General features: G+C 43.8%; 1 protein-coding gene across 1 annotated transcript; it reads left to right on the forward strand.

The window, feature by feature from the left end:
- Window positions 1-5,325: 5,325 nt before the first annotated feature.
- LOC115461231 (retinol dehydrogenase 11-like) lies at window positions 5,326-93,092 on the forward strand. Its single transcript, XM_030190916.1, has 6 exons — window positions 5,326-5,636; window positions 13,997-14,236; window positions 46,981-47,070; window positions 52,809-53,003; window positions 76,762-76,871; window positions 92,646-93,092. The coding sequence occupies exons 1-6, from the start codon at window positions 5,480-5,482 to the stop codon at window positions 92,838-92,840; spliced, it is 987 nt and encodes a 328-aa protein (XP_030046776.1). The 5' UTR covers window positions 5,326-5,479; the 3' UTR covers window positions 92,841-93,092.
- The last annotated feature ends 11,941 nt before the right edge of the window (window positions 93,093-105,033 follow it).

A 105,033-nucleotide genomic window follows, 5' to 3' on the forward strand; every position in this document is an offset into this window, starting at 1 on the left:
TGCCCGTCTCGTCTTCTGCCAGGGTCACTTTACTCATACTACCCCTCTCCTCAAGTCGCTTCACTGGCTCCCTATCCATTTTCGCATCCTGTTCAAACTTCTTCTACTAACCTATAAATGTACTCACTCTGCTGCTCCCCAGTATCTCTCCACACTTGTCCTTCCCTACACCCCTTCTCGTGCATTCCGCTCCATGGATAAATCCTTCTTATCTGTTCTCTTCTCCACTACTGCCAACTCCAGACTTCGCGCCTTCTGTCTCGCTGCACCCTATGCCTGGAATAAACTTCCTGAGCCCCTACGTCTTGCCCCTTCCTTGGCCACCTTTAAATCTAGACTGAAAGCCCACCTCTTTAACATTGCTTTTGACTCTTAACCACTTGTAACCACTCGCCTCCACCTACCCTCCTCTCCTCCTTCCTGTACACATTAATTAATTTGATTTGCTTACTTTATTTTTTGTCTATTAGATTGTAAGCTCTTTGAGCAGGGACTGTCTTTCTTTTATGTTTGTGCAGCGCTGCGTATGCCTTGTAGCGCTATAGAAATGCTAAATAGTAGTAGTAGTAGTATAAGTCATAATAAGAACAAAATATAAGAAAACAAATGGACTGCATTAGGAGCTTATTGCCCATTTATGTTTAAACAAAAGAGATCTGCATGAAACAAAATATTTAATTTTATTTTGAGTTATAAAATCACATGCCCCTGAAACATGTTCAAAAAAACAGAATAATCCATTTGTGTATCTAAAAGGTAAACTTCTACAACACAGATGAAGATGTGATTCCATGTGCCCCAATGAAAGGAAAGTTTAATTCTACTTCCATTTAATTTCAGTATCAGTGCCCAAGCGTGCAGAGGAGGAGGAAGTGGTCTGATGTGCAGCTGCATGTTTCTTCCTTATATAATGTTATCCAGGAGGAAAACGCAGTAATGTAGAGGCAAGGAGAGAAAGAATAAAGAGAGCGATCTTACTGATGAAGGAAGAAGCTGGGGCAGTGGTTAGCCCTTATGATTGAGAAAATAAAGACGCAGAATTGTACATGTCAAAATGAAATCTCACTAATGCACAGCAGGGGGTGCACACACTCTCTCACTAATTTGTTACCAGCCTAGCTCCTAACCAAACTAAATTTATCATAAATTAACCCTACAAATTCAACAGAAGCTAAGATGACTAACTCTAATAATATTACTTTGAATTTATTAGAGGCACACTCTCCCTAACATTTCTGCAAGTTCAGTAGCGATGTGTTGTCTATTAGATTGTAAGCTCTTTGAGCAGGGACTGTCTCTCTTTGTTAAATTGTACAGCGCTGCGTAACCCTAGTAGCGCTCTAGAAATGTTAAGTAGTAGTAGTAGTAGGATCCCTTCCCTGGCTGCACTAATTCTACAGCACAGCTTTATCGTTTCATGCACATTGTCCATACAAATCCTAGCATAGAAAATACATTTTTCAATCATCAGTTACAGCACAAAAAAGATATGGCACCATAAGCCACTACCCCAGCTGGAAAGGCTGTAAGCACGGATCTATTCAGGCATCAAGCTTTCCCTTCATCAGTGCGCAACTGTGGAATGCACTCCTCAGAGACATAACCAGTCTGAGAGACTACCTTGCCTTTCGCAAGGCACTAAAAACGCACCTGTTTACCAAAGCATTTTGTCCGGGAACAATGTAGAACTATAGCCTCTGGCATACGTGGATCCTGATTATTCCTATTCTTATGTACTGTTATTTGTAAAGTATCCTTTCTTTCTTCTCTACTATTCTCAATTGTATCTGATATCACCCGGAGTCCTCTCTCTCTGGTTTATGTAAGCAACATTGAGCCTGCATGTTTGTGGGGATAATGTGGGGTATAAATACATTAATAAATAAATAAATAAGTGGCCAGTGGCTCAGCTGTTTAGGGAGGCTAAAGTGGGTAAGATCTGAGTCTATAATTGGATGGCAACATGCAGTGGCGTAGCCACAGGTGGGCCTGGGTGGGCCGAGGCCCACCCAGTTAGGGCTCAGGCCCACCCAACAGTAGCACACGTTTAGCGGTAGCTGTTGGGGATCCCAAGCTCTGCCAGCTGAAGACTTCCCCCTGAGGGGAACAAAAACACTGCTCTCCATGATACTGGCACCTGCGCATGTTCTGTTTTCAGCGCAAGCCTGCTGCAGACTGCCAAGGTGGAGAGAAGCATTTTCCCGCCAGCTTAGATATTTTTCTTGGTGGAGGGGGAGAACACTTGGCGCCCACCCACTTCTTGCCTAGGCCCACCCAAAATCTGCTATCTGGCTACGCCCCTGGCAACATGCAGAAAGAAAGGTCAGCAAAATATATGCATCAAAACCAAAGAAAAAAGTGACAACAATATTTAAAAAATTAAACTGTGTAAATTTCAGTAGCTATATACAAGCCTCTTAGGTAATTAAATTAAAGCAGATTGAAAGAAATGTTTATAGATTTGCCTATACCTTCATAGAGGCCTGCACCTCTCTCCCTCCCTCTTGCCCACAGGTCCAGCATTTGTCCCCTTTCCTTCCACCCCCCTCCGAAGCTCCAGCCTCTTTCCCTCCCTCCCAGTGCTGTTAACCTGCCTTGATTGCTGATGATAAAGGCACCAGCATGATTGAAAGGAGCTGCTTCGGGGCCTCTGTCTTCCCTGTGTCACATCCTGCCCATGTGGAACAAGCCATTGAGAAAAGTGCTTAACAAGCAATTATGAGCACTAATTGGCAATAATTAGAATTTACGTGCATAACTTGCTAAGCGTATTGTGTAATGCACTGCGCCTAAATTCTAGCGTGTGCGGATCCAAAAAGGGGTATGGCTATGGGAGAGGAAGTGGGCATTCTGAAAAAGTACATGCAGGGTTATAGAATGCACCTGCTCTGCTCATAATGTAGGCACCGGTATTTGCACCAAGTTATGGCTGCTACGCATATTCTATATACCGCGCATAAATCTAAGCACAGTTTAAAGAATACACCCATATTCCTTGGGGATCTTTCAGACACTCTATACAGAATCCAGTCCTAGGCTCATAAATCTAGGCAAAGGAATGGGGGAGGCCTAAATCTATAAGCATAACTTTTAAGCCCCTAATTTAAGATGAGTTTTCAGCTGAAACTGTATGCTCCTGTTTGGCTGAAAATAATACTTTTATTGCATCCTCTGGCAATAGTTCCAGATCTTAACTATCCGTTCAGTGAAAAAAAATATTTTTTTCCTATTTGTTTTAAATGTCTCCTTGTCTTTGTACTTTTTGAAAGGGTAAACAAACAATTCAGAATTATGCATTGCACTCCGCTTAGGATTTTGTAGTTCTCTATCATATGTCCTATCACTCATCTCTTTTCCAAGTTGAAGAGCTCCAACCTTTTTTAGCCATTTCTCATATGAAAGTCATTCCACCCCCCCCCCCCCCCGCCCCTTATCACTTTGGTCTCCCTTCTCTGTACCTTTTCTAATTCCACTATATTATTATTGACATGAATGACCAGCATTGCACACAATAATCAATCAAGACAGCTACCTTCTCAAACTGGCCCATGAAGCTTACTGTGGGGGCTGCTACTCAGGTCTACGGTGAACCAGGTAACTGCTGCATTTCTATTGAAATATTTCAATCCACTTTCAGTATGGTAGCAGATAAGGGTGCTTTTGGTGAGGCAAGGAGTGAGTCATGGCTAAGGGGTCCTTTTACTGTGCACTGAAAAATGGCCTGCGGTAGTGTAGGCGCCTGTTTTGGGCCTGCACAGATCCATTTTTCAGCGCGCCTACAAAAAATGCCTTTTTAAAATTTTTGCTGAAAATGGACGTGCGGCGAAATCAAAGTTGCACACGTCCATTTTGGGTCTGAGACCTTACTGAGACCTAGCGGTAAAGACTCACGTGGTAACCAGGTGTTAATGACCTATGTGCGTCAAATTCTATCGATATTTTTCAATATTTTTTAATAGAAGGAGAAAAAGCCTCAATTATAAGGGATTACTCCGTCGTTGGTGCACCAACATAAGGGAGGTCCCTCATATCATCATGGGCAAAAAACCTCCTTGCATAATAAAAAGCTACTGCTCAAAGTGTTTTAAAAAAATATAATTGTAAACATACGGCTACTGCTCAATTACGGATCTTGTGCACTTATCTTTTAAGTCTTTTGGACACCTTCCACAGCCCGACTTTGGCCTAAGTTTCGAATCCTTCCTCAGGGTCTGTGGTGTCTGACTCTAAAGATCTATCAAAAAAACATAAACATATATCAAATGAATCTCTCAGAACATGACTTCAGCAAATCTATTCTCCAACTCTTCTATTAAAAAAATATTGAAAAATATCGATAGAATTCAAGGATATTGTAGTTTTGATCACATTGTTACATGTTAGTTGGGAAATATCCTATAGAGCTCTTACTGGAAATTCAGATTGATCTATGTGCGTCAAATGCCACTTGGCATGATTCCGATACGCACGTCTGAAATAAAAATTATTCAGACGCGCGTATCGGAGGTGCACCAAAAATGAAATTATTGCAAGAGCCATGTGGTAGCCGGCGGTAACTCCATTTTGGCACACGTTGGGCAAGGGTAGATGCTTACGCAGCTTATAAAAGGGCCCCTAATTGTTAAGACATATATATATGGGGCGCTGAAACAGCAAATGCAGCACAAGACATGCTGGGGCAGAGGAATATTGATCCTCCCTTGATAAAACCGGGTCCCCGTCGGGGTTTGAAAGCTAAGTGCCCTTTGATTCATTGAAGACATCAACATTTTTTTGCCTTATTTTTCCATTTGATCTAAGAATTTTGGAATTACATGAGCATAATATAAGAAAAATAAAAACGTCAATAATTTTGCAGGAGGTTTTTTGGTCGATGATGGGGTAATGGCTCTAAAAGTACTTAAGCAATTAGGTTGTATAATCACCGTGTACTGTGAGCCTTTTATTTATTTATTTATTTATTTGTGACATTTATATCCCAGATTATCCCAAACCAGTTTGAGTTCAATGTGGCTTACAATAAACAGTATAGGATATATAACAAAGAGTAATGCATAACAAAGTAATTTTTGAGGTCTTTTCCTCCTGGCTGATTTTTAAATGGTAATAAACATTAGAGTTTATCATTCATAGTATCTGTTTGGAAGTTATTCATTGTGTCCTGTGAAGCAGTTTTCGTTTTGAAGTGATAACTGTTAAGACAAACCTTAGTGCATGGATCTGAATTACTTCTTTTGGTTTCTTCTGTGAACTAGTCTGATCTCCTTTCTCTTCTGTAAGAGAGAGAGAGAGAGAGAGAGAGAGAATGTGCAAGGGAACATTATCTCCTAACTTTGCCCCTCAGTAGACTCGGCACTTCCTGTATTCATGCAAATAAGTCAGGGAGAGAAGTGCAGCAGTTTATAATCAGATAGGCAGATCCTCTTTAGCCTTAGTTTCGTTTTAACGTTCGTCCATCGCTTTTTGCTTTGCTTTGATCATGGAATTGTCTGCCTTCCTCTGCCACCCAGTCTGGTTTGCATGCGCGCTGGTCCTGGCGCTTCTCCTGCGAGCCATGAGAAAAGGGTTCTGGCAGCCACACATGTCAACCGTGGATCTGACAGGAAAAACAGCCATCGTCACAGGAGCCAATACAGGTCAGTTCACAGCACTGCTAGATACTAAAGACGCTTTCTGTCCAGCATGGCAACAGACTGTCACATCATTAGCCAAGAATTTGCCTGAGCCACTCATTACTAAGGTGAACTTTTGCTAAAAGGTTGGCAAACAGCCCAGAACACTGCAGCCAGACTCATATTTAGAAAAACAAAATACCAAAGTGCAAACCCCCTAAGAGGAAAAACTACACTCTCTTCCTCTCAAAGAACGTATCACTTCAGGTCCTATATGTCAGACCTTATCGACCTACCACCCAGGAATGCTAAAAGATCAGCTCTCACATTCCTTAATCTTCACTTCCCCAGCTGTAGAGGACTAAAATACAGACTAACACATGCGTCCAGCTTTTCCTACATGAGCGCGCAGTTGTGGAATGCACTGCCACTTAACTTAAAAACAATTTACAAACGAATTAACTTTGGTAAATCTCTGAAGACCTATCTCTTCAACAAGGCATACCACAGTGATCAATAACAGAAATTGTAACACATCACCACTCTACCTCATAATCTGAATGTTTTCTTACTATAACTGTTTGCTTAATTCAATTATGTCATCCATGTAACACCAATTGTATATTTTACTCTGGAATGGTGAATGCCATGACGGAACATTGTAAGCCACATTGAGCCTGAAAATAGGTGGGGAAATGTGGGATAGAAATGCAACAAATAAATAGATAAATAGGATTGCCACGCACTAATCCAGAACTACTGCCAGGCTACCACAGGAGACTGGTGGAAGTTTGAACCCCCAGTGCACGCCATTTCCAGCATTAAAAAAATATTTTCTATTTTTGTAGCATCGGGACTTACCCAACGGTATTCGCTGCCCAGTTACTGCTGGGTTAGCGCAGGAGACCCTACCGCCATCTAAATGGGTGATGGTAAGGCAGGCTCCCCCCCCCCCCCCCCACACACACCCAAAATGGCAGCACAGCAAGTGGTTCACTTATTACACAGCCATTTGAAAAAAAAAAAAAGACAAGACTTTTACTCACTGTGGTAAAAAGGGGCCTCAGCGTGTGTCAAATACACATGCTGATGCTAACGCAGGCCCCCTTTTACCGCAGCTTAGTAAAAGGGCCCCTAAGTTTGGTTTACTGCAAGAACCCTTACTATTGTGATTGTGGAAGGATGGGGAATTTATTTGTTTTTCTGTTTGTTTCAGTGACATAGCTAGAAATAACACGGTTGGGCACTAGACATACAGGTCTGAACCACGCTAATATTCTCTTTGATAACTATTGCCCCGGTGTGCACCTGAGAGCTAGTCTGCAGCAGCTGTCAGGTATTGTGGGTGACCCTCTAATATTTGAACTAAATTATGAGTACCCACCAGCCTTAAGGAAACTGTCCAGTTACGTCTCATGAAACAGGTCTTGTGTAATGGTAAAATAGCTTAACAAATATTGCAATATCCTAAACCCCTGCCTGATGTTATTGGCACACTAATTAGTAAAGGGAAAGGGAAATGGGACTTGATATACCGCCTTTCTGAGGTTTTTGCAACTACATTCAAAGTGGTTTATGTATATTCAGGTACTTATTTTGTACCAGGGGCAATGGAGGGTTAAGTGACTTGCCCAGAGTCACAAGAAGCTGCAGTGGTAATCAAACCCAATTCCCCATGATCAAAGTCCACTGCACTAACCACTAGGCTACTCCCCCACTAGCAACATTCCATGTAGAAGCCTGCCCTTGCAGCACTAACCACTAGGCTACTCCCCCACTAGATGGAATGTTGCTACTATTGAGATTCTGTTGCTACTTGTATTGAGATTCTACATGGAATGTTGCTATTGCACTAGCAACATTCCATGTAGAAGCCTGCCCTTGCAGATCAGCAATGTGGCCGTGCAGGCTTCTGTTTCTGTGAGTCTGATGTCCTGCACGTACATGCAGGACGTCAGACTCACAGAAACAGAAGCCTATGCAGCTGCGTTGCTGATCTGCAAGGGCAGGCTTCTACATGGAATGTTGCAAGCGCAATAGCAATATTCCATGTAGAATCTCAAATAGTAGCAACAGAATCTCAATAGTCAGAGTCAAGTATGTCAGTGTTTTTAATTGAATAAAGAACCGATTTCCTACATACGTCGTCTCCGGTTGTCATTGGAAGAGCCTACCCCTCCTACTCCCTGTTTTGCGCAAGAATATAAGCAACCCAACTTAAATGTAAGCCAAAGAAGTTACATTACAGACATATTTGCAAAGTTTCTTAGGTAAAAATGTAACTTATAATAGAGCGATTGATTGAATAGATTTATAAGATCATAAGTGGCAAACATAAGTCCTCTCTGGGCACCTTATTTATATTCTTCTCTGACTGTGAGTGAGAGAGTGAAACTATGCAGTAAAGGACTTTTGGGATGCATGAGGATTGAATGTTGATGAGGTGGGGTAATAGAAAACTGCAGCAAAGACTGGAAATTTAATAGACTGAACAAACTTTCTGTTACCTGTATGCTAATTTTTATGATCATAAGCTGAATGCATTTAAGCATATTATTAGTTGGAACTATTAGAGACTGAGGGGCCATTTACTAAGCTGCGTAAGCATCTATGCATGCCCAACACATGTCAAAACGGAGTTACCACCCAGCTACCGCATGGCTCTTGCAGGAATTTCATTTTTGGCGCGCATCCAAAAAAATAAATTTTATTTTCGGATGTGCTTATCAGACACACACCAAGTGGCATTTCGTGCATGTAACATAGTAGATGACGGCAGAAAAAGACCTGCATGGTCCATCTAGTCTGCCCAACAATTTAAACTCATATGTGATACTTTATGTGTATACCTGACCTTAATTTCTTTCTGACATTTTCAGGGCACAGACTGTAGAAGTCTGTCCAGATCAAGGCCCACCTCCCAACCACCAGCCCCGCCTCCCCCCACCGGCTCTGCCACCCAATGTCGGCTAGGCTACTGAGGATCCATTCCTTCTGAACAGGATTCCTTTATGTTTATCCCATGCATTTTTAAATTCCGTTACCGTTTTCATCTCCACCACCTCCCGTGGGAGGGCATTCCAAGCATCTACCACTCTCTCCGTGAAAAAATACATCCATAGTGTCTCTAACATTAGAGTGTGCTAAAAACGCTAGTGCACCTTAGTAAACAGGGCCCTTAGATTATAAGCCCTCTGGGTTTAAGCCTCACTATGGGGTGGCACAGAGTTGCAATTTCAACCCCAACAAAACAGCTTGCCACTCTCTGCCACTCCAGTTTTAGACCCTGGTTCCTCACTATCTGTCCAGCATCCCACTTAGGGTCTGGTATATCTCTCCCTCTCCCTGTTATGAAGCGGTGGGGGGCAGATTGTATTAGGTAGCTGGGGCAGATGTCCAATTGACAATGGCTTTTGGATTATTTTTTGATCGCCTGAGTAACTATGTCGGCACTGAGGAGAGCGAAGTTTGTCCATAATCGGTCCGCCGGGTATTTGTGGGGTCCAGCCCATTTATGAAGTTTTCTATTTCCGTGTTGTTCAGAGGTAGGGTTTTGCATAGATTAATAATTTTTTCATTGAAATATTTAGCAAGATTGTCTACAGATGGGATGTCGGTGTTGGTTGTGGTGACCGGTGTTGTGTCTAGTAATTTATTGTCACGGTTGTGCCCATGTTTCGTGCTCTCCTTCTTCTCGCCACCTGGTGGCCAGACCTGGTGGCTGCAATGGACTGTGGTTATTGTCACCAGTTCCAGATTTCAGCCCAGTCCGGTCCGGATCTTCCAGGCTGCCAGACTTGCTTGCTTTGGTTGAACCTTCACAGCACCCTTAGTTGCTTGGTGATTGCTGCAGTGAGTCTCAGCTGCTGCTGGGCTTATTAGCCATTTGGAACCTCTCTGCCTTTGCCTTTGCATCGTCTAAGGCCCTGGTATGTTGGTGCTTGTTGCACTTCAGCCTGAGTTTGTTTCCTTGTTCTAGTTTCTTGCCTGAAGTTTTTGGCAGTTTCTAGTTAGTCTATGTTTAGTTTAGGGTTTGCTGGTTTCTTAGTCTTGCTCCCTGTTTGTAGTTCTTTGTGTAGTGCTTAGGTTTCTGTGTTGTCTGTATTCAGTGGCTGCTTGCAGCTTTTAGTCCTTTCCCTTGTTTGTCAGTGTTTGTTTCCTGTGTTAGTGGCTGCTTGCCACTTCCAGTTTCTGTCCCCTAGCTTGTCCATTCCCTGCCTTGTGATGTGTTGTCTATCTGTGAGTCCTCACCCAGTTTCCTGCCTTGCTGCCCATGTTCATTCCTTTTCCCTCTGACCCTCAGTCCCTGTGCTGCCTAGCTGTTATCCAGTCCTGCCCTGTCCTATAAGTCCTGCCGGCCGCCAGCAGCCAGGGGCTCTATTCCTGGTGAAAGGTGGCTATGTGCAGATGAAGCCTAACTCTTTATCAGAGTTCTGCCTTGCCTCTGGTGTGGGGTGGTTTTGCCTGCCGCTGCCGCTCCTTGGCAGTGGCCCAAGGGCTCACAACCCAGTTTCCTGGTTTGAAAGTGTGACATTTATTCACGAGATGGTATAGTTTCTTCGTGTTGTTGTAATCCGGCCTGATTTTGGTTTGGTAATAGGACCTATTGGTCTGTCTTATTGCATATTTATATTTCCTTTGTATCTGTTTCCATGCGTTGAGTTTGTGTTCATCTTTTTTTCCATGCGTGTTCTAGTCTTCTTGATTGTGTTTGAAACACAAGTCATGAAACACTCCTAAGAAAATTAGTCATGGGATAGGAGGCAAGGTTCTGGTGTGAATTAGGAATTGGTTATTGGACAGAAAACAGTGGGTAGGGTTAAATGGTCATTTCTCTAAATGGAGGAGGGTTTACAGTGGGGTGCCACAGGGATCAGTACTGGGACCGTTGTAATTTAACATATTTATAAATGATATGGAAATCGGAATGAGGAGTGAGGTGATTAAATTTTGCAGATGACACAAAACTATTCAAGGTTATTAAAACACGTGCAAACTGTGATATATTGCAGGAAGACATGGAAATTGGAAGACTTGGCATCCAAATGGCAGATGAAATTTAATGTGGTGATTCACATTGGAAAGAATAGTCTGAATCATAGTTACCTGATACTAGGGTCCAACTTGGGGGGGTCAGCGTTCAAGAAAAAGATCTAGGTGTCGTTGTAGATAATACACTGAAATCTTCTACTCAGTGTGCAGTGGTGGTGGCCCAAAAAGCAAACAGGATGCTAGGAATTATTAGGAAAGGGATGGTGAATGACTGAAAATACTATAATGCCATGTATTGCTCCATGGTGCAACCACACCTTGAGTATTCTGTTCAGTTGTGGTCCCCGTATCTCAAAAAAGATATACCGGAATTATCAAAGGTTCAAAGAAGAGTGACCAAAATGATAAAGGGGATGAAACTCTTCTCGTATGAGGAAAGATTGAAGAGGTTAGAGCTCTTCAGCTTGGAAAAGAGATGGATGAGGTGAGATATGATTGAGATCTACAAACTCCTGAGTGGTGTAGAACGAGTAGAAGTAAATCGATTTTTTACTCATTCCAAATGTACAAAGACTAGGGGACACTCAAGAAAATTACATGGAAATACTTTTAAAACAAGTAGGAGGAGATATTTTTTTTCATTCAACGAATAGTTAAGCTCTGGAACTCTTTGCTGGAGGATGTGGTAACAGCGGTTAGCGTATCTGGGTTTTAAAACAGTTTAGAGAAGTTACTGGAGGAAATGTCTGTAGTCTGATATTGAGACAGACATGGGGAAGCAACTGCTTGCCCTGGGACTGGTAACATGGAATGTTGCTACGATTTGGGTTTCTGCCAGGCAGGGGCGTAGCCAGATGGTCAAATTTGGGTGGGCCAGAGCCCAAGGTGGGTGGGCATGGAATTCACATCCCCCCCAATCCCTCTCTGGTTTGATCCTCTCTCCACCCTTCCCTGCCCACAGACCCCAAATATTAAATACTTGAGCAGGCGGGGATCCCCAAACCCTGCTTCCTGAAGATTTCCTCCTCCTCCTCGAGGCAGCCGGCAGCACTTGCCTCAAACTGATGCTGCTACCGGCTTGTTGTGCATGCTCAGTGCTTATGCATGTGTGAAAACTGAGCATGTGCAGAAGGGTCAGTCTCCAGGCAAGAGCCTTTGGCTTACATTTGGAAGAGCGCTGGTGCCCAAGGAGAGAAAATCTTCAGCTGGCAAGGTTTGGGGATCCCCACCAGCCACAGCAATAGTGTCACAATTTTGGGTGGGCCTGAGTCCAAAGTGGGTGGGCCTTGGCTCACCCAGGCCCACCTGTGGCTACGCCACTGCTGCCAGGTACTTGTGACCTGACTTGGCCACCTTTGAAAACAGGATACTGGGCTAGATGGACCATTGGTCTGACCCAGTATGGCTACTCAAATGTTCTTACTTTCTAGGGTACAAATTCAGAAGTGAGTCACAAATACCCAAACCTATTTTTGGCTGGTCCCTGCTGGGCCAATCAGAAAACAGGAACTAAGTTTACCAGAAGTACAGGAAACAGCAAGGAGAGGGCTGACTACAGCCAGAGTACCAAGAGACATAATAACTCCACCTGGTAGACAGGTGTCCAACACATGGGTTACTGGTTCAAGGTTGGCTCATGCCTGGCAGCTACTCACAGTATTGGGGGGGGGGGCCTAGAAATGTAATGAAAAATAAATTAGAACACAAGAAAACAGTGGAGTTAATGAATAGCACATCAACCAATAGTGTTCACCAAAACTTTAATAAAATCTTCCAAAATCTGTACAATATCTCCTAAACAATTTGAAACAGGTCATGTTTCAGCTGACAAGCCTACATCAGGATTCTGAGATTCTCCAAATAAAACAATTCATGTGACATATATAATGTCCTCAATAAGAAAATCCAGCTCCCCGACATAATGTCCTGGACATAATAACCTTGTAACAAATCGGCCCCTAACAAAATAACCCTTGACAAAATGGCTACCCAAATAGTGCCGAGGCTCTCAGTGCTCATATTCAGTGGCATAACCCAGTTAAGTGCTGCTGAATATCAGAGAATAGCTGAGCACAAGCAATTTAACCATCCAGGAGCCTCTTCTGCCCAGTTAAATCACTTTCCTTTGAAAGCTTGCTAAAGGTATGTGAGGGCAAGTGTACCCGCATACTTTGCCTCTGTTTTTCCTTCGAAAGGGGTTAGTTGTGGGAAACTACACACATCTCCTGGAATATTAATATATACAGATGGGTTTTCCACCACCCAAACTATGTTCCTATTCTTGAGGCTGATATTCAAAAGATTTGTTTGAAAAACTTCTGGAGTTACCTAGATAAATCTTCAATGTTCAATTTCCCACCCCATACACCAGTCTAAATATAACCACTGGGACAAAAATAGGTGACTGTATTTATCCACTCAGCGGCTGGGCTATATTCAAACAAGAGAAGTAGCTGCCTAATTAGATCCCTTTGAAAATTGCCTTCTGTATATAATTTTGGTAATGCTGTGGATGGGACATGAGAGGGAAGGAGACAGAATGTTGGCAATATTGTACCTTGTAACCTTAATCCTCAATGTTGTTGATAACTGGCAGACATATCACCACTGGTCTAAATATTGCTAATCAGCATCAAAGACCAGACAATCACCAATCTGGAAGCTTCACCAAAAATATTAAGCAAAAATATAAAAAAATTTTGGGCAAAGACAAATTTATAGCATGAGGGTGGCGTGGAGGAAAAGGTCTCATAAGACACCCAGTTAACTGTCCTTTAACTTAGTTTAAGGAACACTCTTTACAACTTAAGTGTTGGCTGTAATCACTGACCAAAAAAAATCTCCACTTTCCAAAACCAAAAGCTGTGCACAAAACATGAGTTTTAACAAATAAAGGACTGTGCAAAATAACTGGGGGTATTTTGTGAAATAGGCAATGTGGTACTTATCTCCAGCTCCAACATTCCCGACGGGCATCTGTTTCGCTGTCGCTTTATCAAGGGAAGGAGCTCAACAATAGCCTCACGTGCCAGCAGCAGGTGATGGCGAAATGGATGTCTGTCGGGAACGGTGGAGCTGGGATTGTCTGGTTTTTAACTGTTTAATATTGTACCTTGGACAGTAACAAGAATGGAGGTAAAGAATATTGGTGATATATTTCATGGACAGCAATGGAGTTTATGGGTGTTGATAATACTGAAGCAATGATCATGGAAAGGACAAGCCTTACATTGTAGATGTAAAAATGATAATGATATTACTTGTTGCAGCAGCATTTAAGTGTGGGGAACGCTAATTATTCATGTAAGAATGCATGCTAAGCCTGTAGGCAGCCTTTTAGTTTCAAAGGAAATTTGAAACACTGCTTTTGATGGTTTCTCATTCTAACACAGGGATTGGTAAACACATTGCTCTGGATTTGGCTCGAAGGAATGCTCGTGTGCTGCTTGCATGTCGGAGCAGAGAAAGGGGGCAAAAAGCTCTGGAGGAAATCCAGAGGAAGACAGGAAACCGAAATGTCGTACTGCGGATAATAGACACCAGTAATATGGCATCAGTCCGCGTTTTTGCTGACCAAATCCTACAGGAAGAGAAGCAGCTTAATATCCTGGTGAACAATGCAGGAGTAACAGGTAATAATACAGTGATCCCATTTATGTTGTATAAACAACCCCACTGACAACCTCAATAAATCACATATAATCTTTAGATTTTACGTTAGGTGTGTGAGATTCAACATTTTAGGTACTTTGAGTCATGAAATAAATCAGACAGCTGCAGGATTTTGTTTCTCAACATTTCAATGCTGTTTCCCTTTTGGCAAAATGTAAAGTTTTATTCAAAAACATCAAACAGTGCTGGCCTCGTGGCTGTGTCTTGCCTTGTGGAGGACCTGAATGTGATTTTTGTTCTTTAGGTTGAATAGGGCTGGCAATGCTGTAGAAGCAGCACCCAGAGCTCCTGGGATGAAAGAGCCTCAGCCTTCACTTAATAGTGACTCCTAGTGGCTAGATTAAGGGTCCATATTAGCTGGGTTCTGGAGAAAGCTGTATTTGTGGCCACTGGGCAGCCAGTTTATATTGAACTGGAAGCCCAAAGATGTTATAGTATTTTACAATTGTACTGAACATGAACTTGATGGCTATTCCACCATTCCATTAGTGTTTTGGAGAGAAGAGACAGATATTAAAAACTAACTGCTGGGGGGTCACGTGATGCTCTGAACGGAGAAGACGTGATTCTGTGCTCTCTGAGGCCCCTGCTCGAATAAAACATCTACTTACCTGTAAAACCTGCAAGGAGACGCTTTTAAAACATCTTGCCTGATAGAAGAGAGTACATGGAAAAATATCTGGGCACGCCAGCGACTAATATGGCAAGTAGAAACGCAAAAAAAGAAAAAGACAAAGCGAAAGCTGTGTGCACTGGAGGAGAGGGCCCGACGCAAAATGGCAGCGTGCAGTTCACAGAAGAACAGCTGAGACAACTAACAGAGGCGGTCGGAGCAGCATTGGCGCCGAAATTAGAAAAATTAAGTGAACGTAGTGCGGAATTCGAAGCGCTGCTTACAGACACAGTAAGAAGAACAACTGAACTAGAGACACGAGTATCTGCAGCGGAGGATGAGATAGGCCCCACCACGAGGAAAGTACGCGTGCTTGAAGACACAGTACAGGCGCTAACAGCAAAACTTGATGATATTGAAAACAGATCGCGGCGTGGAAATTTAAGGCTGGTGGGACTGCCGGAATCTGTGAGTGATCGTGTGCTTGCCTCTGTATTGGAAACATGGCTGGCAGCAGAATTTGCATTATCGGATCACGCCGGGAAAATCTGTTTAGAAAGGGCACACAGAATTGGAAGATTCCAAGATGGCCGCCGGACGCCCCGCACAGTAATCATCAAGGTACATAATTATGTGCACAAAACTGAAATCTTGAGAGGATACCGCTTAAAGCGTAATGAAGTGCACTATGATGGTCATCAAATTAGAATATTTCAGGACTACTCTGCTGCGCTACAGGAGAAGAGGAAAAAATTCACACCTATTTGCCAGCAACTACATGACCAACATGTTCCATTTATGTTATTATATCCAGCATTGCTAAAGATTAAATTCGAGGGAACATGGAAGCAGTTTGGAAATCCTACTGACGCGCAACAATGTGTACAAACACTAATAGAGAACAGATCAAATATGGAGCAAGAGGAAGGGGGCGTCTGATACCTCTATAAAAGAATAGAAATGATGGTTAAAAAGTTATGGTAAGATGTTGTTAACATATATAATGTAAAACTGCAGGTGAAATTGTTAATTGTAAGAGCAGGGGCCCGGGGACACTGAAAACCCCCAGAGCCTATCCTTGTGTGATGGGCGGGGCACTAGGGAAGATACAGGGAAGGGTAGAAGAGAAGGGCGGAGGGAGGGGGGAAGGGAATAGTGGGGAGGGGGGGAAGACAGAAAGAAGAGAGAAGTTTGAGATCCAGGATCTAGAAAGAACATATAGGCAGTGGCATAGAACAAGAGAACATGCCGCTCAAATCCATAAGAGAGAATGCTTGGAGGTGGTAGCAACCCGAAGGGGGAGGCTGGGCTCCCGGAGGGATGTTGGAATGGATTTAACTGTAAGGAAAGTTATAAAGCATAAATATGGGTAGGGGGACAAACCCCGGGATACGAATAGCCTCCTGGAATGTAGGAGGAATCACGTCCCCGATAAAAAGAACAAAGATATTAGATACTCTGAAGAGACAGAGGGTAGATATAGCCTGTATACAAGAGACCCGTTTGCCAACAGGGGAACAAGATAAGCTTAAGAGACACTGGGTAGGAGAAATTTTTGGATCCCCTTCTAGGGGTAGAAGAGGGGGAGTAGTAATTTTGCTACATAAAAACCTAGCGGCTAAAGCTAAAATGCTATTTGCAGACACAGAAGGCCACTATGTGGGGATAAGCCTGAATCTGCAGGGACAGACACGTACACTGGTGGCGGTTTATGCCCCACAAACAGGGGGGAAAAAATTTTATAGCCAAATAATGGTGGAGTGCCAGAGACACGGAAAAGACCCTATAATAATGGCGGGAGACATGAACCAAGTAATGGACATTCAGTTGGATAGGTCAAAAATCAGAGATGGGAGAGCAACAGATGAGATCACGTTACTGGCAGGGTTTTGTGATTCGCTGGGTTTGGTGGACCCGTGGAGGCTTTTGCATGAGGAGGAGCGTGATTACACGCACACATCGCGGGCCCACCGAACCCAATCGCGAATAGACTATATTTTGGTGACACAGGATGTGATCCCCCAGATTCGTGAAGCAGAAATAGGGGTAGAGGGAGTGTCAGATCATGCACTAATATGGGTGGATCTGGAGATGCAGCCATATTACCAAGAGCGGAGAGGGTGGCGCTTCCCGGCCTACCTGTTCACCGCGCCTGATTTCAAATCCTTTCTAATAGGCAAATGGGAGGACTTTGCAGCAAATAATATACAACATGAGGAAGACCCTGGCCTATTTTGGTCAACTGCAAAGGCGGTGATTAGGGGAGACGTGATAGCCTACACTAGTCTCAGAAATCGAAAAATAGCGCAAAAAATTATAGTATTAGAAAGGCGGGTTAGGCTCCTGAGAAGACAATATAGCAGGGATTCCCAACAGGGGTCTTTTGAGAATCTGATGAATGCAAGAACAGAATTAAATAGTTTACTCCATGAACGAACCATGAGATCCTCAATAATGCGGAAATATGCTTTAAAGAGATATGGGGATAGACCTGGGGGAATGCTGGCACGCATGGTAAAAGGAGCCCGTAAACCACATTATATAACACGAATCCGTGGGAGGGCGGGGGTGATAGCCACCCACCCAGCAGACATTGCAGAAGTGTTTAGGAAACATTTTGAAGAATTATATAAAGGAGCATCTGAAAGAGATGTGACAGAGAAAATTCGGGAGTACTTGCTAAAATCCAAAATGCCAAAGTTTACAGAGGCACAACTACAAGAAATAAATCTACCTTTAAAAGCAAAAGAGGTGGGGGTGGCGATACAGAAGTTAAAATTACACTCTGCGCCCGGCCCAGATGGATTCTCTAGCGAATTTTATAAGATCCTAAAAGATCAAGTAGTGGGGCCCTTGATAAATCTCTATGAAGAGGCTGTAGAAGACGGCAGATTCCCTAGATATACCAATGAGGCAATGATTAGCTTAATACCAAAACCAGGGAGAGACCTATTAGACCCAGCCTCGTATAGACCCATATCGCTCATTAACATAGATGTCAAGATCCTATCACGGGTTCTTGCGGAGCGCTTGGCGCTGATATTGCCGTCTATAGTGGGGGCGGAGCAAGTGGGATTTGTCCGTGGAAGACAATCCGTGATGAATGTGCGACGATTAGTGGCGGCCTTAACTGAAGCTCCCACCAGAGCGCCTTTGAGCTTGGTGATAAGCTTGGATGCAGAGCGCGCCTTTGACAGGGTGCTATGGTCTTTCATGTGGGAGACACTAAACTGGATAGGCTTGAAGGGATGGTTTATACATGCAGTGCAGATACTTTATACAGACCCAATAGCATGCCTGTTGGTAAATGGGGTGAAAACACAAGGATTTAAGATAGAAAGAGGCACGAGGCAGGGATGCCCGCTGTCCCCCTTGCTGTTTGTGATAACACTAGAACCCTTGATAAATGCAATAAGAGAACATTCGGGTATCCTTGGAATAGAGGTGGGAAAAGAGGTACTGAAAATATTAGCCTATGCAGATGATCTGTTGCTATTAGTAGATAAGCCACAAACATCGGTAAGACATTTGCTAATAGAAATAAAAAGATATGGCGAAATATCGGGATTTAAACTAAATTATAGCAAGTCTCTGGCACTCCCAATATCAGAAACCACAAGGGTGCAATGGAAGGGCTCGTTTCCGTTTGAGTGGGCCGCAGAGAGATTAAAATATCTGGGAGTTACAATACCAATTCAGTTAGATAAGATATATGATGAAAATGTGTCTCCCCTGTTGGCGGATACGGCGCGGATGCTGGGTTTGTGGGGGTCGTGCCCGTTGTCTCTTACGGGGCGAATAGCACTTTATAACATGGTGGTGGTGCCCAAATGGCTTTATAAATTTCAAATGTTGCCTATATACTTGGGAAGGCGGGAAGAGAGGAAATTACAGGCTGTGTTAAGGAAGTTTTTCTGGAACAATAGACGCCCCCGGCTGGCTTTAAACATTATGTATAAACCAAAGGCACATGGAGGAATGGGACTGCTTAATTTAAGATATCTCACTGTGGCATGTGCCATGCGTCATGCGAGAGACTGGCTGGTAGGAAGCCAACACTTTACAAATGTACAGCTTGAGAACTCCATGTATCCTAATGTACACCCCAGCTGGCTATTACACACAACTGGAACAAAGCCTGGCAGCCGCCCAAAGAAAAACCTGTTTGTTAACTCACTTCGGGCAATGTGGCGATGGCTGTGCCGCAGGCACGGATTCTCCGCGAGAGCCACTCCCTTTTTGTCTTTAAACTTGAACCCAGATTTCCCAGCAGGAACCCTGCAGAAGACCTTTGTGCGGTGGAGACAGCAGGAGATACATTATCTTTATCAACTTTTAAATGAAGAAGGACAAATAAAGTCGTTTGTGGAATTACAACAAGAATTCAAGTGGACGCAGGCAGACTTTTATGCCTACTTGCAGGTGAGGCACTATGCGACATCTCTAGGAGCAGTTAACTTATGTGAAGATGTACAGGAGGTCTTAGCCACGGCACTAACGCTAGGATCACAAAATATAGTGCCCCTACGGTATCATCACAGATACTTACTTGACTCCACAGAGGATATAGACTATGGTGGACTAGCCAGTAAATGGCAGGAAGATATTGGAGGAGAGATATCAGCAGACACAATACAGGGTTATCTTCATTCAATCCTACACAGATCAAAATATGTTAGAGACTGGGAACAACAGTATAAGTTCGCGGTGCGATTTTATATTGCGCCAGCCCGGGCAAGGAAAGCTGGATTTGGTACGGGAGAATGTATGAAATGTGGTGCTGCCCAAGCTACACTGGGTCACATGTTTTGGACCTGTCCTCACATCCGTCACTTTTGGACTTTAATCTTAAAAGAAATTACAAGATACTGGAGTATACAGATATTGGCGGACCCTTTAATTTTATTTGATACATTCAGCATACAACAACCTGCCCCAGCGGGACTATCAGGGTTTTTACAGAGAGCCTCCATGACTGGGAAGAAAGTAATATTACTACTATGGAGAGAGGAGAATCCCCCATCTAAAGATCTATGGAGATCTAAGATGATAGAACTCTTGCATATTGAACTGTGTGGGTTGATGGAGGCTACAACACAAGATATCAGCCTTTTTAGAAAGATATGGAGAAGATTTTTGTATACTCTGCATCCAAGCACTCAAAAGAGGATTTACCAGCGGCTACGCATCAGACTAAGACAGTTGGAGAAATATGGATCTCAGACAAAATAGACTGTTCTGGACATTAACAAGATGATGATAGTCTTGAAGTAGGGGGGAGGGGGGGGGGGAGGGGGAAGGGGAAGGATAGAGAGAGGGGGAAAATGGAAAACAGACAATGTTTAATATTGTAAAATGAACACGTGTTATTACTTTAATGAGACAAGAGACATGTTACAAGCAAAACTCGAACTGTATTCTGATAATAAAAATGATTGAAACATAAAAACTAACTGCTGGAGAAATTAGAATTGTGTTTTCTTGTAATTATTCTTTCTCTTCTACTACCACTGAGTCACAGGTCTCTCAGTTTCAATATATCCAGAAAGCATAACCCATTAATTTAGTCACACTGACAAGAAATTTCACCCAGAAGTAAAGGAGCCTGCTCTCCAGGAAGTGCACATTCAATACATCTGTCCACAGCCTGTACACATGTATGGATGCCAAACACAAACACACACTCTTCACATCTATAGTCTATTAAAATAACTTATGTGTGTCCTTGCTCCAAAAACAAGGCTTTTCCACTAACTACCAGCTCAGAGAGATCACCCCAGGATGTGTATACTAAGTCCTGGACAAAATCAATCCCATAATTCTCTCCCATCTCTCATGTGCTTACCAGTGACTTTCTCTGCCCTTCAGCTCTGGTGGGATCAACTTTCGGAGACATACCACCTCCTCTCCCTTCATACTGCTTTTCTATCTATTTTTTTTTGTTGTTGTTGTTTCTGTGGCTGTATGCATGTGACTTGGGGGGCTCATTTTCGAAAGAAAAAAAGGCCAAAAAAGTGGCACAAAGGAGCATTTGGATGTTTTGCTCAGTATTTTCAAAACCTGTTATCAGATGTTTATCTGTACAATTCGCCTGCAGTTCGTCCAAATCAAAAGGGGTGTGTCATTGGCATTTCAGGGGCAGGATTAGGGTAGGGTGTTCCTAACACTTGGATGTTTTACAGCCATAATGGAACAAAACAAAAACTTCTAGGGCTGAAACTTTGACGTTTTGGTCTAGACCTGTTTTTAGAACAAATAAGGCACAAAAAGGTACCCTAAACCATTGAAGGGAATCAGGGATAACCCCCTTACTCCCCCAGTGGTCACTGACCCCTCCCACCCCAAACAATGTGAATAAAAATGTTACTTGCCAGTCTCTATGACAGCTTCAGAAGTTATAGCCAGGTCTATTAGAGCAGCACGCAGGTCCCTGGAGTCGTCTAGAGGTTGGTGCAGTTCAATATAGACAAGTGGATCTAGTCCTATATCTCCTGTTACCTGTTACACTTGCGGTGGAAACTGTGAGCCCACCATAACTCACCAGAAACGTACTGTACCCACATATAGGTGCCCCCTTCACCCATAAGGGCTATTGTAGTGGTGTACAGTTGGGGGCAGTGGGTTTTGTATGGCTCAGCAGACAATATAAAAGAGCAATGGTGATATGTATGTATGTCATTTCTTTATCTACAACATTAGCATAGGCAGTCGGTGGCCCAACTGTTTGGGGAGGCTAAAGGGGGCGGGGTTCACTGGCTCCCTGTCCGCTTCCGCATACAATTGAAACTTCTCCTACTGACCTTTAAATGCATCCATTCTGCAGCCCCCCATTACCTCTCCACTCTCATCTCTCCCTACATTCCTCCCCGTGAACTCCACTCACTGGACAAATCTCTCTTGTCGTCCCCCTTCTCCTCTACTGCTAACTCCAGACTTCGTTCCTTTTCCCTCGCTGCACCTTATGCCTGGAATAGACTTCCTGAGCCTATACGTCTAGCTCCATCTCTACCTGTTTTCAAATCTATGTTAAAAACCCACCTTTTCACCACTGCTTTTCGCTCCTAGCCACTACTCAATTTGCCCTCCCCCTTGTTCCTTCTCACCCAGTACGTCCCTTGTCCTTAATTGTCTTGTCTGTCTGTATTATTTTTTAGATTGTAAGCTCTTCTGAGCAGGGACTGTCTCTGTATGTTGGATGTTCAGTGCTGCGTGCGTTTGGTAGCGCTATACAAATGTTAATAATAATAATAATAATGTATACCTGGGTCCTTTTATGTGAAGTCCAGTGCAGTGCCCCCTAGGGTGTCCCACTCTCTCTTGGGATGTTTGTGTGGCCAGTCTACTAAGAATGCTGACTCCTCCTATATCTCAATGGCTTGATTTTGTGTATTTTTCACTTGGACCTTTATTTGTTTAGAAAATAGATTAAAAAAAGATAAACATTTTGAGCACAAAACATCAAGAAAATAGCCATTTTCGATAACAAAAATAGACATTTTTCTGTTTCAAAAATGGCTATATTCTCCACTTGAATTTTGGATGTTTTGCTAACTTGGACTTAGATGTCATATCGAAAATACCCCTCCACGTATCTCTGAAAAAAGGAAAATGTGGGCAACCAGGCAAGACTTAATCTTTAGGATTCTAAACTTTCAAATGGTTTTGACTTTGTTTTACAACTGAGTTGTTTACAACAGGCCTTTAAAATGCTACTGGTGCTATCCTGGCCCTCCTCTCTCCACATCCCCCTTTCACCCACTATATTTAGGCCCTCATGTCTCATCCCATATATCTTTTGAAGCAGACCTCATACCTTTTTGGTTGTTTTCCTCTGGACTACCTCATTTTTATTGTGGAAAGCTGTTTCATGGACAGAAGCTTGTTCATTCTGTTTTTGACGTTTATAGTACGTACTGAGTAACTTCTTTGTCTTTCCTGTATTGCCAATTGCTAAGGGTAAAAGGCTCCTTGTGCAGACACACTTGCCAAAGCACGGCCGTGTCGAGTCTTCCCGCAATGGGCCTTCAGAATTGATAAGCAATAAAGAGGTTTGATGATCACCTCACTTCTCTGTCTTGCTCCCTCTAGCCTCTCCATAGATCTTAACTGAGATATGATTTCCAAAACAGAACACAGTATTCTAAGTGAGGTCTTACCAACAGGATGCTATCATCTCCTTTTTTTCGGCTGTTTATTCCTCTGTCTATGCAGCCCAGTGTCCCTCTAGCTTGGGACATTGCCTTTTCATGTTATTTTGCTATCTTGATATTATCAGATCATATACTATCACCTCAAGGTCTCTCTCCAGGCTTATGCACATCAGCCTCTCCCCTCCTGTTGCATACCATTGGATTTTGCACTTCAAATGCATTGGGAGAGGTTTATTTAAGCAGGTAGGATTGTGTGAAACATGCACAGATGGGACAACTAAAGAAGAAAGCTTATTTCAAGCTATGCATAGTATGGTAATTGCATAGTTTGAGGGAGTGAGTGGTATAGCTACAGGTTTCCCTAAACACTCCTTCACTGGTGTTGAAGTTAACCCACCTTAGGGCAGGTGGCGCTAAGATGCTGATGCAGAGAGGCAGGGCTCAACAGGGAGGTGGATAAATGCCCTGGGGCAGAACAGTTCAGGGTGTCCCTGAATGAAAGAATCCTCCCAGGATGTTGGCTGGGCCTGCAGTACTTGTAGGGAGTCACAGCCTGGGAAGTGATGACTGACTCTAAGGTTCGCATCCTGTGATACGAAGTAGATGCCCAGGGATTGCCTGAGAAGAAATAGAAGATTGCCAAGGTAAAAGGTTGCCTTTATTTATTTATAAAGACCCTGGTCCTGGGTGTCTCAGCTGGAACCAGGCCTGGATTTATGTGTGAGTAAACTGAAGTGTACTGAAGAAGCCTGGCAAGACAGAACTGTTAAGGGATGTAGAAATAATTGTCAGTGTGGTTGTGCCCATGTTTGAGACTGAGTCTGTAACAGAAACAGACTGTGCTACTTTAATTGTGAAACAATAAAGCTTTTCTTTTGATTTACACTAAACCCTTACTGTGTTTGTGAGGATTCCATGCCTGTCCATCAGCCATGCTGCCACAAGGAGTCTGTTACAGCTACAGAATGATCAAGCAGTCGTTGGCTTTTACCACAATTAGACTATTGCAGTTCTATTTATCTTAGCCTTCCAAAAAATGATAGGTAGCCTGCAGTGAGTTCATAATTACTACTACTACTACTACTAATATTCATTTCTATAGCGCTGCTAGATGTACGCAGCGCTGTACACATTATATGCAGGTGCTTTCTCTCTCTTTTTTTTTTTTATTAAAATTTTAATCATACATACACACAGATGCAAAAGAAAAACAAAAATGCACATCAAGGGGAGAACTGAAGTGAAAAATAAGCAGGTACTTTCTCTGTCCCTAGAGGGCTCACAATTTAAGGGGCTGGCTGTGACAGTCTCACACCAAAGAAATAGGAAGTACAATCACTTATATACGCTCATTAACATAACAGGTCATTCTGACAATAATCCCATTTATTGGATATATGCTAATGTAATGGTTAACACTGATTGACTATGGTAATGAGTTGATTAGTATTTACTAGAAAAGCTTAATAATAGACCAGCTCTTACTGGCACGTCATCTTCCTGAGGAGTTATCTTGTTCTGTTTTTTTACCAAAACATCTGTGACCACAATGTTGCCAAACGTTGTTACTCTATTTTTCCACCTACGCCCGTTCCTCATTCTGCTACAACAGAATGTCACAGCAGATCAGTCACACTGAAGTTCAGGTTAGTCATGGGCCTGTAAGGTTTTCTCTCATTTTAGATCCTGAACCAAAGTCTCAGGCCTTGAACCAATGCTCTCAGTTAAGATAACAATATTCAAACCCTAGCCAGTTTAGCCTTTCCTCATAGGGAAGTCGTCCCATCCCCTTTATCATTTTCGTCGCCCTTCTCTGTACCTTTTCTAATTCCACTATATCTTTTTTGAGATGCGGCGACCAGAATTGAACACAATATTCGAGGTGCGGTCACACCATGGAGCAATACAAAGGCATTATTTATAACATCCTCATTTTTGTTTTCCATTCCTTTCCTAATAATACCTAACATTCTACTTGCTTTCTTAGCTGCAGCAGCACACTGAGCAGAAGGTTTCAACGTATCATCAACGATGACACCTAGATCCCTTTCTTGGTCCGTGACTCCTAACGTGGAACCTTGCATGACGTAGCTATAATTCGGGTTCCTCTTTCCCACATCCATCACTTTGCACTTGCTCACATTAAACATCATCTGCCATTTAGACGCCCAGTCTCCCAGTCTCATAAGGTCCTCTTGTAATTTTTCACAATCTTCTCGCGATTTAACGACTTTGAATAACTTTGTGTCATCAGCAAATTTAATTACCTCACTAGTTACTCCCATCTCTAGGTCATTTATAAATATGTTAAAATCAGCGGTCCCAGCACAGACCCCTGGGGAATCCCACTAACTACCCTTCTCCATTGAGAATACTGACCATTTAACCCTACTGTCTGTTTTCTATCTTTTAACCAGTTTTTAATCCACAATAGAACACTATCTCCTATCCCATGAGGTACTTTGTCAAACAAATTTCTAAATAATTCAGGGAAATTCAAACTTACTAAATAATTATATGACACCTCTAAGAAGTTTGAAAATATCTAACATCAGTTTGCGGGTGTTTTTTGGGAGTATGTTTAAAGATTCCAACACAGGAATCAGTATATTTAAATTAGAGGTTCCAATTTGAGTAATTTAAATATACTGATTCCTGTGTTGGAATCTTTAAACATACTCCCAAAAAACACCCGCAAACTGATGTTAGATATTTTCAAACTTCTTAGAGGTGTCTTGTGCTTTGTCAAACGCCTTCTGAAAATCCAGATACATGATATCAACCGGCTCACCTTTATCCACATGTTTGTTCACCCCTTCAAAGAAATATAGTAGATTGGTGAGGCAAGATTTCCCTTCACTAAATCCATGTTGACTTTGTCTCATTAATCCATGCTTTTGAATATGCTCTGTAATTTTTGTTTTAATAATAGTCTCTACCATTTTGCCCGGCACTGACGTCAGACTCACCGGTCTATAATTTTCCGGATCTCCTCTGGAACCTTTTTTAAAAATCGGCATTACATTGGCCACCCTCCAATCTTCCGGTACCATGCTCGATTTTAAGGATAAATTACATATTTCTAACAATAGCTCCGCAAGCTCATTTTTCAGTTCTGTCAGTACTCTGGGATGAATACCATCCAGTCCAGGAGATTTGCTACTCTTCAGTTTGTAGAACTGCCCCATTACATCCTCCAGGTTTACAGAGAATTCATTAAGTTTCTCCAACTCGTCAGCTTTGAATACCATTTCCGGCACCAGTATCCCACCCAGATCTTCCTCAGTGAAGACCAAAGCAAAGAATTAATTTAATCTCTCTGCTATGGCTTTGTCTTCCCCAATCGCCCCTTTTACTCCTCAGTCATCTAGCGGTCCAACCGATTCTTTTGCCGGCTTCCTGTTTTAATATAGCTAAAAAAAATTTTTTTACTATATGTTTTTGCCTCCGGCACAATCTTTTTTTCAAAGTCCCTCTTAGCCTTCCTTATCAGCGCTTTGCATTTGACTTGACATTCCTTATGTTGTTTCTTATTATTTTCAGTCGGTTCCTTCTTCCTTTTTATGAAGGATTTTCTTTTAGCTCTAATAGCTTCCTTCACCTCACTTTTTAACCACGCCGGCTGTCGTTTGGTCTTCCATCCTCCTTTTTTAATACGCGGAATATATTTGGCCTGGGCTTCCAGAATGGTGTTTTTGAACAGCATCCACGCCTTATGTAAATTTTTGACCCTCGCAGTTGCTCCTCTAAGTTTTTTTTTCACCGTTCTTCTCATTTTATCATAGTCTCCTTTTTTAAAGTTAAACACTAACGTATTTGATTTCCTGTTACACTTACTTCAAAGCTAATATCAAATCCGATCATATTATGATCACTGTTATCAAGCAGCCCCGGCACTATTACCTCCGGCACCAGATCATGTGCTCCACTAAGGACTAGGTCTAGAATTTTTCCTTCTCTCTTTGGCTCCTGTACCAGCTGCTCCATAAAGCTGCCCTTGATTTCATCAAGGAATTTTACCTCCCTAACATGCCCCGATTTTACATTTACCCAGTCATTATCGGGGTAATTGAGATCACCCATTATTATTGTGTTGCCCAGTTTGCTTGTGTCCCTAATTTCATTTAACATTTCTGCATCCATCTGTTCATCCTGGCCAGGCGGACAGTAGTACACTCCTATCACTATCCTTTTCCCCTTTACACATGGAATTTCAATCCACAGTGATTCCAAGAAGTGTTTTGTTTCCTGCAGAATTTTCAATCTATTTGATTCAAGGCTCTCAATAATATACAATGCTACACCTCCACCAATTTGATCCACCCTATCACTACGATATAATTTGTACCCTGGTATGACAGTGTCCCACTGGTTATCCTCCTTCCACCAGAGATGCCTATTATATCTAATTTTTCATTTAGTGAAATATATACTAACTCTCACATCTTATTTCTTAGGCTCCTGGCATTCGCATATAAACATTTCAAACTATGTTTGTTGCTCCTATTTACATCATGCTTAGTACTTGATAGTATTAACTTGCAATCTTTTGTCTGATTTTTATTTAAGGACACCTGATCTACTACGGTCTCTTTTGCAACCTCACTATCAGGATACCCTATCTTCCCTGTTTTGGTGATATCTTTGAAGGATACCTTATTCCGCACCATGCGCTTTTGAGCGACTGTCGGCCTTCCCCCTCCCATTTCTAGTTTAAAAGCTGCTCTATCTCCTTTTTAATTGCCGACGCCAGCAGCATGGTCCCACTCTGGTTAAGGTGGAGCCCATCCTTTCGGAATAGGCTCCCCCAGAATGTTGCCCAGTTCCTAACAAATCTAAAACCCTCCTCCCTGCACCATCGTCTAATGTATGCATTGAGACTCTGGAGCTCTGCCTGTCTCTTGGGCCCTGCGCGTGGAACAGGTAGCATTTCAGAAAATGCTACCTTAGAGGATCTGGATTTGAGCGTTCTACCTAAGAGCCTAAATTTGGCTTCCAGAACCTCTCTCCCACATTTTCCTATGTCATTGGTACCCACATGTACCAAGACAGCTGGCTCCTCCCCAGCACTATCTAAAATCCTATCTATGTGACGCGTGAGGTCTGCCACCTTCGCACCAGGCAGGCAAGTCACCAGGCAATCCTCACATCCACCAGCCACCCAGCTATCTATATGCCTAATGATCGAATCACCAACTACGACAGCTGTCCTAACCTTTCCCTCCCGGGCAGCACTTGGAGACATATCCTCGGTGCAAGAGGATAGTACATCCCCTGGTGGGCAGGTCCTGGCTACAGGAGTACTTCCTACTTCACCAGGGTGATGCTTTCCTTCTAGGAGGCCTCCCTCCTCCAAGTTAGCACAGGGGCTACCAGACTGGGGGTGGGACTGCTCTACAACATCCCTGTAGGTCTCCTCTATGTACCACTCTATCTCCCTCAGCTCCACCAAGTCTGCTACTCTAGCCTAAAGAGAATGGACACGTTCTCTGAGAGCTAGGAGCTGTTTGCATCGGGCACACACATATGACATCTCACCAACTGGAAGATAATCGTATATGTGACACTCAATGCAAAAGACTGGATAGCACCCCTCTCGCTGCTGGACTACTGACTCCATCTTAGTGTTTTTGAGTTTTTAAATAATTTAAAACTTGCCACAGTACAGTATTAAGGATATTAGCCTAATATAAAAGTGTCTTTTAGTTTATAGTATATTGTATGATTTATTTAGTGTTTCCTTCTTAGATGGTAATGAAATGTATTTCAAACTCTGTAAAAGCACTCCTTGCTTGTTACCCTAATTACAATAACTATAAATGAAGAGTTGTCCTAGGGGTGGGTGGGAAGACTAAACTAGATCCTGCAGTGCCTGCTAGATTCTATCTGTTAATGCTGTGGTACAAAGTTTTTAAAACTAAGTGGAAAAGACTATGGAGATTAGTTGATAAAATTGCTTTTTATATTTTTATTTTGCCTAACATTAACCTACAATTCCTCCTTTAAACGCCAATCTTTAAATTCCCAAAGCACAAAGCAAAATAGCATTCACTTACCAGAGAAATGTCCTCTTCTCTCGGAACTAGAGTAAATAGACTACTGCTGCTCCCCGCTCCCGCACTAGGTGGAGGGGAGAGAGAGAGGCATGCATTGCCTCCACCAGTCAACCCCCAGCCCCCCCCCCCCCCAAATTGCAGGGCTGGCTAAGCCCAGAGAGAGAGCCCATTGTTAAAAATTTACCAGCACACCCCTGATCAAAACTGTAAGAGAATCATGAAAGAAACTGTCTGCTCCTGCCAGAGGCGTAGCTACGGGTGGGCCTGGGTGGGCCCAGGCCCACCCAATCATGGCTGAGGCCCACCCAGTTCTGCCTGATCCTCCAATCAATTCTGTCTTAGGCTTAAGGAAATTGCCAGGGCTGCAGCCTCATTGGCTCTGCTCACAGCCACACATGCAGTCGGCACACAGCAAAAAAACAAACAAACAGGAGCTCTCCGCTTGCCTTGCCTTACCCCCGTTCCCCGCAGCATGCAGACCAGTGTTACAAGGAAATTTCTGCGCCAGTGTTGCAGCTCGGCTGGAGGAGATGTGCTGGAGCCGGCTCCAGAGCTGTTTGTTATTTTTTAAAGAATTTTGGGAGCTTTAAACTTTAACAACTGGCTCCCAACATTTGGGCTGGGGTGGCTCAGGTCCCTTCCTGGCAGCGTCAGCTCCAGCTGCCCTGTGGTGGGGACGTCTCACTCCGAATCCGACCCACACAGCAAAACAAAAAACAGCATGAAACCATGTGCGGGCTGTAGCCCTGCACACGCTGCTGCAGGCTCCCTTCCTCCTCCCTCTCCAAAATGGGATGTTAAATCCTGAGGGGAGGGAGGAGGAAGGAAGCCGGCAGCAGCGTGTGCAGGGCTACGGCCCCGCACATGGTTTCATATTGTTTTTTGTTTTGCCTGCCACAAGCAAGATTGTAGCTCAAGGTTCTTGCTTCAGCCTTCAGGCCAGGGAAGTACCAGCCGGGGACTGGGACTCGGAAGCCAGCATCAGTGAATGCAGGGCTGCAGCTCAAAGAGTTAGATATGTTAAGTGCGCACCCTGCTTTCAAAAGGGAAGAGGTTCCAAGTTATTCCAGAAATGGCCTGGGGCTATATTTTGTGTAGGCTGGGTCTGTTGTCAACCTCGGGTTTTGAAAAAGCATGCGTGAGTATTTGATTACGGAGCTCTCTTTTACAACCTGTATAGAAACATTCTTTGATAAATATCTCGGGGCAATTGCACTGCTAGTTACGATAGAGTAATGTTTGTTTTCATGCAGCTTTCAGAAGCTTGCCTGCCATGACTGCTTTGTGTGTTTCATCACTTGGGATATACCTCCTGCTGATTCCTCAGAGGTTTGTCTCTTTCCCCTACCCTGCACAGCCATGGTCCCAAACAAAGCAAACAGTCCTTGGAGCTGCTGCTCCATGTTGTCGTTCTTTAATGTTGGTAGCATGTTTATTTAATCTCACTTATATGTTCAAACATGCCAGCTTTTCATAGGTAGAGTAGTAAATTGTTATAAATCGTAATTAGTGTGTCATTTGGAGGAGGGGCTGGTTATAGGGACACTCTACCAGGTATTGTGTTCATGCAGAGATTTCTTTCCTCCTGGAAAGAGCCGCTAAAACAGATATCATATTATCATAAATGTATTACAAATATCTGTTTTTCTATTAAGTATATATGTGGTTTATATTGATGCAGGGCAGCTGTTGGGCAGACTACTTAGAAATCCATCATACCTATATACATAGTGCCCACCCATATTAGCTACAGGCCCACCCAAAATGTCAGGTCTGGCTACGCCACTGGCTCCCGCTACCCATCATAATAGGCATCTGATTAAGGGAAGGAGAGTGGGGCTTTCTCTGAGCTAACAAGTTAAGGGTTTCAGACTTCAGAGACACTGTAAATCATGAATAATGAAGTTGCTACTTGTTGCCCCTTGTATTGGATCTGCTTCTGCCACATTGTATTTTGCTTTAAGAGACTTTATTGCAGCAAACAGTTGGTTCAGAACAGCAATCTTGGCGTTGCCTGACTTATTGAGACAGTGGGCAGTGTGGAGAAAGAGTGAAGCTGCTTACGGCCTTGTGGAAGAATCTAGTCCTGGCCTTGGTGCCAACCAACAATGATTGTTTATGTACAGGGGTTGCTCTTATTCCGAGTACACACTAGGCAACCATCTAAGGCAAACTTAAACCCCTGTTACATTGGAGTAATTGTGAACAGTTAGCATTTTTCCTATTTCCCAACTCTCAGCCAGAGACCTCTATAGTTTTTTTTTAAGGAATCTTAGGTCTCACAATGACTTTTCTCAACAGTTTCTTTAACCCACGGCTACTGACTTTGGAGGGACAGCCTAACTGAAGGAGTGTCTTGGAGGTGTGAAACTTCAAAGGATACTCACATAGAAGTTTTCCCAGTCTGTATCGTTGAATAACTTTATCCCAGAATAGATCATGTTTAGGACTTTGCTTCATATCCATTTTATACAATTCAAACAGATGTATACAAATCAGCTCATCTACTGCGACTGCACACTGGAGAGCTCTATTAAACTTACTATGGGCTTTAAGGCAATGTTTGGAATCAGAGCCCTAATCTGGGTTTGTTTTGACAAAAGGCGTGCGGCCTCATGCAATCAAAAATTTGTAGATTCTTATTTACTTTCTAAATATTTCTATAATTTTTCTTTTACACTGAAAGTACAGAGTATGTTGTGCAATTCAGTGAAACACTCTCCTAACATATTTTTTAGACATCAGAATGTGAAAAATGTAGAAACAGAATGCAAAACAATAAATCTTCCTTGAGAAATACTTCTGAAGGCTTACTGATAACATGAAGATTACTAACTGGAGGAAGTGGAAAGCTTGAGAGATGATCTACAAATATTAGAAGCTTGGGCTAATGCTCTGAAGTTCAGCTTTAACTCATTTGGGGTGCAGAAATTCAAAGAAGCTGTATGTGATAGGAGATGAGAGGCTGATATGCACGGACCAGGAAAGAGACCTTGGGATAATAATGTCTAAAGATTTCCCTTTCAGAATTAGAGTACATAAGTATTGCCATACTGGGAAAGACCATCCAGCTCATTTTCGAAAGTGGTCGCTGGCCATCTTCTGACATAAATCGGGAGATGACCAGCAATCTCCTGAAACCGGCCAAATCGGTATAATTGAAAGCCAATTTTTTGACACCCTCGCTGGTTTCCTGTCGCGGAGCTGGCAAAAGTTCAAGGGGGCGTGCCGGCAGTGTAGCAAAGGCGGTACATGGGTGTGTTTAAGAAATGGCCGACTTCATCCGATAATGGAAAAAATAAAACCTGCGATGACGAGCATTTCGCTGGTTTCACTTGGTCCCTTTTTATTTACGACCAAGCCTCAAAAAGGTACCCCAACTGACCAGCTGACCACTGCATGGAATCGGGGATGACCTCCCCTTACTCCCCCAGTGGTTACCAACCCCCTCCCACCCTAAAAAAAAAAAACTTTACAACATTTTTTTGCCAGCCTCTATGCCAGCCTCAAATGTCTTACCCAGCTCCTTGACAGCAGTATGCAAGTCCCTGGAGCAGTTTTTAGTGGGTGCAGTGCACTTCAGGTAGGTGGACCCAGGCCCATCCCCCTACCTGTTACACTTGTGGTGGTATATGTTGAGCCCTCCAAAAAACCCCAAAACCCATTGTACCCACATGTAGGTGCCCCCCTGCACCCCTTAGGCCTATGGTAGTGGTGTAGAGTTGTGGGGAATGGATTTGGGGGGCTCAGCACCCAAGGGAAGGGAGCTATGCACCTGGGAGCTATTATTATTTTTATTTATTTTTTAGAAGTGCCCCCTAGGGTGCCCAGTTGGTGTCCTGGCATGTGAGGGGGGCCAGTGCACTACAAATGCTGGCTTTTCCCATGACCAAATGCCTTGGATTTGGCCGGGTTTGAGATGGCCAGTTTCGGTTTCCTTTATCGCTGAAAATTGATCCCGGCCAGCTCTGGCATTTGGCTGGGGCCAACAATATTAACGAAGAAAAAGATGGCCGGCCATCTTTTTTGAAAATACGGTTGGCTCCGCCCGCTGGCGGCGCCGGCACTGGAGATGGCCGGTCATAGAGATGGCCGGCACCTTTCAATTATGCCCCTCCAAAGGTCCATCAAGCCTAGCATCCTGTTTCCAACAGTGGCCAATCCAGGTCACAAATACCTGGCAAGATCCCAAAAAAGTACAAAACATTCTATACTGCTTAACCCAGAAATAGTGGATTTTCCCCATTTAATAATGGTCTATGAACTTTTTCTTTAGAAAGCCATCCAAACCTTTTTTAAACTCCGTTAAGCTAACTGCCTTTACCACATTCTCTGGCAACAAATTCCAGAGTTTAACAAATATAAAGAATAATTAAAAAAAAAAAAGAAAGAATTAGTGCAATATGCATGGGCTAAAATAACTCATAGTCACAAAAGAGAGGTTAACCGCATACAAAAATAAACAGAAACACATAAAAAGCAAACACCGAGCCTTCAGGAAAGAGAAAAATGTAATCCTTTATTCCAAAAGATGACCTGACGGCGTTTTAAAGTTTGCACGGATGATCAGCATATTCTGGGAAATATACCCTGATTGCTTGATTGATCTCATATGTTTATACCTATAGGATCTCTTTGACCCCTGAGGCAGGCAGGCAGGTATGCTGAAACACGGCACGTGTCGGGTCATCTTTTGGAATAAAGGATTACATTTTTCTCTTTCCTGATGGCCCAGTGTTTGCTTTTTTTGTGTTTCTAAAATAACTCATACACATGTTTTATATATGTGGAGGGGATATTTTCGATATGACATCTAAACCTGATGTTGGCTTTTTTGCAGAAAATGTCCAAAAATCCAGTAGTGATCATGTCCACTTTCAAACCAGAAAAACATCCAACTTTTTGTTTCAAAAATGGCCATTTACTAGATATTTTTGTGCACAGTGTATCTATCTTTTTGGACCATTAAAAAAAAAAGTGTCCAAGGGGAAAAATGCACAAAAATAAGCCATTGGGATGTATGGGGGGGCCTTGCATTCTTAATAGACTGGCACCATAGACATCCCAGCAAAACAGTGAGGCACCCTAGGGGGCATTGCAGTGGACTTCAAATAAAAGATCCCAGGTACACATCTCACTGTTACCCTCTTATATTGTATGATGAGTCCTCCAGAAATCTAGTGTGCACCACTACAATAACCCTTCTGCCTGCAGATGTCACCTATATGTAGGTACAGTAGGTTTTTTGGTGGATTTTGGAGGGCTCACCATATAATATAAGGGAGTAATGGTTAGAGTGGGATATGGGTCTGGGTTCCCTTCTCTACAGTCCACTGCACCGACCGGTAGGCTACTCCAGGGACTTGCTTGCTGCTCTATAAGAACTGGCCATAACATCTGAAACTGTCATAGAGGCTGGAATGTACTGTTTTATTCACATTTTTGGGTGGTGGAGGGAAGTCATGCCTCAATCCCTCCAGTGGTCACTTGGTGATTTAGGGCAGCTTTTTGTGACTTAGTTGTGATTTGAAATAGGTCTAGACCAAAATATCTAACTTTTAACCCCAGACATTTTTGCTTTGTTCCATTATGACAGAAAAACATCCAAGTTTTGGGAATGCCCAAATACTGTCCCTGACAAGCCTCCTTGTTATTTACATGCACTGCAGAGAAAAACATCTCAAATCCGAGTTTTGAAAATTGTGATTTGGATGTTTTTCCGAGAAAAATATCCAAATACCCCTTTATGCTGTTTTTGAGACATTTTGTGTGGAGGTATGGCCTAGTGGTTAATTTTGTGTGGAGGTATGGCCTAGTGGTTAGAGCACCAGTCTTGACATCCAGAGGTGGTCAGTTCAAATCCCACTGCTGCTCTTGTGATCTTGGGCAAGTCACTTAACCCTCCCTTACCTCAGGTACAAACTTAGATTGTGAGCCCTCCTGGGACAGAGAAATATCCAGCATACCTGAATGTAACTCACCTTGAGCTACTACTGAAAAAGGTGTGAGCAAAATCTAAATAAAAAATTTTCTCTTTTGAAAATGAGTCCCAAGGTGAGCTACTGAAAATAATGAAAATAACCACTGTAATACCTTTTCTTTACTACCATGTATATGTAGTGGTGCATCATTTACTATGGTATGATTTGTTGGGCTATTATTGTTTGCATTAAACCTTAAAGACTTTCTAAGTGTAGCACACATTTCCTCCTCCTCCTCCTCCCCCCCCCCCCCCCGGTAAAGAATACCAGGGAAGTACCTGGCAAAGGAAATACTGTATTCTCCCCCCCCCCCCCTGCATGTGGAAACACAGTAAAAAAGGGGGTTCTCATCAGTCAGAGTGCAAATCATTGGTCAAAAATTCCCCAACTCAGGCCCCAGCTTTTCTTCGAGATGCTCTGGGCCAGATACGCTAAACTTAATGAGCCAGCAACCTGGTTTTTAAACTGGTTCTAGCCAGTGTAGCATGCAAGTAGTAAACCAGGACATGCACAAAAGGGTTCTCCAAGCCATTTTCCTGTCACGATAGCAGCTAACGAAAACGGAATGCAAATGAGCTAATTACTATTATAATGTGAATGCGGTGCGATGCACTACCGTTTCCGACCCCATGCGCCATGGAAAACCTAACGGGAGGTCTGCATCTCTCATTGGGGCTACTGTGAGCGGGACCCATGCAGAGGAGGACGCCCATCGCAAAAATCGGAAGAAAAAAAATGTTCAAGTGTTCGTCAGGGATGTCCTTTCAAGTGCCTAACACTTGGACATCCTTCACTCAAAAAAAAAAAAAAAAAAAAGGACATCCCTGACAAACACTTGGACATTTTTTTCTTCAGATTTTGTGATGGGCGTCCTTCTCTTTGACGTGTTTTTCTTACGTTCCCAAAATGACCACCGCCGGAGAGAATTGGGGATTGGGACGTGCGAGGATGCCCAAATCAAAACTATTTGGACGTCCCTGTCGATTATGCTCCTCCAGGTCTCTCTCAGCCAATCACAGCTGGACATGGAGAGAAGGGGAGGGCAGGGGGAGAGAAAAGAGATCGCTGGGAGGAGGAGAGGGCAGGGGAGAGAGTAGAATTGCTGGCCATGGATGGATGGAGGGGAGGGCAGGGGAGAGAGGAGAATTGCTAGACATGGATGGGTGGAGGGGAGGGCAGGGGGAGAGAAGAGATTGCTGTACATGGATGGATGGAGGGGAGGGCAGGGGAGAGGGGAGAATTGCTGTACATGGATGGATGGATGGATGGAGGGGAGGGAAGTCAGGAAGGAGATGCACATGGATGGAGGGGAGGGAAGGGAGGAGAAATGCTGGACATGGATGGGAGGGAAGGAAAGACAAAGGAAGGAGATGCACACGGATGGAGTGGAAGGGAGAGAGGGAAAATGCTGGTCATGGATGGAGTGGAGGGAAGACAGAGGAAGTAGATGCACGTGGATGGAGGGGAGGGGAGTGAGGAGAAATGCTGGATATGGATAGAGGGGAAATTGCTGAATTTAAGGGCTGGATTGGAACACTTTGAGGGCCAATGTTGAAACTGGAGAAAGGATAGGGACAGGGCTACAGATGGTAGACAGGACGCATAAGGACACAGAAGGATGGTGGACATGGTGAGAGAAAAAATATCAAATGGAAAGAAGACACTGCATAAAACAGAAGACACTGGGACCAAAGCTAATAGAAAAACTAAATGCTCAGACAGCAAAGGTAGAAAACATGTTTTTATTCAGAATTTATTAATTGGAATATGTCAGCTTTTGGAAATGTGCATCTGTGATATTTTGCATGCAAGTTTCAATTTTTCTAGTATTGCTGCATGCTGAGTCTGACTTCTTGAGTTAACTTTCCAGTTCAGTATTTTGCCTTCATATCTGTTTTGTCATGTGTTTTTCATGTGTGATCAAGATGCAGTATTCTGCTAGCGTGTATAGAAGAACAGTGAGGAAAAATGAGCACAAACTACAGAGTTTATAATTGCTGTTTCTACTAGCTACAATAATTTTTGAAGCTGTTTTAGTGATATTCAATTATTTATTTTCTCTTCCACCTTTTAAAGCACTGCCTATCCAACTGAAACAGCTTTTAGCCTTGTTACAGATGGAGTGTATGGCAATGACGGCTGCACGGGGGGAGTGGAAACACAGATTAACCAAATTGGCTTCCTTGCTTACAGTGGACTAGATAGGCTCACTTCCACTCCTGTCTATTAAACCTCCTTGGTCATGTCGCACCGCAAGAGCATCAGAGCAGCACCACATGCCACAACACCAGAACTTCAAAGCACCAGAGTATCCGAGCGTCCACAAGGTCACCATCGGGTGGGAACTGTCAGGGGGGGAGGGAGAAGTAAAACGAGAGGGTCACCGTTAGGTGAGAACTGTCCGGAGGTGGGGGGGGGGGAGTCATGGTTGGGAATTGCCCCCCTAAAGTGGGAATTATTTGTAAGGGAATTGTCCTAGTTGAGAACTGTCCCAGGGGGAATTGGTGGGTGGGAACTGTCCGATTGCATACTCGCTGGATACCCTCTGTGGTACCCCGCATTCAGGGATCCAAGAAGCTGAAATCTGGTTGTATATCTTTACAATGTAGGATCTGGTCCTTAGGAATCCATTGAACCATGCTACCACTTCACCGCATATTTTCATGTTGTTGAGTAGGGCCATTAGTGTTATGTGGTCTACTAGATTGAATGCACTTGACATGTTGAATTGTAGTAATAATATTCCCTGTCCTTGGTATATTAAGCTTCTGAACTTCATTATCAAGGTACTTATGACTGTCTTGTTGCTGTGTTGTGGTCTGAACCCTGATTGGGAGTTGTGAAGATCTTAGTCTTTATTTCATATGGTGCTATGTTGTCAAGTATTTTTAAGACATAATCCTACCAATTATTAAACAAATCATTTGGGGAAGTGGTATCTATCAAACTTTGAATCTGGTCCAAAATAAGTCAACATCTATCCTGCCTCTGGTTTTCCTCGAAACTTTAGAACTATGTTTCTTGGAACCTGATTCTCACCAGAAAATAGTAAAATCAAATTAAAAAAGTGATCTGTCCATGGAAGCTGAGAAAAATCATTAAAACTTAAATTAAAATCCTGCAAGTTAACGTAAGACATTGCAAGAACATCAAGAGTATGACCTTTGTTTTAAGAACTAGGTATATTGGTCCGATCAAAATCTAAAGTGTTTAAAAATTCAAGAAACTCCCGATCCTGAGTATCTGATATATTGTCAAAATGCAAATTGACATCTCCGACAAGCAAAATTGCTGAGTATTGTAACATATATTTAGCTATAAGCTCGTGCGGAGTATCCCGACAGCTTGCCCATTTGCCTGGAGGACTGTACATAACAACACAACATAATGTGCCTGCAAATGCAGAATCGTGAACAGTACAGCATAATGTCCTCCAAAGAAGACGTAGAATTTTTTTTCTAAAAGTTTAATAGTGAAAAAGACCTATAAAATAATACAAGGCCTCCTCCTCTTTTGCCCTGTCTAGCAGCATGGAGTATCTTGTATCCACTAGGGCACACTGATTTTAAACAAGGGTCATCTAGAATGGAGAACCATAGAGCTGTGTAAGAAAAATTAAAGCCAGCATGGAGTCTTCAATCAAGTCTCGAATAATATCTACTTTACTAACTGCAGACCTAGCATTTACATAAAGAAAAGGAACAGGTGTGAAAGAGTGTCAGTAATTACAGGTTGAATGGTAATCAGATTTCTGGATATAGGCCCAGTTAGGTAACTCTCTGGGAAACCTGAGTAAAAGGAAGCTGAAGAGGAAATAGTGTGGGGTTTTATACTTGCCCACGAGCCAAATCAGAAATATATAATTCAGAATGACTTAACTTTCAGAGGTGTGCAGTGTAGCAAAGCACATGTGTTCCCAAGGCTTTGCCCCAGGCACTTCAAGCACCCCAGGAAATAACCCCTCCCTGTTATCTTCTCCTGGCAGTTTTGCACTAATCGCTACCACCACCATAGTGCTTAAACAAAAGGTGAGCACCTTTTTCTTCCAGGTGAAATGTGACCAGTATATATTTTTCTTTTTCCTTCCTACCATACTTATGCAGTGGTGTCACCTTACTGAGAGTTGGTATAGATGTACAACAGGGTCACCACATGAAGGTACTCAGTAAGACTTGAGGAGAAAAAGTATTCCCTCCCTCCTCAGAGATAAACAGCAATTAGTTTTCCTGCAGAATTTTATGTTGTGCTCTCCTTTGAACAACGCATAGGGTGGAGGTGACCACAAGCAAAGTCCGTTCCAGGTAGAGTATTGTTGACATTTTTTTTTCCAGCTTCAATAATGGTGTGTCCATTTGTGTATGCTAGAGACCACAGGATTCCCGTTTTAGCTGGTTTTTTCTTGAGTTTTATGCACCATATTTGCCCCTTTACGAAGGTTTCAAATTAGCCCCTGACGCAGCCCTAGGTGGGCGAAACACGGCCTGTGTCGGGCGATTTGTTCATACACGGTATCTTCAATAAAATCTTTTTGTTGTGACATTGATCTGCTGGCTTTCTTTCCCATATTGGATTTTGCAGATCATTTGCCTTGTTGTTTTTTGGGTCATGCACTGACAGGAAAGATGTTTTTACAAGAAGGCTGGATTCCCCTCAAATCTTCCCCCCAAGGCTATCTGGGCTAGGGCACACTAGCACTCAGCACCCCAAGACAGGGTACCACAAGACCGGGTACCCCAGGACCATGCAGCTCAAGTCAGGGAATCCCTCAACCAAAGAGCTTTCAAACTGCTAGACCAGACTGGCCAGACCAATAATAATTACCTGGCCCCAGGAAATATCCAGCAGTGTCCTCCTTTCATCGCCACATCTTGTGAAATGATGGTACCTGACTCATAGCTGTACATTGAGTTCTCCGAGGACAAGCAGGCTGCTTGTTCTCACATGTGAGACGACGTTCGCGACGGCCCAGGAATCGGCAAAACATTTTGCAAGCAAAATAAAATCAAAGTCTTTCGAGAGAGTTCCATAGCGTGGGCAGCGTGAACCGCGCATACGGAAATGACTTCCTGCTCGCTGCACCTCTTTAGTTCTTTTTTCTCCGCGGTTAGGTGCGGCAGTGTTTCCTCTGCGCTCCATCAGGCCCAGAAAGAGAACTACTCTTCGCGACTGAATTTCATTTTATTTTTGCTTTTAATTTCTTTTTTTAAAAGAAAAATAAGAAAAACTACAGGAAAACTACTTTAAAAAAAATATATATAAATTTTTTTTAAAGTAGTTTTCCTGTAGTTTTCTTATTTTTTGTCCACCTTTAAAGTTTTCTTTCTTTTTCGACACGGCCGGGCTTTGGGCCACGCGGTTGGGTTTTTCCTTTTTTTTGTGCTTTTTCTTTCTTGGCACAATCGCGTCGTTTGATTTCGCCGAAGCCGTTTTTTCTTCCATGTCATCGAAGACACTCAGCGGCTTCAAATGGTGTACTCAGTGCAACCGGACCATCTCGGGTACAGATACCCACGCCTGGTGTATCCAGTGCCTTGGGCCCGACCATAGCCCAGCCACTTGTATTCTGTGTCTTCGTATGAAGAAACGGACACAAGCGTCTCAAGAGGCCCAGCAAGAGAAGCTTTTTGGGGATCAGTCTGGTCCTTCAACGTCGATATCGACATGGGACTTTTTCTGACAATTGGCCTGCGTAATGTGGGGTACCTCAGGGTTCCCCTCTATTGCCTATTTTATTCAACCTACTGATATCTACCCTGGGGAAGAAACTAGAAAGGGCAGGCTATCAGACTTTTATCGATGCAGATGACATCACCATCTTACTGCCAGTAGTGCAACATGAGATATCAAACTGAATCTCTTTGACTGGTAAATGGATGTGTGCCAGCTACCTAAAACTAAATAAGGATAAGACCAAATTTTTACTAATTGGACCAAATTACAAACTTGATCGTGAGGCATCATTTGTTGTGAATAATGTCATTAAAAATATTAGGAATCATAACTGATCATAACCTAAAAATGGAATCTCAGAGCAATTATCTGGTAAAAAGCTGTTTTTAGACCATGAGAATATTGAGAAGAATCTGTAAATATATTCAAGATAAGTTTAGATTAGTGGTTCAATCTCTGATCCTGAGCAAACTAGATTATTGTAATATTGTCTATCTGGGCATTTCTAAATATCTATATCTGACGTCGGTGCCGGGGAAAATGGTAGAGGCTATTATCAAAAATAAAATTACAGAGCACATCCATGGACATGGATTACTGAGACCAAGCCAGCACGGCTTTTGTGTGGGGAAATCTTGCCTGACCAATTTACTTCAATTCTTTGAAGGAGTCAACAAACATGTGGACATAGGGGAACCGGTTGATATTGTGTATCTGGATTTTCAAAAGGCGTTTGACAAGGTACCTCATGAAAGGCTACAGAGGAAATTGGAGGATCATGGGCTAGGAGGAAGTGTCCTATTGTGGATTAAAAACTGGTTGAAGGAGAGGAATCAGAGAGTGGGGTTAAATGGGCAGTTTTCACAATGGAGAAGGGTAGTTAGTGGGGTTCCTCAGGGGTCTGTGCTAGGACCGCTGCTTTTTAATATATTTATAAATGATTTAGAGATGGGAGTAACTAGCGAGGTAATTAAATTTGATGATAACACAAAGTTATTCAAAGTCGTTAACTTGGGACAGGATTGTGAAAAATTACAGAAGGACCTTACGAGAATGGGAGACTGGGCGGCTAAATGGCAGATGACGTTTAATGTGAGCAAGTGCAAGGTGATGCACGTGGGAAAAAAGAACCCGAATTATAGCTACGACATGCAAGGTTCCACGTTAGGAGTTACGGACCAAGAAAGGGATCTGGGTGTCGTCGTCGATAATACACTGAAACCTTCTGCTTAATGTGCTGCTGCGGCTAGGAAAGCGAATAGAATGTTGGGTATTATTAGGAAAGGTATGGAAAACAGGTGTGAGGATGTTATAATGCTGTTGTATCGCTCCATGGTGCAACCACACCTTGAGTATTGTGTTCAATTCTGGTCGCCGCATCTCAAGAAAGATATAGTAGAATTGGAAAAGGTGCAGCGAAGGGCGACTAAAATGATAGTGGGGATGGGACGACTTCCCTATGAAGAAAGACTAAGGAGGCTAGGGCTTTTCAGCTTGGAGAAGAGACGGCTGAGGGGAGACATGATACAGGTATATAAAATAATGAATGGAGTGGAACAGGTGGATGTGAAGCGTCTGTTCACGCTTTCCAAAAATACTAGGACTAGGGGGCATGCGATGAAACTACAGTGTAGTAAATTTAAAACAAATCGGAGAAACTTTTTCTTCACCTAACGCATAATTAAACTCTGGATTTCGTTGCCAGAGAACGTGGTGAAGGCGGTTAGCTTGGCAGAGTTTAAAAAGGGGTTAGACGGTTTCCTAAAGGACAAGTCCATAAACCACTACTAAATGGGAAAATCCACAATTCCAGGAATAACTTGTATATCACAAATAGAGAGGGTAGAACAGCATACAACCAAAGTATACAGACACAAAAAAAGCAACACTGGGCATTCCAGACTAGGACAACAGGAGTACTTTATTAGCAAATGACCCAACACGGGCCGTGTTTCGGCGTCAGAAGACGCCTGCCTCAGGGGTCAGAGTGATTCTGCGATGTATAGATAATGTAGGTCAAGTGCCTCAACACATACAAGTGTTGTTGCTTAAAATATTCGCCGTACTGCAAAAAAAGCGGGCTCTAGCAAAAAGTCTCCTCCTGTACACTTGTATGTGTTGAGGCACTTGACCTACATTTTCTATACATCGCAGAATCACTCTCACCCCTGAGGCAGGCGTCTTCTGATGCCGAAACACGGCCCGTGTCGGGTCATCTGCTAATAAAGTACTCCTGTTGTCCAAGTCTTGAAGACCCAGTGTTGCTTTTTTTGTGTCTGTAGGAATAACATGTATAGAATGTTTGTATGTTTGGGAAGCTTGCCAGGTTTCCCTTGGCCTGCATTGGCCGCTGTCGTGGACAGGATGCTGGGTTCAATGGACCCTTGGTCTTTTCCCAGTGTGGCATTACTTGTGTACTTATGTATAGAAAAGACTGCAATCCGTAAAGAGTAGCAGTTTGTTTAATCTTTTCTCCTCAAAAATGATAAAATAACCGTTTTTTTGTTGTTGTTTTACTGTATTGGCTCCCCTTAGTAGCCAGAGTTCTCTACAAACTTTACTGTCTGATATTTAAGCTCCTTTATAGCACAGTGCTGAAATATATGCTTCACAGTCAACTGATAATGACCTAACATGCATTTCTATGGTTTTACTTTTTCCAAATCTTAGCAGTATTTCATCTGTAAAAGTGTTTTCGTTTTTGTTTTCTTCTCAAGCTGCTAGTGCTTGGTCTACTGTTCCTAGCAAGATAAGATTCTCATCTAGCTAAGCTTTTTTTTTTTTTGGGGGGGGGGGGGGGGTCAATATTTTATTGAAGATTTTCAAGTATAAAACAAACATACCTATATAAACATATAACAAGTTGGCTTCTAACACAATATTATGAGGTCATATGTGAGTCCTTGTTCTCTACCTTAAGTCTGAAAATACAAGATTTAATAATTGAGATATAGAGATGTACAAGAGGAACTAGGCTCAGCACTCTGTTTGGGGGCGCAGCACAAAGTGCCACTAACGTTCTATCACAGACATTTCAAGGACATGGCAAAAGAGCCGGATTTTGAGAGACTATCTAAACTGTGAAGCGAGGAATTGGGGACGGAGATTACAACTACACTACTGCGGGAACACCTTATTGGCTTCCCGCAGAAACACGGACCAAGCAAATTATTGGGAAGTACAATTTAAGTTTACACTGAGAGCATATGTGCCTCCCAGACGAGCATTCCACATGGGAGTATCGCCAGATGGGGCATGCCCCAAATGTACAGCGGAAGGCGCAACGTTGGGCCATATGTTTTGGAACTGTCCGCGGATTTGGAAGTTTTGGAGGGACTTGACTAAGCAGATGGCCATTATTTGGAATGTAAGCTGGCAGATGGATGCTCGACTTCTTTTTGGTTACCCGCGAATTTCCAGACCCACCCCGAGGGGATGCCGAGCCTTTGCCATGTGAGCAGTGATGGTGGCGAAGAAAACAATATTGTCGGCATGGCTATCCGCGGAGGGCCCAACGATATCTCAGTGGAGAGGGCAGATGATCTACCTACTGCGCACAGAAAGAACGAGCTTGCGAACCCGGAGGCCATTGGGCGTCAAGACTTTTTGGAATTGCTGGACGCCGTTCTGGCTTACGTTGACACCCTATGCTAGGGGGCACATAATGAACATGTAACATAGATGTGCAACAGACGCTACCATAATAGTTGGAGTGTGAGGACTGTGACTAAAGACTGCAATAGGGAGGGGGGGGGGGGGGGGTTGCTGGAAGGGGTGGGAGGAGAGGGGAGAGAAGCACAGGGGGAGAAACAGTAAAAAGTTACCAGAGAGACAATTAGGAAGACCAGAAGGCTGCGAGACCTTTGTTGTTGTGTGAAGTGTAATGAGCTTTGTTGTTAAAAGCATTAAGATTACAGTGCTAGATAACTTTGCAGAGTCATCTGTATGTTAATGATGTTTTATGATTTCTCCAATAAAAACTATTGAACCATAATTGAGATAGAATACTGTATTATGGGCATTTGGAGCAAAAGGAATCAAGGTATCACAGAACAGTCAATTGCTTATATGCAACCAGTTATTCATATTTCTTGATCATTCAAACATAACTCCACCATTCAGAAGAGTTCAAAGAGGAATTATCTTTCCACTCACAGATTATTAACTCCCTCTTTTATCAAACCATGCTAGCGGTTCCAGGTGCAGCAATGCTGACATAGCCCATTCATTTTGAATGGGCTGTGTCAGCAATGCCGCACGGCAACAGCTAACACAAGGGTCCTTTTACTAAGGTGTGCTGAAAAATGGCCTGCGGTAGTGTGGGCGCGTGCAGATCCATTTTTCAGTGCGTCTGCAAAAAAAATGCCTTTTTAAAATGTTTGCTGAAAATGGATGTGTGGCAAAAAATCAAAATTGGTGCGCGTCCATTTTGGGACTGAGACCTTCCCGCCAGCCATTGACCTAGTGGTAAAGTTTCATGTGGTAACTGGGTAGTAATGACCTATGTGCGTCAAATGCCACTTGGCGTGCGCCCGACACGCGCATCCGAAAATAACAACTATTTTTCGGATGTGCGTATCGGACGCATGCCAAAAATGAAATTACCGCAAGAGCCACAGGGTAGTCGGGTGGTAACTCCATTTTGGCACATGTTGGGCACGCTTAGACGCTTACGCGGCTTAGAAAAAGGGCCCCACAATTTGATAAAAGACCCCCTAAATGTGTGAAAATAGCTAGATAAAATATTAAAGAGTTTATGACAGGGTTCTGGCAAAGAGTTGTCTGGACTAGAGGAGCGTAAAATAATAGTTCTGTAAGTGATGTAAGAAAGCTATTAAAACTGTCCTGTTTCAAAAATATATTTTACTAAGACAGCATTAGGTTTGCTATTCCCATCTTTTATCTTGTATTAATCTGTAAATTTCTAGATATATAATCTAGTTTTCTTGGGTGTAATCCGCGTAGAACCACTGACAGGAATTAGTGTAATATAAAAGGCATAACTGTAAATGTTTACTAAATCTGATCTCTCACGTCACCAGATAGCTCAAGGCGAGTTACAAGCCTACCTTACTTATTTATCCAAAACTGCACTTCAGTTATATTATCCTTCCTACTCTAAGTCATCCCCCACACTTCCCATCCAGAGAGCACTCAGGTAAAAATTTTACGATAGAACCAGGTCTTCAAATAAGTCTTAAATTTCAAAAGAAAACTCTGCTTTCCTTACACTGTGAGGAACAGAGATCCATAATGTTGAACCAATAACTCTGCTGCACTGTAGCAATGGCTTCCCAAAGTGCCAAAGTCCTCCAAGAGCTCCACCCTTTCTCTCTTTAGCCACCCTTCTCCTTGTGCTTTAGGTGAGGACCTCTCTCTCCTCAGCCTGTTAAAACCACACCCAACTGGCTCACCCAGGTCATGGGGGAGAGGTGAAGAAGAGAGAAGCTCAGAGCAGCTTGAAACATATTTGCAGATTGCCTTCTTTTTTTGAACTTCTCTAGCTGCATACACAGTTAACCATGTCAGTCCTGGGTTCCAGCAGTAGAGAATCCCACATTAAAAAGCAATTTTAAAAATAGCCTCTGGTGCACATAGATGAGAACACAGCAACAGTGATTAAGGCACATTATATATCCACAGTAACATGTCTGTTCCAGATAACAACATAGCATAGACTAGGCTAAAGGAGGTGTCACTTTCTGTGGCCAAATGATAGTGACATTTGTCAGTAGGGACATATCATATTATCCTATATGACTTGTATGTTTACTGAAAATGTTTCTTCTATTTTTACAAAAAGGTCCTCAGAAAGCACACCTCTTAAGATCTTACTCATTAAAAAATTGTGGGGGTTTTTTCCTTTCTCTGTCTATGGGGAAAAACCTTTACTGAATTCGGTCCTGAATCTTATCGAGGCTCCATGTTTTGAGGATATATCTGCACTTCTGCATTGAAGAGGGAATCTGTACAAATAAGCCAGCTCCAAAAATCATAACTAGAATGCTATACATATCTCCACCATATGTCTGAACAAGTGTAATCTGTTTTCTCTGCTTCGTGTCTCCTGGCTCTAATATTATTTATCTTTCTTTACTCCGTGAAGCTTTCATGGTATGCTGTCCTTTCATTCTTCCTGCATTCCTATACAATCCTCTCCAAAAGACTCTTTCCCTCTTCTGCATGTCTACCATTCAGTAGTTAAGGCTGAGTTCTGTCTATTGTATTTTTCAGGTATACCATTATCTATTACTTCAGAAGGCTTGGAATTAATTTGTGCCACCAACCATTTGGGACCCTTCCTCCTCACTAACCTTCTTCTGGGTAAGAGAAAAAAACATGCCAGCATTAAACCAGAATGAATTCCTCCTAAACGTAAGCCTTAGTTTCTAATTTTTAATGAAGAATTTTATTTCCACTGGGTTGGAATTGGTCCTTAAGATATCAATACAAAAAGAACCCCATTTTACTTAGAAGACAGAGATCAGAATTGAGATGTCTGGGTGAAGTGCTCCATTCTGGTGATATTTTAGAGAAGAATCTGCCAACACAGAGCCTTTTCTAAAATGCCTGCAGGACCACACATGCATTTCTCAACACGGGCAGTGGGAGCAGCTATTTTACAAACATACACAGCAAAAAATGAATGGCATGAACCTGGCAGCTTCCATACAGGTTGACACATGTGAAATGGCGATGCCATACTTCCACACTTAGCTGCCCCATTTTACAAATGTACATGTGTGAGTGCTGACAATTAAGTAGTGAGGATTCAGGAGTGCTGCCAATTAAGTAGTGAGGATTCAGGTTTAACTTGGTTTCATTTTGGAGGTGGAAATAAACTACATGGGATTCCAAAGAATGACTCTCAATCCCTCATGTAAGCCGTGACTGAAATGCTCTAATGTACCAAGGGTGGGGCAGTACCCCCCCGGGTGCAGGCAGCAAGGGGGTGTGACGAGCAGTCTCTTGGCTGTCGGTTGTGCCGGTCCCCTGCCCCCTCTAATGTCAGCTTCCTGTTCCGGAGCAGGGAAGCGACAGAGCCAACAGCCCCGTGACTGCTCAACACACCCCCTTGCTGAGGGTGTGCTGCACCCCCGGGGGGGGGGGGGGTTCCCGCTCCAGGTGGCAACTATGGTAGGTACGCCACTGCTGAAACGAGCACTTTTTTATGGTCTGTGTGTGCCTTTGAGCTGGTGTAAAGCTTGACATGGATATTTTGTCTCATACATGTGTATTCCCTTTGTAGAACAGAAATACATGTGTAGATTTTAGTCCCACTGAAGTCACAAACCACACCCCCTTGAAATGTCTGTGCAGCAGGGGTGTAGCCATGGGTGGGCCTGGACGGGCCCAGGCCCACCCATTTTCCCTCCAGGCCCGCCCATCTGCATTGCTGTCTTTATCCCTTTTGTCTCACGGAGGCAGCGCTTCCTTCCTGCCCTGTCTTCTCTCGAAGCTCCGCTGCATCGGTCCCTCCCTGCAAGTAGAATCCTTCTTCGCCGGTCGTGCTGCGCTGCGCTGCCATGCAATTGCACACGCAGCTACGCTCCTCCCCCTGCTGCGTCTATCTGGCCCTCTGTGATGCACTTCCTGTTTAGGGCCGGATGAACGCAGCAGGGGGAGGAGCGAAGCTGCATGTGCATGGCAGTGCAGCGCAGCGCGACCGGCGAAGGAGGATTCCACTTGCAGGGAGAGACCGATGCAGCGGAGCTTGGGGAGAAGACAGGGGAGGAAGGAAGCGCTGCCTCCGTGGGACAAAAGGGATAGAGAAAGCGCGAAGGATGCGGATGGGCGGACATGGAGGAAAAATGGCTGAGCTGCTGGGACATGGGAGGGAGAGGAGGAAGGGGCTGGAGGGAAGGGAGAGAGTTGCTGGGACATGGGAGGGAGAGGAAGAAGGGACTAGAATGAAGGGAGAGAGCTACTGGATATGGGAGGGAGAGGAAGAAGGGACTGGAGGGAAGGGAGAGAGCTACTGGATATGGGAGGGAGAGGAAGAAGGGACTGGAGGGAAGGGAGAGAGCTGCTGGACATGGGAGGGAGAGGAAGAAGGGACTGGAGGGAAGGGAGAGAGCCGCTGGGACATGGGAGGGAGAGGAAGAAGGGACTGGAGGGAAGGGAGAGAGCCGTTGGGACATGGGAGGGAGAGGAAGAAGGGACTGGAGGGAAGGGAGAGAGCCGCTGGGACATGGGAGGCAGAGGAAGAAGGGACTGGAGGGAAGGGAGAGAGCCGTTGGGACATGGGAGGGAGAGGAGGAAGGGAGAGAGCCGCTGGACATGGGAGGATAGGGAGAGAAAGAGGGGTGATGGATGGAAGGATGCAGAGAGAAAGGGGAGAGACTGGAAGGATGTGGAGAGAGAGAGAGAGAGAGAGAGGGGAGACTGAACAGAAAAGGGTAGAGAGATAGAGACACTAGATGGAAGGATCAGGAGAGAGGGTAGATGGGTGGAAGGATGAGGAGAGAAAGAGGGAAGACACTGGATGGAAGGGTAGGGAGAAAAAGGAGACGCTGGATGCAAAAGAAAGAGGGGAGCTGCTGGATGGAAAGAGGGAGAGGACAGAGTAGGGAAAGACTGGAGAATAAGAGGAAGGGGCATGTGGAGAACAAGGGTGAGGAAAAGATGAAAAGCCATAGGTGGTGAATGGACAGGAAACCCTGGCAAGAGAAAGACGAAGGAAATTAGAATCTAGAGACTGGGAGCAACACAATGAGAAAAAGTAAATGGCCATATAACAAAGGTAAAGAAAATAATTTTATTTTAATTTAGGATAAAGTAATATGGTACCTGTGTTAATAAAGTTTCAGAGACCAATACTTCCTTCCTTAGGTCAGGAGAGGATACCATAACAGCATTATACTGACCTAAGGCAGGAGGTTTTGGCCTCTGAAACTCATTGAAAAGGGTGTTAGGCTTTTAAAAAAATTTTCTGAAACCTGATGCACTGAAAAGCAGCACTTTACCCCTATTTGACAAATGCATCTGATTAGTGTGACTAAATTTTGCTGGGGAAGGGGGATAGAGAGAAACGTTTGTGCCCACCCCACTTTAGGTTCAGGCCCATCCAAAATTGGCAGTCTGGCTACGCCAGTGCTGTGCAGTGTCCTCCTCCACATGTAAATAGCTTTTTGAAATCAGTACTTACACTTGTATACAATATACACCTGTAAATGGAATTGTTTACATGTGGATATATTTCTAAAATAATGGCCAAAGTAAAGCACAGGTGTTGAAAGCATTAATACCGGGCTTTTGCCAGCTTTAATGACTAGAAATAATATACAGAACAATTCTCACACCAAACATATTACCAATTTCTGTATTAAATCTTCAAAATACTCTGTTGAAGATTTAATAAAGAAATTGGTAGCATCTTTGGTGTGAGAATTTTTGGTTGGTCACCTCCACTGTTTTGTTTGTTGTGTCTGATACTTGTGGAGGGTAGTTCTTCTGCATTTTGGTAGAAATAATATACTCCTTAAGAAACTCTTCATTTCAGATTTATAAAACATGCTCACGCACCATTCTTACGACTAAAATTTAGGCACACCCATTTAGGCCACCTAAAACCAGGCCTAAATACCTGCACCTAAGCTAGGCGCAGATTGGGTGTATCCTATAACGGTGCCTGTAGTTTTTTGAAATGCCCATGAGCTGCCTATGCCATGCCCCCTTTTTGGTTGTGCGCATTAGAATTTATGCACACCACATTATAGAATATGCCTAGAAAGTTATGCACGCAAATTCTAATTAAAGCCAATTAGTGCTGCTAATTGGTTTTTTTAAGTAGAACGTGTTGCTTTAGGATTGTTCTACTTAACCTATTGAGAAACAGAGCTGCATACTGACTTATTCTGATCAAGCGACTGGTGTAGTATCCATCTTTAGGAGACCACGGCATACCTTAGCTGTCAACCCAGAAATTTTACTAATCATTTTGTGCATTCTAGATTTTCTGTTTACAGTGCGTTTTGTCCCAAGGTTATTGTGATCATAAAGGTCTTTCTAAAGACCAGTCTCACATTTATTTAAGTTAGTCCTCAAGTGCTCGATTCAAACGTTCTCTTGGATACAACACAATATGACCCCTGAGGCAGGCACTTAGTGCTGAAACCCGGTGCTGTGTCGAGTCTTGCATGTTCTTGTATGTATTAGCAATAAAGTGTTTTTGTCATTGATGACCATCCCATGTCCCTGGTCTTTCTCAAGCCTTCTCCACCTTCCCACTTTTGTCTGCTGACTAAGTTCTATGTTGGTATCTTTCGGTTCTTCCTTTTTCCTATATTCTTTCAAAAGCATCAAAAGAAGGTAAAATATTTTATTGTGCTTTTTCCATTTTTGAATCTTTCTTCATATGTAAAACTTTGTAAATTTATATCTCAGACATATTGGACTAGATTCTATGTATGGCGCCTGAGAAATTGGCGCCAAGAAAAATCCTCCTAGGCATATTCTATAAACTGCACCTAAAGTTAGGCATAGTTTATAGAATACTAGTAAAAAAAGCCCCGTTTCTGATGCAAATGAAACGGGGGCTAGCAAGGTTTTCTTCAGAGTGTGCATGTGGGAGTGTGTGTATCCCTGCCTTCTGCCCTTTCTCCCTTCCCCTCTGCTCTCTGCCCCCCCCCCCCAGTTCTTCAGTGTTAAGTTTCCTGCTGTGCTGTGTTTGTTTGTGTTACAGAGAGAGTGAAGGCTCCGCCCTCTCTCCCCTCCCTCCTCCAGTCCTTCACTGTTACAAAGAGTGCGATTTCGTGCTGTGCTGTGTTTTCCTTCACTGTGTTACAGGGGTGGGGCAGACACTCATGGGGAAACCGGATATCTCTGCTGCTTCACACTTCCGGCTGGAGGCTTCATTAGAACGTTGGTGCTGCCTTTTATATATAGAGATGCCTAGCAGCCATGCTTGTGCCTAACTCTAGGCACATCAATTTACACCAAGTAAAACCTGGTGTAAATACCAGCGCCTAAGTTAGGTGCGGAGCAGGTCTATTCTATAAAACTGCATGTAAATTTTTGGAACACCCACCACCCAACCATGGCCATGCCCCCTTTTTGGCTGCATGCATTAGAATTTACATGCACCATTTTACAGAATACGCTTAGCAAGTTGTGTACTTAAATTATGATTGATACCAATTGGTGGCAATAATTGCTTGTTGTGGCAATTATCGGGTCTGACTGGCTCGTTATTCAATTTAATTACACACGCAAATCTGGAAAATGCCCAGATTTACACACACAATTCCAGTTGCACTATATAAAATCTTACTCTTTTGGGCAGTCTATCCTTGGAATCTCTGGTTTGTATTAGAGGCAATAGAGAGTGTGAAAATGACTTGTGCAGCTTTCCTGGTTCTCAGCTCACTGCTGCAGAGCTGTCAAGTTACCCAGCTCCAGGATGGAGACTTTCAGGCAGTCCTGTGTTTTAACTTATACCCCAAGTCAGTGTTCTATTTGTAGTCTCTGATACCATCATTTGAAATCAGAACTTCAGGTTCCATAATGTAGCAGGATAGGGTTGCAGAAATTCGGCACTGGCTCAGAATTTCCCTCCTGGAACTGGGTAACTTGGCAGCTCTCCATCTCTACCCATTAAGCCTCTCCATTCAAAGCATGTGCTGGCATAGTCTCCATGCTCACTCACAAACAATTACTACTATCATACCAACAGCTAGGCTCTGCACTTTTCCTTGTTACTTCTGGAGAGGTGAAATGATGATGGAGAGCCCAATATAGTGTAAATTCGGCCCTGTGCACAGCTGCAGGAAGGCTGTCAGAAAGGGAAGGGAGAGAGTAGCCCATCAGTAAGGAGCAATGTCATTATTAAGGAAGATGGAACGTAGCGTAGCTTGGAATAATACAGCTAACTCATGATTAATTTTTTTAATCGTGAGATTGATTGCAATTGAATTTTTAATTGTTCAACAACCCTAAATGTTACCCAGAAATTACACTAACTAGAGAATCAAGATGGAGGGACAATGAAGGAACATGCTTTGATTGCTTGCTATTTCCTTCTGCCTCATGCTTGCTCCTCTTTCTTCCTGAACCTGATACAGATTTAATGAAGGAATCTTCCTCTGGTCGCATTGTGAATGTGTCCTCATTCATGCACAATGAAGGAACAGTGAACTTCAAGTTTTTCAAGGGAGAAGGTCTGCAAACCTTTTATTCTTCTAGATTAATCTACAGCAATAGCAAGCTTATGAACATCCTCTTCACCAATGAGTTGGCAAGAAGACTTCAGGGTACAGGTCAGTGCTGTTAATAAACCAGAGTATATGGTATACAGAATATACATGTTTATGTGTATGCATGGGTGTGAATTTGTGCCTGCATCTCTTTAGCACCATGACTGGGGAATGGTCCATTGTTTGGTCACTAAGATTCAATGTAAAAAAAATGTAGTCAGAAATTTGGAGTGCTGAAATCCAAGGGAACAGTATACAATAAGACAAGGTGCTCAGTGTTGGTCCTTGAGGTCCACAACCCAGTCAGGTGTTATCGTTTATTAAAATTTAATATACCGCCTTCCTTGCATGCAAATCAAAGTGGTTTACATAAAATAATAATAAAACAGAAACTCAGAAAGGAACGCCAACTAATAGATAGAAAAGACCTAGGATTTCCCCAATGAATATGCATGAGATCTGTTTGCATGCACTGCCTCCATTGTATGTGTAATATCCCTTTATAGGGCGCATCTGGATTCAGAGTTCAACCTGGCTGGAGCCTCCCATTGGTCCCTTACTTGCTTAGCGCTCAGTGTCTCCACCTGGGGAAGGAAGCATTAGCAGGTGGGATTACCCTCTTCTCCCTCCAGGAAATTAAAAGAAATACAAATCCAAAGGGGAAATCTGCTGTGGACAAGGCTGACACTCGGATCCCACAGGTCGGACTAGGATCCGAGGGCCCGGGATGGTGCTGTGCAAGTTTAGGAGACACTTTCACTCTCTCAAGTTCAAGGAACACACGGGAGTCAGCAGTTTATGAAAACCTGTTCATTCTTCAACTCCGCAAAAGCAGGAACATGAAACCGGATGAACTCTCCAACATTGAGGATAATTCATTTTAAAACCACAATCCTTCTGGTATTCCCCAAGGGAACTCCTATATTATCCTGTCTTGAGTATATGTACAAGTGCTTTTCAGCAGGGCTATGTACACTTTCTACAAACTCCTCTCCATGCCTATCCCATAGAATAATGTTCTAAAGGCTATGCTCCTCTGTTTCAGCAGGCTTAGACCCCCTGTGGTCTGACCTTTCTCCAGCAGTGACCACCACTTTGGATCCAACCTGGTTGGGCACTCCCTGGCTCCGATCCCTGGCTCCCGAGCTGGGTCTCTTCTCTTCCCACCCGTAGTTCCACACCTCCTCAGTTGCTGCTTCCAGAGCCACTACTCCCCTTTACAGCCAATTATCAGACTTCTCCCAGTTAGGATTCCCCTTTCTGTCCTCCAGGCCAGTGGCAGGGAACCATCAGGTAACCAAAGACCCCTCCAAGGGCAAACTAACACCTTTATTTCCTCCCAATCTCCTCCCATCACTCTTCAGTACTAGGGCACTATCTTTCTGCATTTTATTCCAAATTCCACCCCTTGGGCTGGGCTTCCTCTCACCCAAGGACCTCCCAGTCACTCCTCCCAGTGACTTTCCACAGGGTCTTACTTTCTCAGAAATCTCCAACTTAACATGGGATTATATATGCAAATAGATCTCATACATATTGTAGGGTATGTTCTTTACAAGAGGTACTTAGCTGACAGAACAATACTAAATAGCAATATCCTGGACTCGTGTCTAGGGAAGCGTACCTCTTGATCCCAATGACAAGCTAGCTGTGCTGGAAAAGGAACAATGCCACAGAAGAAATATATATATTATTTATTATGTAAAGAAAAATATATGTATAAAAATAGTTCTGCAGCAAAATGCCAAGCAAAATACAATAACTTGCTATACAAAGAGATTATAACCAAAATACAGGTAATGACATATGATTATCCTAATGGACTTACTAAATGAGTGATTACACAACCAATTACAGTACTGAAATCCTAATGATTAGTATCAGAAGTTATACCACACGTCTTATGCAAAATACCGTAGCAGCTAAATTCACAGACCATAAGTCATGACGTAACCCATTTGTCACAGAATAAAGACAAGGACTAATTATCCCCCTGGCCATAGGAATAAATCCCAATCTCACCCTGCAGTCTGTTGCAGACTTCCAATGGTTCCGAAGCGGATTTCTCCTCTCAACTCGAGCTGAATTCTCAGCGAGTCTCTCAGTCCAGGAATAAGGTCCGAGATTTGAATACTGGATGCAAATGGTACAGTCTTAGATAAGGCCTGATATTGTAGCTGAGCAGGCCTTGTCAGTTGGTTACAAGGCACGCAGTTCACTGGTGTTAGGAAAATCAGTCTCTGGCTCATTTAGAGCGTTCTGTTCACCTGCCAATCCTCCGGTCGTCTCCCTTCTCTTCAGTCCAAACTTTTTGATATCCAAAGGTCAGATGATACCCGTGGACCAATCACATACGGTGACATAATGTCCAGCCAGCTTCATGGTCAAGAAGCAAGCCTTTGTTCAATGGCATGCAAACTCCCTGTCTGCTCAGATACTCCTGGAGCCCTGTGTTTCTCTCCTACAATCTTCCCAGGAGATAGCAGCCAGTTTGCAACACAAAATATGTCCTTGGATAAAGTCATCTTGCATTGCTCAGCACTAATGTTCCTTTGTAACCAAGCTGGTTTCTGATGGTTACAGGCTCAGGCTAAAATCCATATTGTTATTGGCCAAGACCAGCAAAGGTGAGATCTCAGGTAAATACCCCTCCTATATTCATTGTGGAAATCCTGAAAATCCAACTGGGTTGCGGACCTCGAGGATCAGCATTGAGCACCCCTGCAATGAGATGTGTACCAACCAGTAAAGAAACCTTGGGGAGATCACATCTGATGATCTCAAGGCAGTGAGATAGTGTGATAAGGTGGTAACCTGAGCCATACGGCGATAATGTTACGTTATGATACTAAGAGAAATGACTATGTCCAGACTCTACTATAAGAGCAACGTTGGTTACCTGTTGCACATAGAATTAAATTTAAGATCTTGATGATTGCTCAGTGTGCCTTTTATACTGGAATCTCAGTGTACCTTATCAGCCTTTACAATCTTTATGGTTGTTTCAAGCCAATTTACTGAAAGTGCCATCACATAAGCAACTATGGCTGGATGAATCTAGGTGAACAGCTTTTAGCTGTATTGCACTGCAGTTATGGAAGTCCTTACCATTAGAAGTATGTTTAGAAACTTCCACTCAGAAATTGAAAATAGCTTTTAAGACATGGCTATTTAGGCAAGCTTTTCAAGTAAATTAATCCAAGATGATTAGCTTCTTATTTGGAGATCATCCATAAGAGAATTGGAATAAGGTTAGGCAGTGGTCTATTATAAATTACAATCATGTTTACCCTTTTGTGTCTTATATTTTTTTTACAGTACTCTTTCATAATAATTGTGCTAAACATCTCTTCCTTATAGTGTTTCGAGGTGGTATTAAGGGCTCTCGTGTTAACCCGGCAGTAACTGGGCAGCATCTGGCACTGCCTAATTACTGCTGGGTACACTCCGGGGCTACAAAAATAAGTAATGTTTTGTAGCACCAGTAATGACGGCACGCTAGGGGTGGGAACTACTGCCAGGCTGCTGCGGTAGCCTGGCGGTACTTCCTGTATAGTGAGCAGTAAGCCCGCGTTGGGCTTACTGCCGTTTAGTAAAAGGAGCCCCAAGTTTTCTGTCAGATGAGTACTCTTTTATATTAATGCTTGTGCTATGACTCATTGTTCTCAACAAATGGTCCACATCATGCATGGTATTCCCCTGTCTTTCTTCTCCCTGAGGGTATACATATTTGGCTGCTTATGTCTTATCTCATATAACTTTTGGTCCCCTACACTATTTTGGGAGCTTCTCTCTAGAATGCCTCCATACTGTCTATATCCTTTCAGAGGTACAGCTCCAGTATGGGCACAATATTCTAGATGAAGTTACACCAATGACCTGTACAGAAGCTTTGTTGCCCCTTTTCCTGCTGGTTATGACTCTCCCTTTGCAGCCAGCATCCTTATTTATTCATTTATTTGAGTCATTTAATATACTGCTCTTCAAGGAAATATCAGAGCAGTAATGGAATTCAAAAAAGTGTGGGACAAACACAAAAGACTCTTGTTTAGGAGGATCAGATCCAAAGAAGTTTAGCAGAGATTAGGTATGAAAGCCGGTGCTGGGCAGACTTCTACAGTCTGTGCCCTGATCAAGGCTGAATAGATCTGGATGGGCTGGAGTGGAGCTATTCAAGGGCTTTGACAGCAACTTCAGAAATTTTAGAACAAGGCCAGTGCTGGGCAGACTTCTACGGTCTGTGTCCCAAAATTGGCAGGGAGTGACAGAGATTAAGTTATTCTAGTGTATAATCATGAAGAAGTTCAATCAGTGCAGAGTGCCAGATTAAACTCTGGCCACCTTATTGGACACATTAGATGTACCGCGGGTCTCTATCTGCCAACAATTACTATGTAATCACCTCTGATGAAATAAAGGTAGCCAGTCAGGGTTACAAAGCAGTTGGGAAGGTTAAGAGTGCACATGAGTGCATACAAAGTGGTGTCCGCAGTAATTTAACCCTTGGCCCATCTCTTCTACAGACTCAGGGATACCTGGTTTATTTTTGATAGAGGAGGACAAAGCAAATTTCCAAGGGGCTTTTGGCTTAAATTTGACAGAAAAACCACACAGTCATAACAGGATGAGGCTGTTCCAAAAATAAAGGGATCAATATTTATTCAGTGCTGCCATTTAAATTAATAAGTGTATTTAACACTAAATATATATATATATATATATATATATATACCATGTGGTTACCATGGTGGCACTATACATTTTGTTTAGGCCTGCTATTCAGTAGGCCTAAATTAAACATATAACTTATCTGGATTGCAGCTGAATATCAGTATTATCTGGATACTTTCTTGGCCTACCCTCGCTCCACCTTCCCTCCACTTAATTATACAGTCAGTATCAGGCCATCCAAACAAGCCAGTTATACATTTACCAGTGACCAGTGAATGTATAACTGCTTTTCAGTACTGGCCTCTACATTTTCTGAATTTTATACAGTAGAAGGGTCAATGACATGACAATTTGTGTGTTGATATCCATACAGAAACAGAAGAAAATCCAACACAGTCCAAACATTTCACAGATAGATGGTTATGTTGCTTCCCGCTAACCGGCGATATTCTGTGGGAGATAGCTGGCTATTCCCTGTTGAGTACCACCAGATAGCCGGTTATGGGGCATTTAACCAGCTAGGTGCTGATTCTGGCCAGTTAAATGCTTTTGAATATCGGGGGGGGGGGGGGGGGGGGGGGGGGGGGGGGGTCTGAGAATTGAAAATGCTAATTATCTACCTAGAGGGGTTCAACAAGTCAAGGAGGAGAGAGAAATGGATACAATTAACTCTCCAGATAGTTTAGATGTTACACAGGTTTTTAGAATCCTCCCAGGATGTCATTAGTAAAATATCTACTGTATTAATTCTCTTTGATTCAGAGGAGAATAAGTTGGCAATGTTAAGGTTTTTTAAGTTTCTCTGCAAATGTGTAGTGAACTATGAGAACAATCATCATGTTTTTATAGATCCCATACAGTTATACTCCTAGTAAATAAGCCAATTAAAGACAATTCAGAAAAAGTGGGGTCTGTTGCTTCTTTAACTTTTGATGCTGGAGGGATTATTGATTGATTAAAATCAGTTCTAAATTGTATTTGATGCTTGCTATTAGCTGATTTTGTTTTGACTTTGGTTGTTACTTCTACTAAATTGCTGTGCGCCTTCTGATGTAGGCTTTTCAGATTTATATTTTTGCTTAGTACAAAATTGTATTTTCTTTGCTTATTCTTCATTTTGATTGTCAATTTATGATAAAATCTTTCATTTAAAAAAATGACGTGGCCACAATTCACCCTCAGGCTGCATCAGGGGTACAAAGATACAGCAAATCCTAGTGTCAAACACAAGATTATTTCAGTAACAGGGGGATAGGGAACTTAAGAGCCAGGAATTTAATGAAAAGGGCAGTAGCGTAGCCAGAGTTTAATTTTTAGATGGGCCTGGATGTGGTCTGGGTGGGCACAGGCCTCGCATTTCCTCTCCACCCGCTACCCCCCCCCCCCCCCCCCCCGCGACAGCCCCCTGCACATGGTCAGTTCTGGTCATTTTTACTGACCTGAAGCGCCATTCTTCCTCCAGCACCGGTGATTCCCATAGCCAGCCTTCTGCCAGCGCGTGTCGTCGGAGCCTCTTCTCAGACGCATCCCGCCTACTCTGCAACTTCCTGTTTTCCGCAAAGGTGGGACGCAGGAAGCTGCAGAGTAGGCGGGACATGCCTGAGAAGAGGCCCTGACGATGCGCGCTGGCAGAAGGGTGGCTATGGGAATCGCCAGTGCTGCTGGAGGGAGAACGGCGCTTCAGGGCAGTAAAAGTGAGCAGACCACGCGGACGGGGAGAGCGGGCAGAAGAGGCTGGGCGGGCCTGGAGCAAAAGTGGCTGGGCCTGGGTCTGTCCAGGCCCACCCGTGGCTACGCCCCTGGAAAAGGGGCACAAAGCTGAAGGTTGGCCTACCATGTCATAACTTTGCACTGGCCCTGACAGAGAAAAGAAATAACACAGAGACCCTTTTACTAAGTGACGGTAAGACCACCGCGGGCTTACTGTGCGGCAATCTGGAAATACCACTGGCCCAACATGGGTGCCGGCAGTAATTCCACCCCCAGCATGCAGCATTTCCTGCGCCAGAGGAAATATTTGAAAAATATTTTGGCAGGGGGTTACTCAGCGGTAATCGGGCAGCATCATTCGCTACCCAGTTACCAACAGGTTAGCACGGGAACCCTTACCGCCACCTCAATGGTTGCCGTTAAATGCCCCCCCCCCCCCTGCATGGCCACACGGTAAGTGCAGTCTTACCACATGGTCATTTCTTTTTTCAGCCTTTTTACCCACTGGGCCCTTTTTACTGCAGCTTAGTAAAAGAGCCCCATAATGCATTAGGGATGTGTGTTTGTTAGTATACTTTTGGCTTATTAGTGTACCTTAAATATAGCCCCCCTGATATCCAACCTACATCATTCAGTGTACTTTTTTAAACACTGGTTACTGTGGGGGTTTCAGTTGTGGAGGAGTAGCTGTCATCCTGGGAAACTGGGTTTGATTATCACTGCAGCTCCTTGAGGCCATGGGCAAGTCACTTAACCCTCCATTGACCTAGGTATAAAAAACACCTTAGACTGTGAGCCCACCGGGGACAGATAAAGTACCTGCCTATAATGTGTACAGCACTGCGTACGTCTAGTAGTGCTACAGAAATGATAAGTAGTAGTAGTGGTAGGGTTTTGTCGGGGTATTCAGCACTGGTTCATACCTAGATACTGACACTGAATATCCAGGTACAAATTGGCCACTGGCACTTAGCTGGGTACTGTGATATTCAAGGCTGATATCCAGATAATGTTAGAACAGGCTGTTGCTTTCTATCTTTATCCATGTAGGGGTCAATTCTAGAAAGCGCATGCCTAGTTAGGTGCGAAAGTATAGTGTACTCAACAATTTCTTCCAGCTTGGCTCACAGTGTGGCTTACATCATGGAATGATGCTCTAGAAAGTTCTTAAAGATGGGGTCCTCGTACAATTTGTCCAGGGCTTGCTTCTGAAGTTAGGCATGGTTTATAGTGGAATTAGAAAAGGTGCAGAGAAGGGCGACGAAATTGATAAAGGGGATGGGACGACTTCCCTATGAGGAAAGGCTAAAGTGGCTGGGGCTCTTCAGCTTGGAGAAAAGATGGCTGAGGGGAGATATGATAGAGGTCTATAAAATAATGAGTGGAGTGGAAAGGGTAGACATGAAACGTCTGTTTACGCTTTCCAAAAATACTAGGACTAGGGGGCATGCGATGAAGCTACAAAGTAGTAAATTTAAAACGAATCTGAGAAAATGTTTCTTCATTCAACGTGTAATTCAACTGTGGAATTCGCTGCCAGAAAATGTGGTAAAGGCGATTAGGTTAGCAGAGTTTAAAAAAGGTTTGGACAGCTTCCTAAAGGGAAAGTCCATAGACCATTATTAAACTGGCCTTGGGAAAATCCACTATTTCTGGGATAAGCATCATAAAATGTTTTGTGATCTTGCCAGGTATTTGTGACCTGGATTGGCTACTGTTGGAAACAGGATGCTGGGCTTGATGGACCTTTGATCTGTCCCAGTACGGCAATACTTATGTCCATATTTAGGCGTGGCCATGTACATCACTGAAAACTTGGTGTAAATACCTGCACCTAAATGTGGGCACGTTCCCCAAAATTCTATAACCATGTGTGTAAATTTGAGTGATGCCCCCCCCCCCCCGCCAAGCTTACACTCCTCCCATAGCCATGCCCTTTTTTTCAGCTACATTCGTTAGAATTTACATGCATTTCTTTTTAAAATACACCTAAAAAGAAGTGCATGTAAATTCCAATTATTGCCAATTAGTGACAATTGGTTGATTGTAAGCTCTTCTGAGCAGGGACCGTCCTTATTCGTTAATTTGTACAGCGCTGCGTAACCCTAGTAGCGCTCTAGAAATATTAAGTAGTAGTAGTAGTAGTAGTTATTGGCCAATTATCATCACTGATTTGCTCTTTACTTAATTATGTAGCACGTGTAAATTGGACGCATGCATAATTTAACATGCATTATTCACCGCACCTTATGTAGAATCCGGGGGAAATGTTTGAGAATGAACTGAAAACAAACCAAAACTTTTACTGTGTATATTCATATAATTTATGAGCAACCAGCAATAGGGACAGAGTGCCTGCCCCAAGTGCCAAAATGCCTAATTGTGACTCTGACTGTGTCATGTACTCATCATGCTTCTTAAATTGTATAAAAAGTCAAATGGGAACAGCTATTCCTCTCTGCTTCATGGTTTTGTACATAGGCTGTGGACTTTCCCTCCTTCCCAGTTAAATATTAACTCCAAGCTTGCAAAGTCCAGCTATATTTGAATAGCTAGACTCTGTTGATCAAAGGGGAGGGTCAAGATCTTTCCTTGTAGAGTAAAATACATATTGAAGGATTTACATTGATCTTTGGTGAACTGTTCTGTAGATCATCAACCTTGCAGGGTCAGAGTTCCAGGGCACATGCAGAAGTACTAACTTAAGGCTCTGGATACATTTTTATGTATTTATTTATTTATAAAATGTTATGTACCCTCTCCCTAGTCTAAAAATGGATCAATCAAGAAAGTGTACATAAATAAATAAAACAACTAACAATGCACTATTACTAAAGATTTTAAAAGAGTGGTGACAAGCTGAGTAGTCAAAAAGCAGAGGGGAGAGAGACACATTAATCAGAGAAACAGAAGGGAAAGAAACACACGAATAAGGGAAATAGACCTCTCCATTGTTCTCTCCTTACTATCTCTCTGCCTGGAAGTACTAACAATGTGGAGGCAACAGGCCATAGTGTACGATATCCGGGGATAACAGGGTGCCGTGCCACCTTGCCCTGCATCCACCTCCCCCCCCGCCCGCCCTGGACACGTGTGGCTCCCAGTTATCACATCCAAGGAGTCGGGCAACATTATTGCTGCACTGAAAGCCAGGAGGCTGATGGGAGCGAGGCAGCAGTTAAAGGCAGCCCCCACAAGGCATAGGCCCCTCTTTCGTGTGAGTGTTACAGCATTCGTCTTGGTCGTGTTGAGGGCACCAAATCCATGGGGAGTACAAGGTGGGGAAATCCTCCATCTCCAGCATACTGCACTTCCTGCACTGCTGCTTCCCACTTGTGGGCGTCCACTCACTCCCTTCCCCTCCTGGGTCCCGGGGGCAGGTACAGTCGGACGGCTGCTGCAAACATGCATTGCTGGGGAAACAGGGAACTGGCGGCTACTAGCAGGCAATCGTAGTGGGGGAGGAACTTTCCAATGATCCGGCAGGTTCGAGGATGTGTAGCTGATGCAGGCTGCCGCAATGACCGCTGGTACGGATGGGAGTGGGGCACTTCCCCCTTCATCATCTCCTGATGCTGCCTTCCTGAGTGGGTGGGCCTCGGACCACATGTCCCTGCTTGCTGAGCCAGGATGGGCTCATCCTAGGCACCTGCAGTGTTCCAGTGGGGCAGACAGAGTGGTTTGAAGGTGCAGTACAGGGTACTGAGGGGCAGCGCTGGCAGTGCGAGAGGCCTGGCAGGAAGGTCCACAGTTCCCGAAGAAGGGGGGCTTGGTGTAGTGCCGTAGCTGCAGCTGCAGCTGCATTGGTTAAGTGCCCCAGCCGTGGCTGGTAGGCCACAGGCAGAAAGCAAAGCACCCTTATGTCTCCATCAGCAATGCTTGCACTATCTTCCTTCCATCTCGGGTATGCGATCCCCCTTTCTCTCTCTCTCTCTTTTCCTCTACTCAAATCCTGACTTCCAACATGGACACCAGTGTTCTCTCTTCCCGTCCACCTGGCTCCGGCTCGTCCCCCACTAGCCTAATTCTGCACATGCACCAGCCATACGCTGTTTGTGGCATGCAGCAATGTCTGAGTGACCACACCAGGGGGATGCTTCCCTCCCTCTGCAACAGGAGCATTGGTAGTGCATGTTTTGTAAAACTCTGCAGCCTTAAAGGGCAATGCTAGCTCTGTCTCCTGCCGAATAGCACAGTACCGAGACATTTGGTACCACTGGGCGGGAGCAAAGGAGCTGCTGTGAGGTCTTTTCGTGGACCTTCACTCTTGCCAGCAGGGATGATAAGGGGTCAGAGACACACTTCCTGTTTTTTCACACTCACATTACAGTTCCCTGTCTTATTTTCATAGGACTCGCGCTTCACTTCTCAGTGCTACCTCAGCTCAATTGCGCTGGACAATGGCAGCAATTCATACACTGCCCTATCGGAGACAGTGCAAAGTTTAGTTACCCTTACCCTGTCACCCAGGCAAAAGCTTTCAATGTGACAACTTAGCTGGCTGCATTGACTTATTTTGCAATTATTGCTCAGGACCCCCTTTCCTCTCTGGGCTTTTTGCAGGGGGCTTTGTGCCTCTGGGAGTTCTTAACAGGGAGCTTGCTACTAAGTGGCCAAGAGTTTATCAGTGGGAAGCAATCTGCAGCCAACTCCTGGAGGCATTGGAGCCTCAGACATAAGAGATCATGCTGTCCCAATTTGCATTATCCCTGCGAGGTTTTCCAAGTCTTAAAGAGACAGTAGCCAGCGCCTGTGCCCTCTCTGCATGTATCACTCCTTAACCCCTTCACCGCACAATGCTCTGACAAGCTTGGCGCTCCTGCCTTTTCTGTACTTGTTGGGTGATTGGCCCAGATCTACAGATTAATTATACAAAAAAAGAAAAGCTCCATTCCGTTTTAATCTGCAGGTCATTGTTTTCATCCCTCGAGTGTATAACCTTGAGGATAAGTATACCCTAGGCGGTGACTGACCAACATCATTCAGGGTAGATACACCCTGGGTTTTCGGATATCCTACATGGGTCCAGTAAAGAGTCAGGGGGCTAGGAATTGCCGCTATGCTATAGCAATGGCTAAAGTGGTCCGCGAACGTGGCAGTAGGGTATTCAGTGGGCACCTGGGGAAATAGTTCGCTTATCGCCCCACCCTTGTACCACGAGATCTTATCACTGGAATCCACAAGAAAGGCAGGAAAGTTAGAATCAGTCATAACCTGTCCTTACTTGAAGGATGCTCACGGCATCAATTTCCTCCCGGCAAATGAAGGCACAGTGCAGTACTTCTCTTTCAACAATGCAGGGAGGCTAGACCAGAAGCAGGCCCGAAGGCCCTATCAGCCAAAGCAGACATAGTCAATGTTTGGACTGCTGCAATAGACCCTGCTCCCATACACCCTGATAATTTCCTGCCATGAGGGTGGCTACTACTTTGACATGTGCCTGTCTTTGGGGGAGTGCAGTCTCCTGTGCGCATGTTGGGACACTTTGCTCTTCCTGACATTGGGTAACAGTAAGGACAGCATCTAAACTAAATACAGCACATTACCTAGCTGGATTCTTCTTCATGGGCCGGACCACTCCAGGAGTGGAGCATCCTTGTTTGACGCACAGCAGAAGGTAAACAAGCATAGGGCACAGTAGAAGCCTAACAAGCATTAGGCTGATTGTTGCAGGCCAGAAAATCACACTAATCATGCTCCAAGCCACTTGGTCTCTGTGATGGGGAAGGATTTTTGCACAGGCTAATCAAGGGGCCGTCCCACTCCATGAGACTCCTGCCCAATAGATCGGCGCAACCAAAGCACTTTCCTAAGGGCGTGACTGACTCTCCTGCTCAAGGCAGGGCCCTCCTTTTTCGGACAGACCAGAGAGAGCGGAAATCCCAGATCATCATTGGCAGATTGTAAGCCAGCAGCAGGAGATGTAACTAGATGGCTGACTCTCTACATCAAAGCATCCCCCCTTTTTCTGGCAGCCTGCCCCACAGTCTTATCACCTCTGGCTTAGGCTATTGCAACTTGCTTCTCACAGGTCTCCCACTAAGCCATCTCTCACCCCTTCAATCTGTTCAAAATTCTGCTGCACAATTTATATTCCACCAGTGTTGCCATGCTCGTATTAGCCCCTCCCTTGTCACTTCATTGGCTCTCTCTCCATTCCCGCATACAGTTCAGACTCCTCTTATTGACTTACAAGTGCATTCACTCTGCAGCTCCTCAGTACCTCTCCACTCTCATCTCTCCCTACACTCCTCCCCAGGAACTCCATTCAAATCTCTCTTATCTGCAACCTTCTCCACTGCTAACTCCAGACTCCATTCCTTTTATCTTGCTGCATGGACTAGACTTCCTAAGCCGGTACATCAAGCTCCATCTCTGGCTGTCTTCAAATCTAGGCTAAAAGCTAATCTTTTTGATGCTGCTTTTAACTCTTAATCACTTGTTCAGTACCCATGTTTTATCATTCCCACCTTAGTAATTCCCTTAGCATTTATCTGTCCTGTTTTTCTGTCCTAATTAGATTGTAAGCTCTGTCAAGCAGGGACTGTCTCTTCATGTTCAAGTGTACAGCGCTGCGTACGTCTAGTAGCGCTATAGAAATGATAAGTAGTAGTAGTAGTAGAGCAGCAGTCCCGATCATCTTTGGCTGACCGTAATCCGAAGTAGGAGAGATAATGAGATAGCTGACTCTCTCCATTAAAGTAGCACCACCTCCCTCTTGTTGGGCAGCCAGCCTCAGAGACTTTCCCTGGGGGGTGGCAATCCCGGATCATCTTTGGCAGGGGGGGGGGGGCAGTCCAGAAGCAGGAGATCTGTTTTGTCCATCCATCCCTCCAAGCTCCGAGAGAGCTTAATCCCTATCAGCATGGTAACTAATCAACTTATATAGAGGGAGGATGGATGGATAGATCAGGGACAGAACACAAGTTTGTAGAATATATCATGTCTGAATGGAGCAACGGCTTGCACAAGGGGAGGGTCTCCTCGCATCTAGTGGCGTTAGCATTTTGCACAGGCAGCAGGTCCACTCACCCCCCCCCCCCCTCCAAGCTAGCAGCAACAGTTTACTAGTTATATGGTTAACCATTCAGGGAATGGACGAGTGACGGCAAGATGTGTCTGTCCCACGCAGTCTCATTTTTTGCAGCTCTAAGGGAAGGGGATCCAGTCACACAGATGAGGAAGGGAGAAGCAAGCAGTAGATTTGATGTTGAAAGATGTCCAGCTAGGAGATTATACAGGGCACTCAAGTTGTGAACAGACCAACAGGGAGAAGAAGTGCAGTACTGGTTGCAGGAGTTGCATACCCGCCCTGTGAAAAATGCTTGGAAGCCTCGAGGCTGTTTGAGAGGAAGCAGCTGCTGGGTCAAGGACATGGCGCCCTAGTGTCCAAATTCCAGTCTGATGCAATCTGTAACATAGCACCCAAATACAGTGGTGGAAATAAGTATTTGATCCCTTGCTGATTTTGTAAGTTTGCCCACTGACAAAGACATGAGCAGCCCATAATTGAAGGGTAGGTTATTGGTAACAGTGAGAGATAGCACATCACAAATTAAATCCGGAAAATCACATTGTGGAAAGTATATGAATTTATTTGCATTCTGCAGAGGGAAATAAGTATTTGATCCCCCACCAACCAGTAAGAGATCTGGCCCCTACAGACCAGGTAGATGCTCCAAATCAACTCGTTACCTGCATGACAGACAGCTGTCGGCAATGGTCACCTGTATGAAAGACACCTGTCCACAGACTCAGTGAATCAGTCAGACTCTAACCTCTACAAAATGGCCAAGAGCAAGGAGCTGTCTAAGGATGTCAGGGACAAGATCATACACCTGCACAAGGCTGGAATGGGCTACAAAACCATCAGTAAGACGCTGGGCGAGAAGGAGACAACTGTTGGTGCCATAGTAAGAAAATGGAAGAAGTACAAAATGACTGTCAATTGACAAAGATCTGGGGCTCCACGCAAAATCTCACCTCGTGGGGTATCCTTGATCATGAGGAAGGTTAGAAATCAGCCTACAACTACAAGGGGGGAACTTGTCAATGATCTCAAGGCAGCTGGGACCACTGTCACCACGAAAACCATTGGTAACACATTACGACATAACGGATTGCAATCCTGCAGTGCCCGCAAGGTCCCCCTGCTCCGGAAGGCACATGTGACGGCCCGTCTGAAGTTTGCCAGTGAACACCTGGATGATGCCGAGAGTGATTGGGAGAAGGTGCTGTGGTCAGATGAGACAAAAATTGAGCTCTTTGGCATGAACTCAACTCGCCGTGTTTGGAGGAAGAGAAATGCTGCCTATGACCCAAAGAACACCGTCCCCACTGTCAAGCATGGAGGTGGAAATGTTATGTTTTGGGGGTGTTTCTCTGCTAAGGGCACAGGACTACTTCACCGCATCAATGGGAGAATGGATGGGGCCATGTACCGTACAATTCTGAGTGACAACCTCCTTCCCTCCGCCAGGGCCTTAAAAATGGGTCGTGGCTGGGTCTTCCAGCACGACAATGACCCAAAACATACAGCCAAGGCAACAAAGGAGTGGCTCAGGAAGAAGCACATTAGGGTCATGGAGTGGCCTAGCCAGTCACCAGACCTTAATCCCATTGAAAACTTATGGAGGGAGCTGAAGCTGCGAGTTGCCAAGCGACAGCCTAGAACTCTTAATGATTTAGAGATGATCTGCAAAGAGGAGTGGACCAAAATTCCTCCTGACATGTGTGCAAACCTCATCATCAACTACAGAAGACGTCTGACTGCTGTGCTTGCCAACAAGGGTTTTGCCACCAAGTATTAGGTCTTGTTTGCCAGAGGGATTAAATACTTATTTCCCTCTGCAGAATGCAAATAAATTCATATACTTTCCACAATGTGATTTTCCGGATTTAATTTGTGATGTGCTATCTCTCACTGTTACCAATAACCTACCCTTCAATTATGGGCTGCTCATGTCTTTGTCAGTGGGCAAACTTACAAAATCAGCAAGGGATCAAATACTTATTTCCACCACTGTATATGTATCCCAGTGTAAGGCAATCCATACATGTTGCCTGGATAAAACATGCCTGGCACACATTCATTCCAGCATGGGGCAGCTACCTCAACAGTGAACAGTGATCTTCCCTCCATTGCGGGGCAGATGGAATGTATTCATTCCAGAATGGGGGCAGCTACCTCCAATGGAGGGCGGTCTGCGCACCACTTGTGATACAGCGCCTGAGCAGATGTAAGTCAGATGCTTAAACGTTCATTAAGAAGGGTATCTAGCCAATATGCCTAGCAGGCCATGCTAACAGTTCTCTCTTGAGTTTCTTCCTGCACGACATGCGCCGGGAGGAAGGTGTGGATTGTGGGCCATTCCATGTGCATTGGGTCAGCAAGCGGGCAGGAGAGACCATATGGCAGTCACTTGGGACTCACTAGAAGAAAGGTGTAAAGTTTTATGGGAGCAGCAGAGTGGGTATGAGGTAGCCATAATACTTTCCTCACCTCAAAGGGTGTGGAAAGGACATCATAATACAACGAGTAGGCTATGTTCTGGAAATGTGTGTGTACTGCCACACAGGATATCCATGAAAGTGCAACGGTGAACACTCAACGTGGTCTGGCATCACCCATTGGCAGAGAGCATTACTGCAATAGGATACAAAAAGCACAGAGAAGCATGTTACCCATGCAACCTTCTTATCCACAGGCTGCAGTTAGTTGTGAGGGAGCCTGGGGCAAGTCTGCAGTACTACCCTGGGCTGGTGGCGGGGGTACCTGAGCCAGAAAGGAACAGGATGAACTAGAGACTGAGATTGACTGAGAGAGGGGTGCCCTGCTTGCAGTGCCGGTGTACCCCTGGGGGCTATGCATGTGCAAGATGGAGCACCTTGCTTCATGGTTGGCGCCACCCCCAACCACACTCATTGTGTGACAATGCTGATGGCCTTGCTGTAGCGTATGGCGGGCCTACGTGATGGTTAATAAAGTAACAGGTGGCTCGGGTACTAATGTTTTACCACTAAGAAACTGTGTGGCTAATCAATCCTCTTTGGTGTAGCTATCTGTCACCTGTTGAGGCAGATAAGAAAGGCAGAAGACAGATATGGCAGGGCAAGGAGAAGGTCATGGCTGCCCATGTTATCTTCTCTGAGCAGACTGGAGAGAGGGAAGTGATTTGAAACCACAGCATTTTAGGGACTTTGTTATGTAAAATTCTAAATTTTATCCCTATCAATCAGGGATGTAGCTATGGGGGGCCACGGGGGCCTGGGCCCCCGCAAATTTTGTCCAGGCCCCAGGTTTGCTCTTCCTGTGCACGCTGACACTCCTTTACGTGAATCTGAGAAGGACCGTCAGCGTGCACAGGACAGGAGGAGCAAGAAGAAAGAAGAGCAGGGCAGGAAAGCGGCTGCGCCGGAGACCAGCGCTAAAGAAGGCTTCAGCTGGCGGGGGTTGGGGACCCCCACCAGCAAAGGTATTTGTTTGCGGGGGGGGGTGCGAGGAGGCGAAAGGAGGTGCGAGGAGGCGCGAGGCGGTTGGGGGGGGAGGTGTGGCGAAGCGAGACGTGGCGGTGGGGGGGGGGGGGCAGCAGGGCGGCACTCAAAATGTGCCCCCAAGCTCAGGCTCTGCCCCCCTCCCACCATAAGGTCTGGCTACGCCCGTGCTTTAAATCACAGCTAGATGAAAGGCCCTGTAGACAACAATACAAAAATCTGTTCCAAAAATGGATGCAAAGTTTTGCTAGAATATAGGTCAGTACAGAAACACTCCCAGCCAAAACATCTTTCTACATCAATGCTTTGACTCTTGGTGTGGAACTGGAACATTGGAGATCTAAAGTGAAGCTATGCTTTCAGAATGCCCACTTACATAGCCATCTAAAGTTAAGATGAACATTTTTAAAGACTTGGGCTCCTTTCATTTGGGTAACACGCGTGGGACAAACATAAAGGAATCCTGTTCAGAAGGAATGGATTTTAAGGAGCTTAGCCAAGATTGGGTGGCAGAGCCGGTGGTGGGAGGCGGGGATAGTGCTGGGCAGACTTATACGGTCTGTGCCAGAGCCGGTGGTGGGAGGAGGGGCTGGTGGTTGGGAGGCGAGGATAGTGCTGGGCAGACTTACATGGTCTGTGCAATGAAAAGGACAGGTACAAATCAAGGTCAGGTATGCACAAAAAGTAGCACATATGAGTTTATTTTGTTGGGCAGACTTAGGGTTACCATATGGCTCCAGAAAAAGGAGGACGGATTGAGCCAGCCGGGTTTTACTTCCATTGCTTTCCATTGAAAGCAATGGAAGTAAAACCCGGCTGGCGCAATTGCTTTCCATTGAAAGCAATGGAAGTAAAACCCGGCTGGCTGAATCCGTCCTCCTTTTTCTGGAGCCATATGGTAACCCTAGGCAGACTGGATGGACCATGCAGGTCTTTTTCTGCCATCATCTACTATGTTACTATGTAATATAATTTCAGTTAAATCGAATGGCTAACTTATGTCCCAACCTTGTGTTTATATTGGATCTTTTGAGGAGATGGGGGAGGGGAATTATTATAAATGAGTGTACGCCTTTGTTTTGTCTTGTTTACTATTACAAGTATTGTTCCTTTTTTGCTACTCTGTGTTATATTGGATTTTGCTAACACTCAATAAAAACTTTAACAGTAATGTTATATGGAGTCGGTGGACTGCAGTGCACAATAGCCAGGGATAACATGGCGTCATGCCCTCTTGCCCTGCATCCACCTCCTGGGTACGTGTGGCTCCCAGTTATCATGAGAGCTGCAAGGAGTTGGGTGACGTCATTGCGGCGCTTCAAGAGCCAAGAGGCCGACGGGAGTGAGGTAGCAGCTATAGGAATTTTTAGCTGCCTGAAAGATTTATACACTTTCATAATGCACATTGCATGTCACATAAAATAAAAAGGTGTTATACAGTAAAACACACAGGAACACAGTAAATGCAGATAAAGACTTGTCCAGTGCATCCAGTTTCCCAACTAGGTGGCCAGAGCTACTCCCACCACTCTGTGTGGCCCCAGTCACCCATGCTTAAACACTGGTTGTCAAGTCTCTACCATGCCAACCATATAGGCAGCCAAACATGATGGAGTCTTGGTTATAACCACATATCATCCCCAAGTATTGCTGACAGCAGTGGTGTACCAAGGGGGGGGGGGCGGTGGGGGCGGTCTGCCCCGGGTGCATGCCGTTGGGGGGTGCCGCGGCACGCGCCTGTCAGCTGAGTTCGCTAACTTCACTAACTTCGCTGCAGCTCCCTCTGCCCCGAAGTTAGCGAAGTCAGCGAACTCAGCTGACAGGCGCGCGCCGCAGCACCCCCCCCCAGCGGCGTGCACCCGGGGGGGGTGTCATTTCGCCGGGGGGGGGGGGCGCTGCACCCGGGGGGGGGGGCGCATCGGCGATCCACCCCGGGTGTCATGCAGGCTAGGATCGCCACTGGCAGACAGTATTCAACTTACCAGTCAAGATCTCTTCCTTCTCCCCTGAGTTGCACAGCATCCTCACTCACAGCACATGACAAAAGTATTTGAAATGTTCAAGCTCCTGCTCATCCTTTATGCCTCTTTCTAATGTTAACTATTGCTGTAACTGATTATAAGGGTACTTTTGGACCTATAAAAAAAGCATGACTTTGGAACTGGTCTGTATACTTGAATTTTACTTTTTGTGAGACAATTTCCTATCCCTCCCGGTTGGCATTCTAATGCTAAGTGTGACTTGGGTGTCAAAGTCTTTTCAGCCTGATATGAATTTTTTTCATGCCGGAGTGGAACTGCCCCAGAAACAGCATAAGGGGATCTAGCCAGATTCCCAACTGGAATGCACCAAGGGGAAGAGCTAGGAAGATTAGTTAGGCTATTTAAGGCCCAGGTCTTAAAGGGAAAGGGTCCTCTGCATCTTTTGTGCAAGCCCAGTACAAGCACTGAGCAGCAGCCCATAGTCCAAGGCTAGCTGAGGTTGGGCCCTGAAGAACCATCCCATCCTAGTCTCAGGGCAAAGGAGGAGGAAAGACCTCCAAAAATGCTGGCAGTTGATTGAGGTCTGCCCTGGGAATAGCCATTTAAGCTACATGCACTAATGTAAGCACTGCGTTTCCCCAACCCCCCTCCCCCCCAATCTAATCGCACTAGAAGATGAGTGGTAGCAATAAAAACTATGGGCTTCTGACGCTGAGGAACAGGGAAATAGGTATGTCCCTTTCAGGCTTATTTTTTAAAGAGAAGGACCAGGGGCGTAGCCACAGGCAGGCCTGGATGGGCCAAGGCCCAGCCACTTTCCCTCCAGGCCCGCCCAGCCAACATCCTCGTACCAAGGGCGGGGCGGTCCGCCCCTCCCCGGGTGTCAGCAGGTGGGGGGGTGCTCCACTGGCGCCGCAGTCCCCACCTGGTAACGGAATTCAAACATGCGTGGGGTAAACATAAAGGAATCCTTTCAGAAGGAATGGATCCTCAGAAGCTTAGCCGAGATTGGGTGGCAGAGCTGGTGGTGGGAGGCGGGGCTAGTGCTGGGCAGACTTCTACGGTCTGTGCCCTGAAAATGGCAGATACAAATCAAGGTCAGGTATACACAAAAAGTAGCACATATGAGTTATCTTGTTGGGCAGACTGGATGGACCGTGCAGGTCTTTCTCTGCCGCCATCTACTATGTTACTATGAAGCGCTGGTATCTGTCACAGCAATGTTGGAGCCAAGCTGGTAGCAGGTACAACTTCATCCTGCCAGCTCACATGAAGATAACTTTGGGGGTTCTTGGGGAGTAATAATGCTTAACATCTAGGCGGAGGGAGGGAAAGGAAATGTAAAAGGGTTCAGGCAAGCCACCAATTTCTTTGGCTCAGTTTATTTTTTTTTAATTGTGTTATTGGGAGAAGGCTAGGGGCAGGAAACCACTTTTCTTTTTCTTTTCACTATTGGGATAGGTATGGGGAATGGAACTTGATATAGTGCTTTTCTGTGGTTTTTGCAACTACATTGTACCTGGGGCAATGGAGGGCTAAGTGACTTGCTTGGAATCACAAGGGGCTGCAGTGGGAATTGAACCTAATTCCCTAGGATCAAAGGCTACTTCACTAACCACTAGGCTACTCCTTCACTCTATAGGAGGTGGCAAATAGGGTTTTTTGTTTGTTTTTGTTTTATATTTTGGCTTTGTGGATAGAAGGAGAGGGCCTGGGGTCTACAGCAAAAATGAAAAACAAAACAAACAAAAACTCTATTTTGTACCTGGGCAGAGAGAAAGAGAAGGATGGAGAAGAGGGTGACATTTGTGGGGAGAGAGGGTGATCCCTAGCTTCTGAGGGATTTTTCATAAAGAGGGCTTAAGTGATCAGGGCTGATTTTCAGTACCGATCAACTAAGTTTAGCTGGCAGGATAGATTCAGCTGAAAATCTGACTAAAAATAATAGGCTAAAATTAGCCAGTTGTTTTACCTATTTGCCGTTTTTATGTTTTTTAAAATATATTACAGTGCAATTCCAACTTTATTTCCAGTTCAGAACACTGACCCTAGGGTTTACCAACAGACTAGATAATGATAAAATATAGATTAAAAAAAATATAGAAAATGGGAAAATTTAAGTGAGTCTCAGTAGTCCAACTCTCACCAGCTTACTCTACACAGGGCATTCCCTTTTCAAGCAGTGGCTTAATGTTAGGATCTTCATAATTAAATTTATTATTGTCTCTTTATGAAGATCTTTTCAAATGGTTTAATTATCTGAGGGGCCCTTTCATTAAAGCTTAGCACATGCTAACAGGCATTAGTATGTGCTAGGGGGCAAATTCTATACAGTGGTGGAAATAAGTATTTGATCCCTTGCTGATTTTGTAAGTTTGCCCACTGACAAAGACATGAGCAGCCCATAATTGAAGGGTAGGTTATTGGTAACAGTGAGAGATAGCACATCACAAATTAAATCCGGAAAATCACATTGTGGAAAGTATATGAATTTATTTGCATTCTGCAGAGGGAAATAAGTATTTAATCCCTCTGGCAAACAAGACCTAATACTTGGTGGCAAAACCCTTGTTGGCAAGCACAGCGGTCAGACGTCTTCTGTAGTTGATGATGAGGTTTGCACACATGTCAGGAGGAATTTTGGTCCACTCCTCTTTGCAGATCATCTCTAAATCATTAAGAGTTCTGGGCTGTCGCTTGGCAACTCGCAGCTTCAGCTCCCTCCATAAGTTTTCAATGGGATTAAGGTCTGGTGACTGGCTAGGCCACTCCATGACCCTAATGTGCTTCTTCCTGAGCCACTCCTTTGTTGCCTTGGCTGTATGTTTTGGGTCATTGTCGTGCTGGAAGACCCAGCCACGACCCATTTTTAAGGCCCTGGCGGAGGGAAGGAGGTTGTCACTCAGAATTGTACGGTACATGGCCCCATCCATTCTCCCATTGATGCGGTGAAGTAGTCCTGTGCCCTTAGCAGAGAAACACCCCCAAAACATAACATTTCCACCTCCATGCTTGACAGTGGGGACGGTGTTCTTTGGGTCATAGGCAGCATTTCTCTTCCTCCAAACACAGCGAGTTGAGTTCATGCCAAAGAGCTCAATTTTTGTCTCATCTGACCACAGCACCTTCTCCCAATCACTCTCGGCATCATCCAGGTGTTCACTGGCAAACTTCAGACGGGCCGTCACATGTGCCTTCCGGAGCAGGGGGACCTTGCGGGCACTGCAGGATTGCAATCCGTTATGTCGTAATGTGTTACCAATGGTTTTCGTGGTGACAGTGGTCCCAGCTGCCTTGAGATCATTGACAAGTTCCCCCCTTGTAGTTGTAGGCTGATTTCTAACCTTCCTCATGATCAAGGATACCCCACGAGGTGAGATTTTGCGTGGAGCCCCAGATCTTTGTCGATTGACAGTCATTTTGTACTTCTTCCATTTTCTTACTATGGCACCAACAGTTGTCTCCTTCTCGCCCAGCATCTTACTGATGGTTTTGTAGCCCATTCCAGCCTTGTGCAGGTGTATGATCTTGTCCCTGACATCCTTAGACAGCTCCTTGCTCTTGGCCATTTTGTAGAGGTTAGAGTCTGACTGATTCACTGAGTCTGTGGACAGGTGTCTTTCATACAGGTGACCATTGCCGACAGCTGTCTGTCATGCAGGTAACGAGTTGATTTGGAGCATCTACCTGGTCTGTAGGGGCCAGATCTCTTACTGGTTGGTGGGGGATCAAATACTTATTTCCCTCTGCAGAATGCAAATAAATTCATATACTTTCCACAATGTGATTTTCCGGATTTAATTTGTGATGTGCTATCTCTCACTGTTACCAATAACCTACCCTTCAATTATGGGCTGCTCATGTCTTTGTCAGTGGGCAAACTTACAAAATCAGCAAGGGATCAAATACTTATTTCCACCACTGTATATGGCACCATAAAAACTGGCCAAACAAAAAAACAGCACCATGGGCCTTTAAAAATGGAACACAGCTCTTTAACAAATGAGCCTTGACAAAAGACCCGACACGGGCCGTGTTTCGGTGACTAGCACCTGCGTCAGGGGTCACAGTGATGACGTGGAAAACTTGGGGAATATGAGACGTGGGGTAAGGAATAATATATTGTAGAGGAATATATTCGAGTTATATTTGAGTTATTCCCCAAGTTTTCCACGTCATCACTGTGACCCCTGACGCAGGTGCTAGTCACCGAAACACGGCCCGTGTCGGGTCTTTTTGTCAAGGCTCATTCATTAAAGAGCTATGTTCCATTTTTAAAGGCCCATGGTGCTGTTTTTTTGTTTGGACTTTAGTTTGTACTTCGTTCCCTCTCTTTTGTTATATACCATAAAAACTAGCGCCATAAAAACATGCGGTTAGTGTGATTCTATAAACTACACCTAAAATTAAGCATGGTTTATAGAATATGCTCACATGCCATTCTTGCAACTAAAGTTTAGGCACACCCATTTAGGCCACTTAAAACCAGGCCTAAATACCTGCGCCTAAATTAGACACAGGTCAGGCGTATTCTATAATAACACGCATAGTTTTTTGAAACACCCACAACCCACCCATTCCATGTCTATGGCCACGCCCCCTTTTCAACTGTGTGCATTAGAATTTACATGTATTATAGAATGCACCTAGAAAGTTGTGTATGTAAATTCTAATTACAGCCAATTAGTGCCATTAATTGGTTATTAAGTACCAATTATCGGTGCTGATTGGCTTGTTAATTAAGTTGTGTGCACAATTTGGCCATGCGGCCAAATTAATGTGCACTACTTAGTACGCTATATATAGAATTTGGGAGTTAGTGTCACATGGCCCCTAGGTATAAAATAGGACATGCAGCATTTAGCACTCGCTGTTAGCATGCGCTAAACTTTAGTAAATGGGCCCCTGACTTTATCATGGCTTTGTCCAGAGTTCTTTATCTCCTATGTGTTTATGTCTTGCAGATGTAACTGCAAATTCTGTGAATCCTGGGATTGTGAGGACCGAGATGATGCGCCACTTCAGATGGATTATCCGTGTCTTCTTTCACATCATCAGCTTCTTGCTCTTCAAGGTGATCAGCAGTTGGGGGTGGCTAAGGACTATGTGTGATTAGCCACAGGAACTGTCTCTGGGGTGAATCTTGGCCAGTCCCAGTAATCTGAGAAGGAGGTCAGGGTCTCATACTAGGTCGGCGTTACAAACGGGTCAGGTTTTAAGGACACCCCCTATGAATATGCATGAGAGAGATTTGCATACAATGCAGGCAGCATATATGCAGATATCTCACATGCATATTCATTAGGGCTATCCTGAAAGCCCTCGAAGACTGAATTTGTGCCCCTTTGCACTAGATTATAACATTGTATGAACCAATATGAGGCACACTGACATCTGGTGCTCTGAAGTGTAAACTATAAGCAGATGAATGGTAAAGTGAGCAGAGCACCCTCGACAGCATCTCACAGGTGTGGCTGTCCCCTGCTAAAATTTGTCATTTAAAAATTGCATCCTTCTTAAATACCAACCTCTCCAATGCATTTTGCAGATGATTTGCATTCAAATATTGCTAAATAAAAGCAGTTTTATTATTGAGAGCTATGAGCCAGGTTAGTAATTTTAGATGAATCTTATTCTACTGTGCCGAGACCTCTGTTTTTTTTATTACATTTATAAATGATCTAGAAATTGGAATAATGAGGTGGTGATTCAAAGTTTTTAATTCACAAGAGGACTGTGAAAAAATTGTAAGAGGACATTACAAGACTGGGAAAACTGCACATCCCAATGACAGATGATGTTTAATGTGAGCAAGTGCAAAGTGATACATGTAGGGAAGAGGATAATTTGGAAGAAAGGCGGGAAAGGGGAGATATAAAAGAGATGTTTAAGTACCTGCATGGCACAAATGCACAGGAGGCGAGTCTCTTTCAACTAAAAAGAAGTTCTATAAGGAGGGCACATTGGATAAAGGTGAAAGGAGACAGACTCAAGCATAACCTGAGGGAAATACTTTTTCATGGAAAGGGTAGTGCATTCACTAAATGGCCTTCCTGTGGAGGTGGTGGAGACGAAAACTGTTTCTGAATTAAGGAAGCTTGGGACAAGTACATAGGATCTCTAAGGGAGTGAAAGGAAGAGTAAATAGCATAGATGAGCAGACTAGATGGGCTATATGGTCTTTATCTGCCTTCATTTTTCTATGTTTCTGTGTGGGGGTGTGGGGGGTTCTAATATATAAATGTGAATCACTAAGGCTGACTAGGGATTGTCATACACACAAAAGATTATTACTCTCCATTTCCACAGACTGACACCTTGGAGAGCCATTTTATTTATTTTTTATATCTTTATTTGTAATTTTTCAAATTTACAGTCACTTAACATGATTGCAATTACAGAAATGGAATTTACCCAAAACAATAAAAAAGAAAAAGTAGGAAATATAGCCTCCTTTAGGTAAATAATTCCACTAATTAGTCCACAATATGTGAGGCAAAACACAAAGAAAAATCAAGTTAGAAATAGTTCAAATATTAGAGCAGGGGAACTACTAAACCCACAATCAAATTTAACAGCTTTAGCCTACAGGAGTATTCTGGGTAGATCGATTCTGATCCTCCTTGGTAGCATTAAAATCTTGCATTTTCTTGGGATCAGAAAACATGTAATTAACAGAATCAAGGAAAAGGAAACATCTGCAGGGAAATTTCAATAGGAAAGTTCCTTTCAAAGTAAGAGTCCTCTGCTTTAAAGCCCCAAACTCACGTCGTCATTTCAAAGTTTCTCAATTTAAATCTGGAAAAATTTGTATACTAGCTCCAAGGAACAATGATTTCATGTGTTTGAAATATAAACGAAAAATATTATATCTGTCTGTTTCAAATACAAATACCAGAAGAGTAGTTCACTCAGTTATTACTTCAAGGGATCTTTCAAGAAACTCAGTTAAATTCAAACCAGATTGAAATTGTATTAAAGTTCCTTTTCCAGTAATATATTGAGCTCTGGCAATTGGGGGATATGCTTCTTTCAGGATAGCCAGAATTTCATGAAAGTATTTCTTTAACATATCAATAGCTGGTATTATGGGAAATTAAGCAATCTTAAATTTAATTTTCTAGCATTGTTATCCAGGTACTCTAATTTCCTATTAATAGTCTCTCTTTCTTTCGTGACTGCCCCTGCGAAAGTTTGTAAAGTTTTTATTTCGCCTTCTAGCTTAAGAATTCTTTCAGCCTGTTTTTGTACAGTTTCAAACAGAGATAGACAGTTATCTTTCAAACTGGTTGCTTCTTCTGTAAACGTTTTTGTTACCTTGAGGAGAGAGCCGGTCAATTCCTGAATCGCATCCCACAGGGTGTCCAATGTCACCACGCTTGGTTTATCACTTCTCTTCCAGGTCACGATGGCAGGCCCCAGGTTTAGAGAAGATGACGGGTCCTGCCATCCTTTACTCAATGTTAACCCTGGGGTAGAAGTAGTAGAGGGGCCTCCTTCAGGCATCAAGGAACTATTCACCACTTCGGGCGGTTCCCGAGTCTGATCAACTGCTTGCAAAAAACTGCCACCCATCCTGGGAGGTGTTGTGCTCGAAGGAAAGCTCAAAGAGGTCTCCTCTATGCTGCAGTTCTCCCTCACCAAAGAGGGGAAGGAGTGTCCATTTGGAGTGGGTGTTGGGGTTCCCGGTACTGGACTCCAAACATCATCAGTGTTGTCTGGCGTAGTGCGGGATTCCCTCCAGGGGTTAAGGAGGCCTGCCCCCCTGGATTTCCCTTTTCTTTTCCCCATGTAAATTACCAGGGAGAGAAAAGACCGCTCCCGCTGACAATACACAGTGGCTCAGGAGCTCAGGTACTTGCTTCTGCTCAAGATGCCATCTTGCCTCTGCTCCCAAGTCGGGGGATTGGGGAGAGCCATTTTAACAAAGACTTCCCAACAAGTCTGCCATATTTAGGTACCCAATTCATTGTTACATATCTTCTGAGACAGGAACTTTGTGAGAACTGGTTAAAAAAAACATTATTGCCAGCTTTTTATACTTACTCAAACTGCATGAATAATAAGAGAAAGTAGCATTGGGATGGTTCCAATTTTGTATTAAGTTATATAACCAATTAAGGACACAGTGATAGATTATTCTTACTAAAATAGGGAAAAGGAGTCCAGATACTGGTCTACACTGCAGGTGTTATACCAGCCTGATGCACCATCCAGAATAAAGCAGATTGATGTTACTGAATGGGAAGACTGTATGTTCTGAAAGATTACAAGCAAGAATACACTTCTCTTTTGTATTGGAAAATTCAAAGTTTACATAGCCATAATAGGCAAAAAAAAAAAATAAAACCACCATTACATAAAATAAAATGCAGTAAGCATTGGTGAAGTACCCCACGCTACGGAAACCCTCTTACTCAATAATCAAAAGAGAAAAGATACAAGGAAAGCATACATAGAATTTATCCCTCCCTATATTAGACCCATTCTAAACTATTTTAGGAGTATTAATTATCAGAGAATCTAACCTCACCCAACAGAAATTTTAAAACCCTAGGAACTTTTACTATTATTCAAAAAAGTTTCAAGTTGTGTAGGATTAAAGTAGACATAATTCTTCCCCTGCCAACCAACTAAACACCAGCATTGGAACCACAAAAAAAAGTAGCTCCCAGGGCAAGCGTACAAACTTTTAATTCCAAGAATTGCTTCCTTCTCAGCTGAATGGATCTAGCCACATCAGGAAAGATCTGAATTCCTTGCTCACAAAACAAGGAATTTTTCTTTTTAAAGTAAGCTTTTAGTACCATAAATTTATGTTTTTCTATGGAGATCGTGACAAAGAGGGAAACCCTAGTTTTGATATCATTGTTAGAACTATCAAGGAAATCTAAACTAGCTCTCTCAATAAGGTTCTCAACACGAAAGCATTGAGAAATATAATAGGATTGAGCAATTCGTATTTCTTGAGAAATATAACAGCATTGAGCAATTCATATTTCTTGAAGTTGACATTTTTAGCATCTCCTTAAAATATGCATCCAAGAGAATCTCAGATGAAAGCAATCTTGTTTGAGGAAAATTAAAAAATCTCAGGTTTTTGGAGCGCAGCTAATTTTCTAGCTTCTCTACCACAAAACACAATGTGAGACTATATTTAATCGTTGAAACTACTGAAACCTGAAGAGTGGAATCTGAGGCTCCAATTCTTGGAGTCTCTTATCCATTGAAGCAAATTTAATGTTCATATCCTCTAGTTTTTGAACAGTCTCAAGAGTGAAGGTACATAATTGCTGAACCTGAGATCTTATCATTGACTCAGTCCTGGTCACCATAGCCCAAATATCTTGCGAGGTAATATTTTGTCCAGATTTGCGGAATATCTCCAACTCCCACGAAGGAAACTGACTTGGGCATAGGGATTCCAGAAGAAGAGCTCAAGGTTGGACCATCAGGCGTAGTCATCGCACCCTCATCAGAAACTGGACCACTAACCAGAGGTATAGGAGCCAACTTTTCAAAATGATTGGGGGTGCTGAAATTTTTATTTTAACAGGTGGTGCATTCCCCCCTCCCACTCCCCCTCGTCCCCCCTCAGTCTTCCCGTCCCCTGTCCCCCCTCCCTCTCACTCCGAGTTCCAGGCCCACCTCCCTCCCTTTGAGTTCCAGTCCCTCCCAGTTCCAGGCCCCCCTCCCTCCCTCCCTTTGAGTTCCAGGCCCTCCTCCCTCTCCTCTACCTCTCCTTTCCCTCCCCCCTCCCTCCGAGTTCCAGGGTCCCCCACTCCCTCCGAGTTCCAGGGTCCCCCCGTCTCCCTGCCTCCCTCCGAATTCCAGGGTCCCCCTCCCTCCCTCCTCCAAGTTCCACATGGTCCCCCCTCCCCTCCTTCCCTCCCTCCGAGTTCCACAGGGTCCCCCCTCCCTCCCTTCGAGTTCCAGGGTCATCGTCCCCTCTGAGTTCCAGGGTCGTCGTCCCGCCCTCCGAGTTCCAGGGTCATCGTCCCTCCCTTCCTCCCTCCCTTTGAGTTCCAGGCCCCCTCCCTCCAAATTTTAAAACTCATCTTGACTTACCTCGTCGGGATTGTGGCGGCCAGCAGCAGCTTGGCGCTTACGTCAGTTTTCCCTTCTCTCTTTCTCAGCTCTGGTCCCACCCTTGCAGAAACAGGAAATGAGGGTGGAACCAGAGCTGAGAGAGGGAAAACTGAAGTAAGCGCCGAGCCTGCACGCTTTTTACTGCTGCTGCCGGCCACCACAATCCCGACGAGGTAAGTCAAGATGAGTTTTAAAATTCGGAGGGAGCAGGCCTGGAACTTGGAGGGAGGGAGGGAGGAAGGGAGGGATGATGACCCTGGAACTCGGAGGGACAGCGACCCTGGAACTCAGAGGGGGGATGACCCTGGAACAAGGAGGGAGGGAGGGAGGGAGGGAATGAACTTCCGGTGGGTGAAATATTGGGGGTGCTCGAGTACCCACAGCACCCACAGAGTCGGCGCCTATGACCAGAGGAAGCAATGAGGTGCTAGGCACTGGGGAATGAGGGGAGTCCTCTCTGGCAAGCTAATAGAAGCTCCTTCAGGAGAGGAGGATAAATTCATTTGGCTACTAAAAGGATAATATGTCTATCTATTTGAACTTGAAGAAGAGTACTCAGTTACTGCTGCCTTAGACTGAGTCTTCATTTTTTCCCCATGATGTAAAACTTACTCCTCAGTGCTCCAAGGGGTAAGGCATACCTATGAAGGCTCTCAAATGCTGCGGGTCAAAAAATATGTATTTTAAACCCAAATATCACACTAAACATTTACAAAGGCTATGCTAATAAGAAAGACACACCCAAGGCACAAGTTTCAACCCTCTTAGCCAAGAATAATTCTCTTCTTCCCTGCGTAGTTGTAGTCACATCCAGATAAACCCACACTCTTTGACCGCAAAACAGACTCTGCAAGTAAATAATATGAATAGTCATAGAGGAATATTTCAAAACTTCTATAAGGTATTTTTTAAAAGAAATCCACAGGGAGCATTCCAGCAGACTTAGAGAAATTCAATTTATGAAGGTTTAACCTTCTATTAAAGTTCTCAATTTGTTCTAGTTTTTGGGACATCCTTGTATTTTCCTTAATAATAGCAGCAACAGAACTTTTCAAAGTTTTAATGTCTGTCATAGTCTGTTCCGAAGTATTCAAGTAAACTCCAGTTTTGTAGTAAGCATATCCATTTTACACACTATCAATGAAGTTTCTTGAGCTGATTTGAGCACTGTTGTAGTCAGCACTTGAACAGCCTTCCAAATATTGTCCAAGGTAGCCACCATCGGAGAGGTAAAGTCTTGTAATACTCCCGAATCAATACGTTTGGAATGTACTCCATCAGGTCACCTCCAGAGCTTCCTTCTCCAGCAACTTCTGCATTTGAGGTGAATTCATCTTTGACCTGATTCTCAGCTGGGCACGGTGGAGGAATGGCTACTAGAGGAGACAGCAATGTCAAAAACCCAGAGAAACAGGTGCTCCCTCACCTGTTCCTACAGCAGGATCCAGTCCTCTGGTTCCACTGTGAGGTCCTCATATCATAGTGCTCTAGTGTTTGCTGCACCATGGAGGAGGTTTGAGTCAGAGGTGGCTGGGCTATCACCACCTATTTGCATTTCGTGTAGGGCATCACTTAAGGCAAAACCGAGAAGTTGCAGCAGCCATTTTGAGGAAGCTGCACTAGGGGCAGGAGTGAGGGGGTTTTGCTCCTGCCCCCGATGCCCCGCTGGATCACCAGGGAGGTCAGGTAGGCCCTGGTGGGGGGGGGGGTCTTATCCTGACCAGGAGGTGGAAGTAGAGATGGGGATGCTGAATGGGGGTGGATTTTGTTGGAGGGGTTTGCTGCACATCGGGGGTTGGGCTGGGAGGGGAGCCTACAGACCTTATTGGGGGGGCAGGAAGGGGGAAAATAAATTTTTTTAATGCATATCCTGGCCCGATTTTTAGCAGGGCCACACATAACTTTCTTATGCTGGCCCCAGCTGAATATCGGCTGGGCCCACATAAGCTTCAGCAGCCAGCCAGCCTGCCCTGATTTAGCCCCTGATATTTAGTGTCTGTGCCCAGACATGGAGTGGCAGTGAATATTGGAGTCTCAAATGACGTTAAGCATTTTAAAAAAACACTCACTGCCGCCGACTGAATACTGGGGGGACTGCGATTAGTTTACAAGTCTCTTCATTCAAGACTTCCAGTTTATCTTTCCAAGAAAGTGAAGAAGTATAAACCACAATGATCACTTCACTCATTTCAAATATGTCTTCTTCAGCTTCCTTTGTTAGATATCATCAAACTCTCAACTACAAGAAATAGTGTTTTCATATGTTGAACCTCTACTTGGATCTCTTTACCTGACGAGCTTCATTATGCATCTTCTTACTTGAGTTTTCGTAAACTTAAAAAAACATGGCTTTACACTAAAAACATTACAATATATTTCTAATACAATCTTAACTCACTTAAAAAAATAAAACATGTTTTTCTTTAAATACTAGTATTTAAAGAAAAAAATGTTTTATTTTTTTAAGTGAGTTAAAATTGTATTAGAAATATATTGTAATGTTTTTTGTGTAAACCGTTTCAACGCTGTGGTATGAAGCAATGTAAAAAGTTAATAAATATAAACCAATTAACAATACCTGTGTTAATTGCAGGATGCACTCCATGCCCCTTCCTTACCTTTGCTCTTCTCTCACCCAAGTATCTTGTCTAGGCGTGCAGTCAAAGTAGCTATTGTTTTGACCATGTGTATTGAGGTATAATCTATCACTTGGACCCTCCAATTATGCCTTCTGTTTTCCCCCACATATTTCTCCTCAGAATCTTCATTGTCAGTGTTTTCTTAGGATACACTCTACTGACATTCTGGGGTCTCTTCTGACTCTGAACTGTCTTCTGACACTGGATGTCATAATGTTCTCATGATTCCCTGAGTGTTCTCCAGTGGAAATACTATTTCCTTGTGGGCAGTAAATGGTTTCTGTGTACTGCCTTTACAGACCCTTCTCCCCATTCTGGTCTTATACGATACACTGGCAAGTTTTTCAGTTTCTATTCAATGACAAATGGAGTAGTCCTCCATCTATTAATGAGTTTATACTTTCCAGACATTCCCCATTTTTAAGTAACACTGTCCTGCTTATAATCGAAAGAGAAAAACGCCTATATTTCGACCCAAATCAGGAGATAGACGTTTATCCCTCAAAAACAAATAAATTGGTATAATCGAAAGCCGATTTTGGGCGTTTCCTAACTGCAATCCGTCGTGGAAACGGGTAAAGTTGACGGGGGCATGGTGAAGGCGGAACTGGGGCGTGGTTTTCGGGCGAGGAGAGATGGGCGTCTTTAGCTCATAATCGAAAAACAAAAGGCGTTTTTATCGCGATTTTGGGTCACTTTTTTGGACCCTTTTTTTTCACGAACAATGCACAAAAAAGTGCCCCAACTGCCCAGATGACCACTTGAGGAAATCGGGGATGACCTCCCTGGACTCCCCCAGTGGTCACTAACCCCCTCCCACCAAAAAAAACACTTAAAGAACTTTTTTACCCACCCTCTATGCCAGCCTCAAATGCCATACCCACCTCCATGACAGCAGAATGTGTTCTATTCTGTGACAGCCTTTCCCTGGTTCTGATGTGGCTCTCGGGTGTGTGTGACACCTTTTCTCTTATGGGCACTGCAGAATCACATCAGCAATGCATTGTGGTGGGTGTAGGGTATTGGGCTCCGTGATTCCACTAGCTTGTGTTAAATGCTCATGATGTTGGTAGTTGGTAGGCTGTACTCCCATGGTGCTTTTCCCCCTGCTAACTGGGTCAGAGTGTGTCTAGTTTTGTTTCCGGTAGTCCATGACGTAGTGGCCATTTTTGTAAGCCAGTTTTAGATCCCTTTCATGTGTTAGCCACGTTACAGAACATAGTTCTTACTTTGAATGTGGCTGAAAGAGGGCATTGTACAGCATTCTGCCAGCTCTGACCTACTGCTAATCTCAGTACCAGGGAGACTCGTTGCCAGTGGGGCACAACCTCTGATCTGCAGTTAACTGTGAGTAAACGTGCTTATTCCAATAAAGGACGTTTTCGGACAGATTAGTCTTCAGGTGTAAACTGGTGTGCCAATGTTATACAGCAGCAAGAAGTCCTAGAGGCCTGCGTGTATGCAGGTCCCTGGAGCACTTTTAGTGGGTACCGCAGTGCACTTCAGGCAGGTGGACCCAGACCCATCCCCCCCACCTGGTAAATGGGAGGGCTCCAAAACCCAGTGTACCCAGATGTAGGTGCCCCCCTTCACCTTTAAGTGCTATGGTAATGGTGTAGAGTTGTGGGCAGTGGGATTTGGGGGGCTAATCACCCAAGGGAAGGGAGCTATGCACCTGGGAGGTCATTGAATGTTTGTTTCTGTTTGTTAAAAGTGCCCCCTAGGATACCCAGTTGGTGTCCTGGCATGTGAGGGGGGACCAGTGCACTACGAATCCTGGCCCCTTCCACGACCCAAAGCCTTGGATTTGTTCGTTTTTGAGCTGGGACGCTTCTGTTTCGATTATCACTGAAAAACAAAAACGTGCAGCTCACAAAAAAACGTCCGTACTAAAGATAAATGTCCATGTTTTTCGAAAATACGGTTCAGTCCGCCCCTTCACGGACCCGTTATCGGAGATAAACGCCCATGGAGATAGGCGTTTGCGTTCGATTATGCCCCTCTCTGTCACCTTTGACTAGATCAGTTTGCTTTACCCTTACATCATACCAATATTTATTCCTTTCCCCTAGCTTGTAAGCAGCCTCTGCAGCTAACCTGTACGCCTCTTCTAGCTGTTCTTTTAACTTTTGTACATACCCTTTAAACATTTGGGACAAGGAACCATCCTCTGCAACACCAAAATACAGGTCAACAGGCAACCTGGCTTCCCTCCCAAACATTTTTAAAGTATGGCAAGTATCCTGTGGCATCATTACACGAACAGTTAAATGCGTGCAACAAATAATGTACATATTTACTCCAGTCTCGTTTCTGCATTGGTAGTAGGGTAGTCAGCATGTTCAGAAGTGTCTTGTTAAACCTCTCAGGTTGGGGCATTTCCCTGAGGGTAATAAGGAGTAGTATGTGATTTATTTATCCTAGACACTTGAAGCATCTATCTTATGAGCCTACTTTCAAAGTCTCTCCCCTGATCAGTATGAGTATGTGCTGGGAGACCATAATTTACAAAGAACTTTTCCCATAGTACCTTTGCAACTGTGTGGGCTTTCTGGTCCTTAGTTGGATAAACCTTGGCTTACCTTGTAAAATGGTCAGTTACTACCAAAATATTCTCCTTACGTTGGGAGTCCATTTCCATTGTCAAAAAGTCTATGATGTAAAAGCCCCTGGCCTTGCGGGGTCTTTTCCTCCTGGGCTCAGCTCACAATCTGAAGGACCTCTGTTAACATACAACACCTCCACACTCGGTCAGACCAAAAAGATCCTCTTTATTTTAGTTCACACCTTAACTGGTGTCACCCAAAATCCACCCCCCCCCCCCAAAAAAAAAAAAAAAGATGCACGCAACACAGTTCTCCTGTGCCCCCAGAAAAGGTGTAATCCAGAGCAAGAGGAAACAAGAAGGAGTTTAGGGCTGAAACTTAGCTCCCTCCGCCAGCCAGCCTGTCAATTAATCCCCCAGAGAAATTATCCCCTCCTCAAACAGAAAAAATGCTCTGGGACAGTTCTCTTTTCCCTTTCTTTGTAGTTCAGTCACTTTTGATTTACAGTTCAAGGTTACAGTTTCCTTCAAGGGCAGTTCACCCCTGACTTGTAATGTTTACAAATCTGGCTTCCCTTTGAGGCAAAGCCTTTCACTTTATACAAGTTGTGCACTGCTTGCAGTAGTTTTCAAAGTACTGGGACTGTTTGGGCCAGTAAAGCCAGTCTTTTACCAACTGCAAGACTCTCTTTGGTCTTATGTGGCCCACATCATCATGTAAAGACTGTAACACTCTGGGCAAGCACAGTTGGTAACACTCTAGGCGAGCACAGTTGTTCAGGCTGACCCAAGTGGGTATCTCTCCTCTCTCTGTAAAACACTTGTTTTCTTATAAAGCGAAGATACTTACCTGTAGCAGGTATTCTCCGAGGACAGCAGGCTGATTGTTCTCACATGTGGGTAGACATCCACGGCAGCCCAGGAATCGGAAAATTTTGCAAGCAAAATAAACAAAAGGTTTTGCCGGAGAGTTCTGGCATGCGAATCATGCGCACCACGCATGCGTTGATGACTTCCCGCCCGCCGCTACCTCAGTTTAATCAAAAAGTATAAAAATAAGCAAAGAAACAACAACAACTCCAAAGGGGAGGAGGGTGGGTTTGTGAGAACAATCAGCCTGCTGTCTTCGGAGAATACCTGCTACAGGTAAGTATCTTCGCTTTCTCCGAGGACAAGCAGGCTGCTTGTTCTCACATGTGGGGTATCCCTAGCAACCAGGCTCACTCAAAACAATGAACAATGCAACGGCAAGGACATAACATAGACTGACCTGAAACCATAAACAATTAACTGAGAGTGCAGCCTGGAACAAAACAAAAATGGGTCTAGGGGGGTGGAGTTGGATTCTAAACCCCTAACAGATTCTGCAGCACTGACTGCCCAAACTGACTATCGCGTTGGATATCCTGCTGAAGGCAGTAGTGAGATCAGTGGCATAGCAAGGGCATGGCGGTGGGGGCGGTCCACCCCGGGTGTCAGCGGGTGGGGGGGGGGTGCTCCGCTCTCGCTGCTCCCACCCTACCTTCCTTAAAAAAAATCAGTAAAGCAGCGTGGCAGGCAGCGCGGCCTCGCGTCTGCCCTGCTTGTAAAAGAAGTAGATCTCCTCGTCGGGCCTTCGCTCATTGGGTCCCGCCCTCCTCTGAGGTAACTTCCTATTTCCTCGAGGGCGGGACCCAATGAGCGAAGGCCCGACGAGGAGATCTACTTCTTTTACAAGCAGGGCAGATGCGAGGCTGCGCTGCCTGCCACGCTGCTTTACTGATTTTTTTTAAGGAAGGTAGGGTGGGAGCAGCGGGAGCGGAGCACCCCCCACCCGCTGTCGTCTCGATGGAGCTGGTAGTCAGGGGGGCAGATGGGAGATGGGGTGCCCAGATGGGAGAAGGGGATGGGAGATGGGGATGGGGTGCAGTGCCCAGATGGGAGAAGGGGATGGGGAGCCCAGATGGGAGAAGGGATGGGGGGGCAGATGGGGGATGGGGTGGCCAGATGGGGGATGGGGTGCCCAGATGGGAGATGGGGTGCTCAGATGGGGCCAGATGGGGATGGGGAGCCCAGATGGGAGAAGGGGATGGGATGGGGTGCAGTGCCCAGATGGGAGAAGGGGATGGGGTGCCCAGATGGGAGAAGGGGATGGGGTGGGGTGCTCAGATGGGAGATGGGGAGCCCAGATGGGAGAAGGGGAAAATGGGGCAGGTCTGGGTCAGGTGGGAGAATGGGTCTGGGGCTGAAAATGGAGGCCCTAATGCAGGGCATGTGGATGAAGGGGGCTGGGACTGGGGGCTGAAGAGGAGCAGGGGCTGAAACTGGGGGGACTGAAAAGAAGACAGGGAGAAGTGGCTGGGTTTGAAGCTCTGGACTGGTGAGAGAAAAGGGCTGGGGTTGAAACTGGGGACTGGTGGGATAGTGGGGCTGGAACTGGGGGCTGAAAAAAAGGGGCAGAAAGAGGGGACAGATCCTGGATGGAAGGGGGAGTGAGAGGGCGGGCAGACCCTGGATGGATGGGAGAGGGAGGGCAAATGGTGGATTGAAGGGTCAGAGAGAAAGGGCAGACAGTGGATGGAAGCGATAGAGCAGACAGTGAATGGAAGGGGGAGAGAGAGAGGGCAGACGGTGGATGGAAGGGGCAGAGATAGAGGGCAGATGTGGATGGAAGGTGCAGGAAGAGAGGGCAGACATTGGATGGAGGGGATAGCAGAGAGGGCAGACACTGGATGGCAGAGAGAGAGAACAAAGACAGATGCTGGACGGAAGACAGTGAAAAGAAGATGAGGAAAGTAGAAACCAGAGACAACAAACTGTAAATAAAATATTTATTTTTATTTTTTTGCTTTAGGATAAAGTAGTATTGTAGCTGTGTTAATAAATGTTTATAATAGAACATGTAAACAAGGTAATCTTTTTATTGGACTAATTTTAATACATTTTGGCTAACTTTCGGAGAACAAAACCCCCTTCCTCAGGTCAGGATAGGATACTGTAACAGCACTATACTGTACTGCACTGACCTGAGGAAGGATGTTTTGGCCTCTGAAAGCTAAATGTATTAGTCCAATAAAATGGTATTATTTTATTTTCTATATTTTATTTCTATTTGTTAATTTGTAAAGTGGTGATTGGTTCTTGTTAGTTTTTTCAAATTTACATCTGGAGTCTTTATATTTTGCACAGTATTAGGGGACATTTTCTGTTTCTGTGGTGTTGCATTGTATGCAGAGTCTGGCTTCTTGGGGGTTCAGTTTAATTTTTGTCTAAATAGAAAGTTTATTATTACTTATTCTATAGTGGATTAGGGTGTATCTGTGTTTGTGAAAAAGACATGGCTTTCAGGTGGCATTGATTGTGCAGGATCGGCGATCTGTACTATTCTGTCTGGTTTTGTTTTACAATAAGTGAATTGATGTTCTAGTGCTCACTGTAGTGTTTCCTTTTCCTTGTGTGATTCATAGAAATGACTGCTTATGGTATGGTAGAATTGCTCTATAGGTCCTGAGTGTTTTGTATTCTCGGCATGCCTAGTACTAGATTTTGGAGGGGGGTGTTAAAAAATGACCGGCCCCGGGTGTCAACTACCCTAGCTACACCACTGAGTGAGATGTGAATGTGTGGACTGACGACCATGTTGCAGCCTTCCAAATCTCCTCAATGGAGACTGACTTTAAGTGAGTCACTGACGCAGCCATGGCTCTAACATTATGAGCCGTGTCATGGCCCTCTAAAGACAGCGCAGCTTGGGCATAAGTGAAGGAAATGTAATCTGCTAGCCAATTGGAGATTGTGCGTTTTGCAATGGCGACTCCCCTCCTGTTGGGATTGAAAGAAACGAACAACTGGGTGGACTGTCTGAAGGGCTTTGTCCGCTCCACGTAAAAAGGCCAAGCTCTCCTGCAGTCCAATGTATGCAAACTGCTTTCGCCAGGGCGGGTATGAGGATGGGGAAAGAATGTTGGCAAGACAATTGACTAGTTCAAATGGAACTCCAACACTACCTTTGGCAGGAACTTAGGGTGCGTGCGGAGGACTACTCTGTTGTGATGAAACTTGATATAAGGTGCATAGACCACCAGGGCCTGAAGCTCACTGACCCTACGAGCTGAAGTAACAGCCACCAAGAAAATGACCTTCCAGGTCAAATACTTCAGATGGCAGGAATTCAGTGCCTCAAAAGGAGCTTTCATCAGCTAGGTGAGAACGACGTTGAGATCCCATGACACTGGTTGAGGTTTGACAGGGGGCTTTGACAAAAGCAAACCTCTCATGAAGCGAACAACTAAAGGCTGTCCAGAGATAGGCTTACCCTCTACATGGCGATGATAAACACTAATTGCACTAAGGTGAACTCTTATGGAGTTGGTTTTGAGACCAGACTCTGATAAGTGTAGAAGGTATTCAAGCAGGGTCTGTGTAGGACAAGAAAGAGGATCTAGGGCCTTGCTGTCACACCAGACGGCAAACCTCCTCCATTTGAAAGAATAGCATAGACTCCAAATAGGTTTCCTTTGTGCATATCTTAACAGGAATGAACCTGTGAGAGTGTTGCAGTGATAACAGCAGTGAGTCAGTACAAGCACCAATGTAGAAGAATATCAATAGCTTGGTTTTTAAGTAGCATCCCATTTCTAGATCTGGGATTTCAACTTTATTTGATTAAAGCTATGTTATTTGATTGTTTGTTCTGTTTAATAATTTCTGTTAAGCATGCCACCACAGTTCCCTCTAAGCTGAGTGGGAATCATCCAACTGCATTGATGCCAGCAGGTGGTAGTGTTTCAATATAGTGTTTTCAATTATTAGGGACAGACAGGTTCCCTGGAGTCTTGCAGAGCTTGCTGGTCCCTCACTCTTGAAAAAGTGATAGTGAAACAGCACCTCTCACTGACAGGACTGTAGGTGGAGGACTCCTGTTAAGCTTAGAGGGAACAGTGCATGCCATTACAATTTTAGTACACATGCTTATTTTTTCATTGGATGGTTGTATACATGAGATACCACGTCATCAAGGCTGGTCCAACCATTAGGCTGGACTAACCACTTGCCTAGGGCAACAGTTTCTGGGGGAGGGGAGGGAGCGCCAAAGAGCAGCTGCAGTTAAAGCAAAACAATAGGTTCTGACAATTACACAATGTCAAAGGACTAACAGGGAGGACTTTTTCAAACAGTCCATTTACCCATATTATTATGAGAAGGGTGATGTTGGACGATCATGATGTTGGGGGCCCAAGAGCCCTGAATTAATTGAAGTTTAGGGGAGTGTAAGGCTGAAGGTTTACCTAGTGACTTAATATCCTTGCACAAACCCTGATTTACATAGTATAAAAACCTGTTTATTCATTTATTTATTTGTAACATTTATATCCCACATTATCCCAAACAAGTTTGAGTTCAATGTGGCTTACAATAAACAGTATAGGATACATAACAAGGAATAATGCATAAGAAAGTAATTTGTTGTAAGAATCCAATTTGGAACTGGGGACTTAAATGGACAAGTTAATGGTGTGTTTGATCCCTGAGAACCAGATGTACATTTTCTACACAGTCTGAGAAATACTTATCTATTTCTGTGTCTTTTCCATAGTCACCTGCAGAGGGAGCAATAAGTTCCATTTACTGTGCCGTCTCTGAGGAGGTGTCAGGGATCACTGGGAAATATTTCACAAGTGACTGCACCCTTACTCTACCCAGCCCAGAGGCCAGAGACCTGGCAATGGCAAGAAAACTATGGGACGTGTGTGAAGAACTAACAGGACTCAGCAGTGCCAAAGACAAATGAACTGGACAATAACAGAGTTTTATCTATTACATTTTAACTTCTCCCATCCACTGGAAACTGGGAAGATTTGGGGCTAAACGGTATTCAAGCCATACAACAATTTTCATGTGAAAAGTTCACATCTGTATAATTCCACTTTCAAAGCAGCATCTGGGCATGAATGATATGGAAATTTTGTAATTATTTTATGTTGTTATCACCAGAAAGTCAATAGAATGTGTTTTTCTGAAATAAAAAAAAAATTATTGAGAATTTCTATTTGCCATTATTTCTCTTAAGCCTGCAATCAGTTGTTGTACAGATGAAGGCCCATTTTATGTAGAATAAAAAGATCAGAACTGAGACATCCAGATCAGGATATGCTCAATCTCAGCAGTAGAAATGCACATGCATTTGCTGGCACGTACAGCTTAAACAGTCATTTTACAAATATACATGTGAATAAAATGAATGGCATGATGTGGATGAAATGAATGGCATGAACTTGACAGCTTTCATGTGGAAGTGACCATTTTGCAGCTTCCAGAAGTAAATGCTGTTGATTCCATGCACACCTGCCCCATTTTACAAACCTACATGTGTAAGAGCTGCCAATTAAGGGGGTACAGGGCCGGTCTTAGGCAGAGGCGACCGAGACGGCTGCATAGGGCCCCGCGCGGCGCGCCTCAACTCTGCCTCTCCCTCCAACCCCGCTCGCTCGTCGGACCGCATGCGGCATCGCATCATCAAAAGCGCCGATTCGCTCCGCTGCCTCCCGCCGCCACCGGTGCCCACAGCCCACCCCCCACTCTGCCCGCCGTCAGCTCCCGCCTGCCAGTCCCAGCAGCACAGTACAGAACTCGGCCCAGCCCCGACACAGAGTAATTTGCAGCACAGGCAGCAGCAGCCAGCAAGCATGACGAACGGCTCACCCCAGCCTTCCCGCTCAATGTCCCGCCCCCTTCTGATGGTATTTCCTGTGGGCGGGAGTCATTGAGCGGGAAGGGAAAAAAAGAAGAGGGAGGAGCGTGGTTGGAGCCTCTCGGTGAGCCATCGACGTCGTCGATTCGCTGGGCCCGCTGGGGAGTCAGAAGTGCGACTAGAAGAAGATTGTCAAGTGCCAGTGGAGCAACCCACACACCACTGACCCACCACCGCCGCCTGGAGCAAGTTTGCCCAGTGATTCGGGCAAGGAAGCAAGCAGGTATGAATGATGATGATTGATGCTACTTTGGTAGTTCTTTCTGGAACCCTTACCCTGCAGCTGCATGTGTGCTTAGCTGAGCGGAAAAGCAGTTGTCTTCTCTGATGGAAGTCTGTTACACTTACTCTTACTAACAAAAACTTAAAAAAAAAAAAAAGAAGCTTAGCAGCTCTGGTCTCTGGAGACAAACCCAGGTGCCAGGTCTTCTACATAGCAGATTAACTGTCTGGGCTGGGCTGGCCTCTAAACCAAACTTTTTAATGCATAAAGGTTCTTTAAAATACCCTAAATAAGATAAGACAGTGGTCTTTTGGTAAGTAGAGTTTTTAAAAAGCCCTGGCACAGTGGTTATTTATTTATTTAAAAAAATAAACCAAAACCAAACCAAGTTAACAACTGGCATTGAGCCTGCCATGAGTGGGAAAGCACGGGGTACAAATGTAACAAAAAAAAAACCAAACTATAATCTAGCATGGAAGTTTCATAAGTCACAAGACAACTAACAATAGAAAATGTTATTTCTGTTGAGGAGATTATGATTTATGGAAACATTTGGTACTGTAAATATGTTGTGGTTTTGTCTTTAATGGGATCCTTGCACTTACCTCTTTTTTGGCTACTTGCCTCTCTGGTTTGATGGGTTACAGAGTAATAGGGAAATTTGAAAGTACTGAATCATTTCTTAATATTTTTCCTTTATTCTCCTTTGTTATGAGAATTGGAACTACTAATTGTAGTGGACTTGAACTGAATAATTTCTGGGGAGGGGAGGTTTCATGATAGCATTGTGCTTATTATTTCAATCAGTTGTTTTGTACAAGTTTAGCTTCATTTGTCTTTATTTGAAATTTCATAAATAAAAAAATTTTCTAAAAATGGAATAATCTTATCAATGGGGTGGAGCTAGGGTGGGGGCGGAGTTAGGGTAGGCGGGGCTATGGTGGGGCGGGACTACAGTGGGGCCCCATCAAATTGGTCTGCTTAGGCCCCGCACTTGCTAAGACCGGCCCTGAGGGGGTAGATATCAATGTGGGCTACCGTTAAGATGTATTATTTACCAGTAACTCATGCTATTTTAGTACAGGCCCCATTTTATGCAATGACATTGATAACTTCCCCCTTAAAGAAAAAAGAAACCTAATCACTGATGAGGTTGGCTCTTAGGCATTGGTGGAATGTCAGTCTTAGAAAAAAAAAGTAAAAAAGAGAGAAGCAAGCATTATTTATTAGTTGCATATTTGTCTAGCAATGACCAAGTTTTACGAAAGGATAAAATATGACCAGTTCTCAAAGCAGCTATTTCTTCATATCGCCTATATGAACAAAGCCAATTCCACCACTCATGATAGGAGATATGTTGATTATTCTTCCAGTATAGAACTATCAGATGGAGTGCAATCGAGATCATTAAATTAAACAATTTAGCATGTTTCAATGGAATTAATAGGCCAGGAGTAGATGCTCTAAGAATAAGTACCTTAAAGGTTAACACATCTGAATTATCGAATATTGTCTGAAGGGATCTCCAGATCAATTTCCAATACAGCTGCAGATTAATGCAGGAATAGAGCATATGTTCTAGGGACCCTACTGCAGATTGAGAAGACCAGCATAAGTTGGATACAGAAGATCTTACTTTAGAAAGTTTTTCAGGTGTCCAATAGGATTTGTGTACAATATAATATGCTGATTGCAGCAGGGCAGCAGACAATGAGGAACGAATGGTCTTTGTCCAAATAAAACTCCCATTCTTTGATTGTAAGTGAAACTCCCAAATCTTTTTCCCAGGCAGAAGTAATATTTGAACATATATTCGGCTTTGTCATTTGCAAGAGTTTATGCAGAGTTGATGCAGACTTTGGAGCCATAAGGAGGCGACATAAGCTGTTGAAGCTAGGAATTTGAGGCCGATAGTCTTGCTTCGTAGAAGAAATTTGGAGAATATGCTGAGTCAAGATGTTCCAGAAAGCTTTGTGTGTATGAGGAATATTATATCATGCACTAAAATCCTGAAAAGGAATAATGTTAGATCCTGATTGCAGTTGTTCCAGAGACCAAATATTAGCAGCACACCATATCGCACATAGACGGGGAGACGTCTTAATTGGGAAATCAGAATTGTACCAAATAGAAATAGTTCTAGAGCTTGACCACTTAAAGTTTAGCATGGTACAGATAAGGTTTACTGAATGTGAGGAGGATTTTAAGATCAAACATTTATGTTTCAATCATTTTTATTAAGTTGACATAATCAGCTGTAACATTTCACATTACACAAGTAAGTTCCATAACAGCAGTTGGCATACGTTCACATTTTGTATTTTTATTAATATTAGTAGTTTCCCCCCTAAACTACTCCCCCTCCCCTCCCTGTTCCTACCCCCCTTCCCTCCCCAAAGCCTTCCCCCCCCCCTTTTCCCCTCTATTCCAATAACAAGCAGAGGTTACAGGAGCAGCAGCAGCAGCAGGGATTATAAGTTCAATATCTGGCTCCGGACCATTGGGGTCAAGGTGTCCCAAAAGGGCGCCCAGCTGCATTTGAATTGTTGTCATCTTATCCGTGGCTGGTTCCGCATTGTCAGATGCTCTGTACGTAAAAGTATAAGCATTTGAGTTTGCCAATATTGCAGTGATGGTGGTCTATTCCCCAGCCACGCCTGCAGAATTGCTTTTTTCGCAACTACTGTAGCTCTTTTTACAAAGTCTGTGAATCCCTTCGGCGTTAAGATCAAACATTTATTAGGATATCGAAATTTGTTCATAGTTGGTAACAAATTAAGTGGTATTGGAAAAATTGCTTCTTTCTCAAAGATCACCCATCTAGGAGTGTCTTGTGAAAAAGTTGCAGAATACCATTGTTTAACCTGTGAAATCAAAAAGGCCAGGTGATATAGCTTAAAGTCAGGCACGTTTAGGCCCCCTTGGTATTTTGGCATTTGAAGCTTTTTAATAGAGATACGAGGCACTGAAGATTTCCAAAGGAATTTAGAAATTAAACTGTTGATTTTTTTATAAAGAGAGTCCTTAAAGAGAATAGGTACCATGCTAAAAATATTATTGAGTTTCGGTGCCAGTACCATTTTTATAGCTTCAATCTTGCCCCACCAAGATAGAAAAAGCTTAGTCCATGAATTTAATAGGTCCATAGTAATTGGCAAAACTTTTGTTTCAATAGCTTTATGAGTACCATCATGTGAGTTGCTATAATTTATTCCTAAATATTTAATACCATTAGGCTCCCAACTAAATGGGTACTGTGTAATATCAGACTTCAATACAAATTTAGACAGTGGCATAACAGCGGATTTTGACCAGTTAACTTTATACCCTGAAATATTCGAAAAAGCAGTGATATTATTTAGAATGTAAGGGATAGAATCAATTGTTTATATAGCAAGATAGCATCAGCATAGATAGACAATTTAAATGACTCATTCCTAAGCTTGATACTCAGTATCTTATGATTTGCACAGATGGATATTGCCAAGGGTTCTAAGGCCAAATTAAACAAATGGAGACAGTGGACACCCTTGTTTGGTACCTCTGTGAAGGGTAAATTTGGAGGAGGTAATATTGTTAGCATAGATGAAAGCTCTAGCCATACTCAAATAAGGTTCATTAAATCCAAACCAAGTGAGTATTTTAAACAAGTATGACCATTCAATACGGTCAAATGCCTTTTCAGCATCTAGTGATAATGCGATCAGCGGGGAGTCATCCGCAACGGAATGTGCTAGTATGTTCCAAAATAGCCTAGAGTTATCTGAGGGTAGTCTGCCGGATACAAAGCCATTCTGATCTCAATGAATAAGGATGGGCAGAACGTTTTGTAGGCGGTTGGCTAATATTTTGGCATATATCTTATTGTCTACATTTATGAGTGAGATGGGACAATAGTTTGAAACATGGGTTGGGTCTCTCCCCGGTTTAGGTATTACAACAAATTTAGACTCTAAAAATGTACCCTTCTCTCCTCCATGTTGAGATAAATTTTCATATAAAAGTAAGAGCTTAGGTGCAAGAATTTCTGCCAATGCATTATAAAATTCAACTGTTAGACCATCATTACCTGGAGATTTATTTCTTGATAACTCTTTAATGGCCACAAGTATTTCCTGTAGCGTAATTTTTGCGTCCAAGGAAGCTGCCTGCTCAGGGGACAGAGAAGGGTGTGTAAGCTTGTTTAAAAAGGATTGGTAAAGCGATTCCGATGGGTTGATTTCTGAATTATAAACCTGCTGATACAAGTCTACAAATTGCTGTACAATTTTCTGATCTGAATAGTGTGTTACACCATCAGCATCTGTGATGTGTGAGATCTTAGAGCGTTTTTTTTTAGTCTTGAGATATTGAACTAGCATATGCCCTGCTTTGTTACATTCCGTATAGTAATAGGATTTTTGTAAAAAGATGGAGGATACAGCTTCCTTGCTTAGGATTGTATTAAAGTTATACTTAGCTTTATGCAATTCTTGGTAATCTTTATGATCTTGTGATTGTAAATAAACATTCTCTAAGATCTTTATGTTCCTTTCCAGTTCATCTAATTGCTTTTTTTTTCCTTAGCCATTCCAGCAGTATAATTAATTATCACCCCACGTATCGTAGCTTTATAGGCGTCCCACCATATATTAATTGGATGATCTGTAAATCTATTAAAATTAAAATATTCTTCTGTGGACTGCTTTATTAAGGTGAGGAAGGACTCGTCCCTGAGCAGAGCAGCGTCAAATCTCCAACAGAAATCTTTATGTGGCATAGTGACATCTGAGACATTAACAGAGACAGCTGAGTGGTCTGATATATTTGTACCAAGAATTAGCTTTTCTAATTTCTGTAAACATATTTCCATCTGTCTGTTCATGCTGTCCTGGCGGATGGTAGTACAGCCCTACCAGTATATTCCTTCCTTCACACCTGGAATCCATAAAGTTTCCACCCCACTGTCCGTTTCATGTAGAATGTTTATTTTGTTTGACTCAATTCCCTCTTTAACTTCAAGTCTTTTTATATCCTTAGCAAGATACAGCCTCCAAAACTGAACACAATACTCCAAGCGAGGACTTACCAATGACTTGTACAGAGGCCAGGGCCAGTTTGGGGGGGGGGGGGGGCAAAAAGGGCAGCTGCAGGGAGCCCCACAGTCCAGGCATCTCTTCCCCTTCTCCCCACTACTGTCTGTCTCCTCCTCCCTTCCACTCACCTTCCTGATCTTCTTTAAGAATTTATTTCCCTTCTCAGAGGGGCCCCAGCACAGCAGCCATCCTCACAAGCTGGCTCCAGCTGCCCTGAAGCTTTCCCTCTCTGCTGTGATCCGCCCCCGTGTGATGCAATTTCCTGTTTCCACCTAGGCGGATTGCAACAGAGAGGGAAAGCTTCATAAGTACATAAATAATGCCACACTGGGAAAAGACCAAGGGTCCATCGAGCCCAGCATCCTGTTCACAACAGCGTCCAATCCAGGCCAAGGGCACCTGGCGAGCTTCCCAAACGTACAAACATTCTATACATGTTATTCCTGGAATTGTGGATTTTTCCCAAGTCCATTTAGTAGTGGTTTATGGACTTGTTCTTTAGGAAATTGTCTAATCCCTTTTTAAACTCTGCCAAGCTAACCGCCTTCACCACATTCTCTGGCAACGAATTCCAGAGTTTAATTACGCGTTGGGTGAACAAACTTTTTCTCCGATTTGTTTTAAATTTACTACATTGTAGTTTCATCGCATGCCCCCCAGTCCTAGTATTTTTGGAAAGCGTGAACAGACACTTCACATCCACCCGTTCCACTCCACTCATTATTTTATATACCTCTATCATGTCTCCCCTCAGCCGTCTCTTCTCCAAGCTGAAAAGCCCTAGCCTCCTTAGTCTTTCTTCATAGGGAAGTCGTCCCATCCCCGCTATCATTTTCGTCGCCCTTTGCTGCACCTTTTCCAATTCTACTATACCTCTCTTGAGGTGAGGCGACCAGAATTGAACACAATACTCAAGGTGCGGTTGCACCATGGAGCGATACAATGGCATTATAACATCCTCACACCCATACCTTTCCTAATAATACCCAACATTCTATTCGCTTTCCTAGCCGCAGCAGCACACTGAGCAGAAGGTTTCAGTGTATTATCGACGACGACATCCAGATCCCTTTCTTGGTCCGTAACTCCTAACGTGGAACCTTGCATGACGTAGCTATAATTCGGGTTCTTTTTTCCCACATGCATCACCTTGCACTTGCTCACATTAAACGTCATCTGCCATTTAGCCCCCCAGTCTCCCAGTCTCATAAGGTCCTTCTGTAATTTTTCACAATCCTGTCGCGAGTTAACAACTTTGAATAACTTTGTGTCATCAGCAAATTTATTTACCTCCCTAGTTACTCCCATCTCTAAATCATTTATAAATATGTTAAAAAGCAGCGGTCCTAGCACAGACCCCTGAGGAACCCCACTAACTACCCTTCTCCATTGTGTATACTGCCCATTTAACCCCACTCTCTGTTTCCTTTCCTTCAACCAGTTTTTAATCCACAATAGGACATTTCCTCCTATCCCATGACCCTCCAATTTCCTCTGTAGCCTTTCATGAGGTACCTTGTCAAAGGCCTTTTGAAAATCCAGATACACGATATCAACCGGCTCCCCTTTGTCCACATGTTTGTTTACTCCTTCAAAGAATTGGTCAGGCAAGATTTCCCCACACACAAGCCGTGCTAACTCGGTCTTAGTAATCCATGTTCTCGGATGTGCTCTGTAATTTTGTTTTTTATAATAGCCTCTACCGTTTTCCCCGGCACTGACGTCAGACTCACAGGTCTATAATTTCCCAGATCTCCCCTGGAACCTTTTTTAAAAATGGGCGTAACATTGACCACCCTCCAATCTTCCGGTACCATGCTCGATTTTAAGGATAAATTGCATATCACTAACAGTAGCTCCGCAAGCTCATTTTTCAGTTCTACCAGTACTCTAGGATGAATACCATCCGGTCCAGGAGATTTGCTACTCTTCAGTTTGCTGAACTGCCCCATTACGTCCTCCAGGTTTACCATGAAGTCAGTAAGTTTCTCCGACTCGTCCGCTTGAAATACCATTTCCGACACCGGTATCCCACCCAAATCTTCCTTGGTGAAGACCGAAGCAAAGAATTCATTTAATCTCTCTGCTACGTCTTTATCTTCCTTGATCACCCCTTTTACCCCTCTGTCATCCAGCGGCCCAACCGATTCTCTTGCCAGCTTCCTGCTTTTAATATACCGAAAAAAATTTTTGCTATGTTTTTTTGCCTCTAATGCTATCTTTTTTTCGTAATCCCTCTTGGCCTTCTTTATCTGTGCCTTGCATTTGCTTTGACACTCCTTATGCTGCTTCTTGTTATTTTCAGACGGTTCCTTCTTCCATTTTCTGAAGGCGTTTCTTTTAGCCCTAATAGCTTCCTTCACCTCACTTTTCAACCACGCCAGGGCAGCCGTAGGCAGCTTGTGAGGATGGCTGCTGCACCGGGGCCCCTCTGAGAAGGGAAATACAAATTTTAAAGAAGGTGAGGGGAAGGGAGGGAGATGGACCGTGGTGGGGAGAAGGCATAGTAGCAATGCAGGTGGAGAGATCGGGGAGAGGGAGGATCAAGGATCTGGAGCCCCTCCTTAATTTCTGCCCTGGGCCCTACCATGTCTAAAACCAGCCCTGACAGAGGCATCAACACCTCCTTTCTTCTGCTGGTTATGCCTCTCTTTATACAGCCTAGCATTCTTCTGGCTATGGCCACCGCCTTGTCACACTGTTTCATCACCTTCAGATCCTCAGATACTATCAGCCCAAGGTCCCTCTCCTTGTCTTTGCATATCAGCCTCTCACCTCTTAGCACATACAGCTCCCTTGAATTTCTGTCCCTTAAATGTATCATTCTGCACTTCTTTGCATTGAATTTTAATTCCAATCCAAACAATAGGGGATAATAAATTAATACCGGAGTAGTAACTTTGCTATAATATTGAAAGCTCCAGTAATATACCAAAAACTTTAACTTTTATTTTCACCAATTACATTATTACAAAGACAGATGACATACATCATCTAACTGCACTCACATTCATCGACATTCATCCACCACTCGCCCTTACTGCCTAATATAAATTTCACATAAATATCAAAATAATGCAATACAATAGATCACATGATATGTAACACACTGTTCATCGATGTTGCCTTCACAGCGCGACCAGTGTCTTTCCGAATTACTGGAGTTTTCAATATTATTGAATTTTAATTGCCAAACATTAAACCATTCTTCTAACTTTTGCAGATCCTTTTTCATGTTTTCCACTCCCTCAGGGTTTGTCCATTCTGTTAAGAATCTTGGTATCATCTGCAAACAAAGCAAACCTTACCTTCTAACCCTTTGGCAATGTCGCTCACAAATATATTGAACAGAATCAGTGCCAGCATCAATCCTTGAGGCACTCCACTACTCACTTTTCCTTCCTCCAAGTAATTCCATTAACTACCACCCTCTGGCATCTGTCATCAGTTCCTAATCCAGTTCATCATTTTGGGTCCTAACTTCAGCCTGTCATGTTTATTCAAGAGCCTCCTGTGGGGAACCATGTCAAAGGCTTTGCTGAAATTTAAGTAGATTACATCTAGCGCACACACTTGATCCAATTACCTTGTCACCCAGTCAAAGAATTCAATCAGATTTGTTTGCCATGATTTACCTTTGGTAAAACCATGTTCTCAGATCTTGTAACCTATTGGATTCCAGGAAATTCACTATCCTTTCCTTCAGCATCGTTTCCATTACTTTTCCAAATAACTGAGGTGAGGCTTACTGGCCTTTAATTCCCTGCTTCTTCTCTCTCACCACTTTTGTGAAGAGAGACCACATCCACTTTTCTCCAGTCCCATGGAACCTCTTCTGTCTCCAAGGATATATTAAACAAATCTTTAAGAGGACCTGCCAGAACCTCTCTGAGCTCCCTCAATATCCTGGGATGGATCCCATCCGGTCCCATGGTTTTGTCCACCTTCAAATTTTCAAGTTGTTCATAAACACTTTCTTCCGTGAACTATATCAACTCTATTCTCATATGTACCTTTGCCAATCATGGTCCTTCTCCAGGATTTTTTTCCATGAACACAGAAGTATTTGTTTAGCATGTTTGCTTTTTCCTCATCATTCTCCACATAGTGGTTCACAGCATCTTTCAGTCTCACAATTCCATTTTTAGCCTGCCTCCTTTCACTAATATACCTGAAAAAATTAGTTTCCCCTCCTTACATTTCTAGAAATTTATTCTTCTGCATGCGCATTTGCCAGATGTATATCTCTCTTGGCTTCTTTCAGTTTCATCTGGTATTCCTCTCTATGTTCCTCTTTTTGACTTTTTTGTATTTCATGAGCGCCAACTCTTTTGCCTTTATTTTCTCAGCCACTTGCTTGGAGAACCATATCGGTTTCCTTTTTCTCTTGCTTGTACTTACTCTCCTCATATAAAGGCCAGTAGCCATATTTATAGCTTGTTTCAGATAAATTGAAAACTAGTGGTTTTCAATTTATCTGATTATTGTCCTACATTTATGGAACTGCAGACCCTTCAAGAGGGTCCATCTTTTATACCCACTCATCGTTTACAGACTTTCCAGCTTCATACTGATCTTGAACGATTTTTTCGGACATTACATTTGAAAGAATTTTTTGAACATCCTCCTCTGGTATCAGCTGATTCTTCTGTGCTATGTAACCACTCTACTTGGGTCCCTCCAACACCTCCAGCCTCTGCTTTTAATGTGTATAAAGATTTGGTACTAGCAGATGACCAGAAATTTATGGGGAGAAAATTATGTCTTATAACTGTACAACTATTGAGTGTAAAGCTATTCAAACTTTGAGAGCAAATAAAGATATTGTCATCTGCCATGCTGACAAGGGTGGAGCTATTGTTTTGATGAATCAAAGGGACTATGAGTCTGAAATTTTTAGACAGCTTTCAGTAGAGACTGATTATAAAGAACTTTTTGAAGATCCAACTGCTGAACTACAGACATTCATTCATGATTTAGCCCAACAAGGTTTGGAGAGGGGTTTTATTACTAAGCATGAATTTGATTTCCTGAATGTGAAGTTTCCACAGACATCTGTGTTCTCTCTCGTACCTAAAATACAAAAAACTTTCCAGCAATGGCTCTCTTTTAGAGTTGCTGTCAATTTTCATAGATAATTTTTGCATCCAATATTTCCATTAGGTTTTTCCTATTTGCGTGACTCCACTCATTTCATCCAAAAGCTTTGCTGATTTAGGTAAGATGGAGGAGATCACTTTTTTGGTTACTTTTGATGTAAAGTCATTATATACAGTGATACCTCAAATTGAAGTTTTAAAGAACATTAGAGATTTTCATGATTTACATTTTATTAAGAGAAAAGGTTCCTACTGATTTCTTAATTGAACTCTTGACTACTGCTGAAAACTATGTTGCAAACTTGTTTATGCAATCCTTTTTGCAATATATGTGAAACTCTGGTTAAGATTTATAGATGATGTAGCTGTGATGTGGACGGGGTCTAGAAAATAATTAACCCAATTTCATTTGTGGCTGAACTAGTCATCGAAATATAGATTTCACCATGACGTCACCCTGATGAGATTTCTTTTTTAGATGTTACCGTTTCTAAGAAAGGGGGTGAATTTTTTATATCTCTTTACCATACTATCATTATGATAGCTGTCATTCTCCTGCTTTAAAGCATGATAGTCTTCCATCTTCTCAATTTCTCTGATATAGGAGAGTATGTTCGGAAGTGTGTGACTTTTGAACACATGCAAAGGATTTGTCTATATGACTAGAGAATAGGAGTTATCTTGCACATATAGTAAAGACAGCTTACAAACAGGCGAAGCTTGTCAATAGGGATTACCTTATGCAAACTACCATCAAAGATCAATCTGAATGGACAAATTTGCGGTATTCTCCTGGGATGGAGAAGGTTGTTAAAATTTTGCATAAACACTGGCAT

Source organism: Microcaecilia unicolor, chromosome 2 (assembly GCF_901765095.1).
Source record: "Microcaecilia unicolor chromosome 2, aMicUni1.1, whole genome shotgun sequence".
NCBI classification, from domain to species: domain Eukaryota; kingdom Metazoa; phylum Chordata; class Amphibia; order Gymnophiona; family Siphonopidae; genus Microcaecilia; species Microcaecilia unicolor.

What these genes read in the sequence shown, in the direction of transcription:
- LOC115461231 (XM_030190916.1), top strand. Translation starts at nt 5,480, where the DNA reads ATGGAATTGTCTGCCTTCCTCTGCCACCCAGTCTGGTTTGCATGCGCG. An exon ending in CGTCACAGGAGCCAATACAG is followed by an intron (nt 5,637 to 13,996) that starts GTCAGTTCACAG and finishes ATTCTAACACAG; the next exon opens with GGATTGGTAAACACATTGCT. An exon ending in AAGAAGACTTCAGGGTACAG is followed by an intron (nt 53,004 to 76,761) that starts GTCAGTGCTGTT and finishes TATGTCTTGCAG; the next exon opens with ATGTAACTGCAAATTCTGTG.